At 41.9% G+C, this 114,891-nt stretch overlaps 1 protein-coding gene across 1 annotated transcript; it reads left to right on the forward strand.

The window, feature by feature from the left end:
* The first annotated feature begins 384 nt into the window (after positions 1-384).
* Positions 385-97,076, forward strand: LNPEP (leucyl and cystinyl aminopeptidase). The gene is made up of 18 exons (XM_050945635.1): positions 385-987; positions 50,797-51,637; positions 57,061-57,199; positions 61,640-61,771; positions 62,739-62,859; positions 63,393-63,547; positions 63,950-64,063; positions 65,955-66,086; positions 74,416-74,547; positions 76,179-76,339; positions 79,608-79,696; positions 85,352-85,535; positions 86,257-86,413; positions 87,031-87,215; positions 87,831-87,992; positions 89,848-89,988; positions 90,750-90,831; positions 91,933-97,076. The coding sequence occupies exons 1-18, from the start codon at positions 969-971 to the stop codon at positions 92,062-92,064; spliced, it is 3,078 nt and encodes a 1,025-aa protein (XP_050801592.1). The 5' UTR covers positions 385-968; the 3' UTR covers positions 92,065-97,076.
* The last annotated feature ends 17,815 nt before the right edge of the window (positions 97,077-114,891 follow it).

Consider the following 114,891-nt stretch of genomic DNA (forward strand, 5'->3'; position numbering starts at 1 on the left):
TCTTGGCTTTCATCACAGGCCTTGAGAGAGAGTGCTTTAAGAAAAACAAACATAGTGAGACTTGTGATTGAAATTGTGTGATGTGGAGATAACATTTGGGACAGAAGTTGTAAGTAGTTCCCATAGTGGTGTGTTGTACCCCAAAGCCTGCAGACATTTATGTCAATATCTTTGGAGCCAGTGGGACTGCTTTTGTGAGTAAAAGCTGTGCACGTGCATCAGTGTTTACAGGTCCCTAGGGTATGTTGAAAGCTGCTGTTCTCAGGAGTATTAAACACATTCTTGTAGGTGCTGGAAGTAGGAGTGCTTTTGCACCCCCTGGGTTTGAAGTGGCTTCCATCATATACAGGCGTTTGGTTCAATGGCTCTAGCCCCCCTGCTTGCGCTGCTCAAGGAAGAGGTGGTTGGCGCTCCTGGAGTGGCAGGCCACGCTTAGAGGGGTAGATCTGTTTCAGTGCCCCTGCACGCGGGCAGGAAAGAGAGAGCGGCTCCTTCAGGGCTGGCCGAGGTTAAAGGCGCGGAGCTGCGGGCGAGCACAGCCGAGGCAGCAGAAACCAGCCGCCTCCTGCCCCTGGCAGCTTAGCTAGGCAGCAGCGGGAGGAGGAGCCGTGCGAAGCGGAGGCCCAGCCCAGGCGGGGGAAGCGAGGGCTCGGCTCGGAGCAGCAGAGAGGCCGGAGCAGAAAATGGTCGTTTGGGGCTTGGTGCAAAGGAGAAGCTGCTAGGAAGAGCCGAGCCGGAGCCCCGTGCAAAGGGGCGGGGAGCTCCCCGGTCCAGCCAGCCGGGCTGCAGCACTTGAGCTGCCGGCCGCAGTGACTCGTGCATGACCCACAGCAGCAGGACTGAGCGGAGCGCCCGCCCCGGCAGCATGCAGCAGGACTGAGGAGGCGCAGCGCGGTAGCCGCTGCTGCTCTGTGCCACTTCGCTTCCTCCGTGCCTGGGCTCTGCTGGCTGAGGGATCCCGCAGGAAAATGGAGCCGTTCCCCCACGGTGAGTGGCGCCGCGGGCACTGGCCGCGCCCTGCTGCCAGCGGACTCCTCGCTGCAGCTTTGATGCTGGCGGCAGCTGCCCCGGCCCCGGGCGCGGCCCTGCCGGAGGGAGCCCCTGACTCCGTGCCTCTGCTCTGAGTGCGCAGGCCCCACAGGGCACGCTCAAGGTCAGGGGCCTCCGGGCGGGGGGAAGCAGCCACCCAACGCATGCCCACAGCTCCTGCACCCCAGCCTGCCCAGTGCCTTGGGGTGCAGCGGAGCAGGGAGCCAGCTCAACTGCAACACTGAAGACTCACTGAAGAAAGTTTGACAAGATGGGGGCGGTAATCGCTTTTCTTGGTCTGATGGAAGATCTTACCTCGCCCACCTCCTCTCTAATATCCTGGGCCCAGCATGGCTACAGCACGGCAGGGAGGAAAGTGTTTTAGCTGGCAGGAATTCGCCTTGCGGGCTGGTGGAAGGCAGCCTGGTCACTCATTCCCTGACCACCACCTGTCCTGAAACACAAGCTGGTGTGGCCCAGTGAGCCTGGGTTAAAGGTTTCTTTAAAATGCTCCTAACAGATCATCGAAAATTGTAAACCTGCCCATGTGGGAGCAGTTTTGCTGCAATTTTTTTCGTTTTAATTACAAGAGCACGTGAGAACCCGATTCTTTGTTTCTGCGGAGTGTATGTGCTCTTGTTTATTTCCCATGCACTGTCGTAATCCTCTGAGGGACCTAACATAACCTTATCTGAGCTTCGCTGAGGTACACACAACAGGCAAATAATGCTCTTGCTCAGAAACGTGGCCCTCATCTTTAGAGTTAGTACTTGCATAGACAGTGGAGAATAGGCAAAGGGCAACTAAGGAACAAGATCCTATGTTTATGTAAATATCTTTGGTGATTGGCTGTTGACACTAACTCAATCAGAAATGAGGAGAGATTGAAATAGGAAAACAAGGGCAGGTGCTCTCTTCCCTCCCCCCGCCCCCAACCACACAACAGAGTGGCTTTCAAAACTATTTCCATGTAGCTTCAGCAGTACTGTGCATTTCCCTTTGCCTTTCAGATGAGACTCTGAAAGCATATAGGTAAGATTTGTTTATTCTTACCTTACAAAGGTGAGATTCAGCTAGAGTTTCTGCATCCATTGTTAAAATTCAATCATGTCTGGGGTGGAATGCAGCAGCTGTGTAAAAGCAACACTTCCCAACAGCTAAAGGCGGAACATGAAGTTGCCCAAACCATTTGAAACTGCAGGGAATTTGAAAGTAGAGGTCTAAAATAGAATTTGGACAGGACAGTGAGTGTAATATACTACTACTTATTAAAAATACTGAGAGGTTCTGAAGGACATGTGGTCAGGGTCTTGGTCAGTTAAGTTATTCAAGTAAAAGAATTAAGAATGAAAGCTGAAACTCAGCCAGAATTCATTGCATTGTACTTGAGTTTCTCAGTGATCTGTCAAGCCATAATGTAGTAACTGCTACAAAATTCAGAGAAATGCCTTTGTAATGAAAACTGGACCTTTCTAGTCAACTTAATGAGATATTTTTGTCATGCCAGTATTACCCTAGGTTTTCTCCAAAGAACCTCATGTTTGCTTGTTCAGATAGGAGTGGTGATAGTCTTAACTTTGTAAATGTTTTGCCCTTTTGACTTTTGAGATGGCTCTTTAAAGTTGGTTTAAGAAGCACTATTGCATTTATCACTAAGTAAATTGAAGCTTGTTCAGTATAGGAGTCTTTCCAGGATTTAGCAAGAATATAAACAAAGTAGGCAGTCACTTAGAATATATTAAGAACTTATTACGGTCAAAAGAGTTTATATTCTGTGCTCTTTGTACATCTGGGAAAAGATTACATCTCTATGAGCAGAAACCTAGTTTGTGGGAGGTATTTTTAATAAAGGAAATTGCTTAAGATCTAGAAGTACATGCTCTTATATTGGAGAATATGTGCCGCCATGTTAATAACCTCACTCCAAAAGCCTTTGGGGTCTGGGTTAATAGTATTTCACTGTTATGCAGGAGAAGGGTGTTTGAATTCTGCTCTTTTCTCACCAAGGCTGCAGCAGAGAGGTGTGGTAGGCCTGGAAACACTGCTCAAAAGTGGTCTCTGCTGCTAATGGAGGAGTTGTGCTCAAAGGCCCATACTGTTGCATAAGGCCATGTCTACATCTAAAATTTTGCAGCGCTGGTTGTTACAGCTGTATTAGTACAGCTGTATAGGGCCAGCGCTGCAGAGTGGCCACACTTACAGCAACCAGCGCTGCAAGTGGTGTTAGATGTGGCCACACTGCAGCGCTGTTGGGCGGCTTCAAGGGAGGTTCGGGGAACGCGAGAGCAAACCGCGGCGAAGCTGGTCTCCTTTCCCGGTTTGCTCTCGCGTTCCCCGAACAAGCAGGTCTCCTTCCCTGAGGTTTGCTGGGTGGTTCCGGGAACGCGAGAGCAAACCGGGAAAGGAGACCAGCTTCGCCGCGGTTTGCTCTCTCGTTCCCCGAACCCCGAGCAAGCAGGTCTCCTTCCCTGCGGTTTGCTGGGTGGTTCGGGGAACGCGAGAGCAAACCCGGGAAAGGAGACCAGCTTCGCCGCGGTTTGCTCTCGCGTTCCCCGAACAAGCAGGTCTCCTTCCCTGCGGTTTGCAGGGTGGTTCCGGGAACGCGAGAGCAAACCGCGGCGAAGCTGGTCTCCTTTCCCGGTTTGCTCTCGCGTTCCCGGAACCACCCAGCAAACCTCAGGGAAGGAGACCTGCTTGCTCGGGGTTCGGGGAACGCGAGAGCAAACCGCGGCGAAGCTGGTCTCCTTTCCCGGTTTGCTCTCGCGTTCCCGGAACCACCCAGCAAACCGCAGGGAAGGAGACCTGCTTGCTCGGGGTTCGGGGAACGAGAGAGCAAACCGCGGCGAAGCTGGTCTCCTTTCCCGGTTTGCTCTCGCGTTCCCGGAACCACCCAGCAAACCTCAGGGAAGGAGACCTGCTTGCTCGGGGTTCGGGGAACGCGAGAGCAAACCGGGGAAGGAGACCAGCTTGATTACCAGAGGCTTCCTCAGGTATGCTGGGATACCTGCTTATTCCACGGAGGTCAAGAAAAGCGCTGGTAAGTGTCTATATTTGATTACCAGCGCTGGATCCTCTACACCCGAGACAAAACGGGAGTACGGCCAGCGCTGCAAACAGGGAGTTGCAGCGCTGGTGGTGCCCTGCAGATGTGTACACCTCCTAAGTTGCAGTGCTGTAACTCCCTCACCAGCGCTGCAACTTTCTGATGTAGACAAGCCCTAAGTCTCTGGTTTTTGTCTGACTGCAGTACTTCTGTAAATTTGGACTACAATTTAAGGGATAGTCCTAGATGACTGGAGAAGGGTAAATATTGTATTGACCTGGGAAATTATAGACCTGTCATCTTCATTTTAATATTAATTTGTTCCAGTATCTTTGTTCAATACTTGGAATCAGTTTGTAGTCACCTCCACAGTAATAGGATGATAAGCAATAGCCAGCATGGATTTATTGTTGGTTTGGTGTGATTTGTTCTTAACTTTCTCCTTTGGGGGGTGACTGGCCACAGAGAGAAGAAAGCCATAGATGTGGTGTTTTTCTTTTTTCTTTAAAATAAGGCTTCTAACACGGTCCCACATGACGTTCTCATAAAGTAGGGAAATGTGGCTTAGATTAAATAACTCTAAAATGGGTTTACAACTCATAACTACTTTTAAAATAGAGATATTTTCAATGGCTTGCTATCAAACTGGGAGGGCATATCTAGCGGGATCTTGCAGGGATCTGTCCCAAGTCCAATACTAGTCAATATTTTTGTTTAATGATTTGGATAAGGGAGTGAAGAGTAAGCTTATAAAATTGCCAGATGACACTAAGATGGGAGGGTTGCTAGCGCTTTGACTGATAGGATTAAAATTAATGATTACTGTGATGAATTTGTCTGAAATCAACCAAGATTAAATGCAATAAAGACAAGTGCAAAATACTGTTTAGAAAGGAAAAATCAAATGCACAAATACAAAATGAGGAGTAACTGGCTAAGCAGTATCACTGCTGAAAAGGATTGGGGTTTATAGTGGATCACAAATTGTATATGAACCATCAATTTCATGCGGTTTTGGAAAAGGCTAATATCATTCTGGGATCTATTAACATGAGTGTATGTAAGACACAGGAGATAATTGGCCTGTTCTACTCAGCACTGGTGAGGTCTCAGCTGGAGTCTTGTGGCACCTGCAACTGGACACACTTTAGGAAAGATGTGGACAAATTGGCAGGAGTTCAGAAGAGAGCAACCAAAATAAGGTATAGAAAAAAACCTGATAAGAGAAAAGGTTAAATAAACCGGGCATGTTCAGTCTTGAGAAAAGAAAACTGAGAGGGGACCTGATAAGTCTTCAGATATGTTAAGGCTTGTCATAAGCAAGACTCTGATCCATTGTTCTCCATGTCTGTCAAGGGTACGACAAGAAGTAATGGGCTTCATCTGCAGCAAGGGAGATGTGAGTGCGAAATCCTTATCGTTCAGGTGTTTTAAGAATATGGATGGCCTAGGTGTACTGAACCCTGCCATAGTGCAGGGGCTGGACTTGGTGACCTCTGGATGGTCCCACTAGAAATTGATAGGATTACTTGAGGAGGTAAGTACTAGTCAAAGTGAGTAAGGGTGGCAGAACTTGGCCATATGGCATATGTTCTATAGTTCTGTATGTTCCTTCATGATATTGCAAAATGTCTTGCAAGGTTTGTGTTTTTACTTTCAGTTTGAAGTGTCTGAAGAGGTTCTCTTTTCAACATTTCCTGTAAAATGTAGAAAGCATAAATAGATTAAGGGTTTCCTTTAGAAAAGGAGGGGGAAAAATAGAAGTGGAGATATTTGCAATGTTTCTACACATCACTTGTTTGAAACAGATGAGTTGAAACAAGTATCTAGAGAAAGAATAGCTTGTTGTTGAGATCTACCAAAAAGCAGAAAGGTTAAACCATTTGATTTATGGTGTGCATTTTTTTGACACAACAAACTCAGAAATTAAGATTTAAATCTGATTAGGATAATTGATGAGCAAAGTGAAATGAGTTGCAGACAGTGGAAATAAGCAAGTTTTGCTACTGAAATTTGTGTAGGAAAAATGTTGATTTGGTAATAGACTTATTTCAGCTGTTTTATGACTTCTAAAAATACTTCCGTTTGGGAACTGGTATTGTTAGATGTACAGAATGTATTCTCGGTTGCAGGAGCATGCCCTTCATACAAATCCAAATCCACTCTTGCAACACTCTTATTCTTCTCTGTCAGCATTATGCACTATCCTATTATGGATCAGAAGGGAGTCTACTTGTCAGCACCGTATCACTGAATCCTATAAAAGGTATGGGTAAGATCTGTTAAATCAATTAGCCCATCATCCTGATAGTGCAAGATTGTTCTCAGCAGTGTTGTGTTTGTGGTGGTTTGTGTTTTTTTGGTGGTGGGTGTCCCAGCAGTGAGTGGTTCCACCACTTCCCTTGGGGGAAACAATTCCAGAGTCTTAATAGATCTCACTGTCAGAATAGCTTGCCTAATATTTTTCTTCTTAATTTCATCCTATTGTTATTAGGTGTGCCACATTACTAAATAATCCCTTTCCACCAAAACACTTAAGGGGACATAGCTCTGCATAGTTTGTACTTTATCCTTTCTTTCCTCCAAAGTCCATATCCAACACCTTGTCCTTCCCCTATCTCTCTTTAGCAATGAGGTACCCAGATCTGAACACAGCACTCCAGGTACAGACTCACCAGAGCCAGATTATGGATGGATTATCCCCTCATTGCACCATTGGTATATGCAGATCTAAACTCTACCATCTTTTTCTAATGGGGCTTTACATTGCACACTCAGGCTATTGTTCGGTGCTTAAACAAGGCGCTAGAATGCCTACTGTAAAACTGGAAGCAATTTTGATAGTGGTGATGGTGAAAGTAACAAAGAAGTTCCTGTCACCAGATAAGTTAAGTCTCACTTTGGGAAGTGTCAGGAACAACAAGGAAGGGTGAAATACTCTTGTCCTAAAGTTAGTGCAACCATTGACCCTATCTCTGTCATTGGTGGGATGCTATCCCAGTTAGTTAACTCAAACCCTTAGATGTCTGGGAGATGCTCTGCAAGTCTAAGATGTTGAAAGCTTATTTTGACCTTAAAATGTCAGTCATCAGTAAAAGTATTTAACTTTTCTCTTCTTGTGCTCTCTTTGGCACGATGACTTACTGCTGTGTAATCCAGCAGCCCATACTCGTGATATCTCTGAGGCTACTCACATGTGTAAAGGCTGCTATCTGCAGGCCCTATAACAAACAGCTACCTGTAAGGAATCTTGGAAAACCATTACAAGCTAACATAAAACAACCTCCATTTAGCTAGCTAATAAAAAACAATATTGTTATCTCTTGGCTGGCTCTCCAGTAATAATTCACTAGTAAGGGGCCAAATTCATCCTTGGTATGACATCACTGACTCAGTGGAGTTTCATTAGAGTTGGATTTGGCTCGCCGTTCCCAGGAGTGGGTTGGCTTTCGCTGATTCTGGTGCAGACAGAGTGAAAGAAACTCTACTGAAAAGAGCCTTGTAAGAAATGGAAGGGAAAGGAGAAAAGAGGGCAAAATAGTAGGGGAAAAAAGAACAAGTTTCAAAAAGGGCTTTCCAAAGAAAAGAAACTACTCAAAGTAGACTACGTTTGACTGCATCCTTTGATGTTTGAACTCCTTCATGAGGGAAGACCATACACTGTCTTGGCCTCTTAGAGCTATTCTTACACAGGGCAGCTGCTACTTATGAAATTTCAGTCCAGTGGCATTTTAAAATGAAATCTAATTAAATTTTAAAAATAATTAGCATGGTTCAATACAGCTATATAACATGATTTTGTAAGATAGACTGTGTCTGCTGTTGGATATTTGAAAAGTACATACACGACATGCTTGTAGTAAGGTATAGTTAAGTATCTTGATATTGCCTACAGTGATGTAAGTACACTGTACTTAAATTATATGACTAGGAAACCTGATTAGAAACACTACATACCCTAAGGCAAACAAAGAGCAGAAGGAGAATCCTGAAGGAAACAGGAAAGGCAGAAATGCCAATGACCAATGCAATCCATGATTGAGATAAATTATATCTCCTCTAATCGGACCAGAATGAATACTCTTCTCTATTAAGGCCCTATTCTGTGCTGGAGCAAGTGAATTCACTCTCTCTTATTTCAGTGTGAGCTGTGTCTCCCTAGGGAGAGCTGAACAAGCTCTTGGTGCTCAAATCTGACATTTTAATTTATTTTGAATAGTACTTTGCTCAGCTACCGGTTTCTTTGGCTTCAATATGTAAAAACTAAGAGTAAAATCCTGGCTCCTCTGAAGTCAATGGAAATTTTGCTATGAACTTCAGTGGAGCTGTGATTTTATCCTCCTTTAGTAAATATTGCAGAGTACGCTTAGTGAGATGGCCTCTTCAGGATAGTATATATGAAACTGTTTCCACAGGTTAAGTTTTATCCCTGTTTAATTTAGGGATTGTCTCTTAGTTGTCCACATATTTGAGTAGTGCGCTATATTGGATCTCTTAAAGGATTCCCCCTACCCCCACCTCCGTTAGAATATTTTCAACAGGGAATTCATCCTTTGTTTTGTATTACAGGCGTTTCTTTGTCTTTCCAAAGTGTTTCTCTCCTGTCCCTTCCCCCCCCCACCCCAAATAAAATAAAATTGTGTAGCACCACTTTTCAGATTGTAGTGACCTCATAATTGTTGTGTATTTCCCAAGATTACAAGCTGATATGAAAGGAGTAACATGCATGTCAGTGCAAAATGTGTAGCTTATTTCAAAGACTTACTCCTGGGTATTATATTTCGCACCTCCCAAATCATGACTGTGTTCCTTGATCTTTGGAATGAGCATACTCATTTCAAGAGTTTAAACCTTTTAAGCCTCTTGTGCAGAGGTAATTTGGTCACTTATTTTTTTATATTATATAATATAATTTGCAGATAATTTCCACTTTGTTGGAATTATTGCTCCATTCTGTCCATTTTTTCAGTTACTTCTTTATTTTTGATGCTGCGGGTGGAAACATGTCTTTCATATGTAGTGCCAGCCACTGGAATCTACTATGATTTCTTCACTTTCTCAGGAATTACTTCAGACCTCTTCTACTCCTTTCCCTCTCCCCCCCTGGATCTGGAAGCTCTGAGTAGATAAAGTTGTGTTTGTTGCTGGTCAACTAACTAGGTTTGGAAGCAAACTCTGCTGTTCCTGTTGTTGTAAGAGTTTGGTTGTATAACAGAAATGATCAGTATGTCTCTGAGAAAAGAGAACAAACCCTGGGTTATTTAAAGCAGCCTTAGCTTCTAAGTACAATTCCACTGGCTGCAGAGAGACTTGAGTAGTCTTCCAGAGGGGTGGGGAGGTAGGGAGGAAGGTTGTGGAGCAAAGACCGATTTCCTTTTATTTAAGGTATTTATTATCATTGTTGAGATATTTGGCTCTCTATATAAACTACACCTCTACCCCGATATAATGCTACCCAGTATAACAGAATTCGGATATAACGCATTAAAGCAGTGCTCCTGGGGGGGCCTGTGCACTCCAGCAGATCAAAGCAATTTTGATATAACACGATTTCATCTATAAAGTGGTAAGATTTTCTTTGGCTCCCGAGGACGGTGTTATATCAGGGTAGAGGTTTACCTGTTGTGGTTGCATGGTGAAGTGATTCAAAATGTGTTTTAACTTATTTATTCTTTGTAAATCATGATTTACATCCCTTGGGTTTTTTAATAACTTAAATCAAGTTGGGGCCCTGTCAGACTAATTTGAGAGTTTGTACTATTGTGATTTTTAGATTAAAATCTATGATTAAGTTGTATAGCTTCGTTTTTTTGTTTTAAATACTGCTACTGGTAGAGTATCTTTGCATTTTACAGAACTGTTAAACCTATAAAACAAAATATTGGAAATGAAGGCTTTGATTCAGCAAAAGTTAAGCTGATATGTAATTTTGCTCACATTAATAATCATATTGACTTCAATGGGACTATTCGAGCTTAAAGTTATGAATGTGCTTTTTAACAAGATACTTTATCCCCTTATGGCATAACTGCTTATTGACGTTCTGGATGTCGAAGGTGTCACGCTCAATCCTGCTGGTTTTTATAATATCAAGGTGCTGCTCCAAAATGGTCTGCCTTGTGGTGGCGGGGGGAAACTCTTATTCTTTCACTGTGCTTACTGGTAAGAAATTGGGCCAGGATGCTCAGCTGCAGGGAGCACCTCCTGTTTCTTGCTGGCATTGAAGGAATATCACTGACAAGAGTTGGAGGAATTCTTTCTGGTCCTCTACTGGAAGCATGGTGGATGTAATGCAAGGTCTCATGGCAAGTATGAAGCATAATCCATTTTTATGTGAGGCAGTAGCATCTGCAAAGGTAGAATAAAAGGACATTTGAAACTGTAATATACTGCTTTCAAAGATAGCTTAACTTTGGAGCATGTTCTTGGAGGAGGCTACTCAGAGGTGCAAGGAGCTTGTAGAAAGGAGAGAGATGATGACGAAAAGTAGATTAATGATGTTGACCTTACACCTACAAGACGCATAATCATTGACCTGAAGATCAACAAACACAGAAGCTGATGCATGAGTCAGTTTTGAAATTTGTTCTTTTTCTGGGTCCCATAAAACAAAGTTGTAATATTCAGGTAGAACAATAACATACAGATGTCCAGTCAGGTTTTCTCTTCTCTTCTCAAACTATTCTGCCTGTGAATATTCTGATTAGTGTGATATATTAAAAAACAAAAAAACCCAAAACCTCATTACACACTGGTAATCTTTTCCCATTGACTGAATATGCAGCATGTGTTGAAACTAGTGGGTAAATATAATCCTAATAATGTCATTGTTACCATGTGTTCCCTATCTGCCTGTCGGTAGCCACCTGCTGTCTGTTGCTATATACCAGGGGTAGGCAACCTGTGGCACATGTGCCGAAGGCAGCATGCAAGCTGACTTTTTTTTTTTCCTTTTCAGTGTCACTCACACTGCCTGGGTCCTGGCCACCCGTCCCAGGGGCTCTGCATTTTAATTTTATTTTAAATGAAGCTTCTTAAACATTTAAAAAACCTTATTTCCTTTACATACAACAATAGTTTAGTTATATATTATAAACTTATAGAAAGAGACCTTCTAAAAAATGTTAAAATGTATTACTGGCACGTGAAATCTTAAATTAGAATGAATAAACGAAGATTCGGCACACCACTTCTGAAAGGTTGCCGACCCCTGCTATATACTGATACTGTAAGAACTTTGCAGTGGCCCCAGTCCCTGATTGAGACCTCTAGGTGCTACAACAATATAAATCATAAATCTGAGGAAGAGAGAACATTTACTATATTAACCTCTCGCAATTTAAAATAGGGTTTTCACTTTCAGTCCAAATCCCAGTTATGAAAACAAAGTTCTAATCGTGCAGTACCTGTTTGTAAGACTGGGTCACACAGTGTATTACTGAGAGAGTGGAGCTATCTGAGTCGATGAGGATGTGCTTTAAACTAGTGCTTCTAAAATTAAGAGGATTGGGTGTGGAGCTGGAGAATTGTAATTAAAGATTAAAGCGACCACCACTATGTGTATGATCTCTTAAACCAAATTGCGAGCAGGGTTAACTGCAAAGTCTTCCCCCAGAAACTTCTGGCTGAGATCACATGTAAGTACTATACTCCAAAAAGGAGTATTTTCCGGAAAGTTGTAGAGGGAGGTCTGCATTTGCCATATAACAAACTTTGTCATAACTTTAATTATGGGCCTGATCTTCACAGGTGCTGAGTACCCACAACTCCAGCTGAAGTCAGTAAGAGCTGTCAATGCTCAGCAGCTCTGAAAATCAGGCCCTCTGGTCCAATTTACTTGAACTGTGCCACTGAGCACTATTATCCAAAATGCAAAGTTCTTATCACAGCATGACTCTATATATTGCCTCACTGGGCTAATGTTTTTCAAAAACATTCAAAATGTATAATATATTAATTGCAAATCAGAAACTAAAATCTTAAAAAGATCCCCAAACTCCTCCTTCTCCTCACCCACCTACCCCCCCACCCCCGAGTGCTTGGATGGGATGGAGAATAAGGCTGAAATGCTGGCTCCACTGAGTCAAATGGGAGTTCTGCCACCAACTTCATTGGAGCCACAATTTCACTCCAGAAATGGAAGGGTGCAAGAGTCAGGGTGATCCTAGCTACTTCTCGAATGAGAGTAAGACGATAACTCACATCTAACAGTTAGATCACTAATGGATAGTTAAAGTTTTATAAGGCAGTAGGCTATTATGGAGATGGATGGCTGTGGTATAAATAACTTTTTGGTGAATATCCCCTTATTCCACTAGTGCCATATTGATTCTAAATTGCATATTCATGTGGTAAGGGGACAGTTTGGTCCTTAAGTATTGAAAGTATACGGTAGATGATCACTCTCCTCACCTGCCCAAAAATTGCTGATGACTTCTAAATTTGAAATGATCTATCAATAGTAATCTGATTATACACTTAAAGATATACTGGTAGATTTTTTTGATTATGTAATTGAGCCTTCAATCTGAAGTCCTGCCAAAGAAAACACATTTGCAGTTTTATTAGAAGTCCAGAAGAGATTTTAAGGAAATGTTTTTTGTTGAAGCCACTATTTATTTTTTCGTGGGTGCTTCTAAAAAGATCAATATTTATCTCCTGTTTTTCAGAGCAGCTTAAGATAAACATGGATCTGAAAATTTCATTGTGCCAGCAAAAAGGGTCCGTCTAAGACACTGAGAACAGAATATTGCTGTAAAAAGATGCCATGCATGTCTCAGAGCTGCCATTCCCTTGTTTTGGCTCTTTTTCCTTTTTGGAAAGAGATGTTTTCTCCTTTCTTTTAATATCTATAAAGAAAATAAATGCATTTCTGCATCAAGATAGTATAAAATACCAATGAATTGTATTTCTAAAATATTAAGGCTCAGATTTTGAAAAGCTTTCCAGAAACATTTCTAGTTTTCTCTCTTTGGTAGTCAAATCTGTCTTGCCACTTAGTTTGTTTTTGTGTTTTTGTTTATTTGTTTAGGTGAACTGTTTCTGGTACTGCTGAGCATCCTCTTCCTCTTTCCCTTATTCACCTCCTTGTTTTGTGTCTCCCTGCCATATTTGAAAAGCTGTATCATTGTGGTTACTTAGACCCCTGCTTGTCAAGAACACCGTACCAGTTTGACTATTTCTGCAGCCTGATCTGTCGTCCTGAAATTAGATGTCACCTTCCAAATATGAGCAATGAGTGTGGTGTTACTACAGCTAAATGGTCATGTGGTGCCGAGATAGCATGTGTCTGTTTGCACTAAAGTTATGAAGCATTATAAAAATAGCAACAGCATGTTTGTGCTCTATTGCTGGGACCATAAGGAGGCATTATCATCTGTGTGGATACAGAGCATGAAGTCCCCAATGACAAAACTCTCATTGGCTTCAGTAAGGTCAGATTTTCACCAAAAGCAGTTGTTTTTTGAACACCCTGAGTACATCTTCCACATTTCTCCATTTTCTCCTGTTTCAATGTTTATGGTAGAATTCTTAAGATGTTTCAGGTGACCAGACTTTCCCGTTCTCATCAACTAAAGCCACAGATGACACAGGCCTTTTCTTTTCTATGAAATACAGTACTGTCTCTGTTTCTGTTTAAAAAACAAAACTAATAATAATAAAGCTGGCTTGTCAGCATTGGAAACAGTTTTCAGAACTAGAATAATACAATCGGCATCACTGCAAACTTCCCTCTGCTACATCACCATTGTGTCTTACCCATGTCCTGGAAGACCTACAACTGAAGTCAATGGGGCTTCACATAGGCATTTGGTTCAAACCTGTGGAATCAATTGTAGCATCAGCGCTTTAGCTTGTCTGCTTACACAATTGCATAATGAAGAAAGTACATAATTACTTCTCTCTCAAGTACTTACGTGTTCCCTATTACTGTGGTATTTGAGCTGTCCTTGTAATGTTTTAATATCATTACTCACAACACCCCATGAGATAGGGAAGTGCCATATCTCCTTTTTACAGATGGGGAACCAAGACACAGACTAGGGCACTAAGGCCTGGTCCGCACTACAGCGTTAAATCGATTTAACGCTGTACCCGTCCACACTACAAGGCACTTTAAATCGATTTTAAGAGCCCTTAAAATCGATTTCTGTACTCCTCCCCAACGAGAGGAGTAACCCTAAAATCTATATTAGTATATCGATTTAGGGTTAGTGTGGACGGAAATCGAAGTTATCGGTCTCATTCTTTTACTGAGCTACCCAGAGTGCACCGCTCCAGAAATCGATGGTAGCCAAGGACCATGGACGCACACCACCGAATTAATGTGCCCTAGTGTGGACGTATAAAATCGATTTTTATAAAACCGGTTTTAATTTCGATTTTATTCTGTAGTGTAGACGTGGCCTAAGACTACACAGTTCTTGTACTGATGTAACCATGTTGGTTAGGGATATGTTTTAGTGCGGATGTAATTATACCAATGTAAAGGTGCCTATGAACACTTTTTTTTTTATATTGATATAAATGCCTCTATGCTGGGTGATCGCACACAACTTTTGTGTAGACAAGCCCTAAGGGACTTGCTGAAAGTCGCACAGGTAAGTCTGTGGTGGAACTGCAAATTGAACCAGCGGCACCAGAGTCCTAAGGTAGCACCCTAATTGCTGGACTGTTCTTTCTACCCTACGTTAGGTGGTGGTGGTGTGGATTAACTAGTGTTTGTGCAGCAGTTTGCCAAAAAGAAATTTCAGTTTTTGGTATCCTGGCTCTCTTGACTGATTTGGGTTAGTTAAGAGGACTTAAATATTGGCTTTCCAAAAGTTCTGTCCTTTTGGTGTTTAGTAAATGTTTTGAGACTATTAGGATTCCTCTCTCTGAAAACAAAGGCCATGCAGCTTTGTATGCAGTGTAGTTGTAGTGGAACACGAGAGTATCAGTTCAGGACAAATTGTTTAGAGCAGGGCAGTTACAGCCCAAGGATGGGCTTTCTTTACTATTAAGGCAGACCAAACCAGCCAAACAGCGAGCACTTTGGTCTCACCCCATTGGCTAACTGGCAGTCATACAAGCAATTCCTTGTATGTTCCAAGGTCCATTGTCAGTTAAGTGTTTCTTGATTGGGCACTTAATTTTAAGAGTCCCTTCTCAATAAGGTGGTCAGATGCTTCACTGGTGCTACTTAAAATCAAACACATTGAGATACAAGTACATAGCCAATATTTATAACTTGAAATACAAAAATGATACATGTATACAGATAGCATCATAACCAGCAAAATCATAACCAGCAAATCATAACCTTTTTATAGATACATTACTTGACAACCTTTGTACAATATTTGCTGCAACTTTATAACAGTGGTTGCAAGAATGATCTATAAGGTTAGAGTTCATGTCAATAACATCACACCTTTCTCTGGCAGCATTGGGTGTTTACTAAATGTTTTGAGACTATTAGGATTCCACTCTTTGCATGGCCTTTGTTTTCAGCTGTTGTAGCTGTGTCGGTCCCAGGATATTAGAGAGACCGTGTGGTTGAGGTAACATCTTTTATTGGACTAATGTCAGTTGGTGAGAGACAAGCTTTTGTGCTTATAAAAAGCTCTTCTTCAGGTCTGAGAAAGGTATGCCAAATGTCACTTTGAGGACCTTTCTCGAAAGTTTGTCATCTTCACCAGTAGAAGTTGGCCTAATAAAAGAGAATGCCTCACCCACCCATCTTGTCTTTATGTAAGCTGACATTTCCCCACTGGACTGAGCTTAACTTTCTATTTTTGTGTTGTGTAAGGAATCCAGTGATGGGGATGCTGTACCAGGTTTGCTAAATACTATCTGTAGAACTGTGTTCCTAAGGCTTTGGGGATTAAATTGTCTAAGTTTCTGTCTAACCTTGACAGCTACATGTGGACAATTCCCTTGTATATTTTCTTGCTCCTTTTTACTTAGAGTCCCAAGACTAGGATTAGAACAAATAGAAAAGCTCTGAGAAGCCTGAGAATAAACTCTGTTCTGCTAACTATCTTCAGAAACTTCAGTCTTGTTTTTAAACTCTCCCCAGTCTTATTTAAGGGCTTGCAACAAATCAGTACAGGCAGCTTTGGTTCACATCATTGACAAGGAATGGTATGCTGAACAACTTGTCTGTTTCCTGTTAAGTTAAAACAAACAAACCAACAAAAACCATTAACATCACTGTGCTTAGAACAAATTGGATAGGGGCTAAGACTACTCTTAATTATAAAGTGTTTTTCAAAAATATGAAAAAAATGACAATTTGTACACACCATTTTCTTTAATGTCTACTGTGACTTTTGTTTGTTTTTTTTAATTGCAGTACTTTCTTAAAGAACTTTCAAGTGTCCCTGGACCAAGGATGATCCTTCTGATGGCTTCTGTATTTGTTTTGGCCAAGAGTTTCATTAGTGACTTGTGGATTTTGTTGTTGTTGTTGTTTGCCTCCATTGTTGGATATCCAAATTAAAATGTGTTTCATAGAGGACTGATTCTTGCAGGGTGGGTGCTCAGCAGTTCCTGCAGCTCCGGTCCCATATATTGTGTCAAGTTGGGCTCTCAGAATCCCTAATCACTTGAAAATCCTGCCTTTTGAAATGATTACTGCTTATTTATATTGTGGCAGCATCTAGATTGTGCAGAACACAGTCCCTGCTCCAGGGAACTTGCAGTCTAAAAGACAAGACATAACAGGTGGATAAACCAAACAAGTAGTTGGGGCATTTGTTTGTATTTCCCCTCCTCCCCCTCCAATGTCCTGCTTTTTAAATTATAAAGAACATTTTGCAGCACTTTTGGATGATTTTTTTCCCCCTTTTCCCTTTTACTAATCAAACAGAATGAATGTTAGTGTTCTCCATGACTTTGTATCTTTTAAACTCCTGCTGTTGTTCATTTAATCACGAAATGTATAACAAAGCAATTGCATACAATCAACAAATCTAGAACTAGCAGTGCCCGCACCCTTGAAAAACAATAGTACCTTATACTCAAATACATCTTACAAAAGGGCATTTTTCGTCATGTACACCTGATCAAAAGGAGACTACCTCAGAGATGAACTTTCTTCTTAATTTCTCTTCTTAAAGACCAAGAACCACTTTAAAACAGAGCAGTATAGTAGATGCTGAACATTGGAAAAGCCAGTAGTAAAGTAGCGGATCATAATTTTCATAGCAAGCAGTAAATTGCCTTTTATGACGGGAATAAAGACCAGAGGCATTAGAGATCTGTATGTGCAGCTTATTGTCAATACAGTCCTTCACTAGTTCAGATCTCAGAAACTGTCTTACCAGCATCTGTGAGTTTCTGGTTGAGGTATCAGTAAGATGTGTTCTGGATACTGAGTAAATAGCCCTTGTATGGTCTTTGCCTGCTGTGCATATTTAAAGGAAAAATGAAATTACCCACATAATGCTGAATGCGTGTCTGCAGTGTTAGCTTGTCCCCGTTTATTACCAGTATACTTTGAGCTGAGCTGCATGCCTAAAACAAAGAATTAGTAATTGGCTTGGAAGCCACATTAACAGAATGTTAAGGTTAAGATTTAATTTCACAAAGGTCAGGAACTTCAGATTTTGAGATTACTTCAGCAACATTAAAGCAGGGACAGTGTTGGGTCACTTGCTGTATAATCAGAGTTCATATAGAAATAGCAAGTTGGGTAGACATGACACTTTAGTGATAGTGCTCTTACCTTTATGTATTCTGTTTGCCACATTGTATCATGTTGTGTGTTGATGTGATGAAAGACCCTGTTTGTCAGGCATATGTGCAAGGAAGAAGTTACCATTACTGTGAGAACCTCCTCAGTTTGCTGACTTTGTGCAGTTAAAGTAGCATTAGAATGTTAAAATTTTACCCTTTTCTTTTTGCATGTGCTCTGTTAATGGGTGAAAGTGGGGAGAGGAAAAATGCAACCAGGGTTACAGGAAAAGGCATCACGTGAGAGGAGTTGAGGCTCAAAGAGAGTGTATGCAATTCCTTTTCCTCTCATTTCCTCCGAGCCCTCTTTAATGTATGAAATCTGGTACAGTTTCAGTGTGTGGTGCTTCTGGTTCCAGGCTCTTAGCTTCAATAAAAACAATTAAAGGAAACCAACAGGATCATAATACAAATTCAGGTCTCCCGTAAACCACTACAGAAACCTGTTAAGGTCACCAGGCAAAATAGCAAGGGATGTGCTTTCAAAAGAGGTATATGGGGATTTAGCTGGACAGCTACTATTGGTGTTTATGGGTGATGACAAAAAACAGTTGCACGCTACTTGGAAAGCATATCCCAAAGAGTATGAAATCTTATACCGTACTAACAAAAAATACGGTAAGAGCTGCCATTGTCAATGGAAACACGAGCTGGGATTTTGAAAGAAGCCTAAGCATTTGGGTGCACAAATTCCATTAAAATTCAATAGGCGTCATTTGCTTAACTCCCTTAGGCCCCTTTTAAAAATCTCACCCAGCAGTTCTAGAACACTTGCAATGGTCATCCTTCCAAATACTAGCCTGCCCCAAACTGGTTTGGCTTCTTAAAAGACCAATTTAGGCATACTTTGAGTGCTTAGGGCCCTTGCTTCCAAGCAGCTATAAACTGCCCCTTTAATTTGCAAAGTACTGTGGTTCCATAATATATTCTCTCCAGGATCCACTTACACATCTGCTATACCATTATTAGAGCTGATATTACCATTTAACATCTATAAATTCTTGTGCAGGTAGCTTGAAATGTTTTAAGATGATTATTTTTGCAGAAGAAAAGGGCTTAAGCAAGTTTTCTATTTGCTTAAAAGGTCCCAAGCTTTTCAGAACTCTGTGAACCCACTCTCTGGTCTGAATGATAAGTAGGTCTCTCACATCTCTCCATAGCAATTGAAAACTTCATAATGTGTGAAGGTTCAGAACATGGCATAAATGGTTCCACTCAAAGCAAATATTTACAGCCAAGTTATGAACCTCTGTGTAATGTAAATGTTGACACACAATGGTAATAAACCCATGCTGTCAGATACAGCTGTAACTGTGATCACATGTTCCTGTATTAGAGAAAATCATAATTTGTAGAAGTCTCTGGCAACTAATTATTTCCATAATGTGTTCAGGGTTGGGAGAGAAATAATGTTGGAACTATGTTCATACCTTGCACACCACTGGTCTTTCACATCTGCCTTTTTCCTCTTGTTACAGGCCTCCACTGACCTTTCTCAGATTCGATCTTCCCCTACCTCCCCTAGGATGTAAAATCAAATCCTAACAGCAATACCTAGTAACAACTGAATACTTAATTTCCTAGGAGAGCAGTGGAAACTATATTCAGATGATTTATCAAATCCACTGTGGGCAGGGAAGCAATCACATACTGGCAAAGGGCATAATAGATGACTTAACAGATTATTTGCATCACCGTAGCATCTAGGCACCTCAGTCCTGGACCAGGACCCAATTGTGCTAGGAGCTGTACAAACACACAACTAAAAGACAAGCTTCTAGCGGCAGGAATTAAAATCTAAGTACGAAACAAGAGACAAAAGATCATTAAGGCAGATGGGGGAGTACAATCGGGCAATGAGAAACAATGAGGCAATATTGGTCAGCTTGATAGTCAGTGGTTTCAGCGCAGCAAAGGCCTTTCTCTCAAGTTTTGTGTAGGCCTCATGGCAGAGGAGTGTGGTTGGTTGGTTTTTAAGGAGGATAATGTATTCATTCATCCCATGTTCCTGGGAAGCTCCTTTTAAGCATTATGAGCAGCATGGGAGAAAGCATGAAGGCGCTCGTTTAATAATTTAACGAGCTGGCAATGGAGGCAGCAATCATAAGCCAAGTGGACACAGGAGTTCATCTTTCCATACTGAATGAGAGTTGATGGGTCATAAAGGATCTTGAAAATGAAGTCTAGCTTACATTTGATGATGGAGCTAGTGGAGGAATGCGAAGAGATGATGTGGTGATTTTCCTGGCCCTTTCACTTTGATCTTTATAGCAGTATTCTGAATAAACATGAGTGGGGCAAGATTAGATCTGCTCCATCTCTAACTCTCATGATGTATAATTGCACTTCATAAGCATGTTGCTGATCATAATAGCAGTAATGGAAAGCTACTGAATTGCTAGTGGAGTTGACTTTTAAACTGTCATATTTAAACTTCAGAGTTAATACAATATTTAGGAGCCAAACACACTGCAACTGTAAGAGAAAGGGGACTGACACACTGCACCATTTAATCATGCTGTATAGATGAGATGTCACCATGTCCAAAGTCATGCAAAACCTGTATTAATAGCATTACTGGGAAACCATTAGAACCCATTGATAAACATGGTTAAGAGTTTTAGTAATTGGCTCCTCCCCTGATACTGTTCTAGCCTAAAGGCCATGGGATGGTCCTTTTTGCAACTCTTGGAGCTAGCTATTGGTTTAGGCTATCTGTGGAGGAAAAGTCTCAGCTTTACAGAATCTGATGATGATCCAACTCAGAAAGACTGTTAGAATCCTGCTGGTGTGGCCTTCAAAATAAGAGCCACAAAAACTAGGAGGTCTGGCAGACTGTTTAAGACTTGTTTCTAGAGGGACTGTGGGCTCATCAGATTCTACTGAGCTCAAACTTCTGCTTAATAGGAGGGACTGTGTACAGAAGCAGAGTCTGCATTTAGTTGTGCCTTCAGAGATGGCAGAGCAGTTGGTGAGGTGGACCACCTTGCTCAGCCTAAACAAAAGGGGTGGATGTGTGGAATCGTGCTTTGTATCTTTTTGGTATATGTATCTAGAAGTGCCAAGTGCTTTCTCCCTATTCTCTTCACTCAATTGGCTGTCTGATGCTAGAGAAATGAATACTATTGCATCCGACGAAGTGGGTATTCATCCACGAAAGATCATGCTCCAATATGTCTGTTAGTCTATAAGGTGCCACAGGACTCTTTGCTGCTTTTACATCTAGTGGTACTTGCCAGTACCCCTTGGTTAAGTCTATTGTAGAGATGAACTGGGCACGTCCCAACTTCTCCAGTAACTCATCGGTGCGTGGCATTGGATAGTTGTCCAGACGAGTTACTGCATTTAGCTTACGGTAGTCCACGCAAAAGCGTATTTCCCCATCTGGTTTGGGTACCAGAACCACTGGAGATGCCCATGCACTGGTAGATGGGCGGATTATACCCATCTGTAGCATGTTCTGGATCTCCCGTTCTATAGCAGCTTGGGCATGAGGAGACACCCGGTAGGGTGGGGTTCTAATGGGGTGAGCATTACCTGTGTCAATGGAGTGGTATGCCCGTTCAGTCCGTCCTGGGGTGGCTGAGAACAATGGGCGAAGCTAGTGCACAGCTCCTTGATTTGTCGCCGCTGCAGACGTTCCAGGGTGGTTGAGAGGTTCACCTCTTCCACGCCACCGTCTTTTTTCCCGTCGTAGTAGACACCGTCAGGCCACTGAGCATCATCTCCCTGGACTGTAAACTGACAAACCTGTAAGTCTCTGGAGTGTTCGTTGACGAATTTACGTATCATGGCCCCCAAAGTTCCATTAAACCTTTCCACCAGGCCATTGGTTTGATGGTGGTACGGGGTGGCAACCAAGTGGTTCACCCCATGAGTTTCCCACAGTTTTTGCATGGTCCCTGCCAGGAAATTGGATCCTGAATCTGTAAGGATGTCGGAGGGCCAACCTACCCTGGCAAAAATGTCTGTTAGGGCCAGGCACACAGTGTTAGCCCTGGTGTTGCCTAGAGCTACAGCTTCCGGCCATCGGGAAACAAAGTCCATGAAAGTCAGTACGTACTGCTTTCCTCTGGGTGTCTTTTTTGGGAAAGGACCCAGAATATCCACAGCTACTCGCTGAAATGGGACCTCAATTATGGGGAGTGGCTGGAGAGGGGCCTTGACCTGGTCTTGGGGTTTTCCCACTCTTTGGCATACCTCACAAGACCGGACATACTTGGCAACATCCTTGCCCATCCCCTCCCAGTGGAAGGATTTCCCCAACCGGTCCTTGGTTCTGTTCACCCCAGCATGGCCACTGGGATGATCATGGGCTAAGCTTAAGAGCTTCCCCTGGTACTTAATTGGAACCACCAACTGTTTTTGCGGCTGCCATTCTTCCCGGTGTCCACCAGAAAGAATCTCCTTGTATAAAAGTCCTTGGTCTATAACAAACCGGGATCGATTAGAAGAGCTGAGAGGCGGTGGGGTGCTCCGTGCCGCCGCCCAAGCTTTCTGAAGGCTGTCATCTGCTTCCTGCTCAGTCTGGAACTGTTTCCTTGAGGCTGGGGTCACCAGTTCTTCCTCAGACTGTGGACTTGGGCTTGGTCCCTCTGGAAGCGATGTAGGTGATGGGGTTGTTTCCGTTGCTCTCCGCTGGTGCACCTGAGGGTATTTCAGGCTCTAGCTGAGCCTTTTGGGTATGACTGTCTGTTGCTTCTGCCAGTTTTGGCTCGCTGGCGCCCTCTGGCGTTGAGTTTGAAGATGTGGTTGCAATTGCTGGTGCTGGTTGCTGTTCCAGTTCCGGGCTGGGACTGGAGGTGCTGTGGCTGTTTCAGTGGTTGGCATGGAATCCGGGTCCACTACCTCTGTCTGGGTCTCTGGTAACACAGATGGGGAGTCTGTGGACGGCTCAGGAATGGGTCTGGAAGCGTGCCTGGTTTGGCTACGTGTAACCATTCCCACTCTCTTGGCCCGCTTCACCTGGTTGGCCAAGTCTTTCCTCAGTAGCATGGGGATGGGATAGTTGTCATAGACTGCAAAAGTCCACATTCGTGACCAGCCTTTGTACTGGACAGGCAGTTCAGGTGTAGGCAAGTCTACAGCTTGTGACATGAAGGGGTAAATTGTCACTCGGGCCTTTGGGTTGATGAATTTGGGGTCGACGAAGGATTGGTGGATAGCTGACACTTGTGCCCCCGTGTCTCTCCACGCAGTAACCTTCTTTCCGCCCACTCTCAAATTTTCCCTTCGCTCCAAGGGTATTTGAGAGGCATCTGGGCCTGGGGATCTTTTGGGTGATGGTGGTGTAATGAACTGCACTCGGATGGCGTTCTTTGGACAGTTGGCCTTGATATGTCCCAGTTCATTACACTTAAAGCATCTTCCATCTGATGGGTCACTGGGTCGAGGTGAGTTACTGGAGACTGGTGAGGTGGAAGAATAGTGTGTCTGTGGCTTTACTTGGGTTGTAGGTGGGGTTTTTGGCTGCCCTCAGTTGTAGGGTTTATGGTCGGTGTGCCCTCTGGGGTATTCGTTCCCCTTAACAGTAGCTTTCTTGCTTTCTGCCACTTCCATCCATCTGGCTCCAATCTCCCCCGCCTCGGTGAGATTTTTGGGTTTTCCATCTTGTATGTACCGTGTTATGTCCTCAGGAACACCATCCAAGAACTGCTCCATTTGTATGAGGAGGTGCAGTTCTTCCAAGGATTTAACATTGTGTCCTGATATCCAGCCCTCATAATTTTTCCCAATGTAGTAGGCGTGTTTGGGAAATGACACATCTGGTTTCCACTTTTGGGTTCTGAAACGCCGACGGGCATGATCCGGGGTTATCCCCATTCTGTATCTGGCCTTGGTTTGAAAAAGTTTATAGTCGTTCATGTTCTCCTTAGGCATTTCAGCTGCCACCTCTGCTAAAGGTCCACTGAGCTGTGGCCTCAATTCTACCATGTACTGGTCTTCAGAGATGCGGTATCCAAGACAGGCTCTTTCAAAATTTTCCAAGAAGGCCTCAGTGTCATCATCTGCCTTGTAGGTGGGAAGTTTCCTGTGATGTGGAACCATAATTGGCGAAGGGTTGTTAGGATTGGCTGGGTGTTGTTGCTTAGCCTTTTCTAATTCCAGTTCATGTTTTCTCTGTTTTTCCGTCTCTTCACTTTCTTTTTGTTGTTTTTCCATTTCTTTTTGTTGTTTTTCCATGTCTCGGCGGTGGGCCACCTCTTCTTCTGCTTGTTTCATTTTGTGGGCCACCTCTTCTTCTTGTAGTTTTCTGTGGTGGGCTGCATTTTTGGCTTCTTGATCTCTTTTATTGGCTGCCTGTTTGATCTGTTCTTCTCTTTCTTTCTTCTCCATTTCTTTTTGTTTTATTTCTAGTTCCTGTATTTTTTTTTCCATCTCTCGCCTGTGCTCGGCGTCTTTGATTTGTTCTTTGGCCTCCATTTTTGTCTTGGTAGGCATGGTTCCTGTTTTCTTGTGTTGGGGTGCCCTCCGGTGTTTATCTTCTGAACTGCAGGTTCTCTGTTGCCTCCTGGGGCCTGCCTAGCAACAGTGCCTTTTTCCCTTTCTTCCTCTAGCTAATCTTTTCAATGTAAAGTAAACCAGGAAAACCACTTTGTTTGCATGTGTATAGTGCTGGTATTTGACTCCTAATGGGAGTGCTATTGTGTCACAAAAGACCCTTTTGTCACAGCTTAATGGTTCCTTGCTTAATATGCAAGCCAGAAACTGCAAGAGAGAGCAGAGGAAAAAAAAATTCTCTCTGGTTCCTTTTAAAAACAAACTGTTTCTCTCTGCTTAAAAGCCCCTAGCAGAGAAAAGAAAAATATAATATTCCTACTGGCTTCTGGATTCTATCTATCTCACCACTGCCACTCATGTCATAACCTATTCCCAGATTTGGACCTTAGCGTCCAAAATATGGGCGTTAGCATGAAAACCTCCAAGCTTAGTTACCAGCTTGGACATGGTAAAGCTGCCACCACTCAAAAAATTAGTGTTTTGGGGCACTCTGGTCCCCCCAAAAACCTTCCCTGAGGACCCCAAGACCCAAATCCCTTGAGTCTCACAACAAAGGGAAATAAACCTTTTCCCTTCCCCCCTCCAGGTGTTCCTGGAGAGATACACAGAAGCAAGCTCCGTGAATCTAAACAGAGGGAATCCACCCTCTCTATTTCCAGTCCTGGAAACAGAAGTACTTCCCTCTTCACCCAGAGGGTATGCAAAGTCAGGCTAGTAAATCTAACACACACAGATTTCCCCCTAACTTCTTCCTCCCACCAATTCCCTGGTGAGCACAGACTCAATTCCCTGGAGTTCCCCACTAAAGAAAAACTCCAACAGGTCTTAAAAAGAAAGCTTTATGTAAAAAGAAAAATACATAAAAATGGTCTCTCTGTATTAAGGTGACAAATACAGGGTCAATTGCTTAAAAGAAATATGAATAAACAGCCTTATTCAAAAAGAATACAATTCAAAACACTCCAGCAACTACACACATGTAAATACAAAAAAAAAACATATAAATCCCTATCTCATCTTTTGTACTTACAACTGGGAAACAGGAGATTAGAAAGGCAGGAAACAGAAATCCTCCCATAGCCGAGAGAGAGACAGGCAGAAGACAAAGAACTCAGACACAAACTTCCCTCCACCCAGATTTTAAAAAGTCTTGTTTCCTGATTGGTCCTCTGGTCAGGTGTTTCAGGTTACTTCTTTCCAGGTGAAAGAGACATTAACCCTTAGCTATCTGTTTATGACACCCTCTGATATAATTAATACAATTTCTTAGCACATCTGGACAATACCTAAATTATCTCAACCAGGGCTATGTCTACACTTGCAGAGTTTTTGCACTGTCAATTTCTCATGGGAGATAGGGAAAGAAAAGCACTGGTTTGTGTACTCATTTACTTCCACAGGTGTCAGAGTGCTTACATTTGCAGTACTTCCATCACCATGAGAGGAGCATACTGAGAGCAACTATCCCACAGTGCAGCTCTCTCCATTTTGACACTAGAGGTTTGGCTACACTTGCAGGTGTGCAGCCCTGGGAGTTAAAGCTGTCTTCGTACAGCTGTGTAGGGAAAGCGCTGCAGTGTGGCCACACTGACAACTACCAGTGCTGCAGTGTGGCCCCATTTGCAGCGGTGTTGGGAGTGGTGTGTTATGGGCAGCTATCCCACAGAGCACTTCTTCCCATTTGGTGCCGTGGGTTGTGGGAAGGGGGCGGAGGTGCGGGTCATTCTGCTTCCTGTCCCAGCGCCCTGTGATGCATCGCTTCACATCCCAGCAGTCCCTGTTTTTCCGTCCACGTTTGGCGCCATCTTGCCTCTTTCAACAGTTTCTGTGCAGCGCGATTTCTGTGGGAAATGGAGCCCGAACTGCTGAGGAGTATGCTGTCGAGTCTCGCCAGCACATCATGTTTGGCAGTTGAGCTATTCCTTAAGATCCAAAGTGACAGTGAGGAGTCCGATGATGATAGCGAGTCGCGTAATGCGTACGACACGAAATTGCTTGTGGCATTCACAGACATGCTCAGCACCGTGGAACGCCGCTTTTGGGTTTGGGGAAAAAAAGCACTGAGTGATGGGATCACATTGTCATGGAAGTCTGGGATGACGAGCAGTGACTGCAGAACTTTCGGATGAGAAAAGCCACTTTCATGGGACTGTGTGCTGAGCTCGGCCCCACCCTGCAGTGTAAGGACACAAGATTGAGAGCTGCCCTGCTGGTGGAGAAGTGGGTGGCTATTGCAATCTGGAAGCTGGCAACTCAAGACAGCTACCGATTGGTCGGGAACCAGTTTGGAGTGGGAAAATCGACCGTTGGAATAGTATTGATGCAAGTTTGCGGAGCCATTAATCGCATCCTGCTAAGAAGAACTGTGACTCTGGGGAATGTGCAGGACATTGTGGATGGCTTTGCCCAAATGAGTTTCCCTAACTGTGGAGGGGCGATAGATGGGATGCATATTCCTATTCTGGCACCACCCCACCTAGTATCCGAGTACGTTAATCGGAAGGGATATTTCTCCATGGTTCTCCAGGCGCTTGTGGATCACCGTGGGTGTTTCATTGACATTAACACAGGCTGGCCTGGAAAGGTGTATGATGCATGCATCTTTCAGAACACTGGCCTGTTCAGGAAGCTGCAGGCCGGGACTTTATTCCCAGAGTGGAAGATCACAGTAGGGGACGTCGAAATGCCTATTGTGATGCTTGGAGATCCCGCTTACCCGTTAATGCCGTGGCTCATGAAACCGTACACAGGGAGCCTTGACAGCAGCAAAGACCGGTTTAACTACAGGCTGAGCCGGTGCCGAATGACTGTGGAGTGTGCTTTTGGCCATTTAAAGGGGCGCTGGCGATCTCTGTATGGGATGCTGGACTTGGGGGAAAGCAGCATCCCCATGGTTATATCCGCGTGCTGTACCGTCCATAATATTTGTGAAGGGAAGGGTGAAAGATTCAGTCAGGCATGGACCTCCAAGGTTCAACGCCTGGATGCTGAATTTGCACAGCCAGAGAGCAGGCCCAGCTACTAGAGAGGCCCAGCACAGGGCTGCAAGAATTAGGGATGCCTTGAGGGAGGAATTTGAGGCTGAAAACCAACAGTAATGTTTGGTGCCTTGCACAGGAGTGAAGTGCAGTGGTTACAATGTTAGTAGGAATCTGTGTTTGCTAAGCTGATTTGCAGTGCCTGTTTCTTTCCTGGGCTACGGTATCTTTGACTTTCTGCAATAATAAAGACTCTTTTCAAAGTCAAGAATTCATTTATTGCAAAGAAAATAACTTTGACAGACACAAGTTTTTGGGAACCTAAAAGGGCAGGGGGTGGGGTGGGGAACTGTACAGTCACAGGTTTGAATATGTCATGTCTGGAGTGCTGTGCAACGTCTGCTGCACTTCAGGATGCCTATACTGCATGGTGAGGGGGGTTGAGTGCAGAGGGTACGGGTCATAGTTCTCAGGGCTGCTTGGTGAACATACAGGTGTTGGAGGCAGCTGGTGGTGGTGGTAAGAACCTGGATGCTGGGGAAGGGGGTTTTGAGCTGACATGGGGACACAAGGGAAAGAGATTTGGGACAAGGGCAGCGGGGTGGGCCCGTGCGGTAATGCTCCGTCTGCATGGCTATGAGCGTCTAGATAGAGTCTGCTTGGCGCTCCAGGATGCTTATCAGCTGCTTTGTGCTTTTCTTCCTGGCCACTGCATTTCTCTGGCGGATCCTGCTTTCCCTTTCCCTCAAGTCCTGCACTTTTTGATTCTCTGTGACAGAGTGATGCATAACTGTTTGCAGCATGTCGTCTTTGCCTTTTCTTGGCTTCTTCCGGAGGTTTTGTAGTCTCTCAGCCATTGATAACACAGGCAGCCGAGATCTCAAGGTTGCCTCCTCTCCCTAAACACTGATCAGCTCCAGTAGCCCAGCATTTCTCCAAGCAGGGGATTGTTTGCTCAGTGGAGCAGGCATTGTCCCCTGGCCAGATAAATGTTGCCAAGAAAACATGAAGGGGAGTTTCAAAGTTCCCCCGGGGCTTTATGGGGGAGGGGAGAATGTCTAGTTACCTGGGCATCAGAGCTGCTGGCCAGAGTGGTCACTAAGCACTGTAGGATATTCTGCAGAGGCTAAAAGCTCTATAAACAGGAAGAATGTCGCTTCACTTGCACATCACCACAAAAGCATCACCAGTAAGAGCTGTATGCCTCTCGTGGAGGTGGCTTTCTTTTTGAGGTGAAACTTCTGAATTTCACCACAAAAAGTCATTGGCAAGTATAGATGCTCCCTTGGTTTTTGTGCAAAAAAGGGATTTTTTTCTGCTTTAAATGGCAAGTGTAGACAAGCCCTTAGTTGGGGTTGGCTCTGCTTTGAGCAGGGAGTTGGACTAGATGACCTCCTGAGTTCTCTTCCAACGCTCATCTTCTGTGATTTTGTTTTTACTCATTAGAAATAGAGAGGATACAAAATATGATTTAATCTCATTAGACAGTATTGGGCTGTGTTTCTCAGGTTTTTTTTCTAGGAAGAACTTAAAAGTGTATGTAACATTTAGGAAGACTGAACAGAAGGGAATCAACCATTACAGTAGTAAATGTTTTGAGCAAACAAAACACAGCAATTATCTGACTGGCATCATTGAAACAAGTTTGTGCAAGAAAAGAACATGTGATAGCCTTTTAAAAATACATAAGATGTTAGAGACAGCCCCAAAATGTAATAGGTATATTGCAAGAGATTAGCTCAACTAATACATTTACAATTATTGGTTCTAAAGCAAAGAGTAGCTGATTTTTTTTAGATGAAGAAAAATCTGAACCACAAGAGCCAAGTAACATAGTAGGAACCAGTCTCTACCACAAAGATCTTACAGTTTACATAGGCACAATTAAATGAAAGCATAGAAAGATTAAGTGACTAGTCCAAGGTCACCCTGCAGGGCAGAGCAGGAATAAACCAGTCTCAGTCCAGTGTGCTAGCTGCTGGACCCCACTGCTTCTCCACTGTTGACAGAACATGCTTGCATTCTTTACAGATGTTGGAAGGGAGTACTGCCGCTTGGAAAAAGTGGAGTTAGTAAATTCAAAATCACCTACCTTTTGGTTTCAGTACAGAAATGCTATGTGGTGGTTCAGTTTTGTTTTAAACTAAGGAAATTTTAGCAAATTGAAACTGCAAACGTTGAGTAAACTTTTACTAGTCACCAGCAGCTTGAATCTCACGTACTGGGAGAATTGCTGCAGAAAGTAATATTTGACTTTCTGGATATATAATATTTTGGGTTATTTTATCAGTTTTAATATGTGGGACCAATTTTTGTCCCACCATGAATCTCTCTTGTCACTGGAGTGGTGTGTGTTTTTTTTTTAGGGTAGAACTTGATCTGTGCAAGAGTCTCAGTTACCAGGCTAACTGCATGTCTGCCCTCCGGTCTCCTCATAATACCCTTCCCTTTCAGGCCTCAAACCATAGCTACTCTCTCCAGGTGGCATCACATGATTCTCCCTTTCTCAGACCAGGCCCTGGGCTGCACACCATAGTGATCAGCTGCGATTTCCCCAGCAGCTCTAATATATGTTCAGTGCCCCCCAGTTCTGCTTTCTCTGGGAGCTATGACAGTGGTATCCAGTAACCAAACGGTCGTCTTAAAGTGTTGTTGTTTTATGTAGAATCATGATGATAGAGAAAAAGATCTTTAATAATAAAACTATAGACAACACTAGTTTGCTAGATGGCTGTCCACCTTCCATGTGGCAATGCTGGTAGGTCTAAACTTCATGTAGATCAGGGGTTCTCAAATGGGGGGTTGGGACCCCTTAGGGAGTCACGAGGTCATTACATGGGGGGTTGCGAGCTGTCAACCTCTACCCCAAACCCTGCTTGCCTGTAGCATTTATAATGGTGTTTAATATATTAAACAGTGTCTTTCACTTATAACAGGGGTCGGCAACCTTTCAGAAGTAGTGTGCTGAGTCTTCATTTATTCACTCTAATGTAAGGATTCGCGTGCCAGTAATACATTTTAATGTTTTTAGAAGGTCTCTTGCTATAAGTCTATAATATATATCTAAACTATTGTTGTATGTAAAGTAAATAAGGTTTTTCAAAATGTTTAAGAAGCTTCATTTAAAATTAAATTTAAAATGCAGAGCTCCTGGACCAGTGGCCAGGACCTAGGCAGTGTGAGTGCCACTGAAAATCAGTTTGCATGCCGCATTCGCCACATGTGCCATAGGTTGCCTACCCCTGACTTATAAGGTGAGTCGCACTCAGAGGCTTGTGATGTGAAAGGGGTTGCCAGTAAAAGAGTTTGAGACCCACTGGTATAGATGCCCATGGACAGCTAAAGTGTCTCTGAGTCTTTTTTCCTTTAACTCACAAACCAATTATCTCCCCCCTGAGCTGAGGAGTGTTGCTTTAAATCTTGCCCAGTCTTCTGATCTCTTCCTTTGTAAGAGAACAAGGCACTCTGTCTATAGCCTTTTGATCAGTTAGTTCCCAGCACTGACAAAACAGTGGTGTCACTTCAGGTTGGAACCTGGAAGTAGGCCATTGTCCTCTAACTGCCCCCAACTGTGTTTTTGTTATAGTCAGTGTTGCTTCCCTGCTTGTATTTCCAAGAGATTCCTATTAAGCTAAATCTGTACACTCATACAGGAAAGTCTAATAACTCCATTTACAGAAACTTCATCTCACTGACCAGGTCCCAGACAGTGTTTGTAAAACTTGCATTTCAATATTCTTAGTTAATTACATACTTGCTGTTGTGGATGCAGAGCTGCAATCTGTTTGCTGTCTGCAGCTCTGGATTAAAATGGTCTATATTGAGCCATTCCTCCTTGGGGTGGGATGTAAGGGCTGGCTTCTAGTGGCATTTTTGTATCTGGGGCAAACTGGTTCAACAGTCTTCGCTATGTAGCATTTTTGAGAAGAAAAATCTAATTACTGTGTCTAATTGTAATTAGGAAAGTTGTTTTCAGTAGGTGTGCAGATTTTCACACTTCTTACATCCTCATTGTATAGCATTTTTAGACATTCATTTCCAAGAAAGATTAGTCCAATCTAAAGCTGGTGTAAATGGGTGCACTCTCCTGCACTAGCTTAAAAAGTGGACTGTCTCTAAATGGGTCAGACTTTCAGCAGAGCTTTGTGCATCTTCCTCTTAAGAAAAGCACGTGCAGGGCAAATGCAATCATAAGCACAAAAGGGGAAAAAAGAGAGCTACTTTCCTGGGACAGAGTACTCGTTCTATGAATTGAACATGGTACAGAGAAGGCTTTGCCACTTATAGGGAAACGACTGCAAATTATTCTAAAGACTAACAGTGTGAAAGTGAAGGAGTTGCAGGTCTGTCCTCAGTAATTTGTTTTTATCTGTTTGTAGTGCACTTGGAGAGAGATTAAAATAGAGAGAATTAAAGTAAAAACAGCCTTCCCCCCCTCTTATCTCCCTCCCCTGTGCCATCCTTGAAGAAGCAGGTGTAACTTTGTAGTTGGGCAGAAAGAAGTCTTCCGAATATTAAGTTTCTTTAGAGATGGTCATGTGTATGTAAAGATGCTGAATTTCATAATTACCACTTCACCTTTAAATGCCTATCTGGTCTCATTCTAATCCCTGCAAACATTAGACAACCATAGGATGTAATATTTTAGAAATCCAGTGCATAAATTCAATTGGATGTTGTCAGAGTAGCTGTTTTTTAAAAGCTAGTCTGTAAATACAGGTCCACTGGTGTGCTCCACATTCACGAATCACAGCTAGACTTTTCCTTCACTACCTGTGACACTAACCATTCCCAATAGGGAAGGTGCAATTTAAATCATGGTAACAATTATAGTCCAGCTGCCTTTTGCCTAATGACCTGAGTTTAGTCCTTTTTTTGTATTTTGTTTTAGCTAATTTGGCACAAACAATTGTCTGTGCAACTAGACAGTTGGAAGTGTGCAAATGCTTTCCATGTAAGACTTTTTAGATGGAACCACTGCCAAGTCACAGCAGATCAGTTTGCTCAATAACCAAGACTTGGGCTATTCCTTACCTATCTCTGCATGTTTCTAAAGTGCCCAATCCTGTCGTAGATAGATGCCCTTACACAGCTGAGAATTCAGTGAAACTACAGTACTTGCATGCATACATAATTTTGTGTGTATGTGTGTATATATATGTTTGAGGGATCGGGGCCTTAATTACTTACAAAACTGAGATGAAGACTCGTGACCCAGTTAGCAGGAATGGCAACTGAATATGGTGACCTGTGCAAACAACCAAACACTCTACCCAATTTGTCCATCTAGAATCATAATCAAAACAAGAATTTAGAAAGGAGAAGCTCTGTGCATTACTGATAGGCACTTGCAGTTTAAACTATTGTTTAATGGTACACATACAACTAAGTTTTCGATACAAAATTATTGAAGAGACCTGGCTCTTCAAAAAGTGGCTTTTTAGCAGTATTTTAAATACATGTCCTTTTTACTGCTGTTCAGTTTTAAATAATTGGTTTAACTTTTTTTGTACAGTTTGTGGGCAGTCTTTAATTTTTTTTCTTTCAGTATAACTTGATTAAGTGGTTGGGTGTTACAGCATTTGAGTCACTTCCTTCTCTGGATTTTCGAAACACATCTCTCTTTTCTCATTTGTACATTTAGTACAGAAATGTGTTTTTTATATTTAAATTCTTTATGGGGAATGTTAAAATATTGTTTAGAAAAATAAACTTTACAAATCTGGAAAAGAGAGAGCAATAATTTTTTTTTAGTTTTGGGATTCATTTTGAAATGCTAAATTTTTAAGACATGGGTTAACTCTTTGGTCTCTTCCATTTCCAGACAAAGTGCTACGAAGATGTCAAACATCAAATTACACTCAGCAGTACTGGGCTTCCTTGTTTTTAAAGTGTTAAAAGAAAATTTTTATCATACAGGGAATACCTAGACTCTACATATTGCTGATTGAGCAAAGTAGTTTAAACCAGTTGTGTAACTGAAGAAAACAAAAGAAATGTAACTATATTTTTATTATGGCCATTAGTAAAAGTCAGCCAACACTATTGTTCAGAAAGCAGGTGTACTTCAGTGGAGCAGAAATATGTTTTGGGTTTATGTAGAACCCATCACTGCACTAACTAGAGTCCTTCTGTCAGTGCTTAATTTCTAATGAAAGTGGCATTAGGGATATGAACTGCCAAGGCTCAGATTAAGCACTGCCTTCTGTATATCTGATTCTCTGTATGAAGACTGAAGGTTTTATCATGCAGATGCCTGAAGTTTAATCTATGCCTGTATCTGACAGATGTATAGCTTTACTGTAGTGAAAATGACTGACTACTCTAATTATATATTGTGTGTTGGTGGGTGAGGTCTCAGTTACTGCAACAGGCAGGTTTCACCTAGAGCTGTGTAAATAACTGTTTGCTGGCTATTCTGGGGGCTATGGATTCATGTCTGGTCAATGTGAAACAAATTTTTTTGCAACTGTTGACAAGCTGAAAAATTTAATAATTGTTGGGGTTGGACAAAATGTGTTTGAAAACTAAATGAAATGCTTTATTTCAAAGCTTTCTTAATTTTGAAGAAGAAAAAGTAATTTCAAATTGAAACATTTCATATTGCTACTTTAAATAAAATGTTTGGGTTTTGCAAAACAATTTGGCAAATTGCCAAAATGTTTTTGATTGACCTGAATCTGCCTCCCTCCCCTTCCCTGAGTTGGTGGGGTCTGTGTGTCTGGAAGAAGTCTTGTCTGAAACTTTTTTGTTTTGTTTGTATTTTCTAGCTCTAGTTTCAGGTATTTCAGGCAGCCAATCCATACGTGCTGTCTTGCTGTTCCCCTCTCCCTTTATCTTCTTTGCAATAATCTAAAATAAGGATGGCTTTTTAAAAATTGAATTGCTTTATTTTGTTGTAAAATATTAGTGAGGCCTATATTTTTATTTTGATTAAAAAATTGGTTAAAACTTAATTTAAAATTACATCTTCATGCAGAAAGAGGAAACTGCCACTTGGCTCAATCCTTACTGAAGTAAAATGAGACTTTTGTTTGAAAGGGACTGAGTAAAAACATCAGGATTTTGGTCCATAATGCGTGCTGAAAACTTTCACTGTCATTGTAAGGCAAATTGCTGTGTTAGAATTTTGGAGCCTGATCCTTCTTCCTATTAAATTGACATTAGTTTTGCTATTAGCTTCAATGGAAGCAAGATTAAGCCATTAACAAGTAATTTTTAATAAGTACAGTGCTTCTGTATTTCTAGTAAAATTTTCTTGTAAGCAGTGCAGCTTCTTAGACATTCGTCATCAAGTTAAGGAATGTGTTTTTTGGTGGAAAATTTTTCTCCTGAAATCTCTAACCCTCCTGGTCTTTCTAAAATTCCCACTGGCTCTAACCTACAGAGGCATACCCTGGAGACTTTTTGTATGAGTGAAATATGGTTTTGTTCCTGCCATAAATTCTAATCTTTCTTTCCTATCAAATTTTAAGAATAAAATGTTTTGTGAAGGAGAAACTCCTTGATTCATATATTTATGATTAAATGTATTGTTGATTTATCCCAACAAACTCCCAGAATTTCTGTAAATATTATGTTTTAGCAATATCCACTAACTTCACAGAAGCTGGTCTATTACTCTATTGATAGCAAGAAAAAAAGCTATGTTCAGACACAGTGTACTATTTGTTTAGTTCCTCCATTCTGTGTCTGCCCTCAAATTTTCTTATATCGTTTTCTCTTCTCTGCTTCTGGGAAGCACTGCATAGCAAGCTTCTAAGAGGTTTCATTTTACTTTACAAGGAATCTTAGTGCAGATTGATAGTTTAGTTGTGCATAACACCCTCCTTTCGTTTTCAAGAGAACCAGTTTTGCTGCAGGCATTTTAAAGCAAACTTATTTTTCATAACACAGCTATCCCATTACAGTGAGTACTGTTACTTGGATCTCATCATCTTTTAACACCAGAATGTTGTAATTGTTCTAAGGAACTTCATACATTTTCTTGTTTTGTAATGGATTCTCTGGTTTGTTATTTTAAAAAAAAAAAAAAAACCCTTCTCCCCCTAAAAATCACACAATATACTTCTGATGTTTTAGGGTGTTTTGTGGATATGAGGGTAAACAGTTGGGTTAGTGAGCATATTAAGACTAGCAAAATTATTAGGTGATCAGTCTCTTTTGCTTCTAATTTCTATCATCCGTTTTTGGTGGCTTTTGGGGGAGGAGGATGAGGCAGGGATTGCATTAAAAGTAGAAGATTTAAAATTGTTTTAACTATAAAACAATGCTTCTAACTGCGACACTTTATCTCTGAAGCTCAGGCTGTTCACTAGGCCATCTGTATGATGTGACCTAATAGTGACTGACAGCCATAGGCCAGTGACTTCACAAAGACCGCCAACATGTGCACGCTCTGTGGGTGGGTCTGTCTTGAAGTAATTCATGGCTGTGTGTGTTAGCAACATGCTGTATCTAGTTTCCATTCTGTTGTAACTTTTCTTTAGCTTTGGGACTGCTTGCAAAGTAAGGGAAGGCGAATAAGATGCACAATAAGTATTGTAACTGACGCCACTACAGGGTGGTATGCTTTCAGCACATCCGTCTCCTTGAGATGTCTGGTCGCAAGCCGTGTGTATTTCGGGAGCTGAAGATGCTCCAGGTCTTATGTGAGTTCATCTAAATTAAGGATTACATTACAAGGGCTACCAGAAACAGAAATGTGCAAAAAGCACAAATTCTTTCAATTAAAGGAACAGATTTTCCAACCGTTCCTAACCCAGCACGTAGGGGCAGTTTGGTACAGAGGTATAAAGTAACAGTCTTAAGGCTTTTTGTGAACCATCTTTCTGCTGTGCACAATCAGTTGTCCCCATGCCTTATGCTTCCAAGTATCAGAGGGGTAGCTGTGTTAGTTTGGATCTGTAAAAGCAGCAAAGAATCCTGTGGCACCTTATAGACTAACAGACTTTTTGGAGCATGAGCTTTCGTGGGTGAATACCCACTTCCTCAGATGCATCAGATGAAGTGAGTATTCACCCATGAAAGCTCATGCTCCAGAACGTCTGTTAGTCTATAAGGTGCCACAGGATTCTTTGCTGCTTATGCTTCCAAGACACTGCTGTATCCTCCTTCTGCAGCTATTACCGGCCCTCATTTCTTGTCCTGCTCTCCGCTTTCAGTTCTGTTTTGGAAGCTGTCTAACCTTCCCTTGGCAGCCATCTCTCAATCGTCGGCTACTGCTGCTTCTCACGCACAGCTTCTGGCTATCTCCCAAGAGCCTGGTCTCCCCTGAACCTGGGATATTAATTCCTTTTTGTCTAAGGAATTACGGAGCACTTTACTGGCCAGATGCTGAACTGGGTAGCACAGTGCCCTCTCCTGGTGAGATCTTCTTCCTCCAGCTCAGCCATAGTGGAGGTCCTGGAGGGAGGTTCATTAGAGATTCAGGTGCTCTAAATTTCCTGTTTTGAAATCTTGCGAGAGTTGCACACCTCACATTGTGAAAAAATACTGTTTAGACTGATAAATATGCAACTATCTGAGAGAATGATGAGAGAAAATGTATCTTCAAGCTGGTTTTTCTTCATTAATAAGACAAATACAATATCGATCTTACAAAATTGTCCCTGCTAAATGGATGCAGATTCAAAGCCCACACAACTTGTTTAACATACGTACTGTTTGTTAGCAACCAGCATGAAGGAAAGGCCAACATTTTGAGTCCTGGATATTAGTTTGGTATATACAGCCATGTTTAGGACCCTAAAGAAACCTGACTCTTTCAGAGTTATTGAGCACTTGCAGCTCCCATCGAAATTCCTCTCACTGACACAAAATCAGTCCATTGTCCTTAGTTCAGCACTCCCCCTTCCCTGGTGCCCAGCCTCTGTTTCATAATTTTGGGCAATGACTTCCTTTCAGCCTCTTAATATTAGAAGTGTGTTTTGTTTGCTCACCTCGAATTCCCCAGAATGTCTGGTTTCTTTGTGTTTTGTTTTCTTTAATTAATGACAGCTCAGTATGTCTTTTCAAGCCTCACAATTAGACCATCACTAATTCTGACACCTAAGTTTCCTAGTTATTAGATCAGCTGAAGTCCCATGTGCTATTTGCTCTGTCAAAGTATAGTAGAATGCAGCGTTGTTGTAGCCCTGGTGATCCAAGGATATTGGAGAGACAAGATGGATGAGGTAATATCTTCTGTTGGTGACGGAGACAAGCTTTTGAACTTACACAGGTCACTGCACTCGGTGTGAGAGCTAACTACGAGGTAGAACAGATTTAGCTGTCGCACTTTGAGTACATTGCGCAGACCTGAAGAAGAGCTCTGTGTATGCTCAAAAACCTGTCTCTCTCACCAACAGGAGTTGGTCCAGTAAAATATATTATCATAGAATATCTGGGTTGGAAGGGACCTCAGGAGGTCATCTAGTCCAACCCCCTGGTCAAAGCAGGACCAATCCACAACTAAATCATCCCATCCAGGGCTTTAAGTCTGACCTTAAAAACCTCTAAGGATGGAGATTCCACCACCTCCCTAGGTAACCCATTCCAGTGATTCACCACCCTCCTAGTGAAATAGGTTGGATATTAGGAAACACTAAACCTCCCCCACTGCAACTTGAGACCATTACTCCTGGTCGTCTGGTACCACTGAGAACAGTCTAGATCCATCCTCTTTGGAACCCCCTTTCAGGTAGTTGAAGGCTGCCCTCAAATCCCCCCTGATGCTTCTCTTCTGCAGACTAAATAATCCCTATTCCCTCAGCCTCTCCTCATAAGTCATGTGCTCCAGCCCCTTAATCATTTTTGTTGCCCTCTGCTGGGCTCTTTCCAATTTTTCCACATCCTCCTTGTAGTGTGAGGCCCAAAACTGGATGCAGTACTCCAGATGAGGCCTCACCAATGTCGAATAGAGGGGAGTGATCACGTCCCTCTATCTGCTGGCAAAGCTCCTACTTATACAGCCCAAAATGCTGTTTGCCTTTTTGGCAACAAGGGCACACTGACTCCTGTCTCGCTCCTGATCCACTGTAACCACTAGGTCCTTTTCTGCAGAACCGCTGCCTAGTCACTCGATCCCTAGTCTGTAGCAGTGCATGGGATTCTTCTGTCCTAAGTGCAGGACTCTGCATTTGTCCTTGTTGAACCTCATCAGATTTCTTTTGGCCCAATTCTCTAATTTGTCTAGGTCTCTCTGTATCCATATTACCTCACCCACCTTGTGTCCCTAAAATACAGTAAGAGGGGGAAAAAAGAAAAATAATTGGAGATATACCTATCTCCTAGAACTGAAAGGGACTTGAAAGGTCATCGAGTCCAGCCCCCTGCCTTCACTAGCAGGACCAAATACTGATTTTTGCCTCAGATCCCTAAGTGGCCCCCTCAAGGATTGAACTTGCAACCCAGGGTTTAGCAGGCCAATGCTCAAACCACTGAGCTATCCCTCCCCTCCAGTAGGGTAGGGGAAGGGAATTATGGCACTCAACTTTGCATTAAACTCTAGATTTTTAATTCTGTCCATTCTTTTTCACTAATACAGGTGTAAAACATTACCTTTAGAATTTACATCAGTTTCTTAATGCCTAATGTCTCTAAAATGAATCATGTGGAAAATGTGCTCTAGAATGGGTGCATAACTGGTTGAAAAACAGTATTCAGAGTACTTATCAATGGTTGGATGTCAGACTGGGAGACTGTATCTTATGGGGTCCTTCCAGGGCCTCTCCTGGGCGTGGTGGTAGTCAGTCTGGCTGGTGGAGTAAAGAATATGCTTATAACGTTTGTGCATGAATGCAAGCTGGGAGGGTTGCTAGCAGTTTGGAGGACTGACTTAGCTTTCACAAGGACCTTCACAAATTTGGTCTGAAATCAACTAAGATAAGTCAGTAAAGACAAGTGCAAAGTACTACATTTTGGATGGAAAAATTAAATGCATCAACACAAAATAGGGAATAACTGGTTGGATATTAGAGCTGCTGAAAGGGATTTTGGGGTTATAGTCGATTACAGATTGAATGAGCCAACAGTGTGGTGCAGTTGTGAAAAAGGCTAATATACCTCTACCCCGATATAACGCTGTCCTCGGGAGCCAAAAAATCTTACTGTGTTATATCAAACTTGCTTTGATCCACTAGAATGTGCAGCCCCGTCTCCCTGGAGCACTGCTTTACCGCATTCTATCCGAATTCTTGTTTGTTGGGTCGTGTTATATCGGGGTAGAGGTGTAACATTCTGGGATGTGCAATGTAACACACTGGGGGTAACTGTTCTTCTCTACTTGGCAGAGGTGGGGTCTCAGCTGGAGTCGTGTGTCCAGTTTTGGGCTGCATACTCTAGGAAAGATGTGGACAAATTGGAGAGTCCAGAGGAGAGTAACCATAAAAGGTTTAGAAAACCTGAGCTGGGAGGAAAGGTTAAAAAACAAACAACCCCCTGTGCATGCTTAGTCTTGAGAAAAGAAGACTGTGTGAAAGGGGGACCTGATAAGTTTTCAGATTTCTTAAGGGCTGCTCTAGTCTAGAGGACTGTGATCAATTATTCTCCATGTCTACTAACGGTAGAACTAGAAGTAATGGCCTTAATCTGCATCAAGGGAGATCTAGATTAGATGTTAAGAAAAGCTTTCTAACTATAAGGATAGTTAAGTAGTCATGGAATTGGTTTTACCAAAGGAGATTGTGGAATCCTTGTTTTTGGAGGTTTTAAGCAAAGATTAGTTGAACACCTGTGGTCGAAGTATGCTTGGTCCTGCCTTGGGGCTGGATTAATGACCTCTTGACATTTCGGTCAATTTTTATGTTTGGATGGCCCCTTTTAAACAAACTGGCCTTCATCATCATTAATATTATCACGAATAAGCAACTGCTCTTGTTACCTGTTTTGCTATCTCTAATTTATCAGCCAAACATATGAAATATTTTCAGTAGGTTGGAAAATGTATGTTTAGTCAACAGTAAGTCTCGTCTATTAGCATGAAATCCATCCCCTTCCTGGAGTGTCTTTGAATAGCCTGGGGTGATTTGTATTTGTGGGAGATAGGGTGTATTTAGACCACCCTTCTTTGGCTAATATTCTGGAATACCAGACCACTGTATGCATGTAAATGTGGATATAGACCATGTATTAAACTACAGCAATATAAAATTAACATGGCATACATTAAATGGGTTAAAAACTGGCAAACTGATATGTTTCAATGTAATTGCAAACTGGGAATCATCACTGATGTGGTGCGTTCCTAGTAGAGTTTTGGAGAGTAACTTTTTATTTATTTATTTTTTAAATCAGTGACCTGGAATTGTGCAGATGACCCAGACTGGGTGACTGATAAGTAATGAAGATGCCAGATTTCTGGTATATGCTCACGTGGATTGCTTGGTAAACAGGGTGCAAGCAAACAGTACACTTTTTAATATGGTCAAACACTAAGTCATAGATGTAGTACAAAGACCGTAGACCATATTTACAGGGAAATATCCTGGGAAGCAGTGAGTCTGAAAAAGATGTAGAGGTAAAGGTGGAAATCAGCTGAACGTGCGCACCTGTTGTGACACTGCCCAAAAAGGCTGATGCAATGCTTGGATGCATGAACAGGGGAATCTTGAGTGGAACTAGGGAGAATATTACCGCTGTATTTGGCAGTGGTGTGACTTCTGCTTGAATACTGTAGCCAGGAGTAGTGTCTACAATTCAAGAAAGATTTTGACAAATTGGAAAAGGTTCAGAGAAGAGCCATGAGAATGATTGAAGCATTAGTAAATGTGCCTTATAGCGATAGACTCAAAAAGCTCAATCCATTTAGCTTCGCAATGAGAACGTTAAGGGTGACCTGATTGTTCACCTTGTAGATACTTACAGACTGCAAATATTTGATCTAGCAAAGAAAGGTACAACAGAATCCAATAGCTGGAAGTTAAAGCTAGACAAATTCAGACTGGAAATAAGGCATAAATTTTTAACTGAGAGTAATTAACCATTGGAAAATTTACTAAGGGTTGTGGTGGATTCTCCATCACTGACAATGTTTTTTCTAACGTGTGCACTAGGAATTATCTTGGGGAAGTTCTGTGCCCTGTGTTATAAAAGAGGTCAGAGTAGATAATCAAAACAGTCCCGTCTGGCCTTAGAATCTTTGAATCTGCGTTTGTTTGCTCTTTGCCTCCGGAGGGCATTAATTTTTGTTTGAAGCTTTCCATTCCTGCTTAAGAGGAGCATACAGTTTCCCCTGTTGTGTGCATACCAGCAGACAACTTTACCTCTAGCAGAAGTCAAGGTATCTTCTTGTATTTATTAAAATAGTATAAGTTACAGCAAACTTGCTCTGTTGTATGTTTGCTTGATTTACTATATTTTTGAAAAGTTAAAGTGCAAAAGACTCTTGAAAAACAAAATATTCCCCCCCCCCAACCCCCTATCTTGCTATCATGTTAAACACAAGCCTACCCCTTGCAGAAACAATCTTTTGCATATTAGGATCTGTCTTTGTGTTTTTGTACCATACTTCAAATTTGAGAATTGAAACCTTGCAACTCAAAGTGCATTAGATGAACAGCATTTAAAGTATCAGTTCTTCAAATTTACTCCTTTTCATATTTCTATGTAAAGCTTTGCATATATACCCTGTATTTTCAGTTGTTAAAACTGATTATTTGATTCTAGTGTGAGGGAACAATTTGCATCAGCATAGTTCCTATCTTTGAAAATCTGCTATGGTGCATGCTGTTTCAGTGTTATACTGGCTAGAGAACAGGTGCCATGCATCATTTAAAAAAAAAAAAATCTTCAGTTAATTTTACACCCTCTGCCTATAAGTCCTACAGTGGGGCCAGGCAAAAAGAACACTAGCTCAGAGTAGTCTGACACCCAGGAGGGTACTGGATTAAGCCATTTGATCATAGACTACAAAGCCAGAAGGGACCACTGGGATCATCTAGTTTGACCTGTATAATACAGGTCATAGAACTTTATTTAAATTTAATTCCTGTTTGAACCAGAGCACATCGTTTTAGAAAGATATCCACTCTTGCTTTTTAAAATTGCCAGTGATGATGAATCCACCACTACACTGGTTAGATGTTCCACTGGTTAATTAACTTCACTGTTAAGGATATGTCACTCAAATTGAGGTCCCCTGTGATAGCCTGTGAGGAGGCAGTCATTCTGTTCTCTAGTGTGATTTGGTGGTCTGTAGCAGAAACCAGCTGGTACCTCATCTTTTTTGTTTTATCTGTTAGGACGTTTATCCTAAATGTGATTCTGGATCACTTACTTCCGAGTTATTGGTGATTCAGAAACAGGAAATGCCGTTTTTGATGTAAAATGCCACTCCTTCTCCCCATAAAAACAGTTTACTGTATCTAACTGCCTCAGTGTGATCAAAGACAAAGCTATGTCTTGCAGTGAACTTACGTGTTTGTTCAGTTTTGTGAAAAGAGCAGTTGATGGAAATGCTTATTAAATTACAAGACAGACTTGGAAAGCCTGGATGAACCTGAGGTCATATACTCTACAAGGGTAAGACCTGACTGGAAGGGTCCTCTACAGTGCCCGTAGCCCTGATTGTCTTAGCCATGTGTCCTTGATCCTTCATTTAAACCACACATTAAAAAGTCCACCAACTTGGAGAATTGGTCTGCTACATCTTCAGTGTAATAAAAGTGAATATATTAAAGAAGCTCTTCCTAGAACAAATTAATTATTTTGAGTTCTGGGAGGCAGAGCCGCAGTATACATGTAGAGTGTTGGATAGTTAGTTATTACTTCAAGGTCAATGTATAAAGGAAGAAAGGACCTTTTTATTTCCTAATTAATTCTTTTTCCAATGATACTCGGGTTGATTTATTAAAACAATACAGTTGTTACTGCTAAAATAGTCTTGTGCTGTTATCGTAGTTTTAGCAATGTAAACCTCTTTGATACTACAGAATATGTCAGCATAAAAGGGACCAAAATACCCATAATTTTAAAAAAACCTATATATATCTTGGTTAGTCATATGGTGGGCCTGTCCCATTTTCAGCAATGTTTGAAGTTCACATCCAAGGTTTTATCCTGTTTAGAAAACACAGTTACGGTTCCATGAATATTTCAAATTGGAGCTACACCTCTACCCCGATACAACACGAATTCTGATACAACATGATAAAACAGTGCTCTGGGGGAGGCGGGGCTGTGCACTCTGACAGATCAAAGCAAGCTAGATATAATGCTGTTTCACCTATAACGCGGTAAGATTTTTTTTTTGGCTTCCGAGGACAATGTTATATTGAGGTAGAAGTGTGTGTGTCATGACAAGGTTTCCAACAGCTGTGTTGTCATGGGTTGCCTAAATTGACTTATTTGTGGGTCATCGGTTACAAATTCAGTCTAGTAAGGCAGACATTTCCACAACAACAGTTGTAATTTAGAAAACCAACTCTCCTTCTCTTATCTTCGTGCTCTCCCAATCTTGGGCCAGCTGTGCACTCTGAGTGACCTCTGGTGTAAGCTAGAGGAGCCTAAAGGCTGACTTTTCCATGTACTGTTTGGTATGCCAATGGCCCCAGAGGGGCTGGCACGTAACTAGGACACCCTGTGCACTAGATAGGGGTGGCAGAGGAGTCAGTATGCTGTTTCTGCACCATCAGAATACACCCTATGTTAGCTATGGTGATTCTCAGGGCTGCTTAGCACTGGCAGTGATGTGCAAAGTAGTCCTAGAGCAAGGGTCGGCAACCTTTCAGAAGTGCTGTGCCGAGTCTTCATTTATTCACTCTAATTTAAGGTTTCGCGTGCCAGTAATACACTTTAACTTTTTTAGAAGGTCTCTTTCTATAAGTCTATATTATATAACTAAACTACTGTATGTAAAGTAAACAAGGTTTTCAAAATGTTTAAGAAGCATCATTTAAAATTAAATTAAAATGCTGATCTTACACCGCCAGCCTGCTCAGCTCGCTGCCAGCCTGGGGTTCTGTTCACCTAGGCCGGCAGCGGGCTGAGCAGGGCCTATGGCCGGGACCCCAGACCTGGGTGGGGGAGGTTCAGGGGTCAGGGCAGAGGGCTGGGGTGTGTGGGGGGTGTAGGGCAGAAGGCTGGGTGTGTGTGTGTGGGGTCAAGGGTCAGGGCAGAGGGCTGGGTGTGTGAGGGGGTGTAGGGCAGAAGTCTGGGTGTGTGGGGAGGTTCAAGGGTCAGGGCAAAGGGCTGGGTGTGGTGGGGTGCAGGGCAGAAGGCTGAATGTGTGTGGGGGGTGCAGGGCAGAGGGATGAGGCTGTGGGGGTGCTGGGCAGAGGGCTGGGTGTGTGTTGGGGTGGGGGGGAGTTCAGGGCAGATGGCTGGGTGTGTGAGGGGGTTCAAGGGTCAGGGCAGATGGCTGGGTGTGTGAGGGGGTTCAAGGGTCAGGGCAGAGGACTGGGAGGCATGGGGGCTGCAGGGCATAAAGCTGAGTGTGGGGGGGTCAGGGCTGGGGGGTTCAGGGCAGAAGGCTGGGTATGGGGGTTCAAAGGTCAGGGCAGAGGGCTGGGGAGTATGGGAGCTGCAAGGCAGAATGCTGAGTGTGTGGGGGGTCAGGGCAGGGGGGGTGTAGGACAAAGGGCTGAGTGTGTGTGTGGGGGGGTCAGGGCAGAGGGCTGGAGGGTGTGGGGGGGATGCAGGGCAGAAGGCTGAGTGTGGGGAAGATCAGGGCAAAGGGCTGCTGTGCTCGACTTGTGTGGGTGCTCCCAGCCCCCTGCCCTGAGCAGCTCATGGCAGGGGGCTGGAAGGGATGTGCCTGTTCCACCCCCTTCCCCAAGGCTCCGTCCCTACCTCTCTCTGCCTCCTCTAGGGAGCTGCCTGCATGCTGCCGCTCTTCCCCCTCCCCCTTGCTAGGGCCATCAACTGATTGGCGCAGGAGAGGGGGCGGGGCAGGAAAGCACCATGTTGGAGGAAAAAGCGGGGGAGGGGGAAGCTTGGCTGCCACAGAACCAAGCTTCTGCCTGCTGCCCCCGCAGGGGAGATGGGTGGGCGGGGGTGCTGAGTGAAGCTGGAGGCTGGAACCGCGGCAGGTGGCTGCGTGCCGCTCAAAATCGGCTCACGTGCCATATTTGGCACACGTGCTGCAGGTTGCCGACCCCTGTCCTAGAGCAACGCAGGCTCCATTTATTCAGAAACTATTGTCCTTGTGCTGGGTCCTGTTCCTCAGTCTCAGGTTTCTTGGCATGATGATGTAGAATTAAGTCTTGGGGTTTAAAGCACTTGTAACTTTGGGAACTGCTGTGATAGCTCAGTGGCCCTATACTGCTTTTATCTTGGCATATGAAACTTCTCCCACTTGTTGTACTCTACTTTTCTGCCCTTGTTAGTCTTCACTGGAATCTAACCTTATATGAATTTTAAATTAATCTTTTTTGTCAAGATTTGGCTATGCTTCTCCCTGCTACTGGTGTTTGTTTGGTGTGAAAGAGGACAGTGAAGTGTGAAAATACAAAGATGACAATCCTGTTGTTCAGGCCTGGAAAAAGTCCCTACATACAGCTTGCTTAGAATATTATATATTCTTTACCCCTTTATTCTTGCTAGCATGGGGAAAAACAATGCAGCTTATCTAGACATAAATCTATATTTAAAGCTGGTTCACCTCAGAGTTGTTCCTGTTAAGCTGTCTGATTCGTCTGCCTGTATAGGTATGTATCTCAGGCTTGGTGGCTTCAGTGACCCAAAAGTGCTCTGTTACTTATCTATGTGTTCCAGTGGAAATAGTGTGGGTGGTGCCCTTTATTGTCAGTAAAGATGTGACTTGTTTACCTAGCACTGAGTTTGAAAAATGGCTGTGTGGTTTTTAACAATAAAAACATGGCATTTTTCTCCTACTGGCTAGATCGCTGCCAATTTCTGCAAATAATTCTAAGTGCATGTGTGGGGTGGTTCATATAAAGAGAAAGAGAGAGGCTGGCATTTCTCTCTTTAGTTCAAGTGTGATTAGTTTGGTCTTCTATCTTAATTTCTTAGGGAAAAGTTCTTTCCAGTCACAGATATGCTCTGTGGCCCAAATAATTTTTTGTGTATACAATTTTGAGGTGAACTGGAAAATTATGTGAGGTAGTTGGCTCGGATGCAGCAAGGGAGAATTAGATGTAAACTGCTTTTTGAAAATACAGTGTAGTGGTTCCCAACCTTTTGAAATCCTCTTTGCAGAAGAGTTGTGGATGGACTTCCTACCATATACTAACTTAGCTTCTGCCATCTATTCTTTCTATTTTCTTTCCATTTTTCTCTCTATATTATCCTCCTTCCATCCACTAGTTTTCTTCTTATTGGTTCTTTCTCTTCTGGGTACTCTTTTTTTTTTTTTCCTTTCTTCACCCCTTCTCCACTCCTCCACCTCTAATGTAATTACATGCTGCTCAGGGTGGGTATTTGTGGGGCGTGGACATGTGCTTTCATGGCCGAGGCATGTACATGAGCACTGTGTTAGGGGCTGCCTTAAAGCAAGTGGAACAACAGATGACTCTGAAGAAGTTGCTTATTTGTCTGCAGACGTGACTGCATGTTCACATCTGAGACACTGTGGGAGCAGGACAGATCCAGGTTCATATATCCTTCCTGCTCCCACTACTCCTCTCATCTATCCTCAACCTCCTGGACTAGTCTGACAATGCTCAGTCCCCATCACTAGTCTACCTTCCCCCTGTTTGGAAAACACTGGTTCGGTGAGTTGTTGGTGTTGTCCTTTGTTGTTTTAAAGCTGTTTTAGCCAAGAAACTTCAGATTAGGTTTATTAATCTGACTTTGCTGAGGTGAAGTGCATGGGATTATATTTGAGGAGTGGTGAGCTTTATTTTAGAGGCTGTTAAGTTGGGATTTAGAAATATAACCTGAGGAGAGAGGGTCTGATTGAGTGGACTAACAGAGAGAGGGTTGGTAACCAGAAACCACTGAGTGCTATTCCAGCATTCTCTTGCAACGTTAGACAGGATTAAAAAAAATAATAAATAAAAAATCCATTGTTCACCTAGCTCTAGTTGAAAGGTTCTGTTCTATGCCACAGAAACTCACTTTTGTAGAACTGCTCAAGGAAACATAATTTTTTTCCCTTGTGAAATTTTGATCAACGCTTCCTTCCCCTCTGTTTTCATTTAAAAATTGACATTTTTTTGGCAAATCAGGGCCGCCCAGAGGGGAGGGCAAGTGGGGCAATTTGCCTTGGGCCCGGCAGGGGCCCCCACGAGAATGTCGGAGGCTCCCCCTCACCTCCGCCTCCCCCCCATACCCTGGTGCCTCAGCACGCTGCGTCCAGGAGCTGCCTTGGACAGTGCTGTAGCAGCGGCGTGGCTCGGACGGGGCCTGAGCTCCTCCCACTTAGAACTGCGTGGTCACGGGGCGGGGCTGTGAGCTTTGGTGGGCCGAGTGGGGGGAGCTCAGATCCTGCTGGAGTCACACCGCTGCTGCAGCGCTGTCCAGGGCCGCTCCCGGACATGGCGCACTGAGGCGCTGGGAGAGGGGGGAAGCGAGGCTAAGCGGCATGGTAAGGGGTTGGGCACCCCCTGACCCAGTTCCCCCCCAGCTCTGAGCCCAGTCCCCCTGACCCCATCCCTCCGCAGCCCAGCCCTCCTGCTCTGACCCAGGCACCCCCTGACCCAGAGTCCAACTCCCCACCCAGTCCTGGGCAACACCAGCCCAACCCCCAGGCAGCGCCAGCCCATTGGCACCAACCATCACCCAGCAACAGACCATTATGTAATTCCAAATGTATACATACCATTAAAGCATTTAATATTTTTAAATAATGTATTTTGTGTATTTTCAAATTATTAAAAATTAATTTTTGAATATTTCACTTTTTATACATTTCCAAATGTTGCTATAGTATTGAAACTCTTTTTTTGGAAGGGGCCCCCAAAATCACTTTGCCCCAGGCCCCCTGAATCCTCTGGGCGGCCCTGTGGCAAATACATTGTTTTTCTTGAGGGGAGAGACGGGAAGATAGAAAACTTTCAACCAGTTAAACATGTCGTCTTTCTGTTGTACCTGTCTGGCTAAGAAACTTCATCCCTTACAAGCTGTGTCCTCCTTAAATGATCAGCTAAAGCCCTAGTTCAGCTTCAGCCATGCACTTGAGTCTCTTCCTATTCAGTCAGCAGAATGCTTAAACGTGTGCCTAAATGTAAGCTTATGCTTAGGATCTTTATAGAATTGAGGCCTCTGGTAACTGGAGGGCTATCATATCCCACATCTTTTTTTTTTTCCTCTCTTTTTCTGTTTTTTTTTTTTCTGACCTGACCTGACCTGACTTGACTGTGGAGGCTTTGTCATCTCCCCGGATGGGAGTCAGCACTCATTCCCTGAGTTGATTCAAATTTTATTTAAATTCAAATAATGTTTAAGAGAAGAAATGGATCAAAACAGTGTCTAAATGTCTCTTGGAGACTAACTTCTGAAAGCAGCACTAACAGAAGTTAAACGTAAATTACAGAAGTCTCAACAAAATGCAAAGCTAGTATTGGGGGTTTCTGGCACAAAAGAGATTCAGTGTTGTACCTGTCCACAGCCGTGTGTGTCTCTTCCTCCCCCTCCCCCCAGTTAGCTTTTCTTAGTCTGGAAGTGTTGGAAGAGACCAAGTCCCTTAAAATCAGTGTCTTTCCACTGTCAGTAGTAGACTTTGCTTCAGGCCCATGGTGATAACAAATGCTTGTTCTCTCCAAAGCCATCTGCTTTCTGGTCCCTAGGCCTTGCATCAGCTCTGTCCATGCACAGGGATAGGATTCCTTATTCCCTCTGTCTCCTTGGTCAACCAACTACCAAAGTATAAATTACTTATACAGAACTTAGCATTGTAGCCATGTCGATCCCAGGATATTAGAGACATGAGGTAGATGACGTAATATCTTTTATTGGACAAAATTCTGTTGGTGAGAGAGACAAGCTTTCGAGCCACACAGACCAGCTCTTCGTATATGTTTCATGTCTAGTTATCTGTCACTCTTGTAAAAAGTTGTCATAAACAGATAGCTAAGGGTTAATGTCTCTTCCACCTGAAGCACCTGACCAGAGGACCAATCAGGAAACCGGATTTTTTCAACTCTGGGTGGAGGGAAGTTTGTGTCTGAGTCTTTGTTTTCTGCCTGCCTGCTTTCTCTGAGCTTTGGAGAAGTAGTTCTACTTTCTAATCTTCTGTTTCTAAGTGTAAGGACAAAGAGATCAGATAGTAAGTTATATGGTTTCTTTTCTTTGGTATTTGCATGAATATAAGTGCTGGAGTGCTTTGATTTGTATTCTTTTTGAATAAGGCTGTTTATTCAATATTCTTTTAAGCAATTGACCCTGTATTGTATCATCTTAATACAGAGAGACCATTTGTATGTATTTTTCTTTCTTTTTATATAAAGCTTTCTTTTAAGACCTGTTGGAGTTTTTCTTTACTTCAGGGAAATTGAGTCTGTACTCACCAGGGAATTGGTGGGAGGAAGAAATCGGGGAGATCTGTGTGTTGGATTTGCTAGCCTGATTTTGCATTCCCTCTGGGGGAATAGGAAAGTACTATTTGTTTCCAGGATTGGGAACAGAGAGGGGGAGTCACTCTGTGTAGTTTCACAGAGCTTGTGTCTGTGTATCTCTCCAGGAGCACCTGGAGGGGGGAAGGGAAAAAGGATTATTTCCCTTTGTTGTGAGACTCAAGGGATTTGGGTCTTGGGGTCCCAGGGAAGGTTTTTTCAGGGGGACCAGAGTGCCCCAAAACACTCTAATTTTTTGGGTGGTGGCAGCAGGTACCAGGTCCAAGCTGGTAACTAAGCTTGGAGGTTTTCATGCTAACCCCCATATTTTGGACGCTAAGGTCCAAATCTGGGACTAAGGTTATGACAAAAGTGACTCTTGAATTTGAACTTTTAATTGAATACATATAACAATTAATTAATAATTAAGATCCAGATTTATGGAGATGTTTTACTTTAGTAAGCACTTTAACTCCTTTTATGCACAAGCTTTTACCTAGGACATAAGGACTAAATCTTAAATGAAGAGCGCAGTTGCAAATGTAGTATATTATCCTTTTTATGTAAAAGGAATAGAAAATTTAACCAGATCCCTCTCCTGAAACAAAATAGTGACTTGATATTTGTCTTCCACTGGTTTAGCAATCAGCACTTTGCTAAATCCTTTCTACAGCACAACTTAACACTGAATGTGGGTAGGGCAGTTAGTGTTTTTAAAAATATACTAGTTGGCTGTGGTTAGCCATAGGATCCTCCATGTTCTTACATGTGTCCCTCCCCACAAGAAAGGCAAAATCATGTTGGTAACATTACGTTAAAATGTTAGTTATGCAGTTTCCCGGAGCAGATTAGGCCAAAGGGTTGCATGAATGTCTCCAGGAATGTTGTTAGTCAAAGCAAAAATCATCACTGTATGCAGAGAGATGTACAAATATTCTCCAAAATTGGAGCTTTCTCAGTAAGAGGTGCTGCACAAGTGCTTTCCATTCTCCACTACTCCCACTCAGTAAGTTATCTTTTGAGTTGTCGTAGCTGTACCTTTTTAGTTATAACCTATGCTCTTTTTTTCTTTCCTCCTCTTCTCCCCACCCAGATCGAATTCAGTTACCCAGGAATATGATTGAAAACAGCATGTTTGAGGAAGAACCTGATGTAGTTGACTTGGCAAAGGAGCCTTGCTTGCATCCTTTGGAGCCTGATGAAGTGGAGTATGAGCCAAGAAGTTCACGACTACTGGTGCGTGGCCTTGGAGAGAATGAAATGGATGAGGATGAGGAGGATTATGAATCATCAGCGAAATTGCTGGGCATGTCCTTCATGAACAGAAGCGCAGGTCTCCGTAATAATGCATCTGGCTATAGACAGAGCTCAGATGGATCATGCTCAGTGCCCTCTTTAAGGACCATGGTGGTTTGTGCAGTTGTTCTTCTGATTGCAGTTTCAGTAATAATGGTGATCTACCTTCTTCCCAAATGTACCTTTACCAAAGAAGGCTGCCATAAAAAGAACCATACAATGGAACTGATATATCCTCTAGCAACTAATGGAAAGAGATTTCCATGGGCAAAGAACAGGCTTCCCAGTAATGTTGTACCACTACACTATGATCTCATCTTGCAGCCGAACCTAACAACTACAAAGTTTGCAGGTTCTGTACAGATAACTGTTAATGTCATCCAGGTCACTTGGAATATCATACTTCATAGCTCAGGACTTAATATCACCAAGGCAACTCTGACTTCAGCAGGTTGGAATCAGGCAAAACCAGTTGAAATCCTGGAATATCCAGTGCGTGATCAGATTGCAGTTGTGGCCCCTGATGCTCTTCTTGTTGGGCATAACTACACCCTCAGCATAGACTATGCATCTAATTTATCAGATACCTATTATGGGTTTTACAAAGTCTCCTACAAGGATGAACATGCTAATAAAAGGTAGGCTTATGAATAACTTTTCTCATACCTGTATTTCTAGGTTGTTTTGTATGTACTCATTTGTACTTGATTCATTAATTTAAAAAATGATGGTGGGGGGTGGGGAGAGGGCGAGGAGCAATGGCTTGGCAGTGTGGTTTTTCTGACTCTGCACCTGAGCCCTGAAGTGTATAACAAAGGAGTAATTGAGGAGACCGTCGCTAGCAGAGTCTGTCTGAAAACGAGCAAGGATTTTGCTTTTTTATTTAAAAACTTCCTTTGGAAATACAATGTTCCCTCTATTTTGAATATTTAATTCTTCATGTTGATGGCAGCTTATACAAATCAGGTCCACTGTGGGAGAGTGAAGCAGAAGTTTCCATGATTAGAATAAACGCTGCTTCAAGAATCTCTTGCATGGGTTGGTTCGTTATAACACAGTCCTTCACTTCAGTTCTGTTTCCCAGCTCGCGGATAGTTATCTTGTTAGGTTATATTAATCTTGCGTCCTTTCATGGTTTTCTCACAGATTGGTTTTTGTTGTTGTCATGGTGGTAATGAGTCACTACGACAGAGGGATCGATACTCTTAGCCATGAATGTTAATGATTGGAATTTTTCCAAAAGACCGCTTGGTCTACCTCTTACTAAACTAATAAACAATTGCAAGAGTTGTACTGAGCATCTTCCTTCTGGTCTCTTAGAAGTAGGCAAGTAATAAAGGCTTTTTTATTTTTTTTATTTATTTATTTTTTCTTCTCCATATGTAGCCAGGTTGTGATAGCCTTAGGCCTGGGCTACACTAGCGGGGGGAGTTCAAACTAAGATACTTCGACTTCAGCTATGCTATTTTCGTAGCTGAAGTTGCATATCTTAGTTAGACTTACCTGGCCGTCCTCATGGCAGCGAGTTGACTGACGCGGCTCCCCCATCGACTCTGCTTACTCCTCCTGCCGAGGTGGAGTACGGGCATTGATTAGTGGATCGATTTATTGCGTCCAGACGAGATGCGATAAATCGATCCCCAATGCATCGAACACTACCTGCTAATCCGGCGGGTAGTAGAGACGTACCCTTACTCACATAAAATAGTACCTGACTCCTTGAGCAGTCTCATTGATTGAGCAGTCTCATTGATTTCAATGGGGCTACTTGAGTAAATTAGTATTAAAGTGTGGCACAAGCTGACCAAGAATATTTCGCTGCCTGTACCTCTTAATTAATGACACATAAGGGACCTGAATAATCCAGATTTAAAATGAAATCGAATCCATTTTAAAAAGAAAACCATCTAGTGTAAAGTTTATTTTATTTATTTTTGGTAAGCAAGGAAGAGAGCTGCATAGTATAGGAAAGTTGCTTTGCTGAGCTTTCACTAGTTTAAAAAAATAAAAATAAAATCTTGTTTACCTAACTAAATGATGCAGTTGTATCTCCCTGCCTCTTCCCATAAGATGCTAACAGTGATATAAATTTAAAAGGCAACACATTTAAAAATAAGTGCTTTTTTTGATATCACTTAAAATTAACCTGTAGAACTTGTCGCCATCAGGATATCAATAAGGCAAATAGCTTAATATATACAAGAAAAGGGTTGTATATGTGTTGTCATTTGAGAATAACTTCTGCTACAAAAACTGGGGTACACTTAGTCTATAAATTGTAACAGTGCATGCATTGATCACCCTCTAACAGGAAGAATCCTCATGTAACACAGGCACTTGTCCTCCAGTCCCCAAATGATATATTCTGTTGTGGAACTGGGCACATCACAGTGGGTTTGACACTTTTTTTTTTTCTTTTTTTTTCCTTAAGCACCTGGCTTTTCGAAGGCAGAAGTCTGGGCTAGATACCATTGGTTTATTCGAGATTGGCTATGTCTGGCTGGTCAATTTTCTAAACAGTCAAAACAAGTTCCATATTTTCCTACTCAGAACGAAACCTTATCCATAAACAAACATCAAGGAAAAGATATTCATAAGCATATGGTGACATTCACTTTCTGGAGGGTACCTGTTGACAGATTCTTTTCCCAGTGTTGTAGCCAGCTGTTGATCTTTTCCCCTTATTCTTTTGGCTTTGAATTAAAATACCAAAGATTCTCATGCTAGTGAGCCAAAGATCACTATAATCTGAGGTGTCGATCACATCAAAGTAGCATTACCTGAAAGTTTAAATAAAATACAGTGAGGAAGCTGAGAATGCAGGCATTACAATGAAATATGTGAAATGAAGTCAGACTGCAGAAACTGCAGTCAGAGCTTAGAAGGCAAAATTCATTTATGCCAATAATTGTGGGCAACTGGTTCCATTTTGCTTTCGTTTTCTATTAGCTTCCCTTCCAAAAAGCCTCCCTTCATTCTCCACATTTAATTTACTTTAACATTATAGTTTTTAAAAAATGCAGGCTGTTGAAGGGTGAAACTGACCTGTTAGTGTGTGAATGATAAATTAGCCTCAGGCATCAGTCTGGAGTGCAGATCCCCAGCCCCGGTTGTGCAGCAGGAGGTGCTGGCCCTGGGCTCTGGTGAGTGCTGGCCCTGGATGCTGACCTTCAGCCCTAGCTGTCTGGCAGCAGGCTTCTGCCCCTAGCCCCAGCCATGTGGCACCAGGCACCGGCCCCAGTCACTGACCCCTGGCCATGTGGCAGTGGGCACCGATCCCTCGCCCTGAACACCAATCCCCAGTCCTGGTCACAGAGCAGCTGGCGCTGAGCCTGGGCTCCAGTAGGTGCTGGCTCAGGGTGTTGACCCTCATCCCCGACTATGCAGCGGCGGGGTCCCCCATCCCGGCCCCCACTGATCCCCATCCCTCCATCCATGTCTTAATTAGCCAGGACTTCTTGTGAAAAATGATAGTAGGAAAGATACAAATGTTACTTTTCAAAACACACTTGGCAGCTAGCAGGGAAGCAGTGAAAAGTGATATTAACACAGAGACAAGTATCACTTTTCATAGTATTTTTATGATCTAGTCTGCAAAAAAACCCCTACATAAATAAATTGTAATGATTTGGGCATGTATACATGTCCATATATTAGGGCTGTCGATTAATCGCAGTTAACTCACGTAGCTAACTCACAAAAATTAACAGCAGTTAATCGCAGTCTTAATAACACTGTTAAACAATAGAATCCCAGTTGACATTTATTAAATATTTTTGGATGGTTTTTCTACATTTTCAAATATATTTACTTCAATTACAACACAGAATACTAAGTGTCAGTGCTCACTTAATATTATTTTTTATTACAAATATTTTCACTATACAAATGATATAAGAAATAGTATTTTTCAGTTCACCAGATACAAGTACTGAAGTGCAGTCTCCTTATTGTGAAAGTGCAATTTACAAATCTAGATTTTTTTTTTTTGTTTGGTTACATAACTGCACTCAAAAACAAGTACAGTGTAAAACTTTAGAGCCTACAAGTCCACTCAGTCCTACTTGTTCAGCCAGCCGCTAAGACAAACAAGTTTTGTTTACAGGAGATAATGCTGCCTGCTTCTTATTTACAATGTCACCTGAAAGTGAGAACAGGCATTCCCGTGGCACTTTTGTAGCCGGCATTGCAAGGTACTTATGTGCCAGATATGCAAAACATTTGTATGCCCCTTCATGCTTTGGCCACCATTCCAGAGGTCATGCTTCCATGCTGATGGTGCTCATTTAAAAAAATGTTTTGTTTAAATTTGTGACTGAACTTCCTGGGGGAGAATTGTATTCCTCCTGCTCTGTTTTACCTGCATTCTGCCTTATTTCATGTTATAGCAGTCTCGAATGATGACCCAGCACATGTGCTGTGAAAGTGTTCTTAATATGAACAACATTTGACAAAACGCAAAGAAGGTACCAATGTGAGATATCTAAGGATAGATACAGCACTCGACCCAAGGTTTAAGAATCTGAAGTGTCTTCCAAAATCTGAGAGGGTCGAGGTGTAGAGCATGCCTTCAGATGTCTTAAAAGAGCAACACTCTGATGCAGAAACTACAGAACCGGAACGACCAAAAAAGAAAATCAATCTTCTGCTGGTGGCATCTGACTCAGATCATGAAAATGAACACGCGTCAGTCCATACAGCATGGACGCATGTCCTCTGGAATGGTGGTTGAAGCATGAAGGGATATTTAAATCTTTAGCACATCTGGCATGTAAATATCTTGCAACACTGGCTACAACAGTGCCATGTGAACGTCTGGTCTCAATTTCAAGTGATGTTATAAACAAGAAGTGGGCAGCATTATCTTCTGCAAATGTAAACAAACTTGTTTGAGCGATTGTCTGAACAAGAAGTAGGACTGAATGGACTTGTAGACTCTAAAGTTTTACATTCTTTTGTTTTTGAGTGCAGGTTTCTTTTTGTACATAATTCTACATTTGTTAGTTCAGCTTTCATGATAAAGAGATTACACTAAAGTACTTGTAATTGGGGAATTGAAAAACCTTTTTACAGTGCAAATATTTGTAATAAAAATTACAAAGTGAGCACTGTGCATTTTGTATTCTGTGTTGCAATTAAAATCAATATATTTGAAAATGTAGAAAACATCAAAAATATTTAAATAAATGGCATTCTTTTGTTTAACTGTGTGATTAATTTTTTTAATCGCTAGACAGCTCTAATATTTTTTCTAAAGTTAATTAAGTATTTTAGGAAGTGTCGGGGCAGCCACCAGCTAGTTGATGGCCACACTGAGTCCACAAAAAATTTTGTTGAGAACCCCTGAGCTACCACCTCTTAGGCAGATGGATTTACTATTGCAGTGGATGAAGAGTGATGGAAGGTTTAGCGTCTGCGCTGAAGTGGTTCATCTGTGCTGCTGTAGCATTTTTAATGTAGACCTACCCGAAGATACTGACTGAGCCAGCAGTTGTCCACAAGTCAGTGGCACGATGGGGAACAGTTAGATGGGACTTGGGAGTGGCTCTTCCTGCCTCTTGAAAGTTATGGATGGACAGAAGCAGTCAATCATCCTGTCTGCCAGTGAGGCATGAAGTTTATTCCCATTATTAGACACTTCAAAATAAAAGTGCCTGGTACATGTGTCTTAGTCGTCTTTTGAGCTTCGTACTCTTAAGGATATATGAGCTTTTGAGTCCTTGGCTACTGGGACAATTGTTTACTGATAATGTGCCCTGTATTTCAATCTAATCGGTTTATAGTTTGATGAATTAGACAAACTGGATCTTCTGACTACATTATGCTGGAAAGAACATTGAATAAAAATTTGCATTGAAAAATCTTTTGAGACTTAAACTGATGACAGGCCTTTCTTAAAAGTGTGCTTATTCTATCCTGACAAATCATGGCTACCTCTCTGTTCCCAGTTCTCCCAATAAAACTTCCTTCCATTCCAATCCTTGAAGTAACTGTTCTTGATTTATTAAAGAATGGTAACGCCAACTCTTATATTTTTAACATGTGTTTTTCTCTCCATTAGATGGCTTGCAGCAACTCAGTTTGAGCCTCTGGCTGCAAGGTCCGCTTTTCCCTGTTTTGATGAACCAGCATTTAAAGCCACTTTTCTAATTAAGATCAAGAGAGATGAACAGCATTCCACTCTGTCAAACATGCCAAAGGTACAGTTATGCTCTTCTAATGCACAAATATTAGAGGATGGATGTGTGTCTTTTAGGTGCTCTGTATTAAAAGTACTCTGAATCACTTTGTTGATTTGTGTCACAAGAGTGCGTAGGTGGCCCAGGCAGGGGTCTATGCAAGACACCATATAAACATATATAATGAAAAGGCTGCCTTGCTCCAAAGATCTTACACTTTAAATCTAAATGTGTATCCCAGATCAAATAGCTGTTCCGTGTACTCCATGATACTGGATGTACTGTAGGAACAGTTGAATGGCTACAGTTCAGCCAATTGATCGTCCCTCTGTCTGGATGAGGTGGTGACATCCCCACCAATATCTCATTCCGATGACTTCAAGCCCTTTCAGGAATTGTTGGGAATGATAGCAGATACTCAGGACGCTGAATTATCTGTACAGGAGGAACCACATATGTTATGTGATGCTACCCATTCTGATTTCCCAGGCAGATTGGCCATGCCAATAAATGAAGGCATTCTAGAGCCTGTGAAATACCTATGACAGGTTCAAGCCTTTATACTTCCAACATCAAAATGAGCACAGAAAGATACCAAGTCGCTCCAAAAGGATTATAGTACAGGAGAGATCCAAGCAGACCACACTCCTAAGAACAAAAAGCCCAAGAGTTTGATCTCTTAGTAGAAAGGTCTACTTTCTGGCATCTCTTCAAGGGCAAACACCAACTATAAAACCCTGTTTGCTAAATATGACTACCTAGCCTGGGACAAGGTATCATTCATTGATGAGCTCCCCAGGAAGGAGGGCTGATCTCTATTAAGATAGTTAGGAACACTCATGCTCTGTGTGTCACTAAACCTCTGACTACCAGAAGCTGGGACTGGACAAAAGGGGATGGAGCCACTCAATAATAACCATGTTCTGTTCTGTTCGTTCTCTCTCTCTCAAGTATCTGGCACCACCAGTGTCTGAAGACAGGACTGGGCTAGATGGAGCATTGGTTTGATCCAGTGTGGCCATTCTTTTATGTTCTAAAGTGGAAGAATTTTTCTATCTGAGCTTCACAACAAGGTCTCAACCCATTACAAGCTTCTGTTCCCAAGAGTGCAGATCATATCCTCCAGTTCAAACTGTCAGGCTTACCGTCAGCTCTATCAGGGTCCATTTAGTAGTCATCTCAACTTGCCACTTTCCTGTTGAAACTTTTATATTGTAGTCTCTCATCCCACTGTTTCAAAATTTCTAAAAGGACTGGTTCATGCACCCTTCTCCTATCCTGGGACCTTAATGTAGTTCTTATGGGCCTCATGGAAATCTTATCCAAGTCCTCACTTCACCAACCTAGTCAAAACAGGCTATCACCTCAGCCTGGAGAGTTAACGAGACTTGAGCACTAACAGTAGGACAACTTCTCTTGCCTCCCTCTATTATATTGTCCACAGGGTTAAGGTGGTGCTGAGTCCCCAACTTAAATTCCTGCCAAGATGGTGTCTGATTTATCACTTAATCCAAACCAACAACCTCAATATCTTCTTCCCCAGATCACACTCAGACTTAGGGAAAAACCAAGTTCTATACGTTAGATGTTTCCAGTAACCTTTGTTTAGACCAAACAAAGCCATTCAGTTGACCCCTTTATCTGTGGTACTGGAAAAGGCTATGAGAAGTCAGGCCATCTCTTCCTAGATATTATCCAAGTGGATCCCTGATGCATTACAATGTTACCAAATAGAAGATATGCCCATTCCCACAGGCATCAGGGCCCACTCAGCTAGAGTGCAGGCAACCTCTTCAGTATATATTAATTTATTCCTGTGCCTGAGAACTGCGGGGCAGCCATTTGGTGCTCAGGCCCTTACTTTTACCAAACATTATGCCCTGGGTTTGGCAACTAGATGAGATGGCAAATTTGTATGCTGCTTCTCTTCTCCTGAGCTCCCTACCTACATTAGTCAGCACCTGCTACTCCTCTGTTCCCAGTTTAGTTCCTTCCATCTGCCCGGCTCCTGCCCTTGCACCACCACCCAAGCTTGTCTGTCTCCCACTGTGGTACTTCTGCCCAGCTGTAATTAGTCCTTTCTCTCCGTCTCCTCCCCCCTCCACAATTCCTAATTTTTTTTTGTTTCAATTTTTTTATTAATTAAGGGACAATGGAATTAAGCAGACACCACCTATTACTTCCCCCACCATCCCTTATTTAAAATCAGCTGTGTGCTAATTGCTCCCTGCACCTTGCCATCTGAAGTGTGCAGTTTGCTAACCTCTAAAAACAGGAACCTCCAGGTTCCTTTTCACTCAATATGAAAAAGGTGTTGATGAGAATTGAGTAGTAAAGTCCCTCACTTAGTACTGAAAATCCACTTTGTGTGCATGAACAAGAAATAAAAATAAGTAAAATTAATCAATTTACTAATGGAATTGCCATCCAAAATAAAATTTTCACTCATCATTCATGTTTAGATTGGCTCCTGGTAATTTGATATATAATACTTCTTGATTTCTGAACTGAATAATGGTTATGTTTCCAAACATGCAATTTGAGTTGATTCTGAATTTTGTGTTCTGTCAAGAAAACTTGCCATCTTGTGCATGTGCATATGCATTACGATGGTGTTTAGTTATACGATCCCATACAATTACACGTAGTACAACAGGTTCCGTGGCTTTTCACTCTGATTTTTTTTTTTTTAAGGACATCTGTGCAGGCTCCCTATAAGGAGCTCTAAGTCTTGTATACTAACTTACTGCCAAGGAAAGCGGAATCTATCTTTATAAATTTAGATTTGATAATTTAGGCCAAGGTCCTACCAACACTTGAGTACATGCTGAATTTGAAGTCCATGAGATTTCTCAGGATTTAGGGAGCGTGGTGGATAACCAACTGAACATGGAAGCTCCAGAGGGCGAAAGTGAATCTTGACTCTCTAAACAGGGGAATATCAAATAGGAACAGAGGATTGGCATTACCGCTAGTGAGACTGGAATACTGTGTCCAGTTCTAATGTCTACACTCTTATAATTTTTTGACATCTTTTTGTTAACTGTAAGGATGATTGGAAGCCTCTGGGAAAACCTGAGTTTATGATGAGAGACTTAAGAATCTGAAGTATTTATCCACAAGAAGGTTAAAAGGGGACTTGATCGAGGTCTATAAATAGCACCTACATGGGGAGAAGGCTTGAGAAGAGTGCTCTTTCAACTAGCTGATGAAGGCATAGAAAGACTTAATGGTTGCAAGTTGAAGCTAAACAAATTGAGGTTGGAAATAAGTGTAAACTTGTATGTGAGGGTATTTAGCCATTGAAACAACTTACCAAGGGGATGTGGTAGATTCTCCATCACTTGATGTCTTTAAAGTAAAACTGGATTGTCTCAGAAAGATACATTATAATTCAATCAGAAGTTGTGGGCTTGATACAGGAATTACTAGGTGAAAATATGTGGTCTCTGTAATGTAGGAGGTTATACTAGAGGATCATAATGGTACCTTCAGGCTTAAAATTTGAGACTCAGGCTGAAAATTGATGTATTTTCAGGATCAGGGCCAAGTTTTCTTGCCTGACAAACAGGGAATACATTATTTCAAGGTTTGTTTTTTTCCCCCAGCTGTATGAACTATACATTTTCATTCAATCAGCAGTGCAGGCACTATCCAGAGGAAAAGGCAGATATCTCAATTTTGTGGTTACAAAAGCCACCTAAAATAACAGATATGTCCCCAAATCATAGAATCTTCTGTTCTATGTTGTCAGTTAATCTATAGTATGTTGTGTACTTTTCATATAGGATTTTCATAAACTCTGGCATGCAAAGTAGGCCTAGGAAACGTGAGCTTCATCATAAGTAAAGTTTGTTACATTATGAACAACTTGCCTATCTATATATCTTGGGTCTTACATGGCCACTATCATTGTAGTATCTTAGCACCTTAAAACACAGTAGAACCTCAGAGTTATGAACATTTCAGGAATGGCCGTTATTGGTAACTCTGAACAAAATGTTATGGTTGTTGTTTTGGAAATTTAGAATTGAACATTGACTTAATACAGCTTTGAAACTTTACTATGCAGAAGAAAAATGCTGCTTTTAACCATCTTCTTTATATGAATCCAGCACAGACAGCTTCCTTACCTGGTCAAATTTTTTTTTAAACTTTTTTCCTTTACTTTTTAGTAGCTTGTTTAACACAGTACTGTAGTGTACTGTATTTATTGTTGTTTTTCCTGCTGCTACCTGATTGTATATTTTTGGTTCCAAATAAGGGGTGTGGTTGATTGATCAGCTCATAACTCTGAGGTTCTACTATAGTGAAAATGGTCCAACAAACTTACTTATAGTTGCCATTGTGCACTCTAGGTTTAACTTCTTTATACTGTCTCTAGCCCTTTATCTGATTGATTTGCTAGTTGTCCTCAGTAGTAACATTACCTTCTATTTTTTTTTTCTTTTAAATCTGCAGAATGTAACCATCCCTGTGGCAGCTGGAATAGTTCAAGATGAGTTCTCTGTGAGTTTGAAGATGAGTACTTACCTGGTAGCGTTCATTGTGGCAAATCTGAAGAATATCAGTAAGGAGACTAATAAGACTCTGGTATGTTTCCACTGTACTTTTAACCTCTACACATACATGAGTAGCTCACTGGGATGTTTTCCTGCTGACTCTGTGCCTATCACCTATTATTATAAGAGTGTCTAGCAAATGATCTTATGCTATGGACTGGATTGATTCCAGAGCTGCGGCCCGCTTGTGTTGCCAGAACTTGACAGCAGGCCCCTGGCTGCAGAAAGTCTGCCCAGAGCCAGGGTATAGTGATGCAAGCCACTTGCATAGCTCACAGTGCTGGGGAATCCAGAGCTGGTACCAAAAGGGCTTGTCTGTGAGGGAGCAGTGCCAAACCAGCCAGTGCCTGTCCTGCACAGGCTCAATTGGCAGAGTTCCGGTGACGCCCAGCTGGAATGTTAACTTCTCTACCCCCAGCAGAGTCATGATAGGTGACAATAGTGCTACTCCTCTCTCACATCACTGCACGAGAGCAGGAGCTGCAGAAGCACTCTCCTGTACCCAACAAAGGGAGTCTGGCTCTATATATCTGTTACCTGCAGCCAACCTTCCAAACTGGTCTATGCTTCAGTTAGGACAGACTCAGGCCAGAATTTTAAGGCCATATGTAGGTGCCTGAATATTTCTGGCCTGACTTTTCAAAAATGCTGAGCACCTAGCAACTGCTATAGACTTCATTTAATCTTTGGTGGCATTGCTTCAGGGATATGGCCTGCTAGGTTGGTAGGCAGCTGTATACTAGAGAATGACAAGAAGGAAGATACTTAAGGGGGATCTTGGAATATTTAGTCATTCAGGAGGTGTGGGAGCGTCACATGAGTAACAGTTTGGGGATCAGACCCTGTCACTGTAGCAGGAGTAGCCCCTTTGTGATGTACTAGTGTTTTCCATTCCTTGTCTAGAAGGAGCCAAAGAGTAGCTTTGTTAACTCTCTTGCTGTTTGTGATTCATCTCATGAAATATTTTCTTGCTTCTGATTATTATTTTATTTTGCCAGGTATCTATATATGCCATGCCACAGAAGCTAGGCCAAGTTGAGCATGCCCTAGACACAGCAGTGACACTTCTGGAGTTTTATCAGAAGTATTTTCATATAGAGTATCCTCTTCAAAAATTAGGTAAAGTATTTTCATCTATCATATATAATATTTTCTAATTAGTAGTTTTTTCCATACTTCAGAGGGTTCTTCAAAATAAAAATAACATAAGAATAAAAATCCCTCCAAAACCAGACTTAAAAAAAATTCAATACCTGTTTAGCTGGGCTTGTATGAGTGTGTGGGAAATGGGGTCTCAGGCTCAAGAAGTTTGCAAACCTTTGGCATAAAGGTAAGAGAGGCCAATTCAGTGTGCCCTCTGGAGAAGTTTTGCTGTACATTTAACACCATGTGCTCAGATAGGGACATAAGGAATTCTCAGGATGTGTGACATATTTACCTGACACAAACCTGCAACACTGTTTCTCCATACGTAATTGCTCTTTAAATCAATGGGACTAGTTTACCTGCAGCTAGTATGTAGTTTTTTCAGCATTGGTGGCTAAATAGTGAAGTTTGGTAGATTGCTCTCTTTAGATATAGATGTGGTAGAACAGATAGATCTGTAACTTATGATTGTCTGGTTCATTTATTTATTTCCCCTCCCTGCCTAGACTTGGTAGCTATTCCTGATTTCCAGGCAGGCGCTATGGAAAACTGGGGTTTAATCACCTTTAGAGAGACAACACTCCTTTATGATGATAAAACGTCTTCAGCAATGGATAAAAAGCTGGTAACTGCAGTGATCGCTCATGAGCTGGCTCATCAGGTACTGGATTGAAATGCTGTATTTTAACAGTGCAGTCTTCTCTCACTCTAACACTCCCCCTTCCCTGTTATACTTGTCTAGGATCTGCACTGCACCGGGTATAGAGCTTGTGGGTATTTTACTCTTGGTGTAACAGGAAACTGAAAGTTACTAGACCTCTGAGTCACAATCTTTTTTCTAGCTTGTTCGTGGGGAAGCACAACTAAGTGTTGCCCTACACGTGGGACTTGTGGCAAAACCACAATGTAGCCCTTCATAAAGTGTCTTTTCTTGTTTGGGTTATACATTTATTACGATCTTGAAACTTGACTGACCTTTCTCACACCTTGCACAATTTAAAACTGTTGAGTTTTTTTGTCTCCCCCACCCCACCCCACCCCACCCCACCCCACGCCCCCGCAGTGGTTTGGTAATCTAGTAACTATGGAATGGTGGAATGATCTTTGGCTGAATGAAGGATTTGCCACTTTTATGGAATACTTTGCCATGGAAACAACTTTCCCAGGGCTGCAGACTGTGAGTACTTCTTCTAAATCTGAATTTTTGTCCTATCAATTGGTTTTCTTTTCATTCTGACATAAAACATTTGTTTATCTCCATTTTCATGAGGTTTAGGTGATGAAAATCTAACTTAAATAGTGCTGTAAATAGTTCCAAGGACACTCACTGACAACATTACAAATAATGTGTAACCCTTAATCGCTGTTTAAATAAAATTGTGCGTGGGCCAAATTTTCAAAAGTGGCCTACAAGTTTGCACATGCACTCCTATACGTGCGACCTCTTTTGAAACAGATAAGTTGATGTTTTCTTCATGGTCACAAAATAATGGGCAAAACTTCTTTGCCTTGTTTAATCACTGATCTAGCGTTAATGCTGAATCACACTTTGTATGAGTGTGTATTTTAATGTACTGTGCAATTTACATGTTGCATGCTTCTACATCTCATTTAGAATCTTGTGGTTGTAACTTTTTAGTCAAACAAGCTGCTTTAAAAAAAAAAAAAAAAAAAAGAGCGAAGTTGCTGCTTTGAAGCCTAAAATTTCACCACTTGTGGTGCCAAAAATGTTTTATCAAACTCCCCCTGCAGGCACACTTAAAGAAAATAGTATCTAAATCTTCACATAAAATTATATGTTGGCTCCAGAGCAACTTGACTATCTTATTCTTTGATTTTTATTTTATTTTAATTTTTTCTGATCAAGCGTGCTCTAAGGACTCAATCCTGCACTAGTACCCACATTAGCAGACCTCTGCACCCAGACAGAGCCCCATTGAAACAAAAAAAGGCAAAATATCAGCTATCACACTGTTGGATAGTAGTAGGTCAGACTTAAGTGTAGGAGGTAACGGTACTCTGGTAATATTCAGTACGTTTATTTACAGTTGCTGCATGTGAATCTAGAATGTAATAAAGATTCAAGGTTCTGGTGTCAAGATCAGGTTTAATGTTCAGTGTGTGTATTCCTAACAAGTCATTCTATAATCCAGTGACTTCACTGCAATTTTTTAGACTTTAATTGTTGTGGAATTACTTCATTTATTTGGGGAAGGATTATATAAATCCTTGCCAGCCCAAATCAACCTGTGTTAGACAATGTATTAGCTAAAACACTTCAGTATTTCTGAAGATATTCATACCTACGGCAGGTGATTATGGTTAGATTATTATACATCATCATACTGTGGGTGTGCAGGCTGCTTTACAGATGCAAATAGTAGACACTGGTTCCTGTACCAGCAAATTTACAGTTTATGACCCTGACCCTGCAAAAGGATCTGCCTACATCAAACCTTTTGGCTCTGTAGAGTCCCATTGACTTTAATATGTATATGCCTTGATTCTGTGTCTAGCAGCATAATCAAGTTACAAATTATGCCAATTACAGAGTCTACAAAATCCTACTGTTTGAGAGAAATCCTACCTCCATTGGATTTTAACTATTGCTGAATCACTGCTATGAAGAGAGGCAGGTTGTTGTGGAGAGACTGGATCTTTGGGCTCTTTATTCTTGTAGGCTATGGAGTTGTGCATGGTAGCTCTCTTCATGGCAATGCAGATAAAGGTTTACAGAATGTGTCCATTAGTAAGCTTCTGCTGCTAGAATTTGGGAGGAAGAGAGCTGATGGTTCCACAGTGAGCTAACAATGATAATCTTAGAGGAGATTGACTGACTGGTTTCCTGTCTCCAGTGTGAGAAGAAAAGAGAGAGAGAGTTTGAGCCTTAAAACAGAGAGGGTCAGAAGACTCGGCTACTGTGCCAAGTAAATAGGACAGCAGGGAGAAGGAAAGCTTAACTTATCTAGTCCAGGCTCTGAGTTCCAGTTCTGAATTACGGAGAATTTGGCATGATCTTTTGTTGTTCTAACTTCTCATGTGGGCATAAACTCCTATTCCTCTTCTAGGATGAAGATTTCCTGAAACTACGATTCAAGACTATGATGAAAGACTCTTTAAATGCCTCACGTCCAATCTCCTCTGCTGTCCAGTCTTCAGAGCAGATTGAAGAAATGTTTGATGCGCTTTCCTATATCAAGGTGATCTCAGAAGAGGCCCGCAAATCACTCTGTCTTTTGTGTTTTGTATACCTCTTTTCCAAAATATTCTTATTTTGGGAAATAACACATTTAAGTCAGGAACTTTTTCTTTCATTATCCTTGTGGCTAAAATGCAAGTTAGGCTGCTCACAAAGTGCCAGTTTCTTTACTTGGGCTCCATTATTTTTATCTCCTGTACATTTCATGAGGGATTTTCTGTGGTTTTAATACTGATTAAATTATTTTCCTATGAGTAGGCATTTGATCCCAAACATACACGCCCAGCATCATGTTACACCAGGGTAATTGGTTTTGTGCCTTTCCTTTCCCACTCCAGCCTCCATGACTTTATCCGTCTATCCCCACCACATCCCCCTGCCCTCCAGGAACTTAGGTGGGGCAGTGGGGGCATGGAGCCCCCTTGCACTCTGGTGATCTCCAGATCCTGGAATTACTCCTTAAGGGCATTTGTAGCTGGATGAAAATTAGGGCAGCCCTGAGACTGTTACAAATTGTGTCAGGGACTGAACCTAGGATCAGGGTTGGACCAGCATTAGTAAGATATAAAAGTGTCAATCACCCTTTTCCCCTCACATTTCAATTGTGTGTTGAGCAGAACTCAGATGCACCCAAGAGTCTGTTTTTCCATAGGAAAAGATTTCATGAACATCTCTATTGCTTGTGTCCCTCACCTTCCTCCTCCATAGTTTCTGTAAACACTTCCAGTTTACTAAAACACAAAAATAAACCCAAATATTGACACCATCACATCTTAAACCCATATTTAGATTTGCTAAACCTGTTTTATTCTTTCAGCTTCTGTGGCATATTCCACATTAATTTGAAAGCAAGACTTTTTTTTCCTTAACTTTTGACTTTGACCTTTTCATCATCTTTGTGCTTTTTTGGGGGGCGGGGGGGTTGAAGGGGGAAACTAGTATCTAAAGAAAGATGTTTTTGTTTTTGTTTTTTTCTTTTTAAATAGATACAGAGCTTAAAATCTAACACTTATCATCTCAACACCCTGGGGACATCTTAGATGCCGATTGGAGCATTACAATTGAAGCAGCTTGCCATAAAGAAGCCTCTGCAATTCCATTGGTACCCCACTCTCACAAGTGGAAGCACAAGAGCATGGCACTTTCAAGCTGCCTTGCTTGTGAGGCTCTGATAGGTATCTGTCCCTAAGATGTGTGATGACAGGAGCTATGCACCGCCAAATAGCACCTGAATGTTGACTTGGGGCTCCAGATGTTTATTGTATGCACCTTAATAAAAAGATTACTTTTAAGGGGCTACTGGGAAATCAATAGGAAAGCTAAGAACAGAGGCTAATGTGGTTTTAAGAGTGGTTTACTTCACATTTAAATCCTATGGTTTAATGGCCTGATCTAAAATCTATTCATGGAGTTCATGGAGATATTCCTAGTGACTTTAGTGGACTCTGGATCAGGCGCTAAATATTGAATATGAAATAACTGAATAACTTTGATTTATTCTTGCCCTGGTAAGTGTAGTTCTTCAAGTAGATACAGATGTGTATTCTAAGTAGGTGAGTGCATGCCAGAGATCTAGCAATATCGATAGAGGCATAGCTCTTGTGCCTCATGACGGTAGCCCCCTCCCCTGGCTATATAAGGCTGTGTCACCCAAACCTCCTTCAGTTGCTTCTTACCATCTGTCAGCTGGAGTTGGAGCTCTGGCCAATGGTGTTTGTTTACAGACTTGTGACTTTTGGCTTGTGGTGTGGTGTTTTTGTTTGTTTGTTTTTTCTTTCCCTTAGCCTGGTTGTTGTACATAGCTGATAATTAGTAATAAGTAGCTAGTGTAGTGTTTTTTGTTTAGTGGTAATGCTCCCTGGTGATGCCCTCAGTGGGTTCAAGCATTGCCCTTTGTATGGAGGGACAATTCCCCGAAAGCGACCCCCACATGTGGTTCTTACTTTTTCTGGGCAAAGCCCATCTAAAGAAGTGCTGCTCCTCTTCTTAAAAGAGCAGCAGATGGACTCAGGTGGCATGGGACCTTTTATTTAAAGCAGCCATGAGGCTGAGCTGAGCCATGAGGGCTCACCCAGTACCGAGGCCTTCCTTGGGCCACAGATTGCCCTCTGGCTCGGAGGGAATGTCTGCTGCCTGTTCTGGGACTGAGTTGTCGCTGAAGAGGCGCAGGAGTCATTCTCCATCGTCAGCACCAATTAAGAGGTCCCATGAAGCTGATCAGGGACACTCCAGGTCCTGAGGTGACTTTTGCACCTCCCCTAAGAGGAGCACAGACTGGCTCAGTGCTGGCTCCAGCAACCCGATGGTGCAGGTGCTTCTGACCCTCCCTTGACACAGGATGGGAGGGCGGACATACCATACTGTCAACTCTGGTTCTGGCCTCTGGGTGTCCGTTGAGTTTGGTACCAACGGTTCAAGAGTTGTCTGCGCACCAGACTGCGGTGGATCTGCTCAGCATGTGGGTCCCATCCACGCTGCTCATCCAGGACTTTGTGAGGCCGGCGCCAGCATTGGGTCCACAGTTGGAATGTATGGTTGAAATCTCAGCCTGGCACCTGGAGACACCCCCTCTGGGGCTGCTGGGGACACTGTACTGGAGGCAGTGCAAGACCCTTCAGTACTGGGCCCTTCCTTGGTACCAGCATAGTTGACCCCACAGGTTGTCCCATGGAGGCTATCACCACGCTTGACATCAAGCTGCGCGAGCATTCCATTACCAGTTCCCACACCAGGACCGACAAGCAGTGGCACCGACCCTTGTGCAGCCAGTGGTGCAGTCTACTTAGCTGGGCTATGAACGAATCTGATCATTTCCTGGCTCCATCCAAAACTGGCACCGCCAGGGTTCCGGGACTCTGATGCCTCAGAGTATGGCTCTTGCTTTTCCTGTTTGACTTTGCCAAAGAGACTATGGAGGCCACTGGGGGAACCCCTATGGATACCAGTGTTGAAATGTATCTCAAGGGCAGGATGTAGGCCCCTGGCCAGGTGCCTACTGGTTATCAAAGCCCTACCTATACCAGTGGCTATACTAGCCCCAGAGGGAAGCTTTTCTGTCCTGCTCCCACTCTAAGGAGTACAAGGAGACCAGAATCAGAAACTAAGCCTTGGTCTCTTACAGGAAGTTGGGAGTACAAACTTTTAGGCAACCAGATTATCTGACTACTTCCTAAAAACAAGAAAATGCTAGTGGAACAAACTGTTTGCTGGAGACACATTACACTAATTAATGAGAAAATGAGCAAATAAAGTCAAATCTAAAGCACAAATGCATGCATGCATGCAAAGAAGTGAAGATTGCCAGTGTTTATAAAGCTTTGTAGTAAATGACTCCTGCAGTTCAGATAGCTAAAGCCTTTAAATTCTCTGAGGATGTCTTCCTTAAGTTTTGCATGAATATTTGAGAATTTGTTAAGAGCAGCACTTGTGATGTCTCACAAATGTTAAGTAGCTGGAGTGCCCCAGAGGTCTTTTTCTTTCTTCTTTCTTCAGTGTATGTTTTTTTTTTTTATACTAACAGTGTGATGTACATAATTTAAATTATTCAAGGTCAGTGTCACTTTAGCTACAATCTGTCTATCCTTGGGCCATTTATTGACTGGGTTTTGCTTTGATGTAGGAATGTTTCCATGAAGGATCCTAGTTTACAATTGAGAGTAGGTCTACACTGGCCCAGTTACAGCGTCGCTCGCTCAGAGAGGCTGAAGGTAAACCGCTGTTGTGTGTTCCCACTGTCAGCTGCCTGAGTAATAGCATATTCATATTTGCGGCACTGGCAGCGGTATTTGGAATGGTGCGCTCTGGGCAGCTATCCCATAGTGCATCTTCTTCTGCTGCTGCTAAGAGTAGTGGGAAGGCGGAGGGGGTTGTAGGACATCCTGGGTCCTGTCCCAATGCCCCGAGATTCATTGCTTTGCATCCCAGCAATCCCTGTGCTTCCATCTGCATTTGACACCACCTTTCAATGGTTTGTGTACTGCGCGCTCTGCTCTGCCTCTTTGGGCAGCAGGAATGGATCCAGCACTGTTGACCAATATGTCGCTTGCTCTGACTAACATGTCACGAGTGGCAGTGGAGTTCCTCCTTAAACTACAAAGGCAAGAGCGATTTGACATTGATCTCACCACGTGTAGTTGCTTCGACATGGGATTGCTTGTGGCATTCATGGAGGTGCTGACCACAGTGGAACGCCGCATTTGGGCTTGGGAAACAAGCACTGAGTGATGGGATCACATCATCATGCGCGTCTGGGATGACGAGCAGTGGCTGCAGAACTTTTCAAATGAGGAAAGCCACATTCCTGGGACTGTGTGTGATGAGCTCACCCCAGCCTTGCGGCACAAGGACTTGAGAATGAGAACTGCCCTGCTGTTGGAGAGGCATGTGGTGATTGCACTGTAGAAGCTGGCTACTCCAGACTGCTATCTATTGGTCGCTAACCAGTTCAGAGTGGGAAAGTCAACTGTTGGACTCATGTTGACGGAAGTGTGCCGGGTCATTTAATTGCATCCTGTTCCAAAAGACCATGACTGGGCAACATGTGACTTTGTGGATGGCTTTGCACAAATGGGCAAACTGCAGATGGGCGATAGCTGGCACGCACATTCCAATTCTGACACCAGACCACCTAGCTACTAAGTACATTAATTGCAAGGGGTATTTCTCAATGGTTCTCCAGGTGCTTGTGGATCACTGTGGGAGTTTCACTGACATTAACACAGGCTGGTCCAGAAAGGTGCATGATGCACACATCTTTTTGAACACTGGCCTGTTCAGGAAGCTGCAAGCAGGGACTTTCTTCCCAGACCAGGAGATGCCCATTGTGATCCCCTGAGACCTTGCGTACCCCTTAATGTCATGGCTTATGAAGCCATACATGGGACACTTTGATAGCAGCAAGGAGCATTTCAACAACAGGCTGAGCAAGTTCAGAATGACTGTGTGCTTTTTGCCATCTTAAAGGCCTGCTGGCGCTGCCTATATGGGAGGCTGGACCTGGCTGATGACAATTTTCCTATGCTTATAGCTGTGTGCTGTACACTCCATAATATTTGTGAAGAGAAGGGTGAAAGCTTCACTCAGGGCTGGACTGCTGAGGCTTAGCACCTGGAGACTGAATTTGAACAGCCAGAGACCAGGGCTATTAGAGGGGCGCAGCACAGGGCCATAAGGATTAGGGATGCTTTGGGGCAGCAATTTGAAGCTGAAAGCCACCAATATTTGTTGCTATGCTCAGGAGTGCAGTGCTTGTAGTGCTAGGAGGTGATTGTGATTGGTGCTGAAGATGCACTATGAAGGTTTAAGAAAATTGCCTGTTGCTTTTCAGGGCTCTGTTTGCTTTCAATTAATGGAATAAAGAGTGCTTTAAAACCAAAACAATTTTTTTTATTAATAAACAACTGGAAGAGAGAGAGAGCCAAGCAAAAAGAACACATCAGAGAGCGTTCTGGGACAGCGGCTGCAGGGGAGGGCAGGCGTGGAGCTGCTCGGTTTGCAGTGCTAGTAGCGCCTGGAGCACATCTGCTTGATGCTTCATAACGTTTGAGTTGCTCCATGGCTTCGTTCTGGCATGCCGCATTCTCCTTTGGGTCTCTCTCTTCCTGCTGTTTTTCGGCTGTGGCGTACATCATAACCTCGTGCAGAAAGTCCTCCTTAGTTCTTTGTGGCTGCTTTCTAATTCTGCGCAGCTGTTCAGCCGGCAATAACAAAGTGGGAGGCTGGGCTTCCAAGGTCTCATCTGTGAAGCCAAAATGCAACATTTTACAGAAGCAGTATTGTTTGCAACATGGAGACCGCTGATTCAGTGATTTAAAATACAGCCACCATCACTAACACAAGGCACTATCACTAATGGGCCGACCCCACGCAAGCACACATGAGCCACAAGGCTCCCAAAGTGGTGAGTAACCACAGAGGTAGGGGAAGCTAGTGTTTCAGGACCATGCTGTACACTGGGCGTGTGGCTCTTGGGGAGAGCCAGCAGTGTAGAGGGGCCCTTTTCATTCCTGTCCCCACATTTTCCACAGGCTGTGTTCATTATGGAAGATATCTCGCTGCTGAGGGTGAGCAGGGAGTCAAGGGAGGGTCTTCTCCAAGACTGCAGCTTCCACCCTGGCCCTTATGCGGCTTGCCTGTGGGCAGCAATGGTTTCTTCCCCCCCCCCCCCCCCCCCCCCCCCCCCCCCCCCACACACACACACAGTGATGGCAGAGTGGTATGAGAAAGTTACCATTAATGGAGCAAGAAACAAAGCAGCTCTGCCAAAGAACCTGCCGCAGCGGATTTCCCAGTATCTCCATTAGATTATCATGGAGATCTGAGGGAGATTCCTGTGAAGTGAGGAAGTCAATCAACACCCTGTTAAACTAGTCAGACTAGGCATGTGGTGGTACATGCATCACACAGAGACAAACCTGCTTTCTCCAACCCTCCTGCCCACAACAACTTGCTTCAGTGATTCCCAAAATCAAAGCCACTTACCAGAGGCCTCCTTTCCTGTTTGCGTGTCGCTAAGCTCCAACAGCTGTGACTGGCTAGCCTCCTCCAGGGTAGAGAAGAGCGCTTGGCTGCATGCATCTCTGACATCCGAGTCATCCTCTGCCTCTGGGTCCCCCTCCACATTCTCATCCAAGATTTCCGTCTCCTGGCTCTGTCTACTCTCGTCTGGCACGTGAGCCACCAAAGTATCCACAGGGGCCTCCGCAGTGGAGATGGAGTCATCACCAAGTATCATGTCCACCTCTTTGTAGAACCAGCAGCTTGTGGGCACAGCACCGGAGCTGCGTTTTACCTTCTGAACCTTGTGGTAGGCGTTGTGCAGCTCCTTCTCTTTGACCCTGCACTACAGTGTGTCCCGGTCATGGCCCCTTTCTGTCATGCATCATGAAATCTGTCTGTAGGCATCATAATTCCTATGGCTGGAGCGCAGCTGGGACTGGATGGCCTCCTCTCTCCAAATGCTGATGCGGTCCTGCAGCTCGGCATTGCTCCAAGCGGGGTATCACCTGGTGCATGGAGCAGGCATGGTAACCTGGAAAGATGCACTGAGACCACTGCACATGTCACCAAGCAAACAGGAAGGGGGCTTTCAAAATTCCCAAGGAATTTAAGGGGTGGGGCTCGCGGTTGGTCACCTGAGGGCAGGGCAATAGAGGTCAAACTGATGACTAGAGAGGTGAGAACAGGCATTGTGGGACACCTCCCAGAGGCCAACTGAAGCGCTGTAGTGGACCAGAGTGTCTACGCTGGCATTGCGGCGCTGTAGCCCTGGTGCAGAAAGCTGTACACCTCTCATTGGGGTGGCTTTTTTACAGCAGTGTAACTGCGCAGTTTCTGCACACTAAGTGGGTTGGCAGCATGAACACCTTGGGAATTACAATGCAGAAAGCTTCTTTGCTGCGCAGAAACTTGCCAGTGTAGACAAGGCACAAATGTTAAATAGCTTGAGTTTGCTGAAGATCTTTCAGTTTTCTTTATTCTTTCTCAAATGTATGTTTTGGTACCAACAGTGTGACATACATAAACTATTCAGGGTCAGTGTCGCTTTAGCTGCAGTCAGTCTATCCTTGGGCCATTTATTGACTGGGTTTTGCTGTGATGTAGGAATGTTTCCATGGAGGATCCTAGTGTTCAACTGAGTTAAACCCTAGGTCTGTCCACAGACTTAAATTGCTCCATGACTTCACTGATGGAAACAGATCTAAAAATAATATTCAGCTCTGTGCAGATGTAGCAGTTTGAAAGGCTTATTTTACAAAATATTTTCATGTGCTTTTCAAGCTTTTAAACAGGCAGCATCTGTAAATATACTTGTTGGCATTTCTTGTCCCTGTTTTAACTTACTGACGTATCTCGCTTTCTTTTGTGCTTGCTATTTGGCTGTGTCATTCTTGTGTAGTTGCTTACATATTAGTATTTAATACCAGCAAGGGCGGTGAGGTACAGCACTTAACAGTATTATTAATGAAATCTGACAACCATGGACAATGCATCCACTAGAACGCCATTTCTTTCACATGGTACTAATTAGAAAGTCTTTCTTTCAAACTAAGTTAGTGTCAGTGAAACTAGATTGGATTATTTTTTTTTATTTTTTGTTTTGTTTTTTTGTCTCTTTTTTTAAATCGGTAAACCTTTTTCCTAAGCAACTTACACTTTCAAAATAATTGCATTCAGACTAAACTCCCTGGGATGGAATTTCAATTATTCTCTCCTAAATTATCTCCTAAAGCCAATGGTGCTGACAGTCTTGTAATCTGTACATGCTTCTCCTGAATCAGGTTCTTAAAATTTTTTCCCCCTTACAGATTTTTTCTTTTTTTTTTTTTTAGGGAGCTTCCCTTTTGTTGATGCTGAAAAAGTATATCGGACATGATAGTTTTCAAGCTGGGATTGAGAATTACTTGCATAATCACAGCTACAGATCCACCCGGAGCGATGATTTATGGGATAGCATGAATGAGGTAACCATCTTGGATATTCTTAGTTTTGGTTTTCGCATGATGGATTATAATGAGATGTGAAAATCAAAGACATTTTCTATTTCCTTATATTAGTGCTGCTAAATAAGATCATATGTTGAAAAGACCTGATTTATCAATCACTCTGCTCATGGTCACTCATTCCAGAATTCTGTGTGGAGATGCACAGACATAAATGAGCAAAATTTACTTTCTTCTAGCCTCCTACTATAGCCTCAAGAATTGGGGTAAAGGAGAAGAGGAGGTTCTTTTTAAAGCATTTAAAAGAATAACTGAAAATAAACTTTTCAGTCACTTCCTGTGGGAGGAAAGAAATTATTTCCCTTGTTGGAGTCCTTCCTGCTTTTATTGGATTTAAGAGATGCGCTAGTGATAGAAGCCAGATAAGAACATAGATCAGTGTTAGTATGCTGAAAAATTCAGATCTTAATTTTTAAGAGCATTACTTACGCTTCAGTGATTTCCTGGAACTGGGTGGAGGGCTTCAATGGCACACAATTTACATCGGCTAGCATGGTGCCTAGACACTGTAAACCATCAAGATACTGTATAGACATGCAAGAAGACTTGATCCCTGCCCTATATGGCTTGCAATCTAAGCAAACAACACAGAAACAAAGGAGATGGGATGTAAGAAAGCAAGAAGATTGATAGTGGTAACGAGCATTGTTAGTTCCATGATGCTTTTTTTGTTTAATTAAACAAGCACTTCGCTGGTGGACTAGGATTAGTAGATCTCTTGGCTAAAGTGTATTTTGAGGAGAAGAAAGTGGAGAGTGGGCAGACTGGGCCAGAGAAGGTTTACAAGTGTAGGAAGGACACAGAAGAGCATGAGGGGGAGTTTTGTCAACTAGGTTGGGGGTGGGAGGAAGAGAGGGTGAATGAAATGAGAAGGAGCTGGGAAATGCCCTTTTGGAGTCAACCCCTAATCAATTAAAAAGTAAATAATTTAAGAACGAATGATGAGCTTTCTCTAGAAATTTTAACAGAAGCTTTTTACAGAGAATTATTTCCTTTGGGTTAAAAACTCAATAGAATTATTAATCCCTATTCAATTCTATAGGACTCTTCCATAAGTGTAGGATGTGCAGATCCTTGTAGGCCTAGACCAATAACTCGAATTTCAGATGGACAGTGAGGGCAGCTGAAGAAGAGAGAGCTGGACAGAATAGCAAGTAATATAGGTGATTTGAACAGTGATAAACTTTCTTTTTCCTTTAGAGCCTGGTCCTGCAAGTTGTTTCAGGTAGGCTGACCCTGGTGCATACACACAGCCTCCTCCCCACCCTTAAAATTAATCCATAAGTTACTTGCTCTGTTTTCCTCCGTCCACATCCTACTTTAGCCTGTTTGGCATTCCCATGTTTCCCTTTATTTGGCTGTCGCTTGGATCTCTTCCATTCAAGAAGATAAAACACTTGTTCACCTCAGTGACTGCTAACAAAATTGGCAAGCCAATACAGAATAATTCTGCACAGGGGCTTAACCTGCTACTTACATTGGCACTAGTTTCAAGATGACTTTTGTGTGGTAAGCTGGGGATAGAATTTGACAAAGAAATGAACAATACCCATTATCATCCTGTTGAAAGTGAATATCTTTGTGTTTTACAGATCACAAACGGAACACTAGATGTAAAAAAACTGATGAAAACCTGGATTCTGCAGAAAGGATTTCCCTTAGTAACTGTTAAAAGAAAAGGAAAGAGTCTCTATGTCCAGCAGGAGAGGTTCTTGCGCAGTGTGGAATCAGAAAATTGGACGTCAGATGCAAGGTTATTCTCCCTCAGCACTCAGAAAATATTTACCTTTTACTCCATGCAATTTAACTGTCTTCAAAGCGCATATTTGTTGCACTTTGGCACATTCAGAGCTCCAGTAGTTTTTCTCTAAAGAGCAGGTAGTTATAAATGAAGTGAGAGAGCAGTACACACAGAGGTATTTTATTATCTGCCTTGAAAAATAAGAGTCCCTGTCTGCTTCTAGCTCAGCAATTGAAATAGACCTTACATTGCTTTTTCTTGGAACAGAGTTCATCATAACTTAAATTTTATGGATTCATTTTTTTGATGTTTTTAATTGGCTTCTCCTATTGTGCACTGGAGTTAATCATACAACAGTCAGGATTATGTAAAGTGTAAAAAAAATTTTTTTTCAAGTAGTTGCAGTGTTTAATCTTCAAGCTCAAGTAGTTGGGGCACATAAAGGATGGGTATATGGGGATGAGATAGAAGGTAGATGAGAGGAGTTAGCAAATGAAGTAGCATTCTGCAGAGGAATGCTGGTGGTGTCTAAAGGACCAGGAAATTTTTTTTCTTGAACCTGCACATTTTCCTGCCAGGCCAAATCTGCAGGCTGAGTGTTGATAGAGGACAGTATAGACTGTGGATAAGGAAGCTCTCCCCCTAACAAAGGTTAAGACTGACCATAAATTAGCATTTGTGTATGTCAGTTAATAGCTAAAGATTCCTTGTTTAGGAATAATATTCATAGTAGTGGAGGAATAAATGGCAATAAACATCTTTTTTTATGGGTGGTTAGCTACTGGTGCAAATACGAAGCAACTGATAACTGCAAAAATCAATTTGTCAAATGTACTCCATTACCAGGCACTTTATCCTTGTTGTATAACAAGACAAGAACATTCTCAAACTGCAAACTGTGGTTTTCTCTACCACAGCTGAAATTTAATGGGGAGTTGGGGGCACTTCACATCACGCAAAATTAGGCCCTAAAAGACCACTCGTCTTTATGAGGATTGTAAGCTTGGTTTTGTACATCTGTCTTCCTGGATTTTCCATGGATATCCTTTTGGAATTACACTTATGTAAATAGCTCTTGAAGGATGACTTTTCAGGTGAATAATTTATAGTGATTTGTGTGGAAATTGGTGTACAACCCATTTTCCCTCCATGGGTTTGCCCTAGATAAAATTACACTCTTAATTGCGCTGTTAAACAATAATAGAATACCATTTATTTAAATATTTGTGGATGTTTTCTGCATTTTCAAATATATTGATTTCAGTTACAACACAGAATACAAAGAGTACAATGCTCACTTTATATTTTTATTACAAATATTTTCACTGTAAAAACAAAATAAATACTATTTTTCAATTCTCCCATTAGAAGTACTGTAGTGCAATCTCTTTTTATCATGAAAGTTGAACTTAAAAATGTAGAATTATGTACAAAAATAAACTGCATTCAAAAATAAAACAATGTAAAACTTCAGAGCCTACAAGTCCACACAGTCCTATTTCTTGTTCAGTCAATCGCTCAGACAAACAAGTTTGTTTACATTTGCAGGAGATAATGCTGCCCACTTCTTGTTCACAATATCACCTGAAAGTGCGAACAGGCATTCTCATGGCACTGTTGTAGCCAGCGTCGCAAGATATTTACATGTCAGATGTGTTAAAGATTTAAATATCCCTTCATGCTTGAATCACCATTCCAGAGGACACATGTCCATGCTGTTGATGGGTTCTTGTTGATAACGATCTAAAGCAGTGAGAACCGACACATGTTCATTTTCATCATCTAAGTCAGATGCCACCAGCAGAAGATTGATTGATTTTTCTTTTTTTGGTGGTTCGGGTTCTGTAGTTTCCGCATTGGAGTGTTGCTCTTTTAAGACTTCTGAAAGCATGCTCCACACCTCATCCCTCTCAGATTTTGGAAGGCACATCAGATTCTTAAACCTTGGGTTGAGTGCTGTAGCTATTTTTAGAAATCTCACATTGGTACCTACAGTGTTTTGTCAAATCTGCAGTGAAAGCGTTCTTAAAACGAAAACATGCTGGGTCATCATTTGAGACTTCTATAATATGAAATATATAGCACAATGCGGGTAAAACAGAGCTGTAGACATACAGTTCTCTCCCAAGGAGTTCAGTCACAAATTTAATTAATGCATTTTTTTTTTAACAAGCGATATCAGCATGGAAGCATGTCCTCTGAAATGGTGGCCAAAGCATGAAGGGGCAGATGAACGTTTAGCGTATCTGGCACGTAAACACCTGATAATGCCAGCTACAAAAGTCTCATGAGAACGTCTGTTCTCACTTTCTGGTGACATTGTAAATAAGAAATGGGCAGCATTATCTCCCATAAATGTAAACAAAATTGTTTATCTGAGCAATTGGCTGAACAAGAAGTAGGACTGAGAGGACTTGTAGACTCTAAAGTTTTACAGTGTTTTGTTTTTGAGTACAGTTATGTAATAAAACAAAAATCTAGATTTGTAAATTGCACTTTCATGATGAAGAGATTGCACTTGGTATTTGTATGAGGCGAATTGAAATACTTTTTTTATAGTGCAAATAAATATAAAGTGAGCAGTGTAAACTCTGTGTTTTTTATTGTAATTGAAATCAATTATATATGAAAATGTTAAAAACATCAAAAATTTAATAAATTTCACTTGGTATTCTATTTAACAATGTGATTAAAACTGTGATTAACTCAAAAAAATAATTATGAGTTAACTGTGATTTAATCAATAGCCCTAATTGGAAGATGATATTATTTACTCTTCTAGTATGGGATTATCTTGAATTCTTGGCTTGTGTAACTGCTTGTGCTCTTTGTTAGAGGGATTTGGGACATGACCAGTGTCCTTTTACTTTTTACATAAATCCCATACAAAACTATAAAACTTCAGAGAGGAAGGTTGTCTTGTGAGTAAAATGCTAGACTGGGACTGAAGTGCCTCAAGGTCAATCTGTGGCACTGCCACAGATTTACTTCAGTTTTTTTGGACAAATGGCTTAATATTTCTGTGCCTCAGTTCTCCATGTGTAAGGTGAGGAACAGAGGAGATGTGATTAAAAATGGTTTGAGAATTACTTGGATACTGTAATGATGGGGGGCATATCATAGATCTCTTAACATTTTTGTTGAAATGCCATAATATGTTAAAGCAGTTTTAAAAAAAAAAAGTGAGACAAATAGCACAACTGATTTGTATTGGATGTGACCTACTACATAAAGCTAGACTACTGTATAAGTCTGAAAAAATATAATTTTTCTCTTACAGTTATCTGTGGCATATTCCTCTCTCCTACATTACTAGCAATTGCAGCTCTTTCCACTGTCCTTATGCATATTTACTGGACCAGAAGTCAGGTAAGTGACTTGAAGCCTCTGTAGCTAGGATGTACAGTGAAAGCAGGTTATTTCGGTTTTGTGGATCAGCCTTTGTTTGCACGCACCTGAGTAGGGTTTGAGGCCAAGTGCGTGCATGGTATAAAGTAATTGCAGAGGAGAATATAACTCGGAATGATTCCATAGGGAACAGCGAACAGTGTAATTTTAATCACTTTTTTGTAGGCATGATTGCTTTAGGCTGGCTTTATCACATAAGGATACAGTTAGGAACCAATGGTGCTGAGCATGCCTGGTGTACTTAGCATTCACTGGCAGTGATGTCAGGAGTGTATTAACATCATGACAATACAGGTAGTAAACAGGACTTAGTCTTTTTGCAAGCTGCCAGGTTGGAGAGAGGGGCCTTGAGGAAGTAGAGTGGGTTCTGAGCACTGTGTACTTAAGGGAATCAGCCCTGGTAGATTGACAGAGCCAACATGACTCTGAGGTGTATTTCCCCCTCTGATATTATTATTTACTTTTTGTTTTGTGGCATAAAATAATTACTTCGTTAGAACACTTTTTTTTTAATGTTCCAGAGTATGGCAGTCTAGAACTTGGAACTTTCCCACGTTCTCCCCACCTTTTCTTTGCTGCAGTGGCCATTTTGAGTCCCTAGGTGCTAATCTGTACAGAGGGCTGGATTAACTTTCTTTTTAATGATGAAAGTGACTGTTACAGTATTGTACTAAAAATACTTGGCCAGCATTGATGTAAGACAGCGACATCAGTGGATCTTGCTGATTTACTGTACGCCAGCTGACAATTTTTGATCTTTTAAAATGCCTTTAATCCTACTATCATACTGATCCCTCCCCCTATCCATTACACTCATTATCTGACACATTTCTTGATGACATACTGTGTAAAAATGTCTCCTCCATTTCTATTGCTTCAAATAAACCATACAAAATTGAAGTTGAATGCTTAATGCCAATCTTGAAACCTTTATAGCTATTTTGGTATAATGTGGTCATTTTCCATAAAATGACTGTTAAAAGCACAGTAGTTTAATTAAGCAGATAATGATTTTTTTTTTAAATTTAATTTTCACAATTGATTTACAAAATCTCATTTAATTGTTTCTGGACCTCTGCTATTTGAGATGTTGGCGGAAAAGTAGTGTACAGCCCAATAATCTGTGAGAAAACCAAGGTGTTAACTTGTGTGCACGTTCTTCACATTGTCAGACCCATTAGTCAAGTAAATAGTCAGATAGCCTCAGTGTTCATTGATAAACAAAGAATAGTTATTGCTGTTGAATGCCTTTTTTCATCATATATGTCCCCAGGTCATTTTAGGAACTGGAGGGAGGGGAACCCCATATGTGAGATCTGTAGAATCTTTAAACAGTGACTCTCTTCTAGTTTTGCACCACTTGCCTGTCTGCCTGCATTCCATTCTCTCTGGTAACAGCATATTACCATTATCTTGCAGCTGTCTTATTCCCCCACTGCCTGGTCTCCACGGTTAGCCTGACTTTACACCATGGAACTTTTCAACTAAGACTGTCTCTGTCTCTGTCTCTGTCTCTCTCCAGTATTTTTCTCCAGGCAGCCCTCTGAAATACTGACTGCACTATCAGACACGTCTGGGTTGCTCATTTTAGCAAGATTTATTTTCGGTCTTTTTTCTGACTGCCTCCTCTTCTAGAAGGCTTATTTGTATAATTAGTCAGTGTAGGTGATGGCTTTCAATTCTGTGACATTTTCTTTTTCAGAAAGGTTAGGTAATCCTCTTAAATAATAAACTGTTCTGTAATTGGTCTCTAGGTTTGTCTGTAGTTTAGTAATGTGTTTATATCTTTTGTTCCAAGATGCTATTTGTCCATGGTTTGGAGTTTGGGGTTTCTGTTTTTAAGGTTACAATCTCTGTCTCCATATCTCACTCTGTGGTCACAAGTCTTGTTACAATTGGATCCAGTTGCAGAGTCCCATGTGTTTCCAGGCCATTTGGGTCTAAGTAGTCTAGCCACTGTTTCTAGTTCATAGAATCATAGAATATCAGGGTTGGAAGGGACCTCAAGAGGTCATCTAGTCCAACCTCCTGCTCAAAGCAGGACCAATTCTCAACTAAATCATACCAGCCAGGGCTTTGTCAAGCCTGACCTTAAAAAACCTCTAAGGAAGGAGATTCCACCACCTCCTTAGGTAACCCATTCCAGTGCTTCACCACTCTCCTAGTGAAAAAGTTTTTCTTAATATCCAACCTAAACCTCTCCCACTGCAACTTGAGACCATTCCTCCTTGTTCTGTCATCAGGTACCACTGAGAACAGTCTAGATCCATCCTCTTTGGAACCTCCTTTCAGGTAGTTGGAAGCAGCTATCAAATCCCCTCTCGTGCTTCTCTTCTGCAGACTAAACAATCCCAGTTCCCTCAGCCTCTCCTCATAAGTTATATGCTCCAGCCCCCTAATCATTTTTGTTGCCCTCCGCTGAACTTCTGCCAATTTTTCCACATCCTTCTTGTGGTGTGGGGCCCAAATCTGGACTCCAGATGAGGCCTCACCAATGCCGAATAGAGGGGAATGATTTTGCTGGCAATGCGCCTACTTATACAGCCCAAAATGCTGTTAGCCTCCTTGGCAGCAAGGGCACACTGACTCATATCCAGCTTCTCATCCTCTGTAAGCCCTAGGTCCTTTTCTGCAGAACTGCTTCCTAGCCACTCGGTCACTAGTCTGTAACAGTGAATGGGATTCTTCTGTCCTAAGTGCAGGACTCTGCACTTGTCCTTGTTGAACCTCATCAGATTTCTTTTGGCCCAGTCCTCTAATTTGTCTAGGTCCCTCTGTATCCTATCCCTACCCTCCAGCGTATCTACTACTCCTCCAAGTTTAGTGTCAAAAGTTTAGTGTTCTGGAATGATAGAGCATGTTGTAGATCCGGGAGAGAATAGAAATTATTCTTCACAAAGGATTTCAAGATTTTGAAATTTGGCTTTTTCAAGCCATAACAAAACTTGAAGACTTCAAAATCTCCAAAAGAAAATTCTGGGGGGAAAAAGTCCATTGAGTCCAAGCAAAACTTCTTAAAAAAAAAATACATTATGTAATACAAATTATAAACACTGTGAAATTTAAAGATCATTTAAAAAAAAAAAGTTTCATTCCAAATATGCCAAATAGGACAGTTTGACATTATTGGCATTTTTTATTTGAATGTCCAGCTAAACAAAATTTTTGGCAAAATTGATGTGATTTTGCAAAGCATTTAGATTGTTATGGAATTGCATTTGCAGGTGGAAAATTGGCCCATCAAAGCTTTTTCTGACCAGCTCTAGCAAGGTCCTGGATTTACACCCTTCTTTGAGATGTAGAGTGCCACCACTCAGCAGTCTTAAAGCCCTGAATGAGGGTTTGGGACTTCCTGGGACCGACAGCCCTTCCCAATCACATACCCATGCTCCCCAGAACCTCATCTAGAATGTATGTGCTTCTAGTTTAACCCCTTTGGGGACAATGTGGTAGGAAAACAAGTAACATCGTTTTAGCAAAGCAATTTCTCATCCACAGTGACTTTACTCTTAATGCGTTCAAGAGTTTTTTGTTGAAACTCTTGAAAACGAAGCAGAAGTCCTGAGTTGCCCTCTCCCCCATTATGATCTCAGCTCTTCTGACAGTCCAAGGTTTGTCAGCTTTCAGACCAGGTAGAGCCCATCCTGCAAGTTTTCTGGATGTGTAGATGGCAGTGCTCCCCCCCCCACCCACCCACCTGTTAACTAGAGTCTATCTCTTTGCTGGGTGCCCGACTGAGAGACTCCAGCCCCTATCCGCCTGGGCTCCTGTGCAGAAAAACCATTATTTCATGGGTGGTGGATCAGCAGTTGAGACCATCAAATTTGATGGACAGTGATTGCCATCTTGACAGCTTCTCAATGAGAGTTCTTCAAGAAGTTGTCAGCATCTTTCTGAGCAGGGTACTGTCTGGAAAGCAACACAGTAAGCTTCCCTTGGGTAGGTTTAGATTTGTGTTCAGCAAAATGGAATCAATAATTTGATAGACATATCTCACCATGTCACAGATATAATTCTGTGATCTTTACTGACTTGTGACTTGATTATGTCCTGTCTTTCACATAGTGTTGAGCACCGTGAGGCACAGAAATATCATGTTCACTCAAATGATGACTGAGCTCTAGAGAGAGGTTTATTATGTGGGTGGGTTTTTTGGGAGACCGAACCAAAGCGGTGGAGGTGTGGGGGGTGTATGTGAGAGCGAGCGCAAACCTCTGCTTTTGAATCTGCTTAATTTCTTATAAGATTTTCAAGACTTACTATCCTAAAAATTCCTATTTGTTTTTCCCTGCCACCACTACCTGCTTGATGTGGAAATACACCTGCAAAGGTTTTGTTCTTTTTATTTTGAGAAGATTCAGCTGGTGAACTCCTGGTCTGAATCACCTCATTTTTAGACAGAAAGATTACTAGGAAAGCTTCATATTAGTCAGTGATGTTCTGTTTCTATTGCGTTGTGGTATGTCATACACAGTTGCATTGCAGTGCATGCTGAGTTTGCCTTGTGTGTTCAAAATGGCAGCTGATATGGTCCTAGAGATGGGAGCCATCCTTTATGGTAATACAAGATTGATTGAACAAATGAAATACATTAAATAACATGGCTCTGAGATTGGCCTTTACTTCCTGGCAGTGTTAGGTTGTCTCTACTCGCTAGCTCGCTCCTTCTTCCTCCCACACAGGTAAATTATAATAATGAGAAGCTGGTTTCCTGCAAGTATGGAAACCAGTGTGTTTCAAACGTCATGACAACCTGAAATTTGGTGGTCTTACCATATTAACACACACCAGCAGGAACATCTCTTTTCTTTTCCCCTTGAACCTAAAACTTTAATGGTAAAATTATACCACTTATTTTAGCCTAGGATAACTGTTCTCAAAAAAGTTACAATTAATATTTAATTACGTAGGTCAGTCTGCTATCAAATATACCTGAGGGATGGGTCACAGCAAGTATTGCCAAATTGGAAAGCACAAGTCTAGTCTAAAACTATTGCATTTTATTCAGTCTTGTCACATTTGTGCTGTTCACAACTTTGAAATTGCCACCTTTTATCTCCAGTGGGATAAACTCTGTCCTCAGTTCAACCCGTACTCCAAATAAATCTTTAAAAAGAGGGCTTCTCCCTTCTAATCTGCTTCTTGGTTGCAAGGGCTCATCTGTTGTAACTGGATTCCCTCTCCTCCTCCACATTACGACCTTGATGCTAAAATTCACCTTGTGTCTCCTGACTCATTTACATTCTTAGTTGTAATTCAGATCCATTGAACTTCTGTAGGAATGCACAGGTGTAACTAGTGGAAAATAGTGGCCCGGTTATTTTGATTAGCCCAAATAGAAGAGGCGAACAATCCAGAGTTAAGGGGCCTTCACACAGAACACCATGCTGACTGCTGCTCCTTTTTATGACCAGGGAGCTTCTAGCTCAGATACTATCTCTGCAATAGTATAGATGGGAAGAGAAATTATCTCCTGAGTAAGCTGGGCCCTGAGTAAGCTGGGCCCAAACCATTTAGTACTCTAAACTCTCAGCATTAGAAAATAGGTTTTTAAAATGATCAATATTAACAGCATAACTGTGTGGGTGTCTCTACCCTTCTCTCTCTCTCAACTAGCTACCATTGAACTTCTGGAGGAGGTGAAGTGGGTAAAGTTCAATGTGGACATGAATGGGTACTATATAGTGCACTATGCTGAAGATGACTGGAATACTCTCATTAACCTGCTGAGGACAGATCCCACCGCTCTGAGTACCAAAGACCGAGCTCACCTGATCAACAATATCTTCAGTCTTGTGGGGTAATTCTTGGTTTTGGGAGGAAGTATAGCTTTTTTTAATTTTAAGTTGGTGCAAGACAAAGGATTATACTTAAGAACATTGTGGGGAAGAATGCTTTAAAGATACTTTTATTCAGTATCTGCTATCATTGATGCTGAAGTTTCAATGATAAAACATCAGATGTTGATCTCCATTCATTTAGTGCCGTCATTCATCCCTTTGTATTGTAAAGAACACCTGCTAGTTCTGTTGGCATGGAGGACAACATGTTCTTTAAGTCTGAGAGAAATGCCATGTCATTTTGTCCTATCAAAGGAAAAGTACCTGTTGTGCTCGAGCACAAGTAAACTAGTTGCTTCTGACATAATGAGAGAGAGCCATTAAAACATTTATGTACCCCTCTGTTGGCTCTGCAGCTGGAATGAAGCTGAGAACTCTGGGTGGCCTTTCTGTGACAGCTGCTTCCTTAATCTGAGTAATTTCACTTACTTTCAGTTACCACCATGCTTCACCTTATTTTTAATTCCGCCCCTTAATCAAAGGCATGATTGTTGCCATCATTATTCTATTACAAGAACAGTAACACTTTATATATTTTTACTTCCATTTGCTTCCAGCTCATGATATAGCTCTCTTTTTTTAATTAGGAGTCTTCCAGATGCCATCCTTAAGATTTCATTTTAGCCGGAAAGTCTGTTTTGAATCCATTTTAATTCTTTTTGTGTTCTTTGACCTTTTTAGTATAGGAAGGGTGTCTCTGTTGAAGGCCTTTCATCTGCTTGATTACCTAGTGAAAGAGAACCACACTGCTCCAATCAGTCAAGCTCTGTTCCAACTGAGTCTCGTCTATGACCTCATAGAAAAAAGAGGAATGCTGAATCTTGCAGCAAGAGTAGTGGTACGTCTTCCTCTTCTCCATATCAGTGTTTGAAATATTTTCCCATAAGATCGATTCACAACTGTGTTCTCTGGTCAGACTGATGGACCAACATTCTGGAATCTCATTGGCTTGCCTTATGTTTGTAAGGCTATTCTGTCAGTCTGCCCTGAATACTAAAGGTTGTTAATTACTCTGAGGCAGGGACTGTGTTTTCTTGTTCTGTGTATGGTACCTAGCACAGTGGGGGTCCTGGGCCATGACTGGAGCTCTTAATGTGCTACTGCAATAGATATTCAATAATAAACTCTTTAAAATCCAGGTCCTCTTCTGCTATAGAAATGGGGAGAAAACACCCGAGTTTGCTATTTCAAAAATTTTTGAATCTGACTAGTATGTCTGGAACCTGACAGTTTCATCCAGATTGGGACTAGAGGCCTAACGTTCAGATGCAGAGAGTCTGCTTAAATTTATTTACACCCACTAGCTATGTGTATGGTAGTCTAATTGGGAGTCACTTAAATAGGGGGTGGTCTACACAATCTTACACCCTTAAATTAGTTCTTTATCTTGCTTGTGAATTCCTCTCTGAGCAATTAAATGTGTCTTGGTATTGCTTACTGTCTTTCACCATCTAGAACAAAGTTGAAAAACTACTTGGAAGCAAAATTGATCAACAGACTTGGACTGATAATGGGACCTTATCTGAACGGGAGTTCCGGTCTACTGTGCTAGCCTTTGCCTGCTCCCATCACTTGGGAAACTGTAGCACCACTGCCACCAAGCTGTTTAATGAATGGAAGGCTTCCAATGGCACAAAGAGGTAAAGCACAAACTAGTCTGAGCATATTCTGTTTATGTATTTGTCGCTTCTCCACATCTGTTTCGAAGAAAGATCTTAATTAGTCTTGGCCACCAAAGTACAGAGGCTATGCTTCATTCAGCAGTTTTTACAGCATTTCTTTTGAATATAGCATGGCATAAAACAAGAGGAACTATGTTTTAGAAATTAAAACTTTGTATCCACAGTGTTGTTGAATGTGACTGCTATGCCTACTAGATAATTCTCACTTGAGTTTACAGCTTAAAAATTCAGGTGGTAGCACATTGTAGCTGTTCTTGCATAGTTAACCTTTTCACCTTCCAGAACTTACTCTGCTGAGAGTCATTGTGGATTTTGTATCATAGCGTGTCTGAGCCTTTTGCATGATTAACTGTGATTCCGTGTATTCTGTAACTCAGCTGTCCCCAATTGCCTAGAATCTGAGTGATGTCTCCCTGGAAATGAATTAATCTGGTCCTACAAAACTACTATTACTACCAAATTAAGTGCTCTAGCAAAAGACATCACTTGTGCTATTTGCCTAAAGCATTTATGTGGTGATTTCTTCCCTACTGTTTCATACAGGCCTGTTCTTGTTTTGTAACCTTTTTATAGTCTGCCTACTGATGTTATGAAGACTGTATTCTCAGCAGGAGCGAAAACTGATAATGGCTGGGAGTTCCTTCTAAGCATGTACACATCTTCAGTTTCTGAAGCTGAGAAGCACAAAATGCTTGAAGCTCTAGCCAGCACAGAAGACGTTAGAAAACTGATCTGGTAAAAAATTCCAAAAGATTGTGGTGGTGTAGTTGTGGTGTTCCCAGAATATGTGAGAGACAGTGGGGGCAAGGGGCAAGGGGAAGTGAGGTACTTTTTATTGGACCAACTTCTGTTGAGGAAAGAGACTAGTCTTCAAGCCTCACAGAGCTCTTCTTCAGCTCAAAAGCTTGTATCTTTCACCAACAGAAACTGGTCCAATACAAGATTTTTTTTTTTTAACCTCACTGTCCTTGTCTCTCTCAAAATATTTATGTAATGTATAAACTTAAAAAAAAAACAAAAAACAAAAAAACCAACCCCAACTTCTTTGGAAATGTGGATTTTCCCCTCAACATTTAAAATAACTGACTGACTGGTTTTCTTACATTGGCTAAACATAGTGCTAGGAAGACTTTCTTTTAGTAGGCTTCTGCTTATTAAAGCAAATTGTAGCTGTAGCAAGGCAATGCCTCTCCAATGCGGCACCTCCTGCTGGTTGTCCAGGGAATTAGCTCTTTTTTCCAGCTCCAGAGTGCCCTCTGCCAGCTGATGTCTTGCCTGCAACTGGCCCCCGTGTTCCTCCTGCACCCAGGAGTTCTGCCCACCTCAGCAACCCACAATCTGGATCTCCCCACCCAGGGGAACCCCCAACCCTCTATCCCCACCTTGCCTCAGTGGCTACTGCCAGTCACCATCTAGCCCCCGCTCACTGGGGCAGACTGCAGTCTGTAAACCCAAGTACCCTTTCATAGGCCTTCACCAAGGCCTGCAGCTTGGGGTTTTATCAAGTTGGAGCTCCCCAGCTCCCTCTGCCCTTCCCCCGCACTGCTCCACCTCAGGTACCCCTCTTGGCTCCCAAACAGTCAGGTCCTTCTTTCTCAGAAGCTAGAGAGAGAATGTCTGAGCTCGTGGCTCACAGTCTTTTATAGGTCCAGCTGTGGTCTGATGGGGCGTGGCCCTAGCTATGGCTGCCTTCCCCATCAGCCTAGTCTTTGGCTCGCATCCCCAGCCCTCTCCCAGGGCTGGCTGTAACCCTTTTAGGGCCATAGCAGGTGACGACCCCTCTACACCCCAACACATCAGGAACAGGATTCCATATAATCAAATGCAGCGGTCCTGATACTCTGCTCACTTATGCTGGTGGAAATCATTAGAAACTCCCTAGAATTCAGTGTAGTTAACACTGCTTGGAACGTATAGTAAGAGGAGACTCAAGCTTGAAAGCTTTGCACTCTTGGAAGATCAGTGTGGAGTTGCTTTAGATTAGAAATCCTGTGAAGCCTTCAAAGTACAGGCCTATTTCATAACAAAGAACCAAGAGTTCAGATAACATTTGCTTGCTGTGTGGATGAAATCTTGAACTTGCTTTATGCAGGAACTAAGAGGCACCTTATCTCCAACACCTACAGCCATTATCTGTATGTTCACTGACCACTTCAGAGGTCTGTCTGGAGGGTGTAGCAGAGACTGTGGAAGGTTTCCATGACTGCTGTGCTGTGGGACTAGTGTAGTTTCTCATGATTATCAGTGAATTTTGTTTCCTCTTATGACCATGCAAAAGTCACTGAGCCCCTGGCACTTCGATGGGAATTAAATGACTCATGGGCTTTGAACCTATTCTGTATTTCATGGGATTGGGCCCCATGTGTGGCATTTGGAAACCAAAGGTAAATAATGAATTTTGCAGTATTGGCCCTGGTAGTTGACTACATCTAGTTTCTTGAGATATCTGTAAAAGATAAGAAAGTATATCTGTAAGTAGCCTCTGACCTTCCATATACTCTGGCTAAGTAATCTATGAGAGCCACTGCAGTCTAGCTGTGAAATGTTTGTACAGTAGTTTTGAGTTGACTGGATCTGTTTTGTCTCTTAGGTTAATGCAAACAAGCCTGGAGGGAGACCTCATCAGGGCACAGGAACTTTCACATATCATAACAACTGTCAGCCAAAGTCTGCCTGGGCACTTGTTGGCCTGGGACTTTGTCAAAGAGAACTGGGAAAAGCTTATACGGAAGTAAGATTTGTTTGTTTGGTCTTTTAATTATTAAATTAATTACTAGCATGAAGTGTTAGGTGCAGCATTTGAGTGCATGCATTTTTTCCACCGCAAAATAAGAGACTGAGCTAACTTGGAATAAAATTTTGAAAAGTTCCCAAGTCCCATTTCCCCCCTTCCCCCCCCCCCAAAAAAAAATGGTTTAGGTAGTTAATTTCCATTGTTGTTTGTCACCCCTAGAGACTTAGGCTCACATGTCAGTTGCCTGGTTCAGAAAATATTAGCCTGTCCTTATTAAAGGGACAGTGATATGAAACTTTAGAATGGTGCATGTACTGTTCTTCATTCTATGGTGAATAATATCTTGCATCCACAGTGGTCTCTCAGCATGCTTTGAAACAGACTGGAAAAAGGTGTGTTTCCTTTTGGAGACACTGAAAGTTCGTGTGTGTGGGGGGAACTCGTCTTCAGAAATATACTTGCTTTTCTTGGAACGTCACAGCTTGTTGCAAGGGTTACAACTTTAAGCTGTCCCCCCCCCCCCCCCCAAAATTGTGTTACTATATGATTAGAATAACTCAATGTGGTGATCAGGTTCCAAAAAATTCACTTTTTCAAAAAAACAAACCAAAACCAAAACAAAAAGCCATTAAGTAATTTTCAAATTTTACCCTTTGTTGCTTGATGTCTTCTTTTTAAAAAGTATGCAAAGTGCACTTGGTTCATCAACTGGTTACCACACGTTACTTTTCTTCCTTATTTTTTCTTCCATATTTCAGGTTCCACTTGGGGTCATTTGCTATCCAGAATATAGTTACTGTGTCAACCTTTCAGTTTTCAACAGAGGCCCATCTACTTGAGGTTGGTGGTGTAAAGTACTATTACCTAAATGTTGGCTTCTCCCAAAAAAATTGTGTGCACTTGCTATTGATACCATACCTGGCATGTACATAGTGCATTTCACCATAGATTTAAAGATCCTTTTTCAATAGTGTATGATTATTAGTATCCCTATTCTATACATGGGAAAATAGTCAGAGAAGTGACTTGCCCAAGGTTACGTAGAAAGTCTGTGGCTATCACCCATGTTAGAGATAATTTGGCTCAAATTGTATGAACCTAGCAGGCTATGACTTGAGCATGCCAGTAGGAGACTGAGCCAAAGGTGGCTTTGTCTTTCTGATTCCAGAACCGCTGACCCTATCCAGGTCTCTGGTGTATGATAGAGCAGCCTAAAGGCTGCTGCATTTTACTTTGGCTATCAGGAGCCCTAAGAGGTCATTCTGGCAGTTGAGAATCAGCCAGTTGCTGAGGTGCCACAGCTGTCTCCCCATTTTCCTTACTCACACCTTCTACTCTCGTAGCTTACTAGGGTAGAAGGTGGCATAGAAGCCACTATAGCTTCTTCTGTAGACGGTCAACTTCTAGGGAAAGGGTTAAAGATCAAAATCTTTTAAAGTTGCCCAAGTAAAAATGTACATGCATGCATAATGTGTGCAAATCTTACCTGTACACAGAATTTATTTTCATATGCTTTAGCATTTACATACTTTGTTGTGTCAAATGCCCCAGTGATAAGTGGATTTTCAGTATACCAAAGAGAGAATAATTTCAGGCAGTCTCGTTTGTCACAAGAACAGAATCCTTCTCCAGAAAGCTAGTTTATTTCTGAGTGCTGTATGATTACAACTTGATTGTGCTTTGAGCGAAAGGTAGGGGATTCCATCAAATATACAGAATTTCTTGTTGAATTTTATTGAAGCTACACAGATCATTGCTGCAGTTCCCATGAGCTGCAATCACTCCAGATTTTCAGCAGCCCTCTTGTGCAATTTGCCAACTAGCTGAATGTGGGTGATTGGTGCTTTGTGCTGGGGGTGGAGGGCGGGCAGGTGACACACTCTTAACTTGGAAACTGCCTACATTTCTCAGCCTGAAATGCACATTTTCCTTACTCTGCAGGTTAAAACTTTCTTTGAGTCCAAGTCAGAGAAGATTTCTCAACTTCACTGTGTCAAAGAGGCTATTGAGACAATTCAGCTGAATATTAAGTGGATGGAGAGGAACCTAGTGATGCTGCAGCAATATCTGTAGAGAACACAATGTGTGTGTGTGTGTTAGACGTTAAGAGAGCTTGTGAACTGTTGCTTTTGCAAAGGCCAAGGTGAAACCAGGCAGCGCTGCAACATTGTTTGCACTATTAGGGGTTCTAGTTAGCTCAGGGCACATCTCACCTAAGTTTGTTTTTCTTTTGGTCATTTGTGGGCCAGATGTAGATATTTATTTATTCTGGAACTGTGTTCATTTATAGACCAAACAGCTACATAAATAACTAATAAGTACAGTCATTTTATATTTGAAACATCCTGTCATTTGAAATCCTGTCCTATTGTTCTCAACACTGGGTAAGTATTGAAAAAGAGAGCAACAAAGGAAAAAGCTGCCATGAGAGATGCGTCTTTTTTTTTTTTTTTTGCAGAGCGCTGGCTAATCAGTGTTCTTTATGCAAAACTGTTGGTAGCTTTGGGTTTAGCTTTTGATGATCAAAACGTTTTTTCTAGATGTTCTAAAAACATAAGAATATACAGCTATCATTATTATATGTATCTTTGTCTATTAAGTGGCCAGGTGCTACTGATACTCTATGAAAAGAAAACACAGCCAAATAGCAAATATGGATGTTTTAGGAGGGGAGAGATTTTCAGAAGCGTCTCAGTGACTTGGGAGCACATGACCCACTGAAAATCAGTGAGGAGTGTGCTCCTAACTCATTAGGCACTTTTAAGGGTCAAACGTTCTATTGCCAGACTGTATTTATTAATATTGTTTTGTTGATGTCTGAGCAACACTGCCCCTCCACTCCACCCCAAAATGCCATAGGAAGTTGCTCCAGACTAGTTCTGATGGTGTACTGACCCCTGATTGACTACTAATCCTTTTCACCATTCCTCTTTGCGGAGGGCCTGCATTTGGTACATGTGTGCCAAGCATTTTCTTTGGGTCTTTATATTCTTCACTTAATTTTTCAGTATCACTGGTATGATTTGTGTACACTGCTTACTCTGTAATGCTTGCTTGGTGTAACACAGCAGTGGGGAACTTTTTGTCTGTATTTGGATGGTATCGTGCAACAATTATTGGGGACAAAGCCTAAAACTTTTTCTGAGAACCAGTGCCCTAAAATCCGGCATGATAAGCTAAAAGGCAGGATAGCCACAAAACAGTGTGCCTTTTTTCTAAAGCAATTCACATTTAAGGCCCTTTTAGAGGCCTGGTGTAAGCAGAGTTGTACCTCCTTAACTAAAGAGACTATTTTTATACCTGTTTAGTTAAAGTGGTGGAAAGAGAGAATGTGTGAATATTCTTATGCCTGTTTAAAGCTGGCTAACATCACATTAGTTTGCATCAGAAAACTTTCCTGTACAGCCAAACTGATATAACAAGTTTTAAACCAATGTAAGAGAATCCAAACAAACAAGTTGAATCAGTTAATTAAATGGATTTAAGTTAAACCAGTGCAAATTTTGTGCAGAGAGAAGCCCTGAGAAAAATTTTCTTCAAAAGGTGGGGAGACTACTTTCAGTCATAATCAGGTTTCACTTTGAATTTGTCACCATTTTAATACATTCTCTGGTTTTCAAAATTTATAATGACTTTCACCTGCAATTTGTGATAGTAATGTGCAAGAGAGGTAGGTAGGTGATTAGTGAAAACTACCTAGGGAAAATTATAGTATTTGTTGGCTTTTCATCAGTAGGTATGTACTAAATCATTAGAACTATGCAGTTTCATTTCCATATTTTGTGCTTCTCTGACAAAAGTTTGGGGAAAAATTTCCTCAATTTGCCAGTAGTTTACTTTAAAAATGAATTCTGCAGTTCTAACCTTGAAAAGGACTGTTACTCCTCATGGGTGCGCAAAAAACCCTGTCAGCAAGTGGAAATGAATGCATTTTGCATGCACTGAAAGTGGATTTGTACTCACCCTCAGTAATTGAATTAATGTAATTCTAATTCATTGTGTTCTTAAATCACTTGTATTAACTGCATTGTGCAGTGATGTTTTCCCCTGCTCCCAGTTAATGTGTTAGTTACATCTCTGTATATTCTTTGTGTGTTTGCACCGTGTGTTTTTTTTTCCTTTTTCCATTTCCCGGGTCTTTTAAATTTTTTCCCCATCGACAGCAGCAAAGATGATGGATGTCAAACTTTGTAGAGTGAGAACTAATATAATCACTTAAAATCCCAGAGCTGGAATTGAGGAATGTTCTCCCATTGAGCTTAAACATGTTACTGGTAATGTAGTCTGTATTAGAAAATACCACACACTTCCATTTTAGAGTGCAAAATATAGTAAAAACTGAAAAACAGAGTTTGGAAAATCACAGCTTTAAAAACCAAAAAAAAAAACCAAAACCAAGAAAAAACCCAAGGATTGTTTCATTTTGCCACTCAGTGAACTGAGTTTTTCACCTTTTTTGAACATGATTCATGTTTTAATATCACTTGTCCTTCTCTGGAGTGCATAGTATGTACTTGGGAGCCAACTCCTATTGACTTCAATGAGAAGCTTTTCCTTGACTTCAGTAAGAGTTGGATCAAGCCCTGATACTGAAAAGCACTAAGAACCCTCATCTCTTCCAGAGCTCAGTGGGAATTGAGGAGAATTGGCATGGCTAAGGATCAAGACACAAGGCATGTTTTACATTAAATGAGTGGATCCTACCAGTTCTTTTGTCTTCCAGTCAAAAGAAACACACACATTGTAGCAAAACACTTCTGTTACGATTCCATAATAGTTTACAGGCAAACCTTATAGAACAAGAGGCTGTGTAAGTTTTGGGCCATTGTCTTATTTTCTTTGACGTTTCACATGTAAAATTAGCCTAACAGGAGAAAAATGTGCTAAAGAATGTGTTTTTTTAGCTTTATCCCTGGAAAACAGAGCAGTCTGCATGCTGATGTATCTTTGATTTTATTAAAATTGCAAATTCATTTAATTAATGCTAAATCCTGCATTTACTTTGTCATTCATGAGTTTTTTGGCTTCTTAAATTTACTCCATAGTATGGAACGGATCAGGCTGTGAGGAGAGAAGGAGCCTGAAATGGATCATACGTGGCTGTTTAGATCTGATTGTAGCAATGGTCTCTGCCTTATGGATTATATTACAGTGACATGCAAGGTCATATTCTACCTGGAGATTGGAATAAAAGGAGGCCATACTTTTTTGCAGTGGGACAGTAAAACTCCTGTTCCATATCTGCTATGTTTTTTTTTACTCTTTAGGCTAGAGGTTTTAATGGTATTCATGTTCGTTTGGAGGTCAATGATACTTTGTTTCCTACTCCCCACACTGTTTGAGTAGGGGGGCAATTTGTAGTAGTCCAAAGGCTTTCATTTTTATATATTAAACCACACACCACAATATTCCAGTTGCATTCCCAATCTTGTCCCCCTTCACATTAACAAAGTGTAACTCAAATTCTTTGTCACCTATTTCAAACCTTAGTTTGCTCTCTTGGATGTATCTCTCCATCCCAGTCATTGAGCTAATTTCTGCAAGCACATACTCATCCTCCAAATGTTCACCTGCCTGCTCGTGGGAAAGCTGAAAACACCAGTCGCTAGAGCAGCCGTCCTCTGATGCAAACTGTAGGGGCACCTTGATAAGGTGGAAATTAGAGATATTACAATTTTCCGAATTTGGATATGCACTTTGGATTCCTTCATGAATTGAAATTATGTTGCATATAGAATTGTACTTCAGCATTTACACAATCTGACATCTTCCAGTAACTCAGTACAGAAGCATATGTTGCATATGCTTCCATAAGCAATGATACATGTCATAGTAGGTACTTCATCACTATTGAATTGAACCTACTCTAAATTTTAGTTTATAAAACCCTGCTTTCATAAAACACCTGCACCTTTTCCAAAACAGCATTGTCAATCTAAAGAGCTCACTTTTACTCTAGAAGTGATATTAATTTTGTACCTGGCCAAAGAGATGGTTTTTGCCATAGAAATATTTACATTTCTCCTGCTTACTGCATCTTGCAACATTTGAGGCATTTTATGTTGGACATGCATTGTAAAAGTAATGCTTTAAGGAACATGGTAATGGCCTTCGTTGTGTTGGGGTTTTTTAGTGACCATATGCTGCAGGAAGTCTGACCCTTGAAGTGAATTCTGCTTTATAATGGCATATCTTTTACCTGTTCTATATTAGATGGAACATTTCTTTTCCAACAGATTGGTCTTCCCCTCCGCTGGAAGATGTTATCTTTCATTGCACTCTGAAATTTAAAACAACGCTGCCTCATTAACCACACACTTTTGTATGCATTTTATGCATCTAGGTTTGTATTTTAGATTATATTGCTAAAGAATTTAAACATCTAGTTTTTCAGTTTAAACCTGCCGCTGAAGTAGAAATACAGACTTTTATTCGTGATAACTTAGTTTTGATCAGGCATCTTTTTTTGAGTTGACCATGATGGCATTTAGCAAATTGCAGTAAAATATTGAGAAAAGATAGGAGCTTGAATGGATTTAAATGCATTAAAATTTGGATTCTTATTAAAGTTCAGTAATATTTTCTATTCAACAAATTAGGTAATGGAGTATTTTGAGAGCAAATTGCATCAAACTACTGCTAAACTTGCATCAGACAAGAGTCCTATATTCCAGTATTTATAAAGTTAAATAGTCCTGAAGAATGATACCTTTCAAATTATTTTGGAAATGTTAAATACTATAAGGACTTGTAAAGGGAGAACACTTGTATATTTCTAAAATGCTTAAAATACAAGTACAATGTACAATCACATGTGAGCTTTGCATGGTGAAATTCCAGGTTGTACAATACTTGCCTTTAGGTGGTGGTGGGGGGAAAGCGGGTTTGAAATAGTGTATGTGTATATATGTATAATGCATACACATGTGCAGATCTGTTTCTGTTCCATTTTGTATGGGGTGGGGAGCTTATTTTCTTTATATTTCAGATAAACTTGTTTGCATATAACTGGCACTGATGAAAAGGCATGTATACTGCAAACACTGTTGCTTTTGTGAGATGAAAATAAACTATTTAAATACAAATTGCTCTTTTTTTTTTTTTTTTTTTTTGTAACTACTATATCACCTCATTAGTGCATGGTTTTGAATTGTTTTCCTAGATTTTTAAAGCTGGAAGGCAACACTTGATCATTTAGTCTTACCTCCTTACAGGCCATTAAATTTCATCCAGTTACCCTGGCCCAGTAACTTGTGATTGACCTTCCAGAATCCAGTTTTGATTCTGCATCTCGTGAAGTCTCCAATCACTTCCCTTGGTGATTTGTTCCATTGGTTAATCTGCTTCTCTGTGGAAAAAATTATGCCTGATTTTTTAATTTGAATTTATCTGGCTTCAGCTTCCAGCCTTTGGTTCTTATTATCCCTGTCTCAGCTAGATTAAAGAGCATTTTAGGATGCAATATTTTATCCCCATGAAGATACTTGTACCCTGTAATCAAGTCAACTCTCAATCTTTTTGATAAACTAAACTGCGCATTCTCCAATTTTGATATCCTTTTTAAAGGGTGGATACCAGAACTGATGCAGTATTCCAGTATCAATCTCAATGCCATATATGTTGGTAAAATCACTTTCCTATTCACTACTTGGTATTCCCCTGCTTATACATCTAAGGATCTCATTAGTCCATAATAGTGCAGCATCATATTCAGAGCTCATGCTAAGTTGCTTGTCTACTGTAACCCCTAAATCCTTTTCTCAGTTACTGTTTCCCACAATATAGCCCCTGCTATTCTATAGGTATGACTTGCAATCCTTGTTCCTAGATGTGTAACTTTGCATGTGCCTGTATTGCATTTTGTTTGAAGGACTCAGCTTACTAAGTGATGCAGATCTTTCTTATGACTGCTGTGTCCTCCTCCATTATTTACCACTTCCACCAATCGTTGTCCTCTACAAAGTCTATCAGCAATTGTTTGACTTACTTCCAGATCATTGATGAAATTGTTGAATAGTATCAAGCCTAGTGCTGATCCCTTTAGAGACAAAGGGCATACCACTCAATTAGCACCCAGGCTCAACTGGCATGTTGTTGTTTATCCCACACCCAGGCAGCAGCAGTGGCAGAGGAAGCTGCATAGTCCTGGCTCAGGCACCACCAGCATTTGCTCTCCCGCTCCACTCCCCAGGTAATAGTGTAAGGAGCACAACTTGAACACTCTTGCAGTTCCTCAGATTACCCCAGTATTCCAAGATTTATTAAAAATTAACAGCAGGCCAGAGATCTCTTCAGCCAACTCTTTTATGATTTCTTGGGTGCAGGTTATCTGAGTCTGCTGATTTAAAAATGGTTATCCCTAGCAGATGTTGTCTAATATCCTCAGTTACTAACAGTCTGGAAAGTAATATCATACTTGTGATGTAAGTACATCATCCTGCATCTTTCCAGCTACAGAACAGAAATATTTACTTTAAATGGTAACTAAACCAATTCTATTCACTAGATACTGACTTTCCTTGCCTAGTTTTCTAATGAAAAATTTGGGGAGAATTTGTCTAGGTTCATTTGGCTCAGTCAGCAGCACATTGCAATATCTCACAGGCTGCAAAAGTTAAGGAATGAAGTCCAGATTCTAGCAGGTAATGGTGTCCTCTACTTTTGTGTGTGTTATGTACAGTGCAAGTAACTCCTTAATGGTGCCATAGTGCACTGTGGCCATGACAGGGATAGTGTCCACCTTTCTGAATTAGCCTTTGCTGTGCTAAATCCCTTTTATAACCATGTTACAGATGGAGAAACCAAAGTACAGACCGATTAAATGATTTTGTTCAAGGTTACGCAGCAGAGCTGTTGCAGAGCCAGACATAGAACCCAAATCACCTGATTCCAAATCCAGTGCTCAACTTTTCCCTTATCTAATAAACTTTTTTTTTATTATGCTGTATCCTAAGCAAGGTGCTGAAGAACTTCCTGAGCCTAGATGATGGAAGGATTTGTCTAATACTAAGCATTTTAGCTCTGCTGCATGGTTGGATGATAAATGAAGGGATTGTCTCTAAGATAAAGTGTGTTGAGAGCACTAAAGATTAGTACCAGAACCTTAACTGTCCAGGTGTCACAGGGGTGGTGGTACATTATAAGAACCAGGATAAATAGACCTTGAATGTTGAGCTTTTATTTTACAGTGCATGTTTCTTTATTCATGACTCAGTTACAGAGAGATGCTTCTCAGAGATGATGCTGCTCTCAAGAACCAGAATGACATTTTTGAGAGCAGGATGCATGCAGGCAGCTCTCTTTAGATGGAAGGGAAAGTATGCATGTTAATTTAGTAACATATGTTCATTTATCTGTGACAGTGGATTGTGTGTTCTTTGTTTCATTGTCGTAGAGGCTTGGAAGCTGGGCAAACTATTTTTTGAAAGTGGGAGATTGTAACTTTACAAAGATACAAGTGAGTAGTGGAGACTTTGAAAGTGTAGAACGCTCCAGGTGAAATCCTGTCCCTATTGAAGTCCGTGGTAGGGGGCAGGATTTCATCCTCCATATTTCTATTGCCTGTGAATCTAGAACAAGGAATTCTTTCATCTAAACACAAGAACTGAGGTCTTGCAACCCAAATGGAACGTCTGAGGCATTTTCTCTCCTAAATCATTGTAAAGACATTAACCAATCAGGGTCCATTGTGGCAACGTATATGGAACTCTGTACTGAGAATGTATAATTGGGCATAAAGTTGTTTGTTCTTGCATTCAAAACAGTGCTGTCCTAGATAAAAGAAACAACATTTACAACAGGAAGTATTTCTGACAGAGATCAGTTTCCATGTTTCTTGGCAACTCATGAAATGTAAATTTTTCTCATCATAATAAAAGCAAGAGACTTGGTTATGCATCGATAAATACCTACAAGACAGGCCTCTGCAGCAGGATCCACCTTAAAGCAACTTTTTAGTAAATGTCCCCTTGACATTCAGGACACTGGGAGTTACACGAGTTTGTTATAAATTACTTGAATTGCATTTTTAAGTACTGTATGTACAGTGATAAATGTCGTGCTCATTTAGGCCCAACCCATAGTAAGGGGAAGGTAGAAACCACATCAGCCTGGGGAGGTGGACACTGGAAGCATTCTGCCTGAGGCCTGCAGGCTAGTGTGTGTGGGGGAGGGGGTGTCACCATCTCCCCACTCTCCATACTTCCTTGTGATTTGGGACATAGTGTGACCCTGAAAAAATGGATTTTGCAGATTCTGTGCTCCTCAAACTGCAGAGGCTACAATTCTGCCTAGCTCTTTAATAGTCTACGCAAGCAGAAAAGGCTCCTTGTTACCCTTGTGCCCTACCCAGGAACACCATATAAGGACAAGTCACAACCTGGCCCAGAGCAGTGAAAGATGTTGTTCTTTGCTGCTTCATTAACCCAAATATGGTCACCTTTTGTCTTCAAATAGTCAAACCAAAAAGAGGAAATGTACCACAAGATACTCCCATTGGGATAAATCACTGTAGTAAGATATCTTAGCCAAATACATTTGCATTTGGTTTATCTTAGTATCTGTTCCTGATGTTATGTTTGGAGCTTGACGACTGATTGGAAAAGGAATAAACTTGAAACAAGAATATGCTAACTTTGCAGCCAGACCAGTAAAAGAGAGACAGATCTGTTTTGCATTTGGTGAAATTGCAAGTCCTCCTTTAGCTACTTTAGATATCCAAACTACTTATGTAAATACTGCTTCTTGATTCTTGTCTGATTAACATGCATTGCAATTAAACTTTTTTTTTCCTGAAAAATCTTTTAGGTCCTTGTTTTCAAAGCCTCTTAAAGCTATATGACCAAGAATCAGCATATGACATTAAAATGCCATGAGGCAAGAGACAAAATATGCTTCAGACTAACACTTTCTATCGATGGTGTCACTGGCATCTGAATTTAACATAGTAAGCTCATGAGGAAGTTATTCAGTAGTAGCATCATTTCTCAGAATTCATTGTTATAAATGTGTGGTTCTTGTGCCATGCTGTCTGAACATTTTGAACAATTTGCTGTAAATATGTATTCTATAACTCTGCCTTCCCCACTGTCTAGAATGTGTGAACGATGGTTCTCTTGATATGACCTCAACTGTCCTACGGAATTATTGGCACCACCAAGTTAAGCACTCTAATGATAGGCATCACTTCTCTCATTTTAGTTAAAACTTTAGCGTGGAGGCTTCCTTCATGGTGTCTTAGAGGTCGGTCTGTCTTGTCTAGGCTGCTTACTGATGTTATGAATATTGTATTTATGGTGGGGTTCCTTTTCAGCATGTTATAGCGTCTTCAGTTTCTGAAGCTGAGAAGCACAAAATGCTTGACGCTGTAGCAGGCACAGAAGATGTCAGAAAACAGATCTGGTATGAAATTGCCAAAAGATTACGTAATGCATAATGTAAAAAAACAGTTCTTTTTTTGCCAGCCTGGATTTTATTTTCTTCAGTTTCAAAACCATTATATTAATTGGTTGTGATTTTGCTTATTGGCACTATTTTGTAGCTGCCTCAAGACTCCAGCAGATGCAGAGAGAAATGTAATAAAAAAATAAGTTGCATAGTTCCATATATTTAAATACAAAGGGTCTGATGCATCACACAATTATTTTGGCATAAGTCATTTCTAACTCCCTAGCAGGGCTGGCTCCAGGCACCAGCCCAGCAAGCAGATGCTTGGGGCGGCCAAGGGGAAGCGGCAGCACGTTGGCCTCCTCAGTGGCAATTCAGCGGTGCATCCCTCGGTTCCTCTCGGAGGGAAGGACCTGTCGCTGAAGAAGAAAGTGGTGTGATGGAACTACCACTGATCATGGCTTTTTATTTTTTTTTCCCCCTGCTGCCCTGGAAACCCTGGAGCCGACCCTGCTCCCTAGAAGTCAATGGAGATATATTTTTTGTAATACTAGAAGAGGAAATTCAGGCCTCAGAGCTTTGGATTTTGGAGAGATTAGTGCATAGATGTCAAGTCAGTGTGTAAGTCAGCTAATGCACTTTGTTTTATATTGCCACTACACTTATATTCTGGAGGCTTACACTGAGATTCCAACAACAGTGTAATGCCAACTAGTGCAAAAATCTCTAATGTAGAACTGGGAAAGAGCAGTCAGTTATTTATGAATAAGTAACATGCTTACCCCTACAATTTGACTTAGTATTCAACCTGCATTATGATTAGTGTTCTGTGTTTTCAGATTTTGGTTTTTTTTGTTTTTTGTTTTAAAAAGGAGGGGAATTTTTTGGTGGTTATTTTCCAAACATTAAAACTGGGATGAAAGTAAGAAAAAAAAATCAGAAAAATTGGTGGAGAAAAATACATAAACTTTTCATAATATACACATTTTACTACAGTATAATTGGCATTTTTTTATGTACAAAGGTAATTTTTGTCTCTGAACTAGTAGTTTTTCCAGAAATTCTGGTTTGCATAGGCTCACATAATTTTCTTCAAATTATCTTCCCTCATGTTGAGCCTCTTGCTGTTGTGGAAAGCTTTGAAAATAAGCACTCTGCATCAGTAGATTTGGGGGTACACTCAAAGCTCGCCGTGCCACTTTGATGAAGTTGGGAAGTGTGTGTTGATGACTGTTCCAAAAAGCCAGCACATCTGGTTTCACATGGTCAGAGTTGGGCATGTTCAGGTAAGTAGTAAATTCCCCTTTCAGACTTGAAATTTGATCTTCAGTGGCAAATGGTTGAAACATTCTGGCATAACAGTCATAGTCTGCTGCAAAATTCACCTTGAGAAAGGGGTGCAACATCTAAATGACAATGCAAGAAGAACCTTCAGGACCAAATGCTTTGGGGTTCAGATTACAGGCTATGGTTGTTTCCTATTTCTCGCTTTAGGTTTTGAATGCTTTTTTTGGTTTTTCTCATGTTCCAGGGTCTGAAGAATTTCCAGAAGCAGCTGGCAGTTTTTTGCAGTATGTTTCTCCTGAAGCTTTTGTGCTCAATTCAGATGAGATTTTGGTTGTCAGGATCTGGTAAATGTCTGTATTAGCCAACATGTTGGTAGTATTCAGAGAAAACTCCAGTGTTTTCCATGTGTATCAGTGTTTTCAACAATGAACATTACCATGGTGTGCAGAATCTGTCAGTCATTTTGGTTATTTGCCAGTCTCCCTTCAGAGCTTCTGATTTAGAACCCAGAAATTTAGGATGATCTTGGAGCTAAATTAGCACAGTCCACACACTATTTACATGACAGGCAGCAAAGTACAAGCTCATCCACTGATGTGGCATAACAGGGGTAGGTAATTAACTGCACTTGTCTCGCACTGTGTAAAACAAAGCCTTCAACTTGTTTGCATGCTTGAAAATGGACCCAAAGCCAATGATGCAAGATTTCACATCTTTCATTTCTTCTGTAGAAGTAGCAGCTGACAATGCAAGGTTAATCAGATGAGCAAGATAAGTAATACATAGCAGCTATGATGTCTGATTGAGTTTAATCTCCTGTGCAAACTTAGCCATGTAGGAAGCACAATCTGTGTTAGTTGTGGCTACATTTTCCCAAGTTAGTTAGTACATCTCAAACATGTCAGTTATTGCTGCCTCGACAAAATGGATGTCAGCAAAGGGGATGACTCTCACATCCGCACAAAACCAATGTGGGTTTATTCTCTGAAATAAAAAACCTGAACACAAAATGCCAAGAATTGGACAGTCCAAAGAATCAGGAGACTTGTCAAAAATCAGACTAGACACATTTCCATCAATTTGTTCCATCAGTTTAGATCAGGGTGGGCAAACTACGGCCCGTGGGCCACATCTGGCCTGGGGGCTGTCCTGCCCGGCCCCTGAGCTCCTGGCCCTAGAGGCTTTCCCCCAGCCCCTCCCCCGCAGCCCCAGCTCACTCGCTCTGCCGCTGGTGCAATGTTCAGGGCGGTAGGGCTGTGAGCTCTTGGGGCAGCGCAGCTGCAGAGCCCAGCCTGACCCGGTCTCTGTGCTATGTGGTGGCGGCGGTGTGGCCTGGCTCCACCGGTGCTCCAGGTACCGTGGTAAGGAGGCATGGAGCAGAGGGGGTTGGATAGAGGGCAGGGGAGTTTGCAGTGGTGGTGAGGGTGTGGATAAGGGTCGGGGAGGTCATGAGTGGGGGAATAGGGGATTGAATGAGGGCAGTCAGTAAGGAGGGGTGATTGGATGGGGTGGCAGGGTGCAGGCAGGGGTTCTGGGGGCAGTCAGGGGACAGGGAGAAGGGGTGGTTGGATGGGGCAAGGGTCCAGGGAGGGCACAACCCCCTCCTCTAACCGGCCCTCCATACAATTTCTGAAACCCGATGTGGCCCTCAGGCCAAAAAGTTTGCCCACCCCTGGTTTAGATACTAAACCATTGTCATTTTTGTTTCAGATGCTTACGAGTGAGGTTGTCTGCATTAGGAAGGGGTTCTGCTGGACCGTATTGTCGCACAAAGTCGCCAGTGGGCCCCTGTGTAATTAACAGCAGCTGTCCAGTAAAACAGAGCATGCATGAATTCATTGATGCTATTGTGCTGTGTCCTCTTTCGTTAAAACTCTGGTGAAAGCTCTTGATATTGACTGTTTATCCCAAAGCTCACTTTCTTCTTTAAACTTCTTTCAGAGTAGCAGCCGTGTTAGTCTGTATCCGCAAAAAGAACAGGTGTACTTGTGGCACCTTAGAGACTAACAAATTTTATTTCAGCATAAGCTTTTGTGGGCTACAGCTCACTTCTTCGGATGCATAGAATGGAACACACAGACAGGAGATATTTATACATACAGAGAACATGAAAAGGTGGAAGTATGCATACCAACAGGAAGAGTCTAATCAATTGAGATGAGCTATCATCAACAGGAGAAAAAAAAACCTTTGAAGTGACAATTGTGATCACCTATAGAAGGTGTGAGGAGAACTTAACATAGGGAAATAGTGTTTATGTTGTATGGTGTGTGGTTGCTGGTGAGTATTTGCTTCAGGTTGGGGGGCTGTCTGTAAGCGAGGACTGGCCTGTCTCCCAAGGTCTGTGAGAGCGAGGGATCATCTTTCAGGATAGGTTGTAGATCTTTGATGATGCGCTGGAGAGGTTTTAATTGTCTGTGTGTTCTTTAAACTTCTTGCATCACTTGCTTTTGACATTATCCTTTATGCTGTCAGTGTGAGTGCTGCAGAGCTCGCAGCACAATGCAGCCTCTTCGCTCCCATCTTTAATTTTCTTGAAAACGTCTAAGTACTGATTTATTTATTTATTTGGCTGGTGTTCAGGCACAAATTTGCATTTTCACCCCATATTCACCTGTTTATCTGTAGAGTGTTTAAATTCAGCATCACACTAAATAGATGCAAAGAAATAGGCCTGCAGTGTCCCCTTATGAGCCAATCATAGCACACTATTAACATTGTTTGATTTTCCAACCTCCATTGGGTGTGCTGTGGAACTGCTTCAGTCTCAGAGCTACAGGATACAACAATTCTGTAAAGTGTTAGTGGTTAACAAAAATAAGTAACCCTCTCGCGCCCCCCCCCAATTGATTTTTTTTCTTTACTGGTTTACACCAATTTATCATTCTACTCAAACTCCTTTACCTAAAAAACTGGCAACTTACTGGTGAAAATAGATAAACTGACGATGCAGCACACTAATTATGATATAGGTGTAATGCCAGCCTCAATCTGTTTGAAATCTTATTGTGAGCAAAACAACACAATATTTGAATGTCATCTTTTTAATTACTTTGAAAAATAAATCCTACAGCTTCATTCCCATATGTTAAGACTAACAGTGCTTGGGGGCAAAGGCAACACATGTTGGAGGCACATGGGGTCACGTCCCCTGATTTCTGCCAGGGTTTATATGCTCTACCCGAACCCTGCTGCATATCATCAGAATATTTAATAGTACTTGTGATGGGTTGGATCACAGAAACCCCCTTGGGGACTGCCACCTGATGTGCTTAGACTACCTCTGAGCCTGTTTCCCCTGCCAGCTTGGGACTTCAGTGCCTTGCCTTGTTTGAGCCAGACACGCTTGCATGCTGCAAACACAGATACACGTCTCAACTACATCCTCCACAAGCTGCAGGCTTAACTGAAAACAACTAAAGAAGTGCTCCTGTCTCCAGCACTCAGATACCCAACTCCCACTGGGATTGACCAAACCCCAAGTAAATCCATTTTACCCCATATAAAGCTTATACAAGGTAAATTCAAATTGTTTGCCCTCTATAACACTGATAGAGAGGTATGCACAGCTGTCCCCTCCCCCTCCTCCCTGGTATTAATACATACTCTGGGTTAATAAGTAAAAAAGTGATTTTATTAAATACAAAAAGTAGGATTTAAGTGGTTCCAAGTAATAACAGACAGAACAAAGTGAATTACCAAGCAAAATAAAACACTCAAGTCTATGCCTAATACTGTAGGAAACTAAATGCAGGTAAATCTCACCCTCAGATGTTCCAATAAGCTTACTTGACAGACTAGCCTCCTCCTAGACTGGGTCCAGCAATCCAGTTTCTTTCAGGCATCTCTTTGGGGTGCAGAGGCTATCTCTTGCACCAGTTGAAGACAAAATGGAGTGGTTTTCCCAGGGCCATATATAGTCTCTCTTATGGGTGGAAACCCCTCTCTCCCCCTGTGTATAATCCAGCTACAAAATGGAGTTATGGAGTCACAAGTTCATGCATGACTCAGTTTTCTACAGGACATTCCCAGGAAAGGTCAGATGTGGATTGGTGTCTATCAAGGTCCATTGCTAACCAAGTACTCAATTACTTGAATAACCCCTTCACACTATATTGACCAAATTTGCCTTGTATGCTTTCTGCAGCAAACACTTTAAATGCAAGCATAGAGCCAACGCTCATAACTTCAGATATAAAAATGATACATGCATACAAATAGGATGAATACATGCAGAGGAACATAACCTTTGTGAAGATACATTACATGGTGCATCTAGCGTAAACCATATTCCAGTTATGTCATTTACACTCAGAAGCATATGTCTATAAAGCATTATGGGGTGCAACATCTCAGTGTCCCCCCTCCCCCACACTCACATACTATCAACAGTTACACACCATCTCTGCTTGGGGAAAATATTTCCTCAATTCTTTGGTAGTTCACTTTGAAAATTGCTTCTGTAGTTCTAACATTTTTGAAGCTCTCAGCCAATGGAAATGAATGCCTTTTGCATGAACTGAAAGTGCATTTGACACTGATAGTACTTCCTCATCTGTCATTGAGTCTGTTCATTTGTGTTCTTTTATCACATGTATAACTTCATTTTCTAGAAAACATGCATCCATAGTTTCATAATGAGATTTTGTAAAGTAATTTTTAGTCTGATTCTTATGTATTAGTTTTTATGTATATTCTCCCTACATGGGAGGGGGGATATGTAGAGGTCTATAAAATCTGTAAAAACAAAAGGAAATATTTTTTCACACAACGCACAGTCAACCTGTGGAACTGTTTGCCAGAGGATGTTGTGAAGGCCAAGACTATAACAGGGTTCAAAATAGAACTAGATAAATTCATGGAGGATAACAGGTACCAGCAGGGCCGGCTCCAGGCACCAGCCCAGCAAGCAGCTGCTTGGGGCAGCCAACAGTGAGGGGTGGCATGTCCGGGTCTTCGGTGGCAATTTGGCAGCGGGTCCCTCACTCCCTCTCAGAGCGAAGGACCAGCTGCCAAATTGCTGCCAAAGACTGAAGTGGCGGTGTCATAAACAGATAGCTAAGGGTTAATGTCTCTTTCACCTGAAGCACCTGACCAGAGGACCAATCAGGAAACCGGATTTTTTCAATTTTGGGTGGAGGGAATTGAGTGTCTAGGGTCTTTGTTTTCTGGCTGCCTGCCTTCTCTGAGCTTTGGAGAAGTAGTTCTACTTTCTAGTCTTCTGTTTCTAAGTGTAAGGACAAAGAGATCAGATAGTAAGTTCTATGGTTTCTTTTCTTTGGTATTTGCATGAATATAAGTGCTGGAGTGCTTTGATTTGTATTCTTTTGGAATAAGGCTGTTTATTCAATATTCTTTTAAGAAATTGCCCTGTATTGTGTCATCTTAATACAGAGAGACTATTTGTATTTTTTCTTTCTTTTTTATATAAAGCTTTCTTTTAAGACCTGTTGGAGTTTTTCTTTACTGCAGGGAAATTGAGTCTGTACTCACCAGGGAATTGGTGGGAGGAAGAAATCAGGGGAGATCTGTGTGTGTTGAAGTGGCTAGCCTGATTTTGCATTCCCTCTGGGTGAAGAGGAAAGTACTTTTTGTTTCCAGGATTGGGAACAGAGAGGGAGATTCACTCTGTTTGGATTCACAGAGCTTGTGTCTGTGTATCTCTCCAGGAGCACCTGGAGGGGGGAAGGGAAAAAGGATTATTTCCCTTTGTTGTGAGACTCAAGGGATTTGGGTCTTGGGGTCCCCAGGGAAGGTTTTTCAGGGGGACCAGAGTGCCCCAAAACACTCTAATTTTTTGGGTGGTGGCAGCAGGTACCAGGTCCAAGCAGGTAACTAAGCTTGGAGGTTTTCATGCTAACCCCCATATTTTGGACGCTAAGGTCCAAATCTGGGACTAAGGTTATTACAGGCGGCGATAGAGCTGCAGATCGCGATTGCAGCTTTTTTTCCTTTTTTTTCTTTTTGCTGCTTGGGGCAGCAAAAGCCCTGTAGCCGGCCCTGGGTACCAGTCAAAAGCATGGAGTTTGCTCAGGCATTAGAACTATGTAGACAGAGGATTTTGTGTGTGTCAGTCACAAGAGCATGGGTAACGTAGCACTGAGAGAGAGCTAAACCAGAGCTTTTTGGGCATAGTACTAGATAGAAAGGCAGGTTTGGAACAGGAAACCAAAAGAATGGTCTCTTGCTGTTTGATTCCTACTGTGTTCAGGGAAACAAGGTGTCATGTAAAATCTTTGTAAAGAAACATAACTTCATTGAAACCCAAACCAAACCCTGGTGCTACCATCAATTTCTCCTCATAGTGGAAGTAACCCAGAGGGCCTGGAACTTTGCCCTGGTCTGCACTACAGAATTACTTCAGTATAACTGTCATTCAGGGGTATGAATAATCCTTGCCCCTGAGTGACTTTGTTATACTAAGTGCCAATACAGAAAACATTACATTGGTGGGAGAGCTGCTCCTGCCGAGATAGTTACCGCCTCTGAGGCGGATTAACTGAGCCGACAGGAGAAGCTCTCTCCTGTCAGCTCAGAATGTCTTCACTAAAGTGCTACAGTGGCACAGCTGCGTTGATGCAGTGTTTTTCAGGGTAGAACTGCCCTTTGGCTGTCCACTTCTATCAGAAATATACAATTCTTGCTGCCAGGTGCCTGTAGCTGCCAGCAGCTGAGTCTTGGATCCAAAGATAATTGTGGTCCTTGTTAAAGCCAATGGGTGTGTCAAGCACTCTTTCAGGCTCATCAGACAGCGCTCAATTTCTTTTCTGTAGTAACAGCAGCTGAAGGTAATGGTGGGAACTGCCTTGGGTACTATGCCATATGGAGGATTAGAGCGAAAACATGTGGACTGAGGAGTTTCCCTCATTGTAAAAGGCAGGGGCTGGGATATCAGTTGCAGGCTGTGTGTGTTGGGAGGCAGAAAGCCAGAAAGGAGTTATGAGTAGAGTTGGTTGGGAATGTTGCAAGAAAACAGGGTTTTGTTGGGAAAAGCCAATTCATTGAAACCAAAATGTTTTGTGGAAATGTCAGGTTCTGTGATCTTTCCATGAAACATGGGCAGGTTTCCAACAGAACGCCAGGTAGGCTGCTGGGGAGCCTGGGCTTTCAGGTCTGGGACAGCCGACCCATGCTGACTGCCTTGGAGTTGGGGAGCCCAGGGCTTTAAAGGTCCCTGCAATGGAGCTGAGAGCTTGGGAGCCTCAGCTCTATCATATATATCCACCCACCAAGTTGCATTCCAAATGTTGCTCTGGTCTTTTCCCTTAACCTGGTAACTCAATATATTTCTCCCCCTTTCAAAGTAAAATACAATTCAAAATTGTCCTTAAAATTAATTTGCCACCCATTTCAAGCCCTAGTTTGTTCTTCTGGGCTTACCTCTCTGACCTGTGTCACATAGCACTGTCACAGGAGTGCTCTAAATCTCTCTGTATAGAGTTAATAGATAAGGGGCCATTGGATGGTGCTCAGATGCGTTCAGCGTGCTTCTATAGGTTTGTAGGACCAATACAAATTTGTTCCTGTGCACATCAAACAGCGTACTCTGACAGCTCACTTTCCTTCACTTTTAACAAGCACCAACTTCTGCCAGTGTGTTGCCATCCCCTAAATCTTCATATAATTCTGTCATTGAAAGCATTAAGAGTGCCTGTTAGAGCTGCTCTCCTGTGATGCAAACTCTGCAGATGCTTCTGCTCAGAGCCTGCTATTGGGTGTAAATATTGGAGACTTGACATTTAATTTTTTGAGCTGAATAGTCAAATTGGGATTCCCTCAAATTGGAAGTTTCTAGCAAAACTGGATCTAGAGTCTCCTTTTCATTACAGCCTAGACCAAAGAACTACTAAGCAGTACACTGAAACTATGCTTAACATGAAGGAGAAAGTCAGATTTTTAGCATTCTTTGTTGGTCTTCAGCAAAAATCTCTCACATTGCCTTAGTGACTTGCTGTGTTTGGCTTAAGTATCAAAGTGTACTGAACTGGGCATTAGTTACTGAACTGCTATGTTTACCATATTTTTGTGTATCCCATATTTATCATTGTAGCATTTAGGACAGTGGTGGGCAACCTGCGCCCTCCACCTGGCCTGTCAGGGTAATCCACTGGCAGGCCATGAGACAGTTTGTTTCCATTGACCGCCTGCAGGCACGGCTGCCTGCAGGTCCAGTGGCCGTGCTTCCAATGGGAGCATTGGCCGGGAACGGTGAACCGCGGCTGGGAGCTGCAGGTGGCCGTGCTTGTGGACAGTTACCCTGATGGGCGGCCCACAGGTTGCCCACCACTAATCTAGGAGTATTTGTCATGGGCCAGGCCCCCATTGTGCAAGGTGTTGCACAAACACAGAACTGAAGTTCCTGTCCTAAGGTGTTCATAATCCAAGTATAAGACTAGTGACAGCAGGTGAATGTGGATGTGGGGAGTGAAAGGAAACAATGCCACTGTTGGTTAGCATGATAGACAGTGGTCTCAGCACAACAGTGGCCTAAACATTGTTTTATATGGGTCTTGTGACGGAAGAGACTTTTTAAAAGGAGGGAGTTGAAGGAGGATAATTATTCATTCAACAGATGTTTATGGGGAGCTCCTCCCAAGTGTGGTGGGCAGCATGGGAGAAAGCACAATGGTGCTTGTTTGAAGATTTAACAAAGGGCAATGCAGGTTGGCATAATTGGCTGAGATTGCCATTTCAGTAGAGAATGAGAGATAAGTAGGGAGGAGATAAACCATAAATGGCCTTGAAATTGAAGACAAACAGCTTATGTTTGTCACAGAAAAAGGAGAGCCCGTATTTTAGATCGTATAGTTATTAATTATACCTGGTCTTCGACAGCATCTGACTTCATGGCTACCAATCTGGAAATTAACATTTACTGTTCTCTACCTTAACCAAACCTGCCACAGAGCAAGATTGTGAAGGATGTCATTTTGCGTCAAAGCAGCCAATGTTAATTTTAGTGAATGAGCTAGGAATATGCCTAGGAATGAGCTAGGAAGAGAGAACAGAAGAAATATAACCTTGATCATGCATGACAGTTCGGTTCTGGGTGATCCTATAAAAATCTTGTGAAGACATCTAGGTAAAGTGATGAGCCTGGCCCTGTTGAATATAAACGCATATATAATCCAACGTCTGCCAATAACTTACTGAAACAAGATTACATATTATTCTGTTAAGCAATGTTTGTCCTAACAAGCATCTCAGCTTGGGCCAAACTGATGCGCTGAATGTGAGAAAAAACCCCAAAACCTACTTTCCCCAAATACCTGCATCTGTATAGAATTATTGCGCATTTGTCTCTGTGCCTACAGAGCTCCCTTTAACTGCAACTGTGCTACATTTTTGCTATAGAAATTCAAACATTTGTTCTGCTTACAATATCTTGCAACATTTCAAGGCAGAGGAAATTGGGCGTGCATTGTAAAAGTAAGGCTGCATGAAATATAGTGGTGACCTTAATTATTTTCATTTGGTACATATGTGCTGCAGGAAGTTTGACCCTTAACGTGAGTTCTGCTTTATGACTCCATATCTTTCACCTGTTCTCCATTAGACGGAACATTCCTTTTTCTGACAGATTGATTGATTCTTTTCTCCCCCCCCGCCTTTTTTTTTTTTTTTTTTTTGCTGGAAGATGTTATCTTTCATTGCACTCTGAAATTTAAAACAAAGCTGCCTCATTAACCATGCATTTCATGCATCCGGACTTAATGTTAGCTTTCAGAGTACCCATATCATATTTCACATAGTTACTTCACTCTACCACATGGTAAATGTTACTGTTCCACATTTGGCTGTACAATGTAGAAAAATATGTATGGGGAAAGTTACTCTTGCATTATGCTATTTGTGCTTAGTTATTTTTATTAATATGGTGTTCAAAGTTGGAGGATTTAAAAAGCATGATTCCCAACACTTCAGTGAAGTTAAAATGATATTTACCGTGTTAAACGCACAGGTCATACTGCTGAAGAATTTAAACCTCCATTTTTACAGTGGTACTTAAATCTGCAGCTGTAGTACAGATTCAGACCTTTATAGGTGACAATTTAGCTTTGAGAGAATGAGGTACTTATCAACCTATGGTACAATTATTAATCTATTTAATTTCCCCCTTCCTCACACAATTTTTTTTGGATTATACACTCCTGAATTTGGATTGTTACCCCGTCTCTCTATCCATACTTTTCTATATTCAAAGAATCAGAAAATTGATAGTTCTGAGAGTAAATGGCACCAAAGCCTTAGTTCAGCAAAGTATATAAGCACATGCTTAATTTTAAGCACGTGTCTAAGTCACCAATATTCAAAAAAAGCATGTGAGCACATGCTGAACTACTTCTGGGAAAACAGCAGTATCTTATAGTACATAGTAAGTGTGATCAAATATGGTAGTGTGGTGAATCAAGCTTGGAAGCAAATTCCAGAGCCAAGTACTTTTCACTTCACCCCAAACGTTTGTCATATTAACATTAACATCTATTGACTGTTTTGATTTATCCCCCAACAATGTGTTTTCTTGGAAACTCAAATGTTGTGGAGGGGTTAATCAGAGCTGTTAACTGGTTACCAGGAGCCTTTCAATGCAAAGTCACTTGTTCAAGTTGTATGCCAAAATTGTTCTCCAGCAGCTGGCTGCTCAATGTGAAATGAGCTACTGCTCTCAGTCCAGTCCACATCACAGGGCCACCATCATCACAATTGGCACCATTGTTTGCGGTATCAGCAGACAAACCAAGGACTCACTAGTTAGGAAATCTGCCCTGTAAAGATGGTCCTTGGAGATCAGGTCTGAAGCACATTGGCAGGATTGTGTCAGTAAGTTTGCACAGTTACTGCCATTGTGTGTGCGTGACACTATGGTATAGTCAATAGGATATTGGACTGTGCTCCCTTGTTTCTATTCCCAGATCTGCCACTGGCCTTCTAGGTGACTGTGAGCAAGTCACTTCAGCTCTGTGCTTCAGTTTCACCCTCTGTAAAATGGCAATAATACTACTGATCTCCTTTTGCAAAGGCTTTGAGAGTTATGGATGAAAGGCACTATATAAAAGCCTGGTGGTGGTGGTATTATTATTAAAAGGGTAAATGGAGGATTTCAGTGCAGCATCTTTCATAAGTACCTATGTTGGGGTCCACTCACAGCAAGGCAGGGTGCCTCCTCCTGGCAGTTCTGGGGATTAGCTCTGACATGCTGACACCCTTCCTGTGGGTGCCCTCAGTCTCTCTCTGTCTTCAGCACCCTCTCACTCCTTGAGCTGCTGCTTCCTCTTTGTGACTCAGCCCTCTGGCCATGGTCCTCCCCTTCCAGGATATCAGTCTTTCAAGGTAAATTCTTCCAGGCAGTCCACTCTCCTCTGCTGCCTGTCTGTGCCACTTCCCCAGTAGCTGGCAGGAGAACCTATGTCCCCACCCTCGGGTCAGGGTTTCAGCTCAAGGGCCCTCTCTTCAGCAGCCAAGGTCTGCACTATCCTATGCCTTGCTGCTGTTCCCCTGAGCCTTTCCTACCTTTCTGGTTCTCCCCGCTCTCTGGGTTTGCCAGCCATACCTCTGTTCTCCCAGGGAGTGAGCACAGGCTACTTCCTGCAGCTACTAGCTACTTTCAGCTCCTGGACTTATACAGACACTTTCTTATCCTGTCCAGCTGAGCCTCATCCAATCTTCCTTGCTGTCTGGCTCCTCCTCCAGGTGCAGCCTGAGCAATTAATTGCCCCAGCTAGCCACTTTAAGGCTCTCCACAGCCTAAATCTCCCACCTTTGCTGCTTAATTGGCTGATTGGGCCCACCTGGCCTAATTCAGCTCTCTCAGGGCTGATGTGGAGAGAACACTTGTCATAAACAGATAGTTAAGGGTTAATGTCTCTTTTACCTGTAAAGGGTTAACAAACAGGGAACCAAACACCTGACCAGGGGACCAATCGGGAGACAAGATACTTTCAAATCTTGGTGGAGGGAAGCCTTTGTTTGTGTTTTTGGGGTTTTGTGGTGTTCTCTCTGGGCTCTGAGAGTGACCACAGGTACCTACAGGCTCTCTAATCTTCTATTCCAATTTTGTAAGTACAAAGGTAGAAAGGTGGTATAGTCTTTTTATTTGTTTTTCTTTATTTGCAAATGTGTATTTGGCTGGAAGTATTTTAAATTGTATTTCTGCTGGAGGAGGCTTTTTCTCCAGTTTCTATAAGCTGACAGACCCTGTAATATTCCATCTTGAATTTACAGTGATTT

The sequence above is a fragment of the Gopherus flavomarginatus genome, chromosome 3 (genome assembly GCF_025201925.1).
Source record: "Gopherus flavomarginatus isolate rGopFla2 chromosome 3, rGopFla2.mat.asm, whole genome shotgun sequence".
NCBI classification, from domain to species: domain Eukaryota; kingdom Metazoa; phylum Chordata; order Testudines; family Testudinidae; genus Gopherus; species Gopherus flavomarginatus.

What these genes read in the sequence shown, in the direction of transcription:
- LNPEP (XM_050945635.1), top strand. An exon ending in GTATCCTCTTCAAAAATTAG is followed by an intron (nt 62,860 to 63,392) that starts GTAAAGTATTTT and finishes CTCCCTGCCTAG; the next exon opens with ACTTGGTAGCTATTCCTGAT. An exon ending in TATGGGATAGCATGAATGAG is followed by an intron (nt 74,548 to 76,178) that starts GTAACCATCTTG and finishes TGTGTTTTACAG; the next exon opens with ATCACAAACGGAACACTAGA.